Genomic DNA, 111,431 nt, shown 5'->3' on the forward strand with positions numbered 1-111,431 from the left:
CGCATTAGACAGTGGGCTCACACTTGATTAGGATCAGAATCACCTGGAGGACTTGTTAAACACAGATTGATGGGCCCTACTCCCAGAGAGTCCGATTAAGTTGATCTGGGTGGAGCCCAAGAATTTGCATTTCCAACAATTTCCCAGGCGCTACTGGTGCTACTGCCTGGAGCCCACCTTTTGAGAGCCCCTGGTCTGCACCATACCAGGCGGTTGGATAACTCTGTCTGGGGTGGATTAGACAAAATTCTGGGGGCAGGAGATTTTCCTGGCCGCTGTCAGAATACCTCCTCTAGAACTTCCGATTTCAAAGCAACCAAGTTCTGTTCAGCATGGACCTTTCTTTTTTGTTGTTCTCCCTCTATCTGAGATCATCTCCCTGTTGCATTTTGCTATGCAAAATCAGAAGAAAAGAGAGTAGATGTAAATGATTTCTGGCTTTGTGTAACCCAGCAAATAATAGCCACTAATAGCACTTGATATATATATAGTGGGAGAGATACCTGTATAGGAGCAGTCAGGATAGCTGGGAGATTGAGTGTTGGATGAATTTTAACTTGGATGTGGGAGATTAAGGTGCTGGTAGCAAGATTATTGTATTAGTTATCTATTGCTGTATAATAAATTACCTCAAAACCTAGGATTTTAAAACAACACACATTTATATTTTATAGCTTCTGAGACTTAGGAAATCAAGAGTGACTTCGTGGGGTGGTTCTGGCTCAGGGTCTTTCATGAGGTTGCAGTCGTTTCCCAGGGCAATGGTCATCTGGAAGCTTGACTGCAGCTGGAGGACTCACTTCCAACATGGCTCACTCATGCAGCTATAGCTGGTGGCTGTTCCTTGCCAAATGGACCTGTCCATAGGGATCCTTGGGAGATGGCAACTGGCTTTCCCCAGAGGGAGGGACCCAAGATAGCAAGTGAGCAACCAAGATAGAAGCTGCAGTATCTTTTTTTTTTTTCTGGAGACGGAGTGTCGCTCTGTTGCCCAGACTGGAGTGCAGGGGTGCTATCTCAGCTCACTGCAAACTCCGCCTCCCAGGTTCAAGTGATTCTTCTGCCTCAGCCTCCCAACTAGCTGGGACTACAGGCGTGTGCCACCACGCCAGCTAATTTTTGTATTTTCAGTAGAGACAGGGTTTCACCATATTGGCCAGACTGGTCTTGAACTCCTAACCTTGTGATCGCCAGGCTTGGCCTCCCAAAGTGCTGGGATTATAGGCGTAAGCCACTGTGCCCAGCCTGCAGTATCTTTTATAACCCAATTTCAGAAGTAACATGCCATCACATCTGCCATATTTTACTGGTTACACAAAACGACCCCAGAAAAATGTGGGAAGTGTTACACAACGGGTACCAGCAGGTGGGGAGCACTGGGGGCTAATCTTGAGACTAGCTACCAAGGTTATTTTCATTAAGAAGTGTCTCTCTCCCCTAACTCCTCTATTTCTTCTCAAATGAACTGGTCTATGAGCTTGCAGAATGTTCTGGAAGAACCATGCCAGGGCTGCATTCGTCTTCCCTGCATGCTCTACCCCTCTCCATTCTGTTCTTTGACCCCAAACACTGACTTCCAGACAGCACCAACCAGATTCTCTTGTCCTCTGCTTTCCTGTTGGGTCCAGCCAGTGGGAAGCCACAGCAGGAGTCAGGAGCAGAGAAGAGAGAGGAGACAGGATATGGATCGCCTGGCTCTCTGCCTGTCACACCACTATGGTCTGGCTGTCTTTCTTACAGCCCCTGCTCCTGCCGGTCTGCTCTCTCCATAAGCTTCCCTCTCCCGCTTCTGGTAACCACTTCAGCCCTTCACACCTTCAGGCCTGGGGTGCATAGCACCCCAGCAGGCCTGGCTTGCTGTCGCTAGCCCCTGGGTAGTGCATTATCCTTCCTGGGTTCCCCTACATCCTGCCCACACCTGTGTAAATCACTCTGTTCTTAAGCTCTCCTCAATTAATCAAGATTTGCAGTCTCTCTCCCACCATGGCGCTTACGGCAGCAATACCTGACTGGCATCACAGTGAAATTTCTGCTCAGAGGAAAAAAGCCTCATGGACATTTACTGTTTTGGCCCGACTATATCCCACTCCCCTTCCCCTGGTAACGCTGTCCCAGTGTTCCCCTGGGAAATAGGCCCCACCCCTCAATCCATGAATTTCAGGTCAGAGCTAAGCCTATCATCCCTCACCCTAACAGTGGCCATGTGACTCAGTGCTGGCCGATCAGAATATCACAGCCCTGGCCAGGTACGGTGGCTCACGCCTGTAATCCCAGCACTTTGGGAGGCTGAGGCAGGCGGATCACGAGGTCAGGAGATCAAAGCCATCCTGGCTAACACGGTGAAACCCTGTCTCTATAAAAATACAAAAAATTAGCTGGGCGTGGTGGCACGTGCCTGTAGTCCCAGCTACTCGGAAGGCTGAGGCAGGAGAATCGCTTGAACCCAGGAGGCGGAGCTTGCAGTGAGCCGAGATCACGCCATTGCACTCCTGCCCGAGCCACAGAGCAAGACTCCGTCTCAAAAAAAAAAAAAAGAATATCACAGCTCAGCTCTCTGGCCGATCATTGATTCAGGATGGGCGTGCACCCTAAGCAAAAGCCCAGGTTGTTCAGCTCTGAGACTTTTATTAGGGACTGTGTAAAAAGAGGAGCTTCTTCTCTAGAGTTGCTGAGAGGGGCAGATGAAGCCTAGAACTGTCATGGCCATTGTTGTAACTACACGGAGAGTCTGTCTGTGGGAGAAAATGATAAAGAAGAGTGCAGAGTAGAGTGCGATACTGTGTCCAGAGACACCATTTGAGCCCCTGGATTCAGCAATGCCTGAAGATAATTTATTCTTAGACTCCCCAGTTATGAGTTAATATATTCTCTTTTTTTTTTTGCTCAAACAGAAAGAAAAAGATGAAGAGGAGAAGGAGAAGGAAAATGAGAAGAAAAGTTATCTACAAAAAAATTATATACGCATGATGCCTACAGTTCATATATTGGTAATTTCATTTTTAACAGGGCAGCTGTTAATTCAGATTTTTGTTTTACTTCAGTACTAAACACAAAAATAAAAAAACTTTCCAAATGGAAATAAGGTTTTGTTGGTTTTTTTCTCAGCCTGTCTGAGAAACATTCTAAACATTCTTTGTGACTACCTATTCATTCATTCATTCATTCATTCATTCAGCAGTCAGCAAGCATAAAGCAGATTTTGTAAGCCAAGACAGCGCCATGCTGAACGCAGCAGAGACAACAGATGAATAGGACACTGGCTCTGGTCTTAGAGGGTGGGTCTCCGTGGAGTCACTATAAAGAAGATGCAAACCCAAGACTCAGCACATATTTGCATGTGGGCAATTCATTAATATCTCTCTGTCAGTTTTCCCCATCTGTAAAATAGCTGTAGCAAACCTTTAGGGCTCATGGAAGTTAAGGGAGACCATTTATGTGCATCCAGCACAGAGCTGTCACTCACTACTAGGTGGCTACTCTACGCATGGCTCATGTTCCGGCAGAGAGAACTCAGATAAATGGTTCAATGAGAAAGGGCTCTGGGAACTGGGAATGGGAAACACCAGTTCAATAAGCGGAAGAGTCACAAGCTGTGATGAGAGAATAGACCTTGAAGGATGGATGAGTGTTCATCAGAAGACACCATTTCAAGCAGACAACAGTACAGGGGCCAGATTGTGCTCAGCACACTGGAGGAGCTTAAAGAAGTAGCTATGGCTGGACCAGAAACCCAGGTTCACAGTAAGGGCCATCATGTGAGCTCAGAGGTCAGGTGGAGCTGAGGCTGTGCAGAATGTGAACTTTGGCCTGAGGAACAGGAACTGTTGGGAGGTGAGAAACAGGAGAGCTGTGATTTGGATTGAGCAGAGTGGTAGCCCATCTGCAGGATGGTACCCAATGAGGTTCACCTCTGGGCATCTAACACCCTCTGTCTCTTTCCATAGGGAGCAGGGCTGACCTGTGTAACTCAATAAGATGGTGCCAAATGATGCAGTGTGACTTCTGAGACTAGATCATAAAAGACATCATGGCTCCACCTGTGCTCTCTTGGATCACTTGCTTCAGGGGAAGCCAGGGGCCACATCATGAGGACACTCAGCTATCCCTATGGAAAGACCAGTGTGGTGAGGAACTGAGACCTCCTGCTAGCAGCCAGCACCAACTTGCCAGCTGTGTGAATGGGCCATTTTGCAAGTGACCCTCTGTATTTGTTTCCTAGGTCTGCCATATCAAAGTACCCTGAACTGGGTGGCTTCAAACAACAGAAACTTATTGTCTCATAGTTGTGGAAGCTGGAAATCCAAAATCAAGGTGTTGGCAGAGCTATGCTTCTTCTGAAACCTGCAGGGGTGGGTTGTGTGTGGGGGGTCGCTTCTTGCCTCTTCTAATTTCTGGTGTTTGTTGGCAAGCAATTTCTGGTGTGCCTTGTCTGGTAGAGGCATCCCTGTGATCTCTGCCCCTGTTGTCACACAGTCATCTTCTCCCTGTGTGTGTGTCTTCTCCTCTTCTGATAAGGACATGTCATATTGGATTAAGGGCCCAGTTACTCTAGTGTGACCTCATCTTAACTTATATCTTCATTGCATCTGCAAAGACCCTATTTCCAAATAAGGCCACATTCTGAGCTATTAGGGGTTAGGACTACAACGTATCTTTTTTGGGGAAGACGCAATTCAATCAATAATATTCTCCAAATCCAGTGAGGCCTTCAACCGGCTGCAGCCTTGGCTGATATCTTGACTGTCACCTTGGCTGACATCTTGACTGTAGCCTCATGAGAGACCCGCTTTCCTGCCCCACAGAACTGAGTGAATTAACGATGTCCATGCTTGTTTTAAGCCATTAAGTTTTTGGGCAATTTGTTATGTGGGAATAGGTAACTAACATTCAAAGGGAGGTTAGGGAATGAAAGACTGAAGCCAGGAGACCAGGACCTTTCTCTGGCCTGAGAAGCAACATGGCCCCCAGCAGTCCTACCCACAGATCCTGAGGCCACATCAGCTCTTGTCTCAAATCTAGGCCTTTGTGCACAAAACATTTCATACTTTTATGCCTTTCTATTTTGTCCCATATAAATCCACTTTGTTGAGAAATTGTTCTTTGAGTGGTCATTTCAGTTGAGCAGTTCTGAGTTTCATTGAGAATCGGAGCGGCTGACTCACCATCGGTCCTCTCTGAGCAGATCTTCTGTGCCAGGACACCTCCTGGGCTACTAGCCAGTGCTCTGATTGGCTGGCCTTGGGCTGGGTGCCTCCTCCTGGTTCAATATACCATGGCTGGGGGGTGGGGGCACAGGTACCAAGCAGGGCCACCTGTGGGGAAAAGTGGCCTGGGTGGGTTTCCCTCAGCAGGGGCTCTGGACAGGCCTGTGTCTTGAGAGCAGACGTGGTGGGCGCTGGGACTTGGCAGTCTGTGAGGAGGCCTGGTTTTTTCCTCTCTAAGAACAGGGCTTTTAAATCCAGTGTGAATACAGCTCACCGTGCCTCTCACTTCCCGTGTGAGAAAAACCACAGAAAAGCACAGCTGCACCTACATGAGAAACCACGCAAACCAAGCTACTTCCCCCAAGTCTGGTTTAGCCAAAAATGCACTTGATTTCCTGTCTCCATGTTGTGGTTAAGATTGCCATTTGCTTCCTGAATTTCAGGATCACAATCGACAAAAACATATCACAACCATTAGTCATAGATATATTTTTTCCCTGAAAATGATTTATTTTCCCGTCCTGTACTTTGTTCTGTCATCTGGCAGCTACTTCTTTTAATTGTAAAAATTACTTTGTTCTACCACCATTAGTTGCTTTCCCCCTCATTTCTACTTCATGAGCAATTCATTCTAAATTGTTGGTAGAAAATAACTCAGGGAAAGTTCGTGGTGCTCTGCCCAGAAGGGCGGAATGAGGATCCTGCAGGTGCTGATTAGATGTTTACTGGGTGAAGTAGTTCTGCCAAGTCTGTATTTAGCGCTGGCCTCTCTTTCTCAGGCTTATTTGAATCATCTTGGCATAAAGCAATGATATGCATTTTTAGGTAATTTCTGTCTCCCTGGGGTTTGAGGCAGGGAAGCAGACTGGGCGGTGGATAGCCACATCTGGGGCCGCTTCTGGCCTGCCAGCTCACGCCTGGTGGGAGCTGCAGTGGGCGGGAAAGCGAACTCTGTCATCTGGTGGGAGAGGTCCTGCTCCCCTTCCAGAGGGACTTCCTAGGGCGTGGGGAACCCAGGGCTTGCTCAGGAATTCCAAGTCCTTCCTGCTTATTCCCTGAAGACTTGACTCATCCCAGACCTTTTCGAGGGATCAGTGAGTCAGCAGGGGCTGGTGCTGGCTCTGCTTTTTCCCACATGGTTTATTCAACATGCATTCTATGAATAAAAAACCGAGGCCCAAGGTCTCCCCAGTGAGGAGTAAACGCTGAGGCCATGCATGGAAACCCCATCAGTCTGACTGGAGAATCCATGTTGTTAATTGTCCTGCCTAAAAGCCAGAAAAGGATCTGGAGGCCTACACTGTGGGGGAATAGGGAGATCATTTCATTTTTCTTGCCTTATAAAATTGTGTGATGTTTAAGCATATACTGTTTAAAAAAACTAAAAAGGAGTTCAAACTAAATGGCCACATTTAAGAGGCAAATCACTGAAGACTAATTATCCATTCTGCACTTAAAAAATGATCTGAAACAGCTACTAGGCATGCAGTCAAAATCCTTTTTAAAATGGCTTTGAAATGTTGGACAGAAATTACACAGAAATCAGTGGCCTAAAAATGTCTTCACCATATTGAATCTGATAATTTTGCATCTGGAATTCCTAACATGGGAAGCTCCTGCTCTGTGCCTGTTGGCTGATTGAATAAATGCATGACTAAAGTGGGCCACCCTTCATGCCCTTCACGGCAGTCCCTGCAACTTATCTCTATGGGGTGCCAGGCATCGCTGCAAAGCAAGGAGATCCTCTATAGGGCTCCAGATCAAATTATACCAGCATCAATCCATCCTGCACAGTCGGGCAACATGCCCAACTCTTGCCCAAAGCTACCGTGATTTATTAAGGTCCCTGGAATCCCTGGATGAGCTGTGTCGTACAGAAAGAATTCTATTACTGATACCTTCCCATGGCTGCCCCCGTCTCAACATTTCCAGTCCCCACCCGCCCTTCACCCCGAAGCGCTGCACTCTCTCCAGTTATTCCAGGTCCTGCCTACACATTCCATTTACTGACAGAAAATTCCATTACTGGCAGATGTGAGGAACAGTTCTTTTCTATTTTTAAAAGCCGCTTTAAGGTCTACGTTTCTGATGTTGCTGGTGGCGCTAGCATTGCCATTTCATCTGGATAGAGTTCTGGTTGACCAGGATGGGAAGGTTCCCCACAGGGGGCCATTTCTAATTGAGCTTTTGCTTTGAGAGCTTGTTTCTTACCTCAGAAAATGTTTAAGGCTTATGAAATATTTACATGTCCTGGGTGTCACTTGATCAACAAGATTAAAAAAAAAACCCAAGCCACTGCTTTGTGGATGTGTAAAATATAAACTGATATTTATTTTTGTTTTAGCTTGAGACCAATCGCATACTGAGAGATTTGTTAGAGGAAGATGTGGCTTGAAAAAGATAAATGTGAATAGAAAATATCTCCTAATGTTTCGATGATTGAGGTTTAAGAGGAAGACACTGAGGGAATCTGCCTCTCCTACTTGTTCCACAGTTCCCAGGGTGGAATCTGGTGCCACAGAAGTGGGCTCCTGCCCTCAAGGCAGAAAGGTGGTCCCAGGGCTTATAGCCTGTGGAAGTGCAAGGCTGCAACATGATGGCCAGAGTCCGCCCCACGGACCACATACTTTTCCTAGTCCCTCTCATACAAGCGCCCATAGAGAGCCGCCGTCACCAGCCCAGAGGACAGCCTACTCTTCCTCAGGAAATAGTGGTCATTCTCCCAGCCAAGCTGATCAGGGACTTCTAGGGTCATCCCTGAGGTCAGAAACAAAGGAAAGATATAGGAAGTACTGAAGTTGCCCCACAGGTGAAACTCAAATATCCCTGTGGCCTCGGTGATCTCCTGTCCACAGGTGTCAAAGCCAAGACCCCCACACCTGACCAGGGCACACACTTGGATGTAGTAAGTACCATGTACTGTGTGAAGCCCATTAAAGACCCCCAGGGCATACAGCTCTTTGGATAAGCTGGGCCTCTTGTAAAGTAAATAACAACAGAAGCCATTGGAACAGACATGGAGATAGCCTTCCTTTCCCCAGACAGGGACCAGGGTGAAATTGTCATACATCATCTCAGAGTGAAATGTGGGAGGAGCATTCACGTTCCACTGGGTGGCTTCATCACAGTGGACTTCCTGAGCATCCTTCTCACAGTACGGATCACCTGACAAAATTTTTAAAAACTTACTATGGGATGGGTCCGTTTCACCTGTTGCATTCTCTGCACCAATGAGACCCACTGGATTTTTGGCCACCTGCGCAATTATAAGGTGACTTTTGGGATTTTCCATGTCATGGTACCAAAAGGACTCCAGAGGGGTGTGTATGCCACTCCCTGTCATCCCCAGAACTGGGTGGTGGACGTTAGCTGCCAGAACGTTGATGCCAAAGGCAACAGCAAAAGCTTTCTGAATCTCAATTGCTGCCAAGAGTGGGAGCTGGTTCATCCAGGCTGTTGGGTACACAACATGCTTCACCTTGTAGTCTCTGAGGAGTCTGATGGTAGGGTCAAAGAACAATATATCAAAGCATGTGAAGATGCCAAACCTGCCAGCAAAGGGGGTATCAAAGGTGATGTGATCCACTTTAAGAGGAACATCAAATGCTGCCTCAAAGTAGAGGTTGTGTTTACGGTAGCGGTCAACAAGGGTTCCATTATTGCTGAACACGACATTTGTGTTGAACTGGTATCTCCCATCTTTTGGGCATCTTGGGTCACTGCTATGACAAGGCTGTTTTGTCCCAAGATTGGCCACCAAGAACATATCTCCCCTGATGGCCATACAACTCAGGCGCTGGAGCACCTAGAGGAAAAAAAGGTGTAAATAAATGAGTTTTTTGCCTGTAATCCGAGCACTTTGGGAGGCCGATGCGGGCGGATCCTGAGGTCAGGAGATTGAGACTACCCAGGCTAACACGGTGAAACCCCATCTCAACTAAAAATACAAAAAATTAGCAGGGCGTGGTGGTGGGTGCCTGTAGTCCCAGCTACTCGGGAGGCTGAGGCAGGAGAATCACGTGAACCCAGTAGGCGGAGCTTGCAGTGAGCCGAGATAGCACCACTGCACTCCAGCCTGGGTGACAGAGCGAGACTTCGTCTCAAAATAAATAAATAAATAAATAAATAAATAAATAAATAAAATAAAATAAATGACTTTTTAAAATCCTTCCTTTTGCTTCCTCTTCTTTCTTTCTTTCTTTTTTTTTTTTTTCAGAGACAGGGTCTTGTTATATTGCCCAGGCTGGACTCAAACTCTTGGCCTCAAGCAATCCTCTCGTCTCAGCCTCCTAAGAAGCTGGGACTATAGGTGTACACCATTGTACTTGGCTCTCACAATTTTTAAATATAAAAGTACTTATATTTATCCATAATAAACAGCTATCATAAATCAATAAGAAAAAAGCAACCACTACTGAAAATGTGCAAAGGATATAAACAGGTGATTCATAGAAGAACAAAGAAAAATGACCCACGAACATCTCAAAAGATGCTCAATCTCATTAGTGAGAGAGAAGTGCAAATTACAACAATGAGATAGCTATCATTTCTCACCTTCATAAGACTGGCAAAAATTCAAAATATTATTCTTTTTCTTTTTTTTTGAGGCAGGGTCTGGCTCTGTCGCCCAGGCTGGAGTGCAGTGGCATAATCTTGGTTCACTGCAACCTCCGCCTCCCAGGCTCAAGCCATCCTCCTATCTCAGCCTTCTGAGTGGCTGGGACTACAGGCATGCACCACCACACCCAGCTAATTTTTGTATTTTTTGTAGAGATGAGGTTTCACCACGTTGGCCAGGCTGGTCTCGAACTCATGAGCTCAAGCTATCCGCCAGCCTTGGCCTCCCAAAATGCTGGGATTACAGATGTGAAGCACTGTGCCCAGGCTCAAAAGATTATTCTATCTTGCGTTAACCAAAGGATGGAAAAAGAGGCACTCATACTGTATGACTGGGGCTGTAAAGTGAAATCAAAGTTTTTTAAGGCGGAAATTTGGTACTCTTTAATATAATTTAAAATGTACATATCCTTTGAGGGATTCCATTTCTTTTTTTTTTTTTTTTTTTTTTTTTTTGAGGCAGAGTTTTGCTCCTGTTGCCCAGGCTGGAATGCAGTGGTGTGATCTTGGCTCACCGCAACTCCTGCCTCCCAAGTTCAAGCGATTCTCCTGCCTCAGCCTCCCAAGTAGCTGGGATTACAGGTGTGAGCCACCGCACCTGGCCAGAGGGATTTCATTTCTAAAAATTTTATTTTACAGAAAAACTTGAACATGTTTACAAAAATATAATAGCAAAAATTTAAAATGAATAAGCATATAGTACGCTTAAAAAGAGGATGTCAAGGCCAGGTGCGGTGGCTCATGCCTGTAATCCCAGCACTTTGGCAGGCCGAGGTGGACAGATCACGAGGTCAGGAGATCGAGACCATCCTGGCTAACGCGGTGAAACCCCGTCTCTACTAAAAATATACACACAGAAAAAATTAGCCGGGCATGGTGGTGGGTGCCTGTAGTCCCAGATACTCGGGAGCCTGAGGCAGGAGAATGGCATGAACCACGAAGGTGGAGCTTGCAGTGAGCTGAGATCGCGCCACTGCGCTCCAGCCTGGGTGGCAGAGTGAGACTCCATCTCAAAAAAAAACAAAACAAAACAAAAAGAGGATGTCAATAACTATGAAATGCATAGAAAAGAATACAGCTGAATGCACATCAAATTGTTGATGGCAGTTTCTCTAAGCAAGGGCATGGGATGAGGAGCAGGCTGTGGTGAAGATGAACTTTTTCTTTTTTTACTTTTGGTTTGGTTTAAGTATACATTCCTGTATTTCTTGTGTAATTAATAAATGGAAAGATCCATAGATGAATAAGTGCCTTGTAACGTCAGACATTCTTTAATGGAATGAACATGTGGCATATGGATCTTTGGGAGTTTGGGTTGGATTTTTGGGATCTTAAGGTCTCCTATCAATCTTAGTTAACATGTCACAGCTCTGGTCCCTGACTTAGTTCACCTCTGTGTACCCTCAGCCTACTGAGGAAAAAGGCAGGAATCACCTCTGTGTCACTGAAGCGGTGAGGCTCCAGGCATGGGTTCCACCTGACCACCTGGGGAGACGGCATGAAGTCCAAAAATGGATAAATGGATGTTCTTGTAAAGTTGAATCCATGAATGCCATCTTCTGGAAACACTATAATCTGTACACCCTGAAAATGAAAACATCAAAGAATAGTCTGTTATCAGATGGCAGGAAGCACCGCTGCATTCATTCATTCTTCTGTTCATTCTTTTGGCAACCATCAGGAAGTTACTCTGTAGCAGGAACCAGAGGCGCAGAGATGGTGTCTTTACTCTCCTCAGAGTTCTTAGTCTTGGGGATGCTGTCTCACTTCACCTGATCCCCAAGGAACAAAGACAAAGTCCTCTAGGAACAACCATTAACTGTGCCTGGGGTCACGTGAGGGAAGGAGGGAATGCGTAAGCTTCGTTGAAAGTAAGCTCAGGAGTTTGACAAGCAAATAGCTAGAAAGGATTTAGAGTTCTTAGGGTACCAGGGCAGATGGGGCCGACTACTGGGCCTTGAATACATTGGGCCCATTAACACATGTGGTATCTTCAGTCTGGTGGTTGTCAACTTTCACTGTGCATCTAAATCAGTTGGGGAACTTCTGAAAAACCACTGATGCTGGGGCCCACCCCTACAAAGTCTGATTTGATTGTGGGTGGGATACTGGCAACAGTGTTTGTTAAAAGTCCCCCGGGTGATTCTCATTTGTAGCCAAGGTTAGGACCTACTGGGCCAGTGGGTAAGAGGCAAGTGTGTTGATCTCAGCCTGGAAACAAGAACTCGCTTGAAATCTCCATTCTCCAACTGGGAATTAGGAGGCTCCCTTCGGGACTCTGACCACCCTAAAGGCCTTTTCCCACACCTGGCAACACCCTGTGCTCCCGGGCTGTCACAGCCCGGGACTCCCTGTGACATCTACAGCAACCTAAGAAAATACAAACAAACAGGGCAGCCCTCAGCTCTCAGGGCTGGGGCATCATTCTTCCACTGCTCTCCACTTACAGGGTTTAAAATGTCAAGCTGGGAACACCAGCCCCAGGGAGGAAGGTGGAGAAGGCAGGCAGAGAAGGCATAAATAATTCAAATTAGCAAAGTTTGAGACACTTATTTCTGGAATGCATTGCAAACTTTTAAATTTTTTTCCTGGTTATAAAAGCTTCAAAAGTTTTACTGTAGAAAATTTGGAAAACGGGGAAAAAACAATCATAATTCTATAACACAGATACTTATTATTAATATTTTGGTTATTTTCACTATTTTTTCTCTCTGTATACGTGTATGTGTGTATATAATGGAGATAATAATAAATATATGGATTTACATCTTGACTTTCCTCATCAAGAACTTTAAAAAATACGGCCAAGCATGGCAGCTCACGCCTGTAATCCCAGCACTTTGGGAGGCCCAGGTGGGCAGATCACCTGAGCTCAGGAGTTCAAGACCAGCCTGCCCAACATGATGAAACCCTGTCTCTACTAAAAATACAAAAATTAGCCAGGCATGGTAGTGGGCACCTGTAACCCCAGCTACTCAGGAGGCTGAGGCAGGAGAATCACTGGAACCCGGGAGGCAGAGGGTGCGGTGAGCCGAGATCACACCATTGCACTCCAGCCTGGGTGACAGAGTGAAACTCCATCACAAAAAAAAAGGAAAAAAAAAAACAACTTTCAAAAATACATTGTAATGGGACCACATCATATTTAAGAGGACGCCATAGTTTATCCTCTATTATTGGAATTTGAAGTGTTCCCAACTTTTTGTAATAAAAAGAAAACTGTGGTGCCCATCTGCATAGTGTGCTCAAAACACTTATTGCATTTATACACTTCACACAAATCTTCGATTGCATCTTTTGATTATTTCTTTGGAATAAAGTCTTACAAGTGAAATTACTGGATCAAAGGGTATAAAAATTAGAGTTTTAAGTTTTGTTTTGTTTTTTGAGAGAGAGTCTTGGTCTGTCGCCCAAGCTGGAGTGCAGTGTTGTGATCTTGCCTCACTGCAATCTCCGCCTCCTGGGTTCAAGTAATTCTCATGCCTCAGCCTCCTGAGTAGCTGAGATTACAGACATGGGCCACCACACCTGGCTAAATTTTGTATTTTTAGTGGAGATGGGGTTTCACCATCAGGCTGGTTTCAAACTCCTGGCCTCAAGTGATCCGCCCGCTTTGGCCCCCCAAAGTGCTGGGATTACAGGCATGAGCCACAGCACCTGGCCTAAAAATTAAACTTTTAAGTTCTTAACACACACTGCCAAACTGCTTTCCAGAAATACTATACCAATGTATGTTCCTTCCAGTACCGTATCATCTCATTGCACACTTAGCAATGACCATGTAAAGAAAAATTATCTCAAACCTAAAAATAAGGCAAGATGGAGATGCAGCCTTTCCAAATTATACTAGGGTACTGTTTAATAGGCTCACTCAATTATTCTTTAATTAGCTAGAGAATGTACCACTGTTTGACTTTGTTATTTAAAAGATCACCTCAAAGATTACAATTGTTTTGCCCTATAGGACATTATCCAGTTTTGCATCTATTAGGAAATTCATTTCAACAATCACTGGACTGACTGATATACACATTTCCATTCCTCGAGTTTTCCTTTGAACAGGCTTTACCATCTTACTGGTTCCTTAATTAATGAATTAAATAAAAGCTTTATTCATTCTATATTTGTATGAGTCATCTTTTCAGATTTTTGAAAATTATATTTGGATAGACATTTTTCTTTATTAAAAACAAAACTTTGAGAGCACTGAATGGTTTTTCATGGGGAACAACATTTAAATTATGTATACATACCTGAGCTGGGGCAAAATTTTGGGTCTGATGTGATGAGTAATCCTATCTAGGAAGTAAGTTGCATTCCTGATAAATGGCTTCAGCAATTTTCTGGTAGACCTCAATTAGATCCAGAACCCCTTCCTTCTGAGGAATGAAGGTTACAATCCCAAGTGACTGCCCAGCCTAATCATCTTGAAACTGGACTCTGTTTTTCCCCTATGAATGCCCCTACTGAGACAGAAATATAGTCACGCACTGCATAATGACACTGTGGTCAATGACAGACCACATATGTGATGGTGGTCCCATAAGATTATAATACTGAATTTTTATTGTACCTTTTATATGTTTACATACACAAATGCTTACCACTTGTTACAACTGCCTACAGTGTTCAGTACAGTAACATGCTGTAAAGGTTTACAGCCTAGGAACAATGGGCCATACCATATAGCCTAGGTGTGTAGTAGGCCGTACCATATAGGTTTGTGTAAGTACATGCCATGATGCATGCACAATGACACAATGGCCTAATGATGCATCCTTTCAGAATATATCCTTGTCATTAAGCAATGCATGACCGTATTTCAATTGGTTTGCTCAGGAACCTCTTATAACAACTTTGATATAAAGCTTTCACACAAACTTGCCATCGATTTGTCTTAGAAGTTGCTTTAAAACATATAACCAGATTTGCTTAATACCCTGTATGTATCTTTGATTTCGACCCTTAGTACATGTGGCCTGCTCACTTTGTGGCTAATAAAGTGCTTGTGGAAGACAAGTCTGTGGCTTGGTGAGTCTGCATGGCCAGCAGTCTCTGATCTGTGCAGGGTATTAATATGTCAGGGCTGCATGTTCTGGGATTTCTCTAGAGGCTGGCAAGGGCTCCTGAACCAGTTGTTTCTGTGCTGCCGGTCTGTAAGGGTTGGAAAGTCCAAGACTTAGGACCCATTTTCCTTTCTTAGCTGATGTTTTCTGCCAGAACACTGTGGGCTGTTACTTGTCTGAGTTGAAAGTGGTTTGCATTTACACCTGTAAATGTACTCATCTTTTTAATTTACGTAAGGTTTTTCTGTACGCAATTCTCGATTCTTTAAAGAGACAACAACAAATTTTGGTTTTCTACTGTTATGTGAGAACATTAGGCCCCAGCAACACGTCATCATGTAAGGAAAAATAAAAGTACTGCTGGAAAGCAAACAAACAAAACACATATAACCACGTATGGGAACTGAGATATCTGTAAATTCTAAAAGTGATCATATCAACAGCTTCAGCCTGGCTCCTAGAAAACAAATAGAGACGGAGTGATGCTGTGCAGCTGGCATGGGTTCAACAAAACCGTGTTAAGTGTTTCCTTTGGGGGCAGATTATTGAAAGGTGAATGCAGGAGAATTCTACAGTCACAGTCTGGGTTTCAGTGTGTCATTTGCCAAATGTCTCAGAATGGTCCGGTGGGCAGGGGAGGGAAGCAAGAGACAGATGACATTTCAGGTGCTGGACTCAGTGCCATGCAGGCAAACATCTCTATCAAGAGAATGCCTGCCCTCTAGGAGATCAGTGTCACCAGGAGGTCTGAGGGCACAGCCTGGGGTTTTTTTACACTGACTTCAGCATAGACATAAATGAGGTGTGTATCATATGTGTGAATGACGTAAAGGTAACTGATACTTGGGATGTCAGTAAAGATCCCTAAATAGCCCAACAGGCTGGAATGATGAAATTTAACAGCATAAATGTGAAGTCTTGCCCTCAGCTTAAATCAATCACCTTTATAAATACAGGATGGCAATGGCAGCATGTGTGTCTGCTCATGTGAAAAGGTGTTTTAGTTGACAGCAAGTGCCTTATACACCCATAATGAGACATGTGGCTGCCAGCAGTTTTCTGGGGACAACATCTAGAATGAGACAGGTGACAGTTCTCCATCCTGCCCTTATTAGACAGAATCGGGATAGCTGCATACAGTTCTGAGCACAGAGAAAACGTGGAAGTCTTTAGTAGAAGGTTTGGAAACTGAGTCTCCTAAGGAACTGTGGAAGGGACTGAGGATATAGCCTGGGGGACAGATGCCGGGGGGATCATGACAGCTGTCCTCAAAGGTGGAGAAGATGGCATGCCGTGATAAAGGACACGGTCCTGCTCCCTTTAGCTCTGAGGATAGAATCATGGTGGCAGTTACGGGGAGGCTGACTGCTGCTCATTGAAAGGAAGACCTGTCCAGAAGTTCCCACCATTGGAACAAATGGACCTGTGAGTCTGAGCCACTGAAGGCGTTCAAGGAGAAACCGTATGTCAGGTTGGGACTAAAGAAAAGTGTCACCCTTGCAAAAGTTGATCTTGGTTGAAAAAAAAAGAAGCTGGACCAAGTCTTCAAGTTCCCTTTCAACATCATGTTATACACACATACACACCCCCTGCCCCCAAACAACCCCCCACCCAATACACATAGCCTTTGTATATATATTATAGACTAAAATTTTAAAAGGTTGCAATTTTTTAATTGCTGTGGCTGTCCAGGCCATCCTGACCACCCTGCTCTAAGGCAGGGACTGTTTGGGGCAGGACCTGCTGGTTCTGCCCTTTACGTTCACAGAGAGCAGGAAAGTGTTGCTCACAATGAGTTTACATCCTGTTGAGGCACAGCAGAGCTTCCTCAAGCAGCTGCGCTTGGTCACCCTGCCACCAGAGTTATAGCCCAAACTTCCCTTCGGGTTTGTGTTTTCCAGCAGGGCATTTTCTTAGGCAACCTCTGGTATTTCCCTCTTTGCCCCCAGGGGGGCCTCTCCTTTGTCCCCACCCTTCCTGAAGGGAGCAGGAAATTCAGGCCAACCAGGAAGCCTTCACAAAGGCTGGCACTGACCTTCCCTTTGTCAGTTTGGGGTCAGTTCTATCTGGGCGAAGGTCTCAGACTGATCATAGTCCGACATAGAGACCGGAAACGAGCCCCAAACAGTCTGAAGGGAGCAAATGGCATTCTTGCAGATGCTTACTACTTCAGTGAAGCTTTGAATGACTCAGAGAGGTCATCACGCCCAGTCATCTTCAAATTTTTCTGCACATTAGACTGCCCTGGGGAGCCTTAAAACAATCCCAGTGCCAGTCCACACCCCTTCCACACCAATTACAACGGACTCTCCGGGACCCAGGCAACCATACTGTTTACCACTTGCCTGGTGATTCTTATGTACAACCACACTTGGGAACCGGAGATCTAGTCCTGGGCTTCTCATACTTGCCATGTGAAAGCATCACCTGGGGATCCTGCTGAAATGCACATTCTGATTCAGCAGGTCTGGGGTGCGGCCCAAGATTCTGCATTTCTAATAAGCTCCCAGGGGATGCTGATGCTGCTGGTCCACGGACCACTCTCTGAGGGGTAAGGCTCCTAATCCAACTGACTAATTCAACTCAGGTTAACTAGCTGGATGATTTTTCAGAGGGTGGTAGGAAGCCTGGCATTACCCAACCACTGATCAAGGGGTAAAGAGCAATTTGCTCTGTATGAGAGAAACTCAGGTTCTGAGGAGCATTCTTGCCTTTTGGGCTGCAGTCATCACTTGCTGTTCATAGATGTCAAGGTTCTGGTTCATGAGCTCCAAGGCCTCCTGGCGGCTGACGAGAGCCAGAGGGTTCAGACTCAAGATGGATGGATGCTCGTACACGGCAGCCATGTAATATTCAGCCTCGTGATGTTCAGCCACGCTCTCCTCCCCGGTGTGGGCTCCCAGGGCAACCACGTAACAGCCGCAGAGGAAAAGAGCAAGCTTACTTCTGGCTCCAGACATAATGCAGACCATAAATCTGGAATGTAATGGGGCAAGGGGAAAACAGCTGAATAAAGAATCCTGCCAAGAATTTAACACTTGCAGCTGTGATTTATTAATCCCAGCAATTAAACTCACTTGCAGTGATACTGCGGCTCAAAGAGTTTGTTTCATGTTCCTAATAAAAGAGTATGTGTTTCTCTCCAAACACGTAGCAAGCCACGTTTAAAATGGCTCACTGTGTTAATAGTCTGGTTTTAGAACATTTCCAAAACAGACTCAACGTTTGCTATGATTTTCTTACCCAGTGTTCAGCAAGACTGTAGTGCGTTACTACTCACTTTTCTAGCTGTGCACTTAAATTTTAAGCAGTAGTAATTATCCAGATTATTTGACATAACTCTGTGATATATTTCACGCTCTACCCTCTGCCTTCTATCCATACAAACACACTACAGGTCAGCCATCCGTAATGTCTGTGATTGTCACGACCCTAATAACACAGCCTGGCTTTCCTGGCCATCACAACCTGATGAATTATAATTCTCCTTGCATTTCTTTGGTTAGTAATAAATACTATGGATAACTCTCCCTTTCTTCAGCACAAAACTATTTATTTGGTGCCAAGAAACTGCTGACTTCTACATAAATGCCAATAGCTACTTTCTTTTATAGACAAGCAAAGTCTCCCAATAAAAGCATGTTTTCTCCTTGAACTTGAGAATCGCCATTGCACATTATCACTTTCTTAACCCCGTCTCTGTGACTCCAAAACTCTTGCTCAAAAGCCTACTCATTTGGAAATAAAATCCTTTTTGCAGTGATAAAATGCAATTTTCTAGAAAATAAACCATAAATTTCCAGAGAGTAAACTCAGCTTCATAGCTTCTACCAGAAAAGACTAGAAATAAATGACACTTCTGTGTGTCTCCTCCTTCCTCCCAGAATGGGAATGTTTCTTTCTAAACAGTGTGTGTTACTGAGTGTTTTAGAGTAAATAGTCCAATTCTGCCTTTAAAAATCAGCCTGGCCTCCCAGCTAAAGTGTCCTCTCAGGCAGAGATTTACTGGGTAGTGTGCCAAGGCCAGGCCACCTGCCCATGGAGATGTCCTGGGGCTGACCAACTGCCCAGGAATCCGGATTGAAAGTCAAGATAACAAAGACAAATCAAAGAATCATATTGCTGCCCTTTAAAAAGAAAATGACACCTGTCCAAGTCTCAACTCATAACTCCTGTGTTTGCATTTTAAAACCAAATTCCCCAGGCTACAAATTTCTTTATTTTTTGTCGAAAGTTCCAGAAACAAACCATAGTTCTTTTCATCAACAGACTAAGAACTAGGAATGCTCATCTTGGCAAAATTAAATATTCCTCAGAATGAGAAGTACTCTCCCACCCCAACCCTGCTCCTTCTCAAACTGTTATTTCTTTCCCCAGGGAATAAATGTACCATCCAAACACCAAACCCCAGGATTTGTTGCCATTCATCCGGGACACTGTAAACAATGTTTTAAGATAAGAACAAGGAGTCTTTGAGTGAGCAGTCATGAGTTTTTGAGTAGAAACAAAAGTATAATTGATAAGCTTTCTTATCTGAATTTTGCCTCTAAAGACAAGCAAGGAATAATTTAAAATGTCTCAGAAACCCATTTTTCCATTCCATCTCTGGTTTCACAATGATAACAGAGAGTGATTTTGGGGGCAAACTTTAATCTTCAAAGTCATGCTGACAATATTTCTGAAGTATAAGGCAAAGGCCTCACTGAGAGGTGTGGAAACTGAGGCCAGGAGAGGAGGGTATGAACCAGTCCCCAGTGGAGGCAAGTGAGGAGTACCTGGGGCCAAGAGTGGCATTCACATTACATCTCTTTCTCAACTGAGAGCTGGATACCACTGATGTCGGGGTACAGAACATTTGTTTATGTCTAAGGGACTTGCAATCCAGCAAAACGAGGAAACTGCAAAATCCGCAAGGTATCACATTTCTTTCTATCTGGAGAAAATAAAATTTATTTTACAAAAGGAGCCTGGTAGGAGAGCTCTAAGTGGCAATCATTTGTGTGTGAACAAAGGTAGGTCGATAATAAGAGGTTATGCAGATTCAACCAGGTGTTCATGCTTGAAAGAACCAAGCTTAATGAGGTAGAAGAGAATGAGTAATTACAACAAAAATAGGTCTAGTCAGCCGGCCCTCAGTATCCATTGTTTCTGCATCCATGGATTCCACCAACCTTGGATTGAAATTACTGGGGTGGGAGGGGGAGGAGGGAGCCCAATAAAAATAATAGCACAACAATAAAAAATAATAGCAATTTAAAAAATACAGTATAACAATTATTTATATAGCATTTAGTTTGTATTAGGTAGTGTAAGGGATCTAGAGATGATTTAAAGTGTACAGGAGGAAGTTTTTAGGTTATATGTAAATTCTACACCATTTGATATAAGGGACTTGAGCATCTGAGGGTTTTGGTATCCACAGGGGTCCTGGAACCAGTCCCAACAGATACTGAGGGACAACTGTACATCAATTTGCCCTTCCCAAAGAAACATTTTACCCAAATTAGCAAATGCTGCTTTTCTCTCTTTGGCATCACACATACCTTCTCAGGAAAAAGTAAACAGGGCCTGCAGCAAGGACTCTGAAGGGCTCAGCAGGCCGTAGTGGGAGGTTCTCAGTTGTAAAGTGGCAGGCCTAGAGGTAGGGCTGGAGGGGCCCAGGCATCCCCCAGAAACCTTCCAGCAGCTACCAGGTGCTGGCCCGTGAGGATATGCACAGGACGACTGGGGTGTGGGGCCTTCCTGGGAACAAGGGGCCCTGGAAGTCATGGGGTTCTTGGAAATACAGCAGCTGACCCATCTTTAGAGCTGGTCAGGACCTGGACCATAAAGAAAATGGTAACTAGAGGTGTGACAAGGTGGCAATGTACTTGCTTTCATTGAAGGGCATCTGACATAGGAGAGTAAACTGCAGGAAGGGTCCAGTGTGAATGCACAGTTGAGGCGACCATGTTCATGCCCTCTGAGATGAGGGCCTTGGCTCGTGGGGTGCACTGAACCCCACTTCCAGGGAACAGCAGAACCAGGAGGGTGTTGGCTTCAGACAGCCATGCAATTCCCAACTGTGGGCCAGCCCCAGGGGTAGGTGTCAGGGGTCCAACAGTGGACAAGACAGACCCTTCCTCGTGGGGCTCGTGCTCTGGATAACTGTGTCAGATGGTGATTAAGTGCAAAGGAGAAACGAGGCAGTGAAGGTGGTAAGGTGAGGCGAGGGGGACAATTTTAAGCAGTGTGGTCAAGGAAGGCCTCGATGAGAGGGTGATGTTTGAACAAAGGCCTGAAGGGGGTTCGGGAGGAAGTCACGTGGGTCTGCAAGGGTGAGAGCACGGTAGGCAGAGAGCCTGAGGCAGGAGCATGCCTCATGGGCTGGTGCAAGAAACAGCAAGGACAGCAGGGGGCTGGAGCCAAGGGGACAAGGAGGAAGTGGCAGCAAAAGGAATCACACAGAGAGAAATGACAGGGACCTGCCCAGTGGTCTCCTAACATCCCCTTGCATTTGTCCTCATCCTCTTCCATTCTGGACTCATAAGAGCAGCCAATGAGATCCAGAGAAAGCCTGAGTCTACCAAGGTGCACCTCTGAAACTCTTCCAGTCACTCCCCAGTTCATGCAGCGTAGAAGTCAAAGTCCTTACAATAAGCCAATAGGAAGCATCTGGGAGACAGGAAACATTTGGCAGGTGGGGAGAGATGCAGAGTGGCATCTTGAAGTAAGCATCCTGATCTCAGACGGCCCTACAGAAACTCTGCTTCTGATTTCATAAGGAAAACATTCCCCCAACACCAGTCCTGATCAGGAAGGTTCTTTCCATCTAATAGGAAAAATCAGTCTCAATTACATGGAAATCTATTTCATGTAAATTTGGTAACATGTCAATCACTACATATTTTTACACACAAGGGATTTTTCCCTACCTTGCTAAATGAGTCATCTTAATAATTAGCTGTGTTTCCTTCCTAGCCATGCTATTACAATAGTGTCTTCTGCAATAAAATGAGAGGGATTATTATTAAGGCATTCTTAATAATTTCAGAGGCAGATATATACATTAAAAAATCTTTAAAAGATATGTAAAACATCTTTTTAATAAAAGATCTTGTCATTCTTTACTTGTCAGGGAGAACAGCAATCCTATGATTAGGAAAGGAGGCAGGAAAAGTTGGCAGAGGAAATGTCACATCCTGTGGAACAAAGCCTGAGGGACCTGCTAAGTCATTAGGAATCGGCATAGTATACATTTCTATGTGTAGTGACCGAATGCCAAGAAAAACATTGGGAAGTTCCAACAGTCTTTAAATTATTCTCATGAATTTCGTGACTTCATTGTCTAAATTCTTTTACATAAACAGGAGAAATAATGTCTATCTCCACCTAATTTATATGATCTGAATTTAAAGAAATCACAAAAATGATCTTTTATTTCCCAGAAAGTCTTCTCTTGCCTCTTGTTATCTGATTGTCACATCTGAGTGTGCTGGTCATGAGCTTGTCCGTGACTGGCCCCTGGAACAAAAAGCTCCACAATGGTTCTCGCGTGGGCAGCTTTGTTTAAACCCACCCACTACCAAGACGTTTGATGTCTCATTCAGAAAGGTCAAGTGTAAACACTTGTGAGTGGCAGCTGATGATTTAAGCCTGAACTCACCAGCAACTGTGAATAAGTTATCAAGCTAATATGTCCTCTGAGTTGAGGTGGTAAACTGTAATTTCACTTTCAAAAAAATTCCAGCTATTATTTTAAAAAAAGATAACGATATACAGAAGTGTAACTGTGCACTGTGCCTTTGATTAGCCAGTTTCTGCTCCATTGGCTAGAATAATTTATCCTAGGAAACCAAATGTGCAATCAAAGGATCTTGACATTTCAACTGAAACACGTTATATCTTTCTTTTCCTCAAATGAGAAACTGCCTTCACAATTTAAGTCAAATAAAACTTCTTCCTGAAATGCCCAGGTATTTAATGTAAGAAGGCTTTTTTGCATGTGGAATTTGAATAACAGTCTGTCTTTCACTTTCTATAGACAGAAGGAACCCCAGCTGAGACTGATTCTCAGACAGTTGCTACTGCCACTCCGTGGACAAACTGAGTATCATTAACCCAAGTGGCTACACATGTGACCTTAGGTATCGCAATAGCAGAGCCATTCTTAAGCAGTAAATGGATGGCTTTTTCCCCCCTTTCCTTCTCCATTTCTAATACTTCATCTATCTCTTTTACAGTTAAAGAAGACCCAGAAAGCATCTGATTTTCAAGATTTGAGTTTCATGAAAGCTGTTTTTTATTCACCACACTCCCATGATGGCATCTTTTTGAATTTGTTGCAATTTCATACAATATGACTGGACGTAAAAAGTGACACTGCTCATTCCCACTGTGACACACAGCATCTGCGTGGGGAAATCTGTCTGAATTAAGGGATCTACAATCAATGCCACATTGCATTTTACATGCAATATAAACCGTTTGAATATCCATTATTATTATTTTTTTATCTTCCTGCCACACAAAGCAGAGAAAGCAGATGGTAAAAATTCCATTTTCATGATGAGGGAAAACTCCAGGACTGGTTAGTAATGATAATGAGACTGGGAGCCAGGTCTCCTGGCTTCTGGTCCAGCCTGCCTAGTGCATGTTGAAGAACCAGGGCAATTTAGTGGTCAAGCTTTAACGACCACTGCGGAGGTGAAACCTTGTCTGTACTAAAAATCCAAAAAGTTTGCCGGGCATGGTGGCACGTGTCTGTAATCTCAGCTATTCCGGGAGGCTGAGGCAGGAGAATCGCTTGAACCCGGGCAGCAGAGGTTGCAGTGAGCCCAAATCGCACCATTGCACTCCAGCCTGGGCGACAGAGTGAGATTCTGTCTCAAAACAAAACAAAACAACCACTGCGGAGTCTTCAATATGCTGCAGGGGAAATAAGCAGAAATTTCAAGGTAGCTCTCCCAAGGGAGATTCTGGATGATCAGACCAGAGCAGAGGGTCTCAAATGTAAGCATGCCATCAGAGTCACCTGAGGGCTTGAACACACAGATCTCTGGAGCCCATGCCTGGAAGTTTTGATTGAGTAGGTATGGAATAGGGTCGGAGAATCTGCATTTTATGGCAAATTCCAAGGTGATGCTGATGCTCCTGGTCTGAGTCACACTTGGAGAACCAATTGAGTAGAAGATAAAGGAATGTATATCCTATATTCTGACTCCTATCGTTCCCTTATGTCAAAGAAAGTTATGAGTCAGAAATATCATCTTCATTTCTCAGGTGCCTCTTCAATAGGGCTGATGGAATTTGGGCAGATTTCAAAGTATTTCTACCATATTTAGTGAAAATAAGCAGCAAAGAAAGCATTAAACACTCAAACTAGAGGGAAAAATCTCCCCTAAACAATTTGATGCAGGTCAGTTAAAGGACTCAGTGCTTGTCTTGGCAGGAATACCACTGAAGAACCAGGTTGTTATTGGTTTTTGCTTAAATAAAGTTCCTGATTTAAAAAAAGGTGGGGGGCAATATGGTAGACTAGATAATCTGAAAAATGTTTCAACCATATCCTGCAAAAATGGAACAGATTATTTTTAAATGCATATTTGAGTTTGCAGGAAAGTTAAAGGAAATCCTGGGTGGTTGAAAATGAACTGTGAAAAAATCTTAAACTATTGATTGGAGACCTTGACCAGGCAGCAAGGAAAATACACACACATAAGGCTTTTCCACCGTCAGTCAGTCCTGGGACACATGAATGGTGCGGGCACTTCTAGCTACACTGTTCTTCTGGAATGCTTATGGCTTCCAAAAAACATCGTCAAATTCTCTGAAATGAGTTTCAATGAGTGTCAGCAAGGTATTGCTTTTAAAAGCCTTTGGGAAATTTCTTACCCATTTTCTTCTTGGACTACCTTAAAGAACCACCTTCTAGATAATGTGGACCTGAGGGCTTGACATCCAGAAGAAAAAGAACCAGTGTATGGAAAAGGTGATGTCTTAGAACCACATGTCAAAATTTTCAGGGAAGTTGTGCTCAGAAATGTGGGCAATGTAATGGCTTTGTGATTATTAAATGTATGATGGACACAATATTGCTGATTGTATAGTGCACACAACATCTCTAGATGTATGGTGGATGCAACATAACTGTATGATGGATACAACCTCCCCAAGCCTGTGGTGGATACAGAATCTCTAAGCCTGTGGTGGATGTAACCTCTCAAAGTGTGTGGTGGATACAATGTCACTACATCAAGTCCCATTACCCTTGTGCTCATCTCTACCAGTACTCAGGAGTGAAAAATGCAGATGGAGATGCTCGGGATGCAAAGAGTGGAGAACAATGTGGTGGGTAATAGGGCCAAGGAACCCTGTTCCCCAAACCAAAAGAATAACCCTTGGGGCTGGGCATGGTAGCTCATGCCTGTAATCCCAGCACTTTGGGAGGCCAAGGTGGGTAGATCACCTGAGGTCAGGAGTTCAAGACCAGCCTAGCCAACATGGTGAAAACCCAACTCTACTAAAAGTACAAAAAATTAGCCAGGACTGGTGGTGGGCACTGTAATCCCAGCTACTTGGGAGGCTGAAGCAAGAGAATAGCTTGAACCTGGGAGGCGGAGATTGCAGTGAGCCGAGATCGTGCCACTGCACTCCAGCCTGGGCAATAAGAGCGAAACTCCATCTCAAAAAACAAAACAAAACAAAACAAAAGAATAACGCTTAATAGGATAGGCTAGAAACACTGACGCTGGATGATAGTAGAAATTATGAAAGAAACAATTTTAAAAAGCTAAAGTAAACCACAGTGCTGGAAATAACACACCAAAGGCCACCTTCTCTCATGCAGAGGCCAAGAGGTATATATTTAGGAGTGGCATAGTCAAAATTACCAAGAGAGGCCAGGCACGGTAGCTCATCCCTGTAATCCCAACACTTTGGGAGGGTGAGGTAGGAGGATCGCTTGAGCCCAGGAGGTTGAAACTAGCCTGGGCAACATGGAGAAACACTGTCTCTACCAAAAAAAAATTTTTTTTAATTAGCTGGGCATGGTGGCATGCACTTGTAGTCCTAGCTACTCGGAAGGATGAGATGGGAGCATCGCTTGAGTCTGGGAGGCAGGGGTTGCAGTGAGCTGTGATTGCAGGACCCTGTCTTAAGAGGAACAGCAAAAAGCAGGCAAATGGGTCCTGGTGCCGTAGCTTCTGAGAACCTGTGGAGGTGCTCTTGATCCATGCGTGGTGGGAAGCACAGTGAGCCGGCATGCTGTGGCTGCTCAGGGGTGTTTGGTTGGAGGGCAGAGCTCAATCAAGAATGATGGTAACCTTTCCAGATCTGTTCACCAACTTGGCTGTCTTCTTCACCCATGGCATGGCAGATGTGTAGAGAAATGATTAGTATTTCTATCTTTGCCTCTCTTCCTGGAGGCATTGGACATTTTGGTTTTCTTCTGCTTTGGTCAAATGAGTAACTATTTGTATGCCTTTTTTCCTCTGACAGACGGTTCCAAGTCAGCCATAGCTGCATTCTGGTTCTAACACAAGTGCCATTGCCCTGTGCCATCTAGACTCCTAGTAGGACAGACATATGACTAGCTCCCCTATGTCCTATAGCTTCTTTTTCTTTTCTTTCTTTTTTTTTTTTTTTTTTTTTTTTTTTTTTGAGACAGGGTCTTGCTCTGTTGCCCAGGCTGGAGTACAGTGGCATGATCATAGCTCACAGCAGCCTCAAACTCCTAGGCTCAAGTGATCCCTCCCCAACAGCCTCTCAAGTAGCTGGGACTACAGGTGCATGCTACAATGTGTGACTAATTTTTTAGTTTTTTATAGAGATGGGGTCTTGCTATGTGGCTCAAGCTAGTCTTGAACTCCAGGCCTCAAGCAATCCTCTCACCTAAAGTGCTGGGATTACAGCTGTGAGCCACCACGCCTGGCCTCTGTCCTACAGCTTTACCTGGCATGAGTGTCTGAGTCCTCCAGAGCTGGGGCTCCCTGAGGGTGTTGGGAGTACAGGGTTGGGTACTGGAGGTTTCAGCATCTTCCATGATAGTTGTAGATGCAATATTCCTCAGCATTAGAGGCAAAGCAGAGGATCTTCCAGCTCCTTTTGTAAAGAAGTTACTCTTAAAGTAGAAGGAGACTGCTACCCATAGCCAGGATTTCACCCAAATCTATTCTGACCAAAAGCCCACATGCTTTTTAATGCAACCACACTCAAAATAGTGGTGGTGGGGGAGGTTGATTGAATATGACACTGGGATGGCTGAATAACAACAGGAATAATAGCATCTTAGGCCATACACAAAAATAAACTCAATCAGGAGTTGAATGTCAAATGTTAGAAAAACTAGCATAAATTAGAATTAGGTATCAGATACTTGAAACAACTTTCTAAAATTTGGAACAGTTAAAATAAAAGAAGAAAGAGATTGACAAATTAAAATTTACATGCAAAATATAAACATCAAGGCAACACTTATAAACAGGCAATGAACAAGAACAGATTTTAACAAGAAAATAAATCATAAACAAACACTTTGGAAGTCTTTGAACTTATATACAAAATAAAAAATTAAAACTGGTACTACTCAAAATATTAATTTTGGAAAAAAATTAAGGGATAAACCAGTACAGTGATAAAGAATAGCAATGTCTTCCTAGTATAAACAAGTTTGAAAACTCGTATTATGAGTCACAAACAGTGTATTTCTGGGATTTTATCTTAGGAAGTCATTCAAAAGAAGGAAAAAAGATATTTGCTGAAGTAATGGCATACCATGGAGGTAAAGAATACAGGCTTTTGATTTTCTGCACATCTGAGTTGAAATCCTGCTCTGATGCTTACTTGTTTCATAATCTTGTTATATTTAACATAACTAAACTTAAATTCCTTCCCCTATAAGTTGCAATAAAAACATCTGATGTGGCTGGGTATGGTGGCTCACATCTGTAATCCTAGCACTTTGGGAGGCCAAGGTGGGAGGATTGCTTGAGGCTAGGAGTTCAAGTCCAGCCTGGAAAACATAGTGAGACCCTCTCTACAAAAATTTAAAAAACGTTAGCAGAACATGGTGGCACACACCTGTAGTCCCAGCTACTTGGGAGGTTCAGGTGGGAGGATCACCTGAGTCCAAGAGTTCAAGACTGCAGGGAGCCATAACTACACGACTGCACTCCAGCCTCGGCAACATGGTGAGACCCCCATCTCTACCAAAACAAAGTTAAAATCCAACATAAAATGCCTCATGTTTAATAAGTTGAGGCTAGCTGAAACTGAAGAATGAATCCCAATAGATGACAGCTAGAAACAAACAATATCCAATAGGAAGAAAATTAGGAAAATGAATGAATATCAGTCAGGTGGAATACTAAACAAAAATTTAAAAGATAATTGTGAAGATTCTGAAAATAAAATATGCTTAAGGTGTGCTAAACAAACACTTAATGAAAAATTTTATATATGTACTGTGATAATAGCTAAGTTAAAAATGTATGCATGTAAACAAAGATTGAAAATCAATGTGAACAAATGAAAACATGAAGGTTATTTTATGAGGATTTAAAATGTCTTCTTCAATGTTACACCGTTTTTCTAATAAATGAAAACCATAAGGAAAAATAAATAAATAAATGGCTGACTTCAGGTTTTCAGTCCAGCCTGTAAGGAGCTTGGAAGTCGCCACTCCATCCTAACAAGTGGAACACTAAACAAGCTGAAAACCAACAACTCTTCCTAGATACATCAGGGAATTGATGTCACAGGGCAAACTGCTGTCCCCAGTATTACAGAAACACACAAGTGCATTCAGTCACAACTTACCACAGCACAAACCCACAAGCAGAACCTCCATGGGAACGAATACTGGGGTAGGAAAACCTAAAATGTTAACTGATGAATTGCTGGAGGCTCAGTGTAGATGAGTCAGAGGGGGCCAAAACTCCAGAGGGGGCCAAGCGCGGTGACTCACGCCTGTAATCCCAGCACTCTGGGAGGCTGAGGCAGGCAGATCATGAGGTCAAGAGATCGAGACCATCCTGGCCAACATGGTGAATCCCTGTCTCTACTAAAAATACAAAAATTATCTGGGTGTGGTGGCGGGCGCCTGTAGTCCCAGCTACTCGGGAGGCCGAGACAGAATTGCTTGAACCCGGGAGGTGGAGATTGTAGTGAGCCGAGATCACACCACTGCACTCCAGCCTGGCATGAGAGCGAGACTCCGTCTCAAAACAAACAGAAAAAAACAAAACAAAACAAACAAACAAAAAAAACAACTCCAGAGGGGCCCAGTCTTAGATGGAGGCACCCGCACTTTTGTAAGTTTTACCTCTAGGAGCTCTACCAGGTTCTCACCATGAAGACTGGAGAAAAAAATCCTCCCATGCTTCTGCCAGAGGAACAGGGAAAGGAAACAAAGCATTCTGGTCTTTAGCGGCCCTCTCCTCCAGAGAAACTATTTTTACCTATTGGGGTTTTATCAAAGCTTAACTGACCTGGGGGAAGGGAAATACCCAACTCTAGCCCCATTCTGTCCAGCCTGAGTGGTGTTGGGGGCTGAGAAGCACTTGTAAAGTTCACAGTCCATAAACACAGGCTCCCTAAAGATTGAGGCCTAATTATAAGACAATAGAACACATTCCCTCCTACCACATTTCATTTAAATGCCTTTTTACTGCAGTTCCTTTACTTAGCACATCAAGTCCAACTTCCAACAAAAAATTACAAGGTATACTAAAAGGTAAAAAATTGAGTTTCAAAACAGAGCAGGCATCAGAACCAGAGTCAGGCCAGGTGTGGTGGCTCATGTCTGCAATCCCAGCACTTAGGGAGGCCAAGGAGCTTAAGGCCAGGAGTTCAAGACCAGCCTGGCCAACATGGTGAAACCCTGTCTTTACTAAAAATACAAAAATTGGCCAGGCATGGTGGCACACGCCTATAGTCCCAGCTACTTGGGAGGCTGAGGCACGAGAAATGCTGGAACCCAGGAGGCGGAGGTTGCAGTGAGCTGTTATCACACCACTGTACTCCAGCCTGGGTGACAGAGGGAGACTTTGTCTCAAAAAAACCTCCCGGAAGAACCAGAGTCAGATATGGCAGGGATGTTGTAATTATCAGACTAGCAATTTAAAATAAATATGATGAATATGCCAAAGGCTCTACTGAAAAAAAAACAACAGACAACATGCAAAAACAGATGGGTAATCTAAGCAGGGAGATGGAAATTCTAAGAAAGAATCAAAAAAGAAATGCTCGAGATTAAAAAACATTAACAGAAATGAAGGATCACTTTAATGGATTCATTAGTAGATTGGACATGGCTGAGGAAGGAATCCCTGAGCCTGAGAATATGACAATAGAAATGCCCAAAACTGAAAAGCAAAGAGAAAAAAGACTGAAAAAAAGAAAAAAATCAAACAGTGGAACTACGAAAGTTATAAATATGTACAATGGGAATACCAGAAGGAGAAAGAATAGAAGCAATATCTGAGGCAATAATGACTGAGAATTTCCCCAGATTAATATCAGATGCTAAACCACAGACCCAGGAAGCTCAGAGAACACCAATCAGGTTAACTGCCAAAAATGAAAATAAAAAATAAAAAAATCTACATGTAGGCAAATCATATTCAAATTGCAGAAAAGCAAAGATAAAGAAAAAAATCCTGAAAGAAGCCAGAGGGATAAAACATCTTATCAATAGAGGAGCAAAGATAAGATAGATATCTGACTTCTCAGAAATCATGTAAACAATAAGACAGTGATGTGAAATATTTAAAGTGTTGAGAGGAAAAAAGTACCAGCCTAGCATTGTGTGTCTGTATTAGTCCATTCTCACACTGCTATAAAGAACTACCTGAAGCTGGGTAATTTATGAAGAAAAGAGGTTTAATTGACTCACAGTTCCACAGGCTGCATAAGAAGCATGGCTGGGAGGCCTCAGGAAACTTAGAATCATGACAGAAGGGCAAAGGGGAAGCAAGCACATCTTCACATGGTGGCAGAAGACAGAGAGAGCTAAGTGGGAAGTGCTACACACTTTTAAACAACCAGATCTCATGAGAACTCTATCATGACACAACACTAGAGGGATAGTGCTAAACTGTTAGAAACCATCCACATGATCCAATCACCTCCCACCAGGCCACACAATTCAACATGAGATTTGGGTGGGACCACAGAGCCAAACCATATAAACATCCTACAAAATTAACCTTCAAAAGCAGAGAAATAAGATCTTTCAGACAAAATCATGTGACAAAATCTCATAAAATGTTCAATGAAAACACCAAAACTCAGAAGAGTGGAAGACAAAAATAGGAACAACGAACAAAGGCAGCAAGTAGAAAAAAGTAACAAATATGGTAGATAATAATCCAACTATATCAATAATCAATTTAAAAGTCAATGGTATAAATATATCAATTCAAAACAAGAGATTGTTACAGTAGATAAAAAAACATGACTCAACTATATGTTGTCTACAAGAAACCCACTTTATAAAGACACACATAGATTGTGTAGTAAATGGATGGATATACCATCCTAATAGTAACCAATATGGTTTGGCTGTGTCCCCACCCAAATCTCACCTTGAATTGTAGTAATCCCCACGTATCAAAGGTGGAGCCAGGTGGAGATAATTGAATCATGCAGGTGGTTTCCCACATACTGTTCTCATGGTAGTGAATAAGTCTCATGAAATCTGATGGTTTTATAAATGGAAGCTCCTCTGCACAAACTCTCTTGCCTGCTACCATGTAAGACACGCCTTTGCTCCTCATTTGCCTTCTGCCATGATTGTGAAGCCTCCCCAGCCATGTGGAACTGTGAGTCCATTAAACCTCTTTCCTTTATAAATTACCCAGTCTCAGGTATGTCTTTATTAACAGCATGAAAACAGACTAACATAGTCATCAAGAGAAAGCAGGAATAGCTATACAAATTTCAGACAGAGCTGACTTTAGACCAAGGAAAGTTATCAGGATTAAAAAGTGGGTCACAAAATGATAAAGGGGTCAATTCAACATGAAATAAAAATCCTTAATGTGCATGTGCCAACAACGGAGCATCAAAATACATGAGGCAAAAATGGACAGAACTGCAAAGAGAAACAGATGTATCCACTATTATAACTGTAAACTTCAACACCCCTCTATCAGTAATGGATAAAATCCAGAACACAGAAAATCAGTAAGGACACAGTTGAATTCAGTAGCACCATCAATCAACTGTATACAAGGGACACCTATAGACTACTTCATCTAATAACAGCAAAGTACAGATTCTTCTCAAACTCACATGGAACATTTACCACGACAAAACACACCATGAGCCATAAAACACACCTTAACAGATTTAAAAGAGTAGAAATAATACAATGTCTGCTCTCAGACCACAGTAGAATTAAACTAAAAATCAATAACATAAATTTAGCAAGAAATACCCAAAATACTTGGAAATAAAACTGCACAGTTTTAAATAACAAATGGGTCAGAAAAGAAATCTCAAGAGAAATGTACAAAAGAATTAAGACATAAGATCAGTAGTCTAAAGTTTTACTTCAAGAAACTAGAAAAAGAAGAGCAATTTAATTCCAAAGTAAGAAGAATGAAAGAAATAATAAACACTAGAGTAGAAATCAATGAAATGTAAAGCAGGAGATCAATAGAGAAAAATGAGACTAAATTCTGGTTCTTTGAAAAGATCAAGAAAAATCAATAAGCCTCTAGCCAGGCTAAGAAAAAAAAAATAGAGAAGACACATATTACTGACATGAGCAATGAAAGAGGGCATATAATTACAGATCCCATGGACACCAAAAGAATAATAAAGGAATATTATAAACAACTTTATGCCCCAAAATTTGATAACCTAGATGTCAACTTAAGAAATTGATGTCCGGGCACGGTGACTCACACCTGTAATCCCAGCACTTTGGGAGGCTGAGGCGGGTGGATCACCTGAGGTCAGGAGTTTGAGACCAGCCTGGCCAACATAGTGAAACCCCATCTCTACTAAAAATACAAAAATTAGCCAGGCATGGTGGTGGGCACCTGTAATTCCAGCTACTTCGGAGGCTGAGGCAGAAGAATTGCTTGAACCAGGGAGGCAGAGGTTGCAGTGAGCCAAGATCGCACCATTGCATCCCAGCCTGGGCAACAAGAGCGAAACTCCATCTCAAAGGAAAAAAAAGAAAATAATAACCAATTCCTTAAAAGACAGAATTTGCTAAAACTCACACAAGAAAAACAGACAATCTGAAGAGGCCTACATGTATTAGAGAAATTGAATCAATAATTCATGATCTTTTAAAACAGAGATCACCAAGTCCAGGTGGGTTCACTGGTGAATTCTACCAAACATTCAGAAATAAATTATACCAATTCTCTACTATCTCTTCCAGAAGACAGAAACAGAGGGAATACTTCTTAACTCATTCCATGAGGGCAGAATTACCCCAATACTGAAACAGACAAAGATATTACAAGAAAAGAAATCTACTGTGAGGATTAATTTTAGGTGTCAACTTGAATGGATTAAGGAACACTGTAGAAACCTGGTAAAACGTTACTTTTGGATGTGCTTGTGATCAGCATGAGGAGATGAGTGTGTGAGTCTAAGGGGACTAGGTAAAGATGAGCCACCCTCACAGTGTGGGCAGGCACCATCTAATAAGCCAAGAGACAAGAGAGAACAAAAACAGAAAAAGCAAGTGTGTTGATTTATCTGCAGGAGCTGGGATATACCCTTCCTCTCCTGCCCTTGCGTGTTACAACTCCCTGGCCTGTGGACTCCAGGACTTGCACCAGCAGCCCCCTGGGTTCTCAGGCCTTCGGCCTTGGACTGAGTTATGCCATTGACATTCCAGGGTCTCCAGCTTGCAGATGGCCTGTTATTGGACTTTTCAGCCTCCATAATTGTGTGAGCCAATTCCTCTAATAAATCTCTTTCGTATATCTCTCTCTATATATATCCTATTGGCACTGTCTCCCTGTTATGGGAAGTCAGGGACCCTGAACGGAGGGACCAGCTGGAGCTGTGGCAGAGGAACATAAATTGTGAATATTTCATCTTAATATGGACATTTATCAGTTCTCAAATAACACTTTTATAATTTCTTATGCCTGTCTTTAATCTCTTAATCCTGTTATCTTCGTAAGCTGAAGATGTACGTCACCTCAGGACCACTGTGATAATTGTGCTAACTGTACAGATTGTAAAACATGTGTGGTTGAAAAATATGAAATCAGTGCACCTTGAAAAAGAACAGAATAATAGCGATTTTTATGGAACAAGGGAAGACAACCATAAGGTCTGACTGCCTGTGGGGTTGGGCTAAAAGAGCCATATTTTTCTTCTTGCAGAGAGCCTATAAATGGACGTGCAAGTAGGAAACATATTGTTAAATTCTTTTCCTAGCAAGGAATATTAATATTAATACCATGGGAAAGGAATGTGTTCCTGGGGGGAGGTCTATAAACAGCCATTCTGGGAATGTCTGTCTTGTGCAATTGAGATAAGGACTGAGATAAGCCCTGGTCTCCTGCAGAACCCTCAGGCTTACTAGGGTTGGGAAAACTCAGCCCTGGTAAATTTGTGGTCAGACTGGTTCTCTGGTCTTGAACCCTGTTTTCTGTTGTTTAAGATGTTTATCAAGACAATACGTGCACCGCTGAACATAGACCATTATCAGTGGTTCTGCTTTTGCCCTTTGCCCTGAGATCTTTGTTGGACCCTTATCAGTGGTTCTGCTTTTGCCCTTTGCCCTGTTCCCTCAGAAGCATGTGATCTTTGTTAGACCCTTATCAGTGGTTCTGCTTTTTGCCCTTTGAAGCATGTGATCTTTGTATCTACTCTCTGTTCTTACACCCCCTCCCCTTTTGAAACCCTTAATAAAAACTTGCTGGTCTGAGACTCAGGCAGGCATCATGGTCCTACTGATATGTGATGTCACCTCTGGTGGCCCAGCTGTAAAATTCCTCTCTTTGTACTGTCTCTCTTTATTTCTCAGCCAGCCGACACTTATGGAAAATAGAACCTATGTTGAAATATTGGGGGTGGGTTCTCCCAGTATCTCCCTAGAGAATTCTGACTAATACAACTACAGAGCAATATCTCTCATAAATATAGATGCAATAATCCTTAGCAAAATCCTTAGGTTGGTGCAAAAGTCATTTGCCATTACTTTCATAGGCAAAAACCACAATGACTTTTACACCAACAAATATTAGCAAATTGAATCTAATAATCCATAGAAGAAATTATACACCATGACTAAGTGAGATTTATCTCAGGTATGAAAGGTTGGTTCAATATTTGAAAATCAATCTATGTAATCTATCACATTAACAGGCTAAATAAGAAAGATCACATGGCTCAGGAGGTGGAGGCTGCAGTGAGCTGTATTTGTACCACTGCACTCCAGCTGGTGCAACAGAGTGAGACCCTGTCTCAAAAAAAGAAAAGAAAAATCACATGATTATATCAATAGACGCAGAAAAATAGATGTCAAATAGATGTATTTGACAAAGTACCATACCCATTTGGAATGATAATAACTCTCAGTAAACTACGAATAGAGGGGAACTTCCTCAACTTGATTTAAAAAACCACCTACAGCTAACATCACAGTTAGTGGTGAGAAACTAGAGGCTTTATACAAAGATCATGAACAAGGTAATGATGTCCCTTCTCACCACTGCTTTTCAACATCATACTGTAAGTCCTAGCTAATGCAAAAAGCAAAGAAAAGATACACAGACTGGGAAAGAGGAAATAAAACTGCCTTTGTTCACAGATGAAATTGTCATCGATGTAGAAAATTGGAATGAATTAATTAAAAATATCTGGAACTAATAAGTTATTATACCAATGTTGTAGGATACAAGGTTCATATGCAAACATCAATTTATTTCTCATATATCAGCAAAGAACAGTGGACTTTTAGGTTTAAAACATAATACTATTGGCTGGGCGCAGTGGCTCACGTCTGTAATCCCAGCACTTTGGGAGGCCAAGGCAGGTGGATCACGAGGTCAGGAGATTGAGACCATCCTGGCTAACACGGTGAAACCCCATCTCTACGAAAAATACAAAACATTAGCCGGGTGTGGTGGCAGGCGTCTGTAGTCCCAGCTACTCGGGAGGCTGAGGCAGGACAATGGTGTGAACCTGGGAGGTGGAGCTTGCAGTGAGCCGAGTTCGCACCACTGCACTCTAGCCTGGGCGACAGAGCGAGACTCAAAAAAATAAAAAAAAAATTTTAAAAACCATAATACTATTTATATTTGTACCCTACATATGAAATATTTAGGTATAAATCTTTTAAAAACGTATACGGTCTGCATGAAAAAACTACAAAACTCTGTTGAAAAAAATCAAAGCAGCACTAAATAAATGCAGAGACTCAATATTGTTAAGATGTCAGTTCTTGCCAACAACTTGATCTATAGATTCAACACAATCCCAACTGAAATCCCAACAAGTTATTTTGTAGGTATCAACAAACTCATTCTAAACTGTATATGGAGCAGTGGCTTATGCCTGTAAGCTCAGCACTTTAAGAGGCCAAGGCAGGAGGATCATTTGAGGCCAGGAGTTTGAGACCACCAGCCTGGGCAAAATAGAGAGACCCCATTCTCTACAAAATTAAAAAAAAATTAAGTTAGCTGGGCAAGGCGGTGTGTGCCTGTAGTCCTGACTATTCAGCAGATGGAAGTGGGAGGATCACTTGATCCCAGGAGTTCAAGGTTATAGTGAGCTATGATCACGCCACTGCATTCCAGCCTGGATGACAGAGCGAGACCTGTCTCTAAATAAATACATAAAAATAAATTGCATATGGAGAGGTAAAAGACCAAGAATGGCCAATACAATATTGAAGAAGAATGAAGTCAGAACACTCACACTACCAACTTCAAGACATTATAAAACTGTGGTAATCAAGACAACATGATATTTTATCAATTGGCCAAAGAACAGACAAATAGATGGAACAGAATAGAGAATCTAGAAATAGACCCACATAAATACAGTCAACTGGTCTTATTTATTTATTTATTTTACAAATGAGGTCTTGCTATGTTGCCTAGGCTGGACTCAAATTCCTAGGCTCAAGCAATTCTTCCACCTCAGCCTCCTAAAGAAAACTATTGAACTCTACTGAGCAGCTGGGACTACAAGTGTGCACCACTGCACACCAGGCTATAGTTAACTCATCTTTGACAAAGGCAATGTGATGGAGCAAAGACAGTCTTTTCAACAAATGGTGCTGGAAAAAATGGACACCCACATGTAAAAAATAAATCTAGATAAAGATCTTATACCCTTCACAAGAAGTAACTCAAAACAGATCATAGATCTAAATGTAAAGTACAAAACTATAAAACTCTTAGAAGATAACATAGGAGAACAGCTAGATGACCTTGTGTTGGGCAAAAAAGAAAGAATTGATACACTGGACTTCACTAAATGTAAAACTTTTGATCTGCAAATGAAACTATCAAGAAAAGAAGAAGATAAGCTACAGACTGAGAGAAAATATTTGCAAAAGATTTATCAGATAAAGGAATGTTATCCAAAATATCAAAGAACTCTCAAAACTCAACAATAAGAAAGTAAACAACTTGATTAAAAAATAGGCAAAAGACCGGGCATGGTGGCTCACGCCTGTAATCCCAGCACTTTGGGAGGCCAAGGCAGGCAGATCGCGAGGTCAAGAGGTCGAGACCATCCTAGCCAACATAGTGAAACCCTGTCTCTACTAAAAATACAAAAAATTAGGTGGGTGTGGTGGCTCGTGCCTGTAGTCCCAGCTACTCGGGTGGCTGAGGCAGGAGAATCGCTTGAACCCAGGAGGCGGAGGTTGCAGTGAGCTGAGATTCCACCACTGCACTCCAGCCTGGGTGACAGAGTGAGACTCAAAAAAAAAAATACATAAATAAAATAAAATAAGCAAAAGATCTGAACAGACATCTCACCAAGGAAGATATACAAATGGCAATAAATTTATGAAAAGATGCTCAGCATCATATGTCATAAGGGAATTGCAAATTAAAAAAATTAAGATACCACTGTGCACCTATTAGAATAGTCAAAATCCAAAACACTGACAAGACTAAATGCTTAGTTTGGTGGAAGGAAAAATCACAACTTTTTTTTTAAGATGAAGTCTTGCTCTTGTCCCCTAGGCTGGAGTACAATGGTGCAATCTTGGCTCACTGCAACCTCCACCTCCCAGGTTCAAGCAATTCTCCTGCCTCAGCCACCTGAGTAGCTGGGATTACAGGCATCTGCCACCACGCCCGGCTAATTTCTGTATTTTTAGTAGAGACAGGGTTTCTCTATGTTGGTCAGGCTTGTCTTGAACTCCTGACCTCAGGTGATCTGCCTGCCTCGGCCTTCCAAAATTGCTGGGATTACAGGTGTGAGCCACCGCGCCTGGCCCAAAACAGTTTTTAAAAAGACTAAATGCTGTTGAGAATGTAGAGCAACAGGAAGTCTGATTCATTGTTGATGGGAACACAAAATGATACAACCACTTTGGAAGACAGCTTGGCATTTTCTTACAAAATGAAGCATACTCTTATCATATGATTCAGCAATCATGTTCTTTGTATTTACCCAAAAGAGTAGAAAACTTATGTCTCCAAAAAAACTGCACAGGAGTGTTTATAGCAGTTTTTTTAATAGTTACCAAAACTTGGAAGCAATCAAGATATTCTTCAGTAGGTGAATGGATTAATAAAGTGTGGTACATTCAGACAATGGAATATTATTCGGTGCTAAAAAGAAATGAGCTATCAAGCCATGAAAAGATATGGAGGAACCTTAGATGTATATTACTAAAGGAAAGAAACCAATCTGAAAAGGCTACATACTGTATGATTCCAATATGTAACATTTCCAGTGGTGGAAAAAGCAAAATTGCAGAGATGGTAAAATGATCAGTGGTTGCCAAGGGTTAAGGGAGAAAGAAGTGAATCCTAATGTAAACTCTGGACTTCATGTTATAATAATGTGTCAATGCAGGTTCATTGATTACAACAAACATACTATTCTAGTCTGGGATATTGATAACAGGGAAGGCTATGCATGTATCAGGACAGGGAGTATATGTAAACTTTCTGTACTTTCTGCTCAATTTTATTGTGAGCATAAAACTTCTCTTTAAAAAAAAGCATTTAAAAAACAAAAACTAAAAACAAGTAACTGAAAACTGGAGTGGTGAGGTGATACTGGAACATGTCCCAATCTTGATATCCAAGCGGTTTAGATTTTAAAGACCATGAAGGACAGAAAGACAAGATGTCGAGGTTGGAGTGAGATCTGTGCATATAGCTAGGAACCTTAAGGAATGATTCCTTTATTGAAAGGATGGACAAAAACAAACAAATATCTGCCTGCCTGCCAAAGTAACTATCTGACGTAGAAACTTGTATATCTCATCTTGGGCTCTGAGCAGGGGAAAAAAATACTCCTTGAAAGTCATAACCAACATAATCAAAGGTTTTCCTTATGTGGGTTCATGATTCAAAAACTCACAACATACATGACCCAGGTAACTCTATGCCAAGAAATGAGCACAAAGTGATTTTGAGATGTTATCAGTCCTAAGATGCCTGGAAAAGCCTATCCACATACTCTCTTCTTGAAGATTGAGTGTCCTGGGTTGAAGAACAAGGTAAACAAGAGCTCAAAATTCAAAATTACAAAACACACAAGGAAGCAAATATTATGCAAGAAAGTTAAAGAATACAGCAAAATCAGGCCCCCAACAACTTCAGATGGAAGGATTACTAGTGCAAATTGTCAAATAAGTACACTGAAGATGATTAAAGAAGTACTCATAGGACTCTAAAACAGGTAAAAGAATAAGATATTGTTGGCTGGGAGTGGTGGCTCATGCCTATAATCCCAGCACTTTGGAAGGCCAAGGCAGGAAGATAACTTGAGCCGAGGAGTTGGAGGCCAGCATGGACAACATGGCAAAACCCCATCTCTACAAAAAATACAAAAATTAGCTGTGTGTGGTGGTGCATGCCTGTAGTCCCAGCTACTTGGGTGGCTAAGGTAGGGTGATTGCTTGAGCTCAGAGGCGGAGGTGGCAGTGAGCTGAGATCACACCACTACACTGTAGCCTGGGTAATAGAGAGAGACTCTGTGTCAAAAAAAAAAAAAAAAAAAAAGATATTGTCAAATAAAACCACATGGAGACATTTTGTGGCATGGGAGTTAGAATCATCAAAAAATTTGATTAGAATGTACCACAGAGATGACAAAAGGGAAAAAAAGAAGATGAGACATGGAAGACATACATGATGTTCCATGATATTTCTCACTGGAATTTCAGAAGGGGAAAATAGAGGCTGGGTGCAATGGCTCATGCCTGTAATCCCAACACTTTGGAGGTCAAGATGAGAGGATCACTTGAGGCCAGGAGTTCAAGACCAGCCTGGGCAATATAATCTCTACAAAAAGTAAAAAAGTATTAGCTGGGCATGGTGGCGTACACCTGTGGTCCCAGCATCTCAAGAGGCTGAGGTGGTAGGATTGCTTGAGCCCAGGAGTTCAAGGCTGCAGTGGGCTACGGCTGTGCCTCTGTACTCCAGCTTGGGCGACAGAGCAAGACCTTGACTTAAAAAAAAAAAAAAAAAAAGAGAGGGAGAAAATACATAAAATGACACATGACACATTACACATGTTTGAAGGTATAATAGGTGAGAATTTTAACAATAAAATACAGAAATCCATAGATTGAAGACAACCAAAAAGAAATCTATACACAACATAAAGAAACGAGAACACCAAATATTTCAAGAAGAAAAAAATCTTAGACGCAACCAGAGGGAAGAGAGATTGCCTTCAAAGATATGGTGATTTGAAAACAGCAGACTTTTCAAGAGTAACAATAGAAGTAAGAAAACAAAATCTTCAATGTGCTAAGAAAAAATAACTGTGAACCAGAATGGCCTTGTTCACACATAAACCTCCTACAAATAAACAGTAGAGGAAAAACTCACTCAAAAATGAGTAAATAAAAAGCTCAAGATCTTTTGAAAGATACTATAACAAAGGTTATACCCCAGAAAATTGCCACAACACAAATAAAAACTGTGACAAAACATTCTGCCACGAGTGAAAAAAACTGTCTATATTAAATAAAAGCACAAAATAGACCAAGAGAATTAAAAGATGAAAGGGAAAAAGGGGAGAAGGGGAGGAAAAGAGGAGAAGAGGAGAAGGTGAGGAGGGGGAAGAGGGAAGAAGAGAGAAGGGAGAAGGGAGTGGGGACTAGAAAGCTGGGAGACAGATGAAATATTATCTGGCAGGGCTCAGGAAAGAAGCAGAAGAAAAAATTAAAACATCAGGAAATTATGGCAAAGATAGAAGCAGCAGAAGAAATCAGATGATGCTGTAAATAAATAAGCAACATGAATGGAAATACAGAATTGAAAAGGAGTCCAAGAAAATGATAGACAGGGAGAACAGTGAACGAGATCCATCATAAGCATAATTGGAAAATGCATAAAAGAAAAAGAAATAATGTGTGGTGGACACACCCTAAGGTGACTCCTTGTATAATCCTCTTTTCTTGAGTGCAGGTGGAAATTGTGCTCTGTTTCTAGCCAATAGAATATGACAAAGGTGAAGGGCTTTCACATATGTAGTTAAAATCCCAAGCCAGTTAATCTAGTTAATCAAAAGAGATTATCCTGGTGGGTCTGACTTAATCAGGTCTTTAAAAAAAGAACTGGGGTGCTCCCAGATTTCAGACACACTCTCTCCCCGGCTGACCTTGAAGAAGCAAGCCACCATGAATACTACAACTGCAAGGAAATTCATTCTTTCAACAATCAGTCAAATTTGGAAGAAAACTCAGCCTCAGATGAGACCATGAGGCCAGCTGACAACTTCACTGTAGCCTTGTGAGATGCTGACCAGAGGATCCAGTAAAACTATGCTCAGACTCCTGACACATAGAGATTTTGAGATAATAAATGGGTCTTGTTTTAAGCTGCTAAATATGTTGTAGGATAAATTTTTATATAACAATAGACAACATATAATGAAGGAAAAAAATTTAAAGATGTAATTGAAGAAAACTCAACAGAAATAAAAGCATATTTCAATTTATAGCTTGAAAAGAGATAGCAGAACTCAAGAAAGAAAGGAACAGAACATCAACATCAGCAGATAGCCTAGTAAAATTCTTGATCTTCAAAGATAAAGTAAGAATCATTTGGGAAGCTAAATAAAAAGATCAAGAGCATTTATTAGGGGCAAAATAATCAGGCTGTCCTCAGACTTTACTACAATAACAACAATGCCAGTAAAAGCCTATAGAATCCTTCCAGAAAATAAAATATAAGCCAGAAATTATATATTATGCCAACCTATGATTGAAGTAAAGAAAAAAACTAGATAATAGGTATGAAAATGTAAGAACTCAGGGAATATTATTCTCATCGGTCTCATCAGCCTTCTTTGAAAAAATGCATAGAGGGTAATCTTCAGCCAACTAAGAGGTGAATGGAAAAACTGGCAAGAGCCTTGAATATAAAATAAACATGAGGATTATATTTATAGAACACAGTGCAAATGTTATTAACTCTGGCAATGTAGAAATTGTAAAACTAACAAAAGGTAGTAACAGTGAGGAAAAAAGTAATGGCATGCTCAAGAAAGCAAAAGGAAGGAAATAAAAATGAGTGGAAATTAAATTAGAAAACAGAAAAATGAGAGAATGAATAAGTATGTCCAAGGAGTTGTTGTTTAGAGAAAAAAAAAAGGTAAAGACAAATGATCAGCTAATCTAATTAAGAAAAAAAGAGAAACAAATATACAAAACAAATATAATAGAGAAATCTATAAATGCAGAAGAAATTTTTTTTAAAAAGAATAATCATCTCATTCAATCCTATATTGATAAGCTTGAAAATTTAGATGAGTAGTTTCCTAGAAAAAAATACATTATTTGTTTTTTCTTTTCTTTTTTTCTTTTTTTTGAAACTGTCTCACTCCATCACCCAGGCTGGAGTGCAGTGGTGCAATCTCAGCTCATTGCAACCTCTGCCTCCTGGGTTCAAGCAATCCTTGTGCCTCAGCCTCCAGAGTAGCTGGGACTGAAAAATATATTTTTACCAAAACTTCAGATAAAAGAAAACACTAAACCATGCCAACAAGCATAGAAGAAATAGTTATCAAACAATCATTCCCTCCCATTCTCCACCCTCAAAACAGGCCCAAATAGTTTCTAGAAGAATTCTTTCTAACTATAAAGGAAAAAATAATCCTAATGCTACTCAATGTGTGCGAGAATATAGTAAAAGAAGGCATTTTTTTCTTATGAAGTGATAAAAATCTGATAATAAAACCTGACAAAGGCAAGAGTCATGTAGGACCCAGGATCCCTCTCTTTCTGGGCCTAACTTCTTGGCATGTAGCTTCCATCTTCAGAGTCATCTTGTGGTTCCAAAATGACTTCTACAACTCCAATTATCATGTTGTACAGAGGAAGAGTACAGAAGGTACTTGCCAGTTTCATCAGCTTTCCTAAAAGCCCTGCCCAGTGACTCATATTTAAATTGCTTTGGCCCATGTGCGGACACATGACCACTCCTAGCTACAAGGAAGGCTGGGCAATGTAAACTGCATTATCACCTTGAATAAAATCAGGATTTTTCCAGGTAAAATACAGGTGGCCCAGTTAAATTTAACTTTCAGATAAATATGTTGGAACATACTTACACTAAAAAAAAAAAATGCATTGTTCATCTAAAGTTCAAATTCAACTGGGAGTTTTGGTGTCCTGTTTTTTTTTTTTTTTTTTTCTAAATCTGACAACATTACCCATGAGGGATCAAGTAACCACAACCCTGACTTTTATAGTCATCACCTCTTTGTTTTTAAAAATAGCTTCATCACCCAATGTGCATCCCTAGACACTGTAGTTTAGTCTTGTCCATTAAAAAATACCCTATCTTTTAAATCTCTTTTAATCTAAAGGTTCCTCTTCCATCCCTTCTAGTTCCTTAAAACTAATACAATAAACAAGATGGCTTCAAAAGAATGAAGTCCAGGGACTACTTGCCCTACCAATATCAAGACTTATTTTAAAAATATAGAAATTAAGATAGTGTGGGATTGGTGTTAGGACAGGAAAAGAACAAAGAGTATAGAAATACACCATAAATATGAGAGCTTGACATTCCACAGAGGGGAAATTATGTATCACTGGGATGAGAATGAACGATATTACGAATGGTGCTTGGACAACTGCATGTTATGGTAAATTGACTATAAAAAAGGCCAGTAATTGCTCCCCTCTCTGTATCCATGTTCCATTATCATGTAACTCGAATGCCTTTAACTCAGAGTCTGAGCCCAGCCACATAACTTGCTTTGGCTAATGAGATGTTAGCAAACACTGCACATAGAGGCTTGCACAATGAGGCTCATTCCCTTTTGCAACCTGCTGCCATCGAATGAAGCAGTCCAGCTAGCCTGCTGAGTGGTAGAGCTATGTGGCTCACTGGCAATATGCCCGCTATCCCAGTAGACAACCAGCTAACCTCCAGGGGCCGAGTGACTCAGTTCACTGGCAACTGACCACAGATACACGAGTGAGCCCAGTTGAGCCCAGCCTCATAGGAATATATGTTAAATAAATGGTGGTTCTTTTAAGCCACTAAGTTTTGGGGTGGTTAATTACACAGCAAATCTAATTGACATATTATATGGATTCTTACTTCTCAACATACAAAAATCAATTCCAGGTAGAGACTTAAATATAAAAAACAAAACTTTACACTTTTTGATATAGAAAAAAATCTTCATAACCTCAGGTTAGAAAAAGTTTTCTTTAGCAAGTTACCAAAAAAAAAAAAAACACACACATAAGGAAGACCAATTGTCAAATGTGACTATAAAAAAGCCCTTTATACCTCTAAAATCACTATTAACAAAGTTAAAAGACAAATAATTAGCATTCAGAATACGTAAAGGACATCTACAAATCAAAAAGCAAAAGATAATCCAATAAGGAAATGCGCAACAGATTTAAACAGGTAATTAACAGAAAAAGAAACACGCATGGCCAATATACATATACAAATATAACTTAACCTCATTGGTAGTCAGAGAAATGGAACCGAGAAGCCATTTCACATTTAAAAATTTTTAAAGCTCCACAGTTGAGACTATGGAGAAAGGGTAGCTCTTATACACAGACGTTGGGAGTATAAATTGGTACAATACTTTGGAGATCAAATGATGATGACCTCCACCTCGATATATATGTAGAAACTCTCACACATGTGCACAAGAAGGAAACATGCAAGAATTTCAGAGCACACTGTTTCCAAAAAAACTAAAAAAGACCAAATATCCATCATCTAAAGAATGGATAGGCCGGGCGCGGTGGCTCACGCCTATAATCCCAGCACTTTGGGAGGCCGAGACGGGCGGATCACGAGGTCAGGAGATCGAGACCATCCTGGATAACACAGTGAAACCCCGTCTCTACTAAAAATACAAAAAAAATTAGCCGGGTGTGGTGGCGGGTGCCTGTAGTCCCAGCTACTCGGGAGGCTGAGGCAGGAGAATGGCGTGAACCCGGGAGGCGGAGCTTGCAGTGAGCCGAGATGACGCCACTGCACTCCAGCCTGGGCGACAGAGCGAGACTCTGTCTCAAAAAAAAAAAAAAAAAAAGAATGGATAATATGGGAACTATAAACACCAAATTCAAGATAGTGGTTACCTCTGCAGGACAGGAAAGGAGGTATAATGGGGAAGGGACACACAGGGGGCTTCATTATATTTGTGATGTATTTCTTAAGCCAGGGGCTGGGTACATGGGTGTATATTAATCTCTGATCCTATTCATGTGTCTGAAAGATGTCATAAATGTTAAATGTATTTTTTTGAAGTGAAAAGAATATATCACAGCTAAGCTCCAAAGAAGAACTCAAAGGTTATGATGTAAAAAGAAGTTTAAGGGCTTAAGTTCATCATGAAGACGTCCCCAGTTCAACCCCCAAACCTTGCGAATCACTCAGAGATTCTTCCCCGGAGATAAATCTTTGTTTTGCTGACATGGAGAATAGATTATTATCAAAACAAAGCAATACAGTACAAATTAAAAAGTTAAAGGAAAGGGCTGTAATGAATGCTAATGGCAGAAGAAGCAAGTGAAAACAGAAAATATTTCAACACTAGTACCATATTACATGGGTGATAGCTGCTCGCCTACCCTGTGGGACACTCCCCCAAGTATGGAATTCCATCACACAGAGAAATACTATGATTTCTTTTTTTTTTTTTTTTTTGAGACGGAGTCTTGCTCTGTTGCCAGGCTGGAGTGCAGTGGTGCAATCTCAGCTCACTGCAACCTCCAACTCCTGAGTTCAAGTGATTCTCCTGCCTCAGCCTCCCCAGTAGCTGGGATTACAGGCGCACATCACCACGCACAACTAATTTTTGTATTTTTAGTAGAGACGGGGTTTCACCATGTTGGCCAGAATGGTGTCAATCTACTGACCTCGTGATCCGCCTGCCTCGGCCTCCCAAAGTGTTGGGATTACAGGTGTGAGCCACCGCTCTGAGCTATATTTTCATTTCTAAGCCATTTGAGATAAATCTCTTACATCCTCATAGCACAACATACAGTTGTCACTATTTCCTGGTGCATTTTACACAAGTAAACGTCCTCGTCAGTGATGTAATGACTGCTGCTGTCAAACTATCTCAAATGTTCTTAAAAAAAAAACAAAAAAAAAAACCCAAAACCCATAATGGATGAACACAAAGCTAAAACAAGGGAACAACATACCTTCTGTTTTCTTCCCACAGCACTCTCTGCTCCAGTCCCAGGTCTCCCTGGCATTAAAATGTAGAGTAAAGGCACAGGGCTTGCCAGCCCAAGCCAAAGGCAGGAATCCAAGCTTTCTCTAGGTCACAGGGTACCTGGGGAAAACTCCCAGTGTCTGTCAACTGGCATCAGGCACTGGGAATTTTTATTATCAAGCTTTTTTATTAATGAGTTATTATTGATATCAATCCTCAGCTCAATAATAAAGTTGCTTTTCACTGGGTTTGTTTCAAGCCTGTTGCTGAGCTTCGGTACTTTGAAGTCCACAGATTTAATGAGAAGCAAAGAAAATCAATTTAACCCACTTTATTCAAAGAACCTTTTCATTACATTATTTTACTTGCTATGTTGACATATTTCCTACAACGTATTTCCGGCTGTACAGTTTTTGCATTGCTATAAAAAATAGTGTTCTACATAGATTCCTTTTTTTGTTGTTTCTGCCTTTTTATTTTTAAGATATTCAGTTTCAGTTTTATCTTATGTCAGGCAATTTCATTTTTAGCTTCTATAATGTATCACAAATGACCTTGATTCATTTCCTCATTTGATAAGTAAACATTTCACATTTTGATAACACGTTTGTGAGAATACTTAATCACAAGTTCAGCTAGTGTTATGCTTTAAAATAATCACAAGGATTTTTAGTGTCCTTGTTAGTATATTGAAATTAAAATGCACTATCCCGATTTGGGGGCTTTAAGAGTTACTGCCTGTAGAAGCTGCAATCTTTAGAGAATAAATTGTCTCCAGGCACTATATTTGCAACTCTTACTAAATTACCTGGTTGCCTGGATATCTCCTTGGCCCAGATAGAAGAAAACCACCAATTTGCTCTTTTTCATAATCTCAAATCCAGAACCTACAAATAGAGTAATTGGTATGCAAATTCTTTGATGACTAGCTCTGCTCTTTGGAGAGCATGTTATGAGTATTTTAGCCTTTTCTTTTAAAAAGCTTAGATCTATTCCTCCTTTGACTTCCTCCCACCAATCAGTAAATAAGCAAAAACAAGTAACATGTCAGTAAAATATCCAACAAATAAAATTTTATACCTATTGCCAATGAAAGTAATAAAGAATGTGGATAGTGCTTACAGAGTATGCACAGAGGGCCTCTGAAAAATTACAAAATAATCCTGGGATCCTGTCAGGGGTATACAATCTTTTGGCTTCCCTGGGCCACACTGGAAGAAGAAGAATTGTTTTTGGGCCACACATAAAATACACTAACACGAATGATAGCTGATGAGCTTAAAAAAAAAAAAGGGTCGGTGCATAAATCTCATAAAGAAAGTTTATGAATTCATGTTGGGCCGCATTCAAAGCCGTCCTGGGCCAAGGGTTGGACAAGCTGGCTGTAATTACAATTGGATTGCAAAGGAGTTGCTCCTTGGCCCTGTTAATCCAGGGGGCCAGAACTCAAATCACTTCTTTCTGCTGAATCATCAAGCCCAAGTTAACAATTGAACACTGCATCCTGAACTGAAAGGTGTAAAGGTGAAAGCAAGTTTAAACAATCCCAATGATTTTTCTTTTCGTTAAATGGCAGAATCCAGCCAGTTGAGTATTTAACCTTTTACAAAACCAGTTAACTGAATTCCAGGTATTTGTTCCAATTCAGAGTTCAGTTTTCATTGCACTTCATACTGAGTGGTTCTGTCAGTGTTTCTTTTGACACAGAAGTAGGCCCGGTGAACTGACTACCATCGATACTAGCTTATTCTGTCAGTGTCAAATCAGCCTTGAACCTGTCAATCCAAATTAATCAACAGTATTACTTTGGTGACAGGCAATCATATGTTTAATTAGTAACTCATGTTTCTGGCATGAATACAGAGCTAGGGTTCTCAACTCTGGGCTGCAAAGCAAAATCAGGTAGCAGCTTTTAAAAAATATAGGTGCCTGACTTGTCCTAAGATGCTGATTCAGGAGATCTGGGGTAGGGCTCAAGTAACTATTTGGAAAAAGCTCTCCAAGTGACTCTGATGCAACAGGGGCAGAGACTGTCACAAAAGGTACTGATATAAATAATACATGATGGAAGGGGGTGGGGTCTGTACTTCAACAAGGACAGGAGGCATTGTGTCAAGGACTATTCAAAGTGGAAAGATGATTTCACATCTTTTTTTTTTTTTTTGAGACAGGGTCTCGCTCTGTCACCCAGGCTAGAGTGCAGTGGTGCAATCTTGGTTTACTGCAACATCTACCTCCCTGGCTCACGCGATCCTCCCACCTCAACCTCCCAAATAGCTGGGATTACAGGCACGTGCCACCACACCCAGATAATTTTTGTATTTTAGTAGAGATGGGGTTTCACCATGTTGGCCAGGCTGGTCTCGAACTGCTGACCTCAGATGATGTGCCCACCTCGGCCTCCCAAAGTGCTGGGATTACAGGCATGAGCCATTGTTCCCAGCCCATTTCACATCTTTCTGGAATGTCAATTTTACTTGACAGGTAAGCAGTTTAAAATGTCATTTTTATTTTGGGTGATTTCATAGGTATATATATATAACTGTCAAAACTCATCTGACTAACATTTAAAATCTGGACATTGAATTGTATCTTTATTATACCTCAATAAATGTCATTTTAAAATTAAAATATGGATACATTCTAGAGTATAATGAAAATCTGCATTTTCTTTTTAGATACACTCTGAGACTTGAAAGAAGTCACCCTCTGAGATGGGTCCCTGATATGGTTTGGTTATGTCCCCACTCAAATCTCATCTTGAATTATAGCTCCCATAATCCCCACATATCATGAGCGGTACCTGGTGGGAGGTAATTGAATCATGGGGGAGGGTTTTTCCCATGCTGTTCTTGTGATAGCAAATAAGTCTCAAGCTGTGATGGTTTTATAAATGGGAGTTTCCCTGCACACACTCTCTTGCCTGTCGCCATGTAAGACGTGCTTTTACTCCTCCTTCATCTTCCACCATGATTGTGATGTCTCTCCAGCCATGTGGAACTGTGAATCTATTAAACCTCTTTTTCTTTATAAATTACCCAGTTTGGGGTATTTCTTCATAGCAGTATGAAAATGGACTAACACAGAAAATTGGTAATGCAGAGAGTGGGGCACTACTGTAAAGACAGCTGAAACTGTGGAAATAACTTTGGAACTGGGTAACTGGCAGAAGTTGGAACAGTTTGGAGGGCTCAGAAGATAGGAAAATATGGGAAAGTTTGGAACCTCCTAGAGACTTATTGAATGGTTTTGACCAAAATGCTGATAGTGATATGGACAATAAAATTCAGGCGGAGGTGGTTTCTGATGGAGATGAGGAACTTATTCAGAGTTGGAGTAAAGATCACTCTTGCTATGCAAAGAGACTAGTGGCATTTTGCCCCTGTCCTAGAGATCTGTGGAACTTTGAACTTGAGAGAGATGATTAGGGTATCTGGCAGAAGAAATTTCTAAATGGCAAAGTGTTTCAGAGGAAGCAGAGCATACAAATTTGAAAAATTTGCAGACTCACGATGCAGTAGAAAATAAAAACCCATTTTCTAGGGAGAAATTCAAGCCGGCAGCAGAAATTTGCATAGGTAATAAGGAGCCAACTATTAATCACCAAGACAATGGGGAAAATGTCTCCAGGGCATGTCAGAGACCTTTACAGCAGGCTCTCCCATCACAGGCCCAGAAACCTAGGAGGAAAAATGGTTTCATGGGTCAGGTCCAGGGTCCCCCTGCTGTGTGTAGCCTAGGGACTTGGTGTCCTGCATCTCAGCCATGCCAGCCATGGCTAAAAAGGGCCAATGTACAGCTCAGGCCTGGCTTCAGAAGGTGCAAGCCTGAAGCCTTGGCAGCTTCCACATGGTGTTGAGCCTGCAGGTGCACAGAAGTCAAAAATTGAGGTTTGGGAACCTCTGCCTAGATTTCAGAGGATGTATGGACATGCCTGGATGTCCAGGCAGAAGCTTGTTGCAGGGGTAGAGCCCTCATAAAGAACCTCTGCTAGGGCAGTGTGGAAGGGAAATGTGGGGTGGGAGCCCCCATACAGAGTCCCTACTGCGGCACTGCCTAGTGGAACTGTGAGAAGAGGGCCACCGTCCTCCAGACCCCAGAATGGTAGATCCACTGACCACTTGCACCATGTGCCTAGAAAAGCTGCACGCACTCAATACCAGCCAGTGAAAGCAGCTGGGAGGCGGGGATTGTAGCCGTAAAGCCACAGGGACAGAGCTGCCCAAGGCTGTGGGAACCCACCTCTTGCATCAGCATGATCTGGCTGTGAGACACGAAGTCAAAGGAGATCATTTTGGAGCTTTAATATTTGACTGCTCTGCCAGATTTCGGACTTGCATGGGGCCTTCAGCCCCTTTGTTTTGGCCAATTTCTCCCATTTGGAACAGGTATATTTACCCCACACCTGTACCCCCATTGTATCTAGGAAGTAACTAGCTTGCTTTTATTTATTTCTTCAATTTAATTTTTTTTTTGAGACAGAGTCTCGCTCTGTCCCCCAGGCTGGAGTGCAGTGACCCAATCTCAGCTCACTGCAAGCTCCGCGTCCTGGGTTCACACCATTCTCCTGCCTCAGCCTCCCGAGTAGCTGGGATTACAGGCATCTGCCACCACACCCGCCTTTTTTGTATTTTTAGTAGAGACAGGGTTTCACCGTGTTGACCAGGATGGTCTCCATCTCTTGACCTCGTGATCCACCCGCCTCGGCCTCCCAAAGTGCTGGGATTACAGGTGTAAGCCACTGCGCCCAGCCACTAGCTTGCTTTTGATTTTATAGGCTCATAGGCGGAAACGACTTGCCTTGTCTCAGATGAAACTCCGGACTGTGGACTTTTGAGTTAATGCTGAAATGAGTTAAGACTCTGGGGGACTGTTGGGAAGGCATGATTGGTTTTGAAATGTGAGGATATGATATTTGGGAGGGGCCAGGGGCAGAACGGTTTGGCTGTGTCCTCACCCAAATCTCATCTTGAATTATAGCTCCCATAATCCCACACGTGGTGAGAGGGATCCAGTGGGAAGTAACTGAATCATGGGGAAGGGATTTTTCCCATGCTGTTCTTATGATAGTAAGTCTCATGAGATCTGATGGTTTTATAAAGGGCAGTTCCCCTGCACACGCTCTCTTGCCTGCCACCATGTAAGACATGCCTTTGCTCCTCCTTCACCTTCTGTCATGATTTTGACGCCTCCGCAGCCATTTGGAAATGTGAGACCATTAAACCTCTTTTTCTTTATAAATTACCCAGTTTTGGGTATTTTTTTATAGCAGTATGAAAATGGACTAACACAGTCCGCATATGCGGGGAGGCAGCCACTTCACTCTCCTCTGCTTGGGGTGAGGTTGAGGGGTTGAGAAAAAGAGGGGAAGACCTTTTGAAAAGACCCAGGACTAGAGTTTGAAAACGTCTGGGTTTAGAAATCCTTTCACTTCCAGTGCTTCTCATTCATTTCACTACCCATGACCCCCTCCCCTCTCATCTCTTTACTGTCCAGTTATCACTGTTCTTTTTGCTTAAAATGACTCCAAATCCTTAAAAAATTAAAAGTTCCACTGTTTATTACTGGAAATTTTATGTTTATTGTCACTGAGCAGAGGGTCTAATGACTCCAAGGCAGTAGTTTCAGATATTGCATATTGCAAACGATTTTCACACAAAAATGTTTTAAAAGGCTATCGAGTGCAGGGCTGGTTGTAGGTAGGGACCCAACCCAAGAATTACGAAACGCCATAGTTCCTAACTTTGGAAAGACAATAGCAGAGAGTAATATGGATTTGTAGCAAGGGCTGGAGAAAATAGTGCTCTATACTACCTTCAAGGTGCTCTTTTCATCGCTTGTGACCCAATGGCTGAATAGTGGGTAGGAAACAGGATTCAGGGTCTCAAGCACGGCCTGGATCTATTGACTCTGAGCGTCATTTTATCTCTTGCTGGGGTACACATCTGCTTCTGGATTCAAGTAACGTGCGCTACAATAATTTAAGGACTATAAAACCACAAGGTTATGAGAGCCTAAACCACAAAGCGTGTAAGTAAATGCCTAGAAAACGCAACGCGGTAGCACAGCAGCAATGCACAAAGAGCTCCAGCAAGAGACGCGCGCCACTCTTCCCAGCTCCCGGCAGCCTTTGCGCAGCCCTCGCGCAGTCCCCTGGGCGGCCCGGGGCGGGGTCTGGACCGCACGCCCTTACCACGCCCCCTCCGCACCTGCTCTTAATGCGCCTTCCGCCCCGAATATGCGCATGCGCCACTCTCCCTTTACAGACCCGAAAGCGCTCCGGCTAGCCGACTCGGAGACAATGGCGAGAGGCCTCAGAGTTCGGCTTCTTACCTGCTTTGCATAGGCAGCAATCTCCTGCTAGTCCCGCCTCCCTCTGGCATTCTGGCGCGCGAATGGAGGAGCCGGGAAGAGAGCGCAGTTCTGATTGGAGAACGCGCGTGTTTACATTCTCACCTTTCCCGAGGAGTGGACGAATTTAGACCGCCTCTTCCTTCCCGTTGTTTAAGGCAGTTGGTTGCCCTCCTGTCCGTCAGAGGTGCAGTCCTACAGGTGGCGTGCGGCTGTCTTCGCGTTTGCCTTGCTGGGTGATTCCGCTTGTTTGTCGGCTGCGTGAGTGCCTAGAGCTTTTCGGTGGAAGATGCCGGACAGTAACTTCGCAGAGCGCAGCGAGGAGCAGGTGTCTGGTGCTAAAGTCATCGCCCAGGCCCTGAAAACGCAAGTACGAGGGGCCTTCCTGGAATGAAAGGCTCCTACGGAAGCTGGCGGGGACCACGATGTTGTGCTGGAGACGAGTAGAAATGGGCGATGGGAGTCGGGGGGGGTTTCCTTTTAGCGCCCGGGAGGGAGGGAAGGATGTGGCGATGTGGTGGGGCTTTGGGAGTTTACTCCCCTGTTCTTCGTCCCTCAGGATGTGGAGTACATATTTGGCATCGTAGGCATCCCAGTGACCGAAATCGCCATTGCTGCCCAGCAGCTAGGCATCAAGTACATCGGGATGAGGAATGAGCAGGCGGTGAGTATGGACGCAGGTGGCTGAATCCGTTACTGGGAATGATCAATAATAGCGGTAGGTATGCATTGCAAACACTCAGATAGCACTTATCACTCTTCTGCTGCTTTACATATATCATATCAATCACTGTTGAATATTAACTGTTGTTATACCTAGTTGACAGATGAGAAAAGACACAGGTTAAGTAAAACTTGCCTTTGGTGACACAGCTGGTAGTAGCAGAGCCAGGGTTTGAACCCACGTATGCTGGGTCTGAGTGCATGCTCTTACTACTATACTGAATGTCATGATTGGAAGGGACAGTTTATGAGTAAAGTCTGACTTCCCTATTAGGCTCCAAGCTCCATTAGAGCAGGGATATTATTTCTTCACGACCCATCTGTACCCCCAGTGCTTAGTGTGGTGCCTGCATAAGAAGGGTGTTCAGAGATTACCTGTGGGATAAATGAGTGAAGGCCAAGTCTTTGTTGTATGAGCGATTCGGGGCAGGGTGGAGGATATCACAAATGGTAGAGCCTTGATGGAAACTCAGATGTCTCCGATCCTAGCGTGACGCTCTTTCCACCACATCATGCTGCCACCTTTCTTAGAGGCTTATTTGGAAGCAGGATAAGGAAGATACGACATTTTGTCAATCCACTTTAAGTGCATCCTCTGCCAATCCACCTTGCCCTTCTCTCAGTAGTGCTAGCTTGAAAGATCAAGAATCCACTTCTGTGATATCACATACACTCAGTCCAGCTGATGCTAAATATTCCTGCTTTACACTCCCACCGTTGCCTTCTAATTTAAATTCTTGCCTCCTCTTGCCCAAACAACTGCCTGGCCACCCTAAGTGGCGCCTTTTGCCATCATACGCAAGTGCCTGGAGGGCAGAAGTTGTGGTTCATTTGTTATATCACCACAGTGCCTGGCTTGGTTGGTGCTTTCACATGGTGTAGATGCTTAATATTATACATTATTTATTAATTGAATGACATTCTTTATTAATTGAATGACATTCTTTATCTACAAGGTTTGAGATTTGTATTTTTTAATCTTGAAACTAGCAAGTCTTGAGTTTCTGTTGCTTCTACATTTTACTTGTCTTTGTTAGAACAACATTCTGTTCTTTCATCTGTGTGAAAAAATGAAGCTATTGACCTATGAATGGAACAGTTAAATAACTGTTTTTGTAGAGATGACATATCTGCCACCGATTTCTTCATACAGCAAACATTTATTGACTAAGTACTGTATACTAAAGATTGTGCTACATAACCTGTAGGAGAGAGGGATGTAAAGGAGGAGTGAGGTTTAGTCTTGGTCTTCAAGTTGATCAATCCTGGAAGGTGAAGGTAAGACTTACAGAAAAAAATTCATCTATTATAACTCTCACAATAGATGTGGTAGCACAGAAGGGGTGACTGGTTCTCTTTGAGGACAGAGAAGATTGCCTGTAGAGGTAATGTTAGTTCATGTGGTTCCATCAAGGTAGGTAAAGGCATGGTGAGCTGTGAGACTGGTCAGTAGGCTGAGGGGAGGTTGTGGGAAATCTAAAAAGAGTTTGAACTTTTTTTTTTTTTTAATTTAACAATATGCAATGGGGGAGACTAAAGGTTTTTTTAAACAGGTGGGAGATGTAATTAGGCTTGTACTTCAGAAAGATGATGCCAGGCATGGTTGTACATGCCAGTAATCCCAGCTACTAAGGAAGCTGAGGCAGGAGGATTACTCAAGTCCAGGAATTAGAGGCTGCCTGGGCAACATAGCACAACCTCTGTCTCTAAGTCTTATTTCAGCCCCTATAAGCTTAGTTGAGGGTTCTTTAGGTCCCATGTACTGTTTTGGGTGTTGGATACAGAGATGAATGATAGTTCCTGGCTTTAAGGGGCTTACAGCCAAGCTGTGGAGACAGACACAAACAATTGTATTATAAGGTGGTAAGTGCTGTGATAGAGAGATACCCAGGGTGCTATAAAGCCCAGAGAAGGAGTACACAGGCTCAGCTTCCCACAGGAGATGATGTCTGAGCTGTCCTGAGGGATAAGCAGGCATTAAGCAGTTAGGAAGGAGAAGGCAGGCTCCTCTGGAGATGATTCCTAGATTTTGGGCTTGCTTGATTGATTGTGTGGATCATAGTGTCTGTGACTGAGACTGGGCATATAGAGGGAAGAGCCAGTTTGGAGGAGAAAGATTATGTTCAATTTTGAACACATGCATTTGAGATGTTGGTGGAACATCCCAGTGCATATGTCCCTCAAGCAGCCTGACTCTATGGTAGTCAAAGGAAGACTTAAATGGTACCTGAACTAAGGGTAGTGACAGAATGATTCAGAGGGAACATGAAAACAGGCTAAGGCATTCAGGAGCATGTTTGTGCTAAAGAGAAAGATGTAGTTGGGTGTGACTTCATTGTCTTTGATTAGATCCATAGAGTAATCAAGACAGACTGACCAATTGGCCAGCAAGTAGGCAGATTGTCAGCAAGTTCATTGTTCTTGAGAGCTTACTGTGTGTGGGCACTATTCTGAGTGTTTTACACATACGAACTGATTTTGTCCTCACAGCAGTGCTTTGAATTATTTTCATTTTATAGATGAGGAAACAGAGATTTAGAGCAACTTGCCAAAATTACACAGTAGAAAGTGGGGAAGCTGGAATTTAAATCAAAACAGATTGGCTCCAGAGTCTGCTCTCTAAGTACCATGTACACTGTTCTGCCTGTGAATGGAGATAGTTTAGTAGAGGAACAGATCTTTTATGGTCATATAACCAGTTACAGCCAGGCGCGGTGGCTCACGCCTGTAATCCCAGCACTTTGGGAGGCCGAGGCAGGCAGATCACCTGAGGTCGGGAGTTTGAGGCCAGCCTGACCAACAGGGAGAAACCCTGTTTCTAAAAATATAAAATTAGCCAGGCGTGGTGGCCCGTGTTTGTAATGCCAGCTACTTGGGAAGCTGAGGCAGGAGAATTGCTTGAACCTGGGAGGTGGAGGTTGCTGTGAGCCAATATCGCACCATTGCACTCCAGCCTGGGCAACAAGAGCGAAACTCCATCTCCAAAACAAAACAAAACAAAAACAGTTACCTCTCAACTTTTGACATCTCCTACCAGAGGAAAATACTTTTTGTTACATGTTGTTGTATATTTTGCATTGCCTAGCAACATTTCTTACCTAACTATCATAAGTGGGCAATTCTTTTGGGTGTCTAAATAAAGCGTTCTTATTGCAGAAGGTATTTACATGCCTGCATTTCTTAGGAGTTGTCTTATTCTCCTAATGTGAATTTGGCCTTATGTGCAAAAGGGAAGAGAGACGGGGCCAGTAGAGAATAGCAACACAGGAAAAGAGCAGAGTCTTTGTGCAGGTTCTCAGTGGGTGTATGATAGTAGAGCCAGTTAAGATTATGATCCATAAACAGTTCCTTTTTTTTTTTTTTTTTTTACACTTACGTCCTTAATGTGGATTTCTTTAAGACAGTATACTACTTCATTTAAAGCTGAATGAAGGCTAGGAAATACACAATTTATTATTATTTCTAAAGAAATGAGAAGAAATAATACTGGGGAAAAAATGATGTCCCAGACTAAGAAGAAGAATTTGAGAGAGCACTCAGCATTTTCCCAGGTTATCTTGTGTGCATTTAATTTAGTGCCCCCTCTCTTCCTGATTATGAGCTGAAGTAGAGTTACAAGGTAAAAACTATCCATGTGCAGGCCATAAAGGAAATCTCAATAAATCGCCAAGGATTGAAAGTGTGCAGTATATGTCACCTGACCATGTGGAAGTAAAGTGGAACTCAATAAGAGATCACTAAAAAGAATCTCAGACATTTGGAAATTAAGCAACATACTTTTTGGTATTTTGTAAATATTTGAAAAGATTAACAAAATGAGTAAACTTCAAGATAGACTGATTGAGAATAAAAGAGAAAACAGATTACCAATGTCAGGAATGAAAAAGGAGGTATCACTACAGATCCTAATTAACCAATAGGTTGAAGAAGAAATCACAATGGAAAGTAGAAAATATTTTGAATAGAATGATAATGAAAAGATGCAATCTCAAACTTGTAACCTATAACTAAAGCATTTATTGGAATCATTTTAAACAAATCTATCAGTAAAGAAAATTAAAAACCAGTGTTCTAAATTTGTATTTTAAGAAGCTAGAAAAAGAAAAGCAAATCAAATTCAAAATGACTGAAATAATAAATACAAGAACAGAAATCAATGAAATGGAAAACAAATAGAGAAAAACCAACAAAAATTTTCAAAGAACCAAAAAAAATTTGTTCTTTGAAAAGATGGATAAATTTGATAAACCCCTCATGAGACTGATGAAGAATAAAAGAAAGAAAACAAATTACCAATATCATTAATAAAAGAGGACATTCCTATTGATCCTGCAGATATTTAAGCAATTGTAAGAGGATGTTTTGAATAACATACATATGAACAAATTTCCTGAAAAACTAAAATTTAGATAACCCTTATTTGAAATTTTGTAGAACATTTATTACTAAGGTGGTAAATGTTTTAATTCTGCCTTTACCATTATGTTCTTGTCTATTATTTAATAGTAAGTCGCTCTCATAAATGTACTATAAGGATCCCAATATGCTCAAGTCCCAGTGTCTTTTCTCGTAGGCTTGTTATGCTGCCTCCGCGATTGGATATCTGACAGGCAGGTAAACTAAAATTTGTTTCACTTCAATTACTTTAATATTTTGGGGTAGACCTATTACGTCTTTCAGCTGAAGGATGAGTTCATTTGGAAAGATTATAGAAGAATATATTAAATAACAAAAGATAAAAAACATTTAAAACTCTCTGAGGCCCACATCAAAAGAATAATGATACCAGAAGTGTTTTAGAGTGGAACACATTGCCATTTTGCAGAGTGAATCACTGGTGATCAGATAGTGAGTTGATGTATGATACCTTGTCTTGGATCTCACAACTACCCCAGCACGCTTAATACAAAAATGCTTGGTTCAGAATGTGACTGTTGAGACCTGTTCCATATGTTCTGATTTTTTAGTGTGTATCCATGTTACCTAACTACTACCCCCTTTTTATTATTAAAAATTAATACATTTTTAAAATGTCCATTTTGGAAAATATAGAAAGCACAAAGAAGAAAATGAAAATCAACTAGGCACGGTGGGTCACGCCTATAATCCCAGCACTTTGGGAGGCTGAGGTGGGTGGATCACCTGAGGTCGGGAGTTTGAGACCAGCTTGGCCAACATGGTGAAACCCCGTCTCTACTAAAAATACAAAAATCAGCCTGGTGTGGTGGCACGTGCCTGTAGTCCCAGCTACTCGGGAGACTGAGGCAGGAGAATCGGCTTGAACCTGGGAGGTGGAGGTTGCAGTGAGCTGAGATTGCGCCAGTGCACTCCAGCCTGGGTGATAGAGTGAGACTCCATCTCAAAAAAAAAAAAAAAAGAAAAAAGATGAAGAAAATGAAAATCACCTGTGATCTCAGAACTGTTAAGAATTGGTCATTTTCTTCCAGTTTTTTCCCTTATCTGTGTATTTTTTAAGCAGAATTTGGACTCTCACGGGAATGTGTATCATACTTTTTTCATGTATGTTAGTTTTAATACATTTTTTTATTTCCAAAAATGAAACTAGTAATTCAGTTGCTAAGAAGTGCAAACTAAGATCTCAAAGTCTAGACCTCACCAGAATAGTTTTTTTTCTGTGATAAGGAACTTGTGAATTTGAGCCTGAAAAAAATAGGCCATCAAGTCACTGTTTTCTGCCACTTTATTTACATATGACAAATATTTTAATCTTTTCATTTAGCTTGGAAAGCATTTAAATTATAGTTATTAATTAATGCCTTAATGTAAAAAATGCTAGAACAATGATTAAGAAAATGGTTAAAAGTTCATACTTTTTTTTTTTTGAGATGGAGTCTTGCACTGTCGCCTGGGCTGGACAGTGCAGTGGTGCAATCTCGGCTCAATGCAACCTCTGCCTCCTGGGTTCAAGCAATCCTCATGCCTCAGCCTCCCCAGTAGCTGGGATTACAGGCATGTACCACCACGCCCAGCTAATTTTCGTATATTAGTAGAGATGGGGTTTCACTATGTTGGCCAGGATGGTTTCTGTCTCTTGACCTCATGATCTGCCGGCCTTGGCCTCCCAAAGGGCTGGGATTACAGGCGTGAGCCACCATGCCTGGCCTAAAAGTTCATATTTGAAACATTTTTGCTATTTGAATGAACTTCTGGAGCTGCACTGGCAAGTATGGTAGCCACGAGCCGTATGACCTGTTTGCATTTAAATTAATTAAAATTAAATAACATTTAAATCATAGTTTATCAGTTTGTAGTAGCCACATTTCAAGTGCTCGGTAACCATGTCAGTAGTAGCTACCGTATCATACTGCAAATGCAGAACATTTCTATTACTATACAAAGTTCTGTTGGATAGTACTGTTCTAGAAGTTTAGTTTACTTGGTGGTAATTACTTATTTTCAAGTCTGTCTTAAACAGAAATTTTTAAGAAATTATTTTATAAATGTAAAATGGCAAACTGAATTATATTGAGATACCTTTTCCCCGAGTGGTTTAAGCTTAGAAAGTCACACCGAAGGGTTAAACATTCAAGTTCAATATGTATTTATTTGGAGTCTCACTCTGTCGTCCCCAGGCTGGAGTGCAGTGGCACCATCTCGGCTTACTGCAAGCTCCACCTCCCAGGTTCCAGCGATTCTCCTGCCTCAGCCTCCCAAGTAGCTGGCACTACAGGTGCGCACCACCATACTCAGCTAGTTTTTATATTTTTTAGAGACAGGGTTTCACCATGTTGCCCAGGCTGGTCTTGAACTCCTGGGCTCAAGTGATCCATCTGCCTCAGCCTCTCAAGATGGTGGGATTACAGACGTCAGCCACCATGCTCAGCTTCAAATTCAGTTTTGAAAGATTTTGGGGGCCAGGCGAGGTAGCTCATGCCTGTAATCCCAGCACTTTGGGAGGCCAAGGCGGGTGGATCACCTGAGGCCAGGAGTTCCGAGACAAGCCTGGCCAAACACAGTGAAACCCCGTCTCTACTAAAAATACAAAAATTAGCCAGGCGTGGTGGCACATGCCTGTAATCCCAGCTACTTAGGAGGCTGAGGCAGGAGAATCACTTGAACCCGGGAGGCAGAGGTTGCAGTGAGCCGAGATCATGCCATGCCATTGCACTGCAGCCTGGGGGAGAAGAACGAGACTTGGTCTCAAAAAAAAAAAAAAAAAAAAAAAAGACAAAAAAAAAAAACACCATTTTGGGCAGAGCACTGCATTCAGAATTACTTTCCTATCAAAGATCAGTTGACGTTATATTTATTTGTTAAGAAATGAAAAAAAAAAACCTTTTTTCATACAAAAATGAACTCAGCAGTCAAAAATTTGCTTCTGTATACCATTAACTTGATTTAGTCCAGATGTAGTCCAGATCAAAATAAGTGGTTAGAGATATAAGGTGTGAAAATGATAGGTACCTTATTTCTCGCAAGAATCTGATATAACTTTTCTTTTTTTGGGCCAGGCATGCTGGCTTATGCCTGTAATCCCAGCACTTTGGGAGGCCAAGGCAGGCGGATCGCTTGAGCCCAGGAGTTCAAGACCAGCCTAGGCAACCCATCTCTACCAAAAAAAAAAAAAACAAAAAATTAGCCGGGTGTGGTGGCATCTGCCTGTAGTCCCGGTTACTTGGGAGGCTGTGGTGGGAAGATCACCTGAGCCTAGGAGGTTGAGGCTGCGGTGAGCCCTGATCATGCCACTGCACTCCAGCCTGGGCAACAGAGTGAGATGCTATCTCAAAAAAAAAAAAAGTATATGTATATATATCGCTTTGTTTTTTTAATTAAAAATATTCTAATAATTGTTTTATCAGTTATAGTAAAGACTTGTATGTCCTTCCTTTGAAGTCCAAGATTGCCATGTTTCACACTAAAGTGTTATGAATCAGTTGTTACATTTGACCTGATTTTAATAAAATAAATTCTGTTTTGCTTTTAGGCCAGGAGTCTGCCTTGTTGTTTCTGGTCCAGGTCTCATCCATGCCTTGGGCGGTATGGCAAATGCAAACATGAACTGCTGGTAATGACATTATTATTACTGAAAACATTTTCTTAAAAAGGTCACTGCAGGATTTTACTGAGTAGAGCTAATACTGATCTAGGGTAGAAAGACTTGGAAAAAAAAAACCCTTCAATTCTTAGAAACTGAAAGTAAAGTTAGTTATGGGGGAGGGAATGAGGAGGAGGAGGGGGAATAGGGAGATAGGTCAAAGGGTACAAAGTTTCAGTCAAGTAGGATAAAGCCTGGAGATCTAATGTACAACATGAAAGCCATAGCTAATAATATTGTGTATTGTAAATTTGCAAAGAGAGTAAATTTTAGGTACTTTTACCAAAAAAAGTGACTATTTCTACAATATCTTTGGAAAAAAAGTAACATGAATATGTTAATTTGCTTGACTATAGTAATCATTTCACTATATGTATGTCAAAATATCATATGGTATACCTTAAATAGATATAACTTAAAAAAGAGTATTAGGAAGAAAATGCAAAGCACCAGTAATGTATTTACTTAGAGATAAACACTTTTTTTTTTTTTTTTTTTTTTGAGACGGAGTCTCACTCTGTCGCCCAGGCTGGAGTGCAGTGGTGCAATCTTGGCACACCACAACCTCTGCCTCCTGGGTTCAAGTGATTCTCCTGCGTCAGCCTCCCAAGTAGCTGGGATTACAGGCCCCCGCCACCACGCCCGGCCAATTTTTGTATTTTTAGTAGAGACGAGGTTTCACCATGCTGGCCAGGCTGGTCTCAAACTCCTGACCTCAGGTGATCCACCTGCCTTGGCCTCCCAAAGTGTTGGGATTACAGGTATGAGCCACCACACTCAGCTGACATAAACACTTTTAACATTTTAGAGTTCCTAATGTGTGTGTGTGTGTGTGAATGTGTATGTAGTTCTATTTACTTTAAGTGAAGAATTATTTTTTTAAAGATCCCAGCTCAGTGTGTAAAATGTGTCTAATTTTTCACCTTGTTTTGCATAGGTAGGAAGATATTTGAAATTCTTATATTCATTTAGTTTGCTTTATATATAAACTACTTTACTTATTCTCTGATCTTGCCCTTAACTCCATCTCTGGCGCTTTACCAATGAAATCAGGTTGAGGGGGGTTAGGTTCTAATCAATGTGGAACATATTTAATCTTTCTAGTGGAAAGGACATTGTTTTCTTTCTTGCCCTGTGTTTCTTATAGTTTCTTCTTTACTTTCCTTTTGATCTTTCTCTTCTTTGTTTACTTTAAGGTGTTATATTTTTTAAGTACCTTAAGGTTTCCCATATCTTTTTTTTTTTTTCCACATTGAAGGATAAGAATTTCATTGCTGAGGAATGTCACTTATTTTGCAATTTCTAAATAGATTCACTTAGGAAAGTGTAAAATTTTTCTTCCTCTTATCCCAAGAATAAGAAAGGCATAAAAATTTATTTTATGTCAATATAACCTGGAAGCTTAGCATCAGCATCCAAAAGGGGAAGGGGAAGAAGGGAAGGAAAACATTTACTATACATTTTGTCTTTTTCTGATATTAAGGAAAGTTCTCTCATATCAGGTTGCTTCCTAGATATTTTTTAATCTACAATTTCTTTGTTTTTTTTTTTTTTTTTTTGAGACAGAGTCTTGCTCTGTTGCCCAGGCTGGAGTGTAGTGGCACAATCTCAGCTCACTGTAACCTCTGCTTCCTAGGTTCAAGCAATTCTCCTACCTCAGCCTCCCAAGTAGCTGGGATTACAGGCGCCCGCCAGCATGCCCGGCTAATTTTTGTATTTTTTGTAGAGCTGGAGTTTCACCATGTTGGCCAGGCTGGTCTTGAACTCCTGACTTCAAGTGATCCACCCGCCTCGGCCTCCCAAAGTGCTGGATTACAGGCATGAGCCACCTCACCCAGCCTTAATCTACAGTTTCTAAGAGAAAAATATAATATTCTCTCCCTTTAACATTTATTATTTGTTGTGAATTAGACACTGTGTTTAGTGTTTTACATGATGATCTCATTTGTAATTATCTTGTTAAAAAAATGATTGTTTCAGGCCCTTGCTTGTGATTGGTGGTTCCTCTGAAAGAAACCAAGAAACAATGGGAGCTTTCCAGGAGTTTCCTCAGGTATCCAACTTTAAGATTTTGGTTTTTTTATTTTTAATTTTTGAAACAGGATTTTGCTTTGTTGTTGAGGCTGGAATGCAGTGGTGCGACCTCAGCTCACTGCAGTCTTGACCTCCTGACCTCAAGCAATCCTCCCACCTCAGTCTCCCAAGCAGCTGGGACTACAGGTTCACACCACCACGCTTGGCTAATTTTTGAGTTTTTTGTAGAGACGAGGTTTCACCATGTTGCCCAGGCTGGTCTTGAACTCTTGAGCTCAAGCGATCCATCTGCCTCAGCTTCCCAAAGTGCTGGGATTACAAGCATGAGCCACCTCACCTGGCCTGCAACTCTTAAGATTTTAGTAACACAATACATACACAACATTAAGAGGCAGAGAGAAGATATAAAAAAGCCTCCTGTTTGCAAAATAAAATAAATAAATTAGAAATACCTGAAGTAACTTAAAGGTAATTATCTCGAGCTACTATAAGACAACTTCAGGATAGATATTAAGGGTGAGCTTGGGCCCTGCTTAGAAACAAGCTTTCAAGAAATACACCTTTGTGACAGGATTTTAAGCTCTGAAAATAGGCTCTTAAAGGAGTCAAGAAAGTGTAGGAATAAAAATGATTTTGGACTATGCCTCCCAGACTTTAGGGAAATAAGAGGAAAAAACTTACTCAAAATGATTATCAGTAGACTCTGGACAAGTATATTTTTATTTTAGAAGGAGGAAAGAAAGCCTTTCAAAATTAAAAGAAACTTGAAAGAATATGTCAACAAAATGCTACAGTTTTGAGAATAAAGCTGGACACGGTGCTTCGTAACTGTATTCCTAGCTACTCAGCTACTAGGCTGAGGCGGGAGAACTGCTGGAGCCCAAATGTTTGAGACCAAACATATGTCTGTGCAACATACTCAGGTCTTGTCTCTGTCTTTCTTTTTTTTTTTTTTTCTTTTTTGAGACAGGGTATGGCTGTGTTGCCCAATCTGCAGTTCAGTGGTGCTATATTGGCTCACTGCAGCCTTTACCTCCTGGGCTTAAGCCATCCTCCCGCCTCAGCCTCCTAAGTGGCTGGGACTATAGGCACATGCCACCATGCCCAGATAATTTTTGTACTTTTTGCAGAGACAGTGTTTTGCCATGGTGCCCAGGCTGGTCTTGAACTCCTGACCTCAAGTGATCTACCCACCTTGGCCTCCCAAAGTACTGGGATTACAGGCATGAGCCACCACACCCGTCCAAGAGACCATGTCTTTAAAAAAAAAAAAAAAAAGGGAACAGTTGTTGGAAACAAATAGCTGAAAGTGAATGATTGACACTTAAGATGTAAATATATTTGAGCATTTACAGGACAAAGTTAAAATCATTAGACAGCCGGGCATGGTGGCTCACCCCTGTAATCACAGCACTTTGGGAGCCCCAAGCGGGTGGATCACCTGAGGTCAGGAGTTTGAGACCAGCCTGGCCAACATGGTGAAACTCTGTCTCTACTAAAAATACAAAAATTAGCTGGGCTTGGTGGCGGGTGCCTGTAATCCTCGCTACTTAGGAGGCTGAGGCAGGAGAATCACTTGAACCCAGGAGGCAGAGGTTACAGTGAGCCGAGATCGTACCACTGTACTCCAGTCTGGGTGACAAGAGTGAAACTCTGTCTCAAAAATAAATACATAAGTAAAATCATTAGACAAAGTCTATTTGTAAATCAGAAATCATTATTGAGAACTTCAAAAAATAAAATTTCATATATGATAAACTAAAATACTGAACTCTAGTATAGGTTAATGCAAAAGTTATATTTTTATACTCTTAGAAGGGAATCAAAGTTTTATTTAGTTAATAGTAGACCATAACAGTTATTTAAAAGATGCTTATGTGTTTGGAAAATAAGTAGAACAGATTAAGTTAATTAAAAGGAAATCTAAAGTTACTGCAGAAACTATATAGGTGAAAAAGAAAACAGGATAAATGTCCACTACGTATTTTTTTCCTGAAATGGAAAATAATACTTTATTAGATCAAATTTAAAAACAGAAGAGAAAGAATCCAAATATCTGGGTTTTGTGGAAGTCCTTAAAACAAAAGGGCATGAACGTAGACTGAAAATCGAGGGGTGATCTTAATTTTGTCATGCCTGTGGGACTATCAGTTTTTCATAGATTTCATACTAAAACATCAAGAGAAACAGTTTCTATATAATGCCTCAAGATATATTAAACAGTGAAAAATTATCACTACTGAATTCATATGTTCTAAACACCAAAGCAAGAAAGTATATAAAAGGAACACTGGCAGAAATGTAAGAATAGATTATTATTATAACAAAATATAACAGATGAAGTTTTATATTCTTATCTGTGAAATTGCTGGATCCAAAGATATGCTAATTTAAATTTTTTGTAGATTTTGTTAACTTCCTTTCGCATTTATAGTCTCACCAGCAGTTTATAGAAGAGCCTATTTTCCTGTGTTGTGTTAGATGGTGGGTATTATCAAACTTTTGCATCTTTGCCAAAAGATTTTGCATCTTTGGTATGATATGCTTCCTGAATCATACCAAGGCAAAACTTTGTACTTTGAATAGGCTTTTAAGGGACAGTCTAGGCAATACATTTTCTCCACCTTGCCTCTAAACATAAAAGAAACTAATGACTTAACATTTTGTCTTCTTTCAGGAGAGTAATATGATTGTGAGCTGAATTTTAAGTGATTTTCATTTTCCTTGTAGGTTGAAGCTTGTAGATTATATACCAAGTTCTCTGCCCGCCCAAGCAGCATAGAAGCTATTCCTTTTGTTATTGAAAAGGTACGGTATTTAATAACAAGCTCTCCAAGTCAACTGATTTTTCTCAGTTGCTCATACTTAATGTTATTTTTATTCTCAAAAGAATGAGTGACAATTAGGAACATACCCAGGCAGTTAAAAATGGCATTGTTAGAAAGCTATTTACATTTTAGTGTTCACTGTCATTACATTTAATTATAGAGAGGTAAAATAAGTTATTTTTGGAAAAAGTTTCTCCTGTGTTTTAGTTTTTAAAATTACCTTTTTAATTATACAAAAGTAAAGAGAAAGGTTTATAATGAACCCCTGAGTACCTTTTCTCTTGTGCTTTTGCAAAAGATTATTTTTGAAAATTGGGACTAAACCAAAACCCTCTAAGACCCTCTGTTAGTTAATTAAACAGCATACAGGTTGATTATTCCTTACCTGAAATGCTTTTCAGAAGTGTTTCTGACTGCAGATTTTTTCAGATTTTAGAATATTTGCATATATATAATGAGACATCTTGGGGATGCGACCCAAGTCTAAATATGAAATTCATTTATGTTTCATATGTACCTTATACACATAGTCTGATGATTATTTTTCCCTTGGGGATGCTGAATAAACTGTTTAGACACCTGCATTTTGACTGTGAACGGTCACATGAGGTCAGATGTGGAATTTTCCTCTTGTATCATCATCTTGGCACACACTAAGTTTCACATTTTGGAAGATTTTGGATTTTTGGATTACAGATACTCAACCTGTATTATAAATTATAATCAGCATTTATACGTGAAATTACATTTTAGCTGTTTCAAAACCAGGAGTTACAGAAACCATTTGATATGTGTAACAGCATCACAGTTTCTGAAAACACTGCCAGATTACTAAGATTAGGAAGCAGATGAAAGTACATATTACAGTGCAAAAACTTGGCAGGCAGAGCCTGGTGAATAATTTCCAAAACTAAAGTGTAATAGAACATGAATTTTAAAGCCCTAAATGAATACTTTCTTATCTCTCTCCCTTTTAAACAAAAAAATCTTTAAAAATGTAGTCAGTAGAGGATGACATTTCGATTTTCATCATAATTATTTTTTTCTCCACCTAAGGATGTCCAGAAAAATGAAAAGTGTTCATTTCCAGTTTTAAATTATCTTTGAGTAGAATATGATAAGACTGAGATTTTACAAATCTTTTCTTCTACTTGTAATGAACGTAGGCAGTGAGAAGCAGTATCTATGGTCGTCCAGGTGCTTGCTATGTTGACATACCAGCAGATTTTGTGAACCTTCAGGTGAATGTGAATTCTATAAAGTGAGTAATAGTTATGCTGGAATTCTTTCTTCAATGTACATGTATTATCATAATGCCTACCTTTTTAGAATAATTTACCCAGCAGTTTATAAGTTAATTTCCATTTATCTTAACTTGATTATTTAGTAATTAAACTGAATCCTAGCCAAAGGGTTAATTCTCTTAATTAAAATGATATTAGTAGTTATTTCTGGATTTAATTACTAAACCAAATACTTAGAACTTCCTGAACTCCTCGTTGAAATTATTCCTCCAGTAACCATAAATATACATCCCTCGTTAATGTAGTATGGGTCCTTGAGAATCTTTATAATGTAAGCCAAGAGGTTGGGTGATTATTAAAAAGTATTAGGACTCAGGATAAAAAACATCTAGCTGTCTCTCTCTGTGGTTAACAAATATTCCAATATAGAGGTTTCTATGATTTATCATATTCCCATATTTCTTAAATAAACACTAAGTGAAAAGAAGTACAAAAAGCATTTTTCACTGGTATCTAAATCATCCCGATAGAGATAGGTACTTAGGGTTAAAGCATCATGGGTACTGTTTAGTGCGTTTCTGCTGTTGTGGACCAGATGGTTCTCTAGTGACTACAGAGAGTCAATGGGTCTTACTGTATACTCTGTGTACCAAAGAGTGATTTTTTTTTTTAATTTGAGACCGAGTCTCTCCCTGTTGCCCAGGCTGAAGTGCAGTGGCACGATCTCAGCTCACTGCAGCCTCTGCCTCCTGGGTTCAAGCGATTCTCCTGCCTCAGCCTCCCAAGTAGCTGGGATTACAGGCGCCCGCCACCATGCTCAGCTAATTTTTGTATTTTTAGTAGAGACAGGGTTACATCATGTTGGCCAGGCTGATCTTGAACTCCTGACCTTGTGATCCGCCAACCTCGACCTCACAAAGTGCTGGGATTACAGGCATGAGCCACCGTGCCCAGCCAGGAGTGATTTTTTATTTTGGAGAGTTGGGTAAAAAAGACATCTGTTTATTCTGCCTAATACCTGAACATGATAATCAAAATACTACTAAGGGGAGGAGGGTAAGCTCAGGTAAGTTAACTCTGTAAACCTTCTTTTAAATTTTATACAGATTGTCCTTTTTTATTATATGTCTAAATATTTTGACAATATGTCTGAATTTTATACAGTATAATTTATATTAATTAGAATAAATGAAATATCACAGGACTTGGTGTCCAGAAATACTTAACTGTGACAGTTTGAATATTTCTTTTACTAATGCATATTATGATACTAAAATATTAACACCCAGTGAGTGGAAATGTAGTGGGGCCAGGTGCGGTGGCTTACGCCTGTAATCCCAGCACTTTGGGAGGCCGAGGTGGGTGGATCACCTGAGGTAGGAGTTTGAGACCAGCCTGGCCAACATAGTGAAACCCCATCTCTACAAAAAATACAAAAATTAGCCAGGCTTGGTGGCATGTGCCCGTAGTCCCAGCTACTCGGGAGGCTGAGGCAGGAGAATCGCTTGAACTTGGGAGATGGAGGTTGCAGTGAGCCAAGTTCGCACCACTGCACTTCAGCCTGGGTGACAGAGTAAGACTCTTGTCTCCACAGAAAAAAAAAAAAAAAAAGAGAGAAATGTGGTAAGGTGTTTAAAACCGTGGACTTTGGAGACAGAATGACTGGTTCATTCCTGTCTCTGCCATGTGCCATCTGGAGATCTTGGACAAGTTACTTTCTGTGAGTCTTTTTTTTTCCTCAGTGGTGAAATGAAGATGATGTTGATACCTAACCTCATTGTTTTGACAGTTATATGAGAATAAATGGCACATAGCAAATATTAGATTTTATTATGTTTTTACTGTTAGGACAGCTACTACTGCTACTACAGTACAAAGCCATTAACTCACATTTTCTGTCAATGAATTGGCCATTTCACTGGCTATTAGATGATATCAGGGAATAACTGTTAATTTACCAGATGTGATAATGATGTGATAGTTGAGTATAGGAGAAGGTCTTTCTTATGCACAGCTGCATGGAGAAATTTTTAAGGGTGAAGTGTCTTGATGCCTATTATTTACTTTAAAATAGTTCACGAAAAATAAATGCATGTTTATGTGTGTATATATGAAACAAATGTGGTAAAATGATATTAAGTTGTTAGATCTACATGGGGATGTATGGAGATTTATTGTACTATTTTTTCTACCTTTCTATATATTTGAAATTTTCACAATAAAAAGATCATAGTTGGCCTCTTTTAATTAATAGGGCTCTTTTTTTCTAGGTACATGGAGCGCTGCATGTCACCTCCTATTAGCATGGCAGAAACCTCTGCTGTGTGCACGGCAGCTTCTGTTATTAGGAATGCCAAACAACCCCTTCTTATCATCGGGAAAGGTAGCATGAATAGAACTCTAAATCTTGCTAGGCTTTTGAAAGTGCCAATTCTTTTTACAAACTTTCATTGGTTATTAATGTCTGTTCTAATGTTTGAAATTGGAATAAGAATTCTCTTCATCCATTTAGCATTATTTGTTTTGAAATTACAGACTTATTCTTTAATGCCCAGAGATTTCACCCTTTTAAGGAAATACTACCTATTTAATTTCTTTGGTCTTATTAGTGAAATGTGTTTATTCTATTATAAAACATTTTGGAAAATCAAGAAAAGTAGAAGTTCCTTCATCTAAGGTAACTATTTTTAACATTTAGTACATTTCTATTCCTTTTTACACATAGATTACGTACTGTGCTCATAGACAGTTTTATATTCTACCTTATTCATTTAAGATTATAATATTTTTCATCTTAAAAGTATTTCCTAAATATAATTTTTAATGTCTCTTCATGTGTACATTAACACTTACTTTCCTGGCAAATATTTAAATCTTTGCCAATAACTGTTTGTTTACAGTAGCTGTGGCAAACATGTTTGTGCCTAAAACTTTTTCTATATTTAGGATTTAAGTTTCCTAGAAAGAAAAGTTAGAGGGTATGAATATTTTTAAGACTTTTAGTACATATTGTCATATTGCTTTCTCTGGAGGTGTTGTACCAACCAATTTATACTCCTGTCAGCAATTTATTATAGTATCCATTTCGTGTTCTGGAACTGAGGCTGCTGGGATCACCTATGACCATGCTAATCAATTATCAACTGCTTAGGAACTAAATCTGTAGAAATTAAAAATAGTTTGATAGTGTATGACAAAAAAATTGAGGTCAGAACTGAGTAGAATGTGTTGTATGATGTATTAGCTCTGTGACTTTGGGAAACAACTACTTTGAGTCTCAGGTTACCTCACTTCTAAAATAGGGATATTAACTACCTCAATGGGATATAATTAAATAGCAAAATATGTGGAAAGCACTCAGTGGATGCTAGTTTTCATTCTTCTTTTAACAAACATTTGATGAATGCTTATGATAAGGCAGGGATTACACAAAACATTCATGAGGGATACAGAGAAATAGTGGTTCCTACCTATTGGGGAGGGTAGATAGACCTGGTAACAAGTAAGTGCGGTATGCTCTTGTGCAGTGTGTACAGAGAGGTTGAGGTGGGTTTTCAAGGAAAACAGCAACAATTTGCTTGTGTAGATAGTATGGAAGGACTATCCAGAAGAGATGACACAACAGCTGTATCTTGAAAAAGCAGACAGTAGTTCACCAAGTGGACAGAGACCAAAGGCAAAGCAGGAAGAGAGAACTGAGTGTACAAAGACATTGAAACAGGAAGGAGAATACAAGAAAACTTTCTGGATGAAAAAAAAAAGGAACTATTTTTCATCATACATGTATGAGAAGGGATTTTAAGGTAGTTTTGTAGAGTGGAGTGTTATATTGAATCTGCAAGTGCATGATACTATTTACTAGGATTCAGTAGAGAATTATATATACAGAATATGGAATAATGTACTAGCCTTGAAAAAGTATAAAATAGCAAAAAAAAAAATAGTGGTCTTGATGACATTAGAAATGGAATATTTGAACAATAAGGTATTTTTAATGTCATCAAGGGAATAGGGCAGAGGGTTATTCCCAGGCACATAACTGTGAAAACAAATGATAACATGGGCCAAGTGTGGTGGCTCACGCCTGTAATCCCAACACTTTGGGAGGCCGAGGTGGGCAGATCACCTAAGGTCAGGAGTTCGAGACCATCCTGGCCGACATGGTGAAACCCTGTCTCTACTGAAAATACAAAAATTAGCTGGGCCTGGTGGCAGGAGCCTGTAATCCCAGCTACTTGGGAGGCTGAGGCAGGAGAATCGCTTGAACCCGGGAGGTGGAGGTTGCAGTGAACCGAGATCGCGCCATTGCACTCCAGTCTGGGTGACAAGAGTGAGACTTTGCCTCAACAACAACAACAAAAAAGATAATGTGTCCCACTGGGGTTAGCTCTGTTACAATCACAGAATTATAGAGCCTGTAGAAAGATCTGCAGATCTTTAGAAACTTAATGCACCTTAGAATTTCTGTGCCTGGACTAGGAGACCTTGTGTAGAGGAGGTTTACTGGAGATGAGGACCAACATATGAGGGTAGAGAGAGCCTTTCTCTTTCAGGGCAACATTTTTCCCTGGCCACCCGGGCCTCTGAGTGAAGATAGTGTGTTCAGGGACTTGTAGAGTGTAGTTCAGTAGGACCATAGCATAGAATGGGTAAGTGACAGTAGCAAGAGCTGTGAGATGTGACTTTTGTTTTGGGATAGACATCCTTCAGAATAATTGAGAGTGTTATTGGTGGAAAATTAGAACTCTTACTTTGTTAAGCATTTTAAAATACAAGTGATAAAAATTGTAGTCACAATTTGTTTTGAGTTTAAGCCCAGGTATAGGCAGAAGGAGAGTATTTGAGAAGATCTACAAGCAATTTCTTAGGAGGTCAAGGAAGGAGGATTGCTTGAGCCCATGAGTTCAAGACCAGCAGACCAGCCTGGGCAATATAGGGAGACCTCGTCTATACAGAAAATTTTAAAAGTAGCTGAGTGCGGTGGTGGCGTCTGTCTGTAGTCCCAGCAACTCGGGAAGCTGAGGAGGGAAGATTGCTTGAGCCAGGGAGGCAGAGGTTACAGTGAGCCAAAATCATGCCACTGCACTCCAGCCTGGGTGATAGAGTGAGTCCCTGTCTCAAAACATAAATAAGTAAAAAGGAATTTCACATGAACTTTTTTAAGGGTCACAGTGCCTATAGCTTAACTGAATTGTCCAATACATTTGCATTTCTTATAGGTGCTGCTTATGCTCATGCAGAAGAGAGTATCAAGAAATTGGTGGAGCAATATAAACTGCCATTTTTGCCCACCCCTATGGGGAAGGGTGTTGTCCCTGACAACCATCCATGCTGTGTAGGTGCAGCCAGATCCAGGTGTGTGGCATTCCAGATTTTAAATACGATGGCTTGGTAGATTTTAGGCTAATTTAAATTATTTTGTGATCTTCATCTAGGATGGAGTTCTGAAAGAATCGTGGAATTTTAAGCATACCTGTTTATTTTTGGACTATCTTCTGGCTTTCATTTCATATGAGAAATCTGCAGTCATTCAAATTATTGTTGCTCTGTATGTAATATGTTGTTTTTCCATGGCTGCTCCCAAGATTTTCCTTTATCTTTTGTTTTCAGCAGTTTAAGTATGATGTGTCTGGATATGGTTTATTTTAATTGAGCCTTTTGGGATTCTCAAATCTTGAATCTTAAAATTTATGTCTTTCTCTAAATTGTCTTTCTCTAAATTTGGAAAGTTTTCATCATTCTTTCTTCAAATATTTTTTCTATGTCAACCTTCATCCATTTTGATATTGTCTGACATGTCCCTGAGTATCTATCTATTCATTTATTTTTAATCCTTATATTTTATATTTTGTTTCTCTGCTGATATCTTCTGTTTTTACATTTCTTTCAAGAATATTTTTCTATACTTCATGATGGAGTAAGTTATAATAGTTTCTGCAGTCTTTGTTTATTAATTCCAACATCTGAGTCATCTCAGATTGGCATCTAGTCATTATCTTTTCTTTTGAGAGTTGATCACATTTTTCTGGCTCTTTTTGTACTGAGTAATTTTGGATTGTATCCTGGATTTTTGAATATTATATTTGGAGATTCTGGGTCATATTAAAATCCTCTGTAGAATGTTGATTTTTGTTGGTTTCTCTTAGCAGTCAATCAACATGATTAGATTAGCTTGACTACAAATTGAAGTGTGAACTTAACCATATATAAGTAGTTCCAGGGTCACTTCAGTTTCAGAGCCTTTGCTGTGCTGTTTTGAGTCTGTTGGCACATGTCCAGCTCAGGCGTGAGCCCCAGACATGTACTGGTTCATACCCAGAATTAGGGATTTATTTTCTCTCCTCTGTAGGCTCCACACCCCCACTCTCCCATTCTCAGGTGCCCCTTTTCCTGGCTCTTGCTGCTCCCTTATAGTATCACATAACTCAAGCTGCCCTCTGAACAAGCTGCAGAAGAAAAAAATAATGGGGATTGTCCCCATACTCTTCAGACCACAGGGACCCTTTTTCCCAATCCCTCTTGCCTCAAAGATGACGTTTCTCTTGGAATTTCAGCTGCTTGGGAGCCACCACCATGCAGCTCTGCAGTAGGGCTGCCCTCAGAGCAGAGCTGGGAAATAAAGAAAAAAAAAAATCTGACCATTCCCCCCATACTCTCCAGCTTGCATGGCCCTTTTCCTGATCCTTTGGCCAAAAAAACAGTTTCTCTGCAAGTTTTCGCTGCTTGCAGTTCTGCAGCTAGGGCTGCCTTTGAGTCAAAGCCAGGAGACAAAACAAGGGGGAGAAATACCTTGGAAACTCACCCTCTGTGTGGGTTGCTTCTTCAAACTTATCCAATCTTGGCTGGCATTGGAAGTTTCCTCTTTTTAGATTTTTAAGACATGCTTTTTTTAATGTACTATAACTTTTTTCTTTTTAATTTCTTGAAATGTCTTTATTATGAAATATTCTAACTATACACACAGGAAGAGAGAATAATGTAATGAACACTTACATAACCACCACTCAACTTTATCAGCATCAACATAAAAAATATAGACAGATGAATCTCTAAGTAAAAGAAGGTTTCAGTTGGGAATAATGTATAAGAAGTAGGATTGCATCAGTTATTAACATTATTTTATATTGCTTTAGGGTTTTTTGTTTTTGTTTTTGTTTTGTTTTTTTTTGAGACGGAGTCTTGCTCTGTCGCCCAGGCTGGAGTGCGGTGGCGCGATCTTGGTTCACTGCAAGCTCCGTCTCCCGGGTTCACACCATTCTCCTGCCTCAGCCTACCAAGTAGCTGGGACTACAGGCGCCTGCCACCATGCCCGGCTAATTTTTTGTATTTTTAGTAGAGATGGGGTTTCACCGTGTTAGCCAGAATGGTCTCGATCTCCTGACTTTGTGATCCGCCCGCCTCAGCCTCCCAAAGTGCTGGGATTACAGGTGTGAGCCACTGCGCCTGGCCGGTTTTTGGTTTTTTTTTGGAGACAGGATCTGCTCTGTTGCCTGGACTGGAGTGCAGTGGTGCAATCACACCTGATTGCAACCTCTGCCTGCTGGGCTAAAGCAATCCTCCCACCTCAGCCTCCCAAGTATTAATAGCTGGAACTACAGGCGTGTGCCACTACAACCCAGCTAATTTTTGTATTTTTTGTAGAAATGAGGTTTCACCATGTTGCCCAAGCTGGTCTTGATCTCCTGGGCTCAAGGAATCCACCCATCTAGGCCTCCCAAAGTGCTAGGATTACAGGCATGAGCCACCATGCCTGGCCTAACAGGCATGAGCCACCATGCCTGGCCTAAGGTGTTTTTTTTTTTTTTCTTTTTAGGAAGCAAATAATTATGGATTCATTTGCAGTCCCCTAAATATCTTTTTTGATCCCATTTCTTCCTTCCCTTTCTGTAGTTTATTACTGTCATGTATTTGGTGTTCTTCATATTTTCATTCATGGGTTAAAATTAATTCTGAGGGTTTTTAATTTTTATTTTGTAGAGACAGAGCCTCACTGTGTTGCCTGGGCTGGACTCAGACCCCTAGGCTCAAGTGATCCTTCCACCTTGGCCTCCCAAAGTGCTGGGATTACAGGTGTGAGCACCTGGCTTCTGAGGGCTTTTTTAATGCAATGTTTGCTGCTAGATCTTTAATTTTTCCTCACTTAATGCTATCTTAATATATTGTCTTTTTATTTATATTACTATATACAGTAACCAAGTTAATTCTTACACTATTAATTTTTTTATACTTAGGTTGAAATGAAGTTTATCTTCAATCTAGCCAGATTTTAAGAGGATAATATTAATGACATTACCAGTGTAAAAAAGGTTGCAAGGGACTATAAATAATTGAATCAATGATTTCAAGAGTTTTAGAGTATCAGTAAGCAAGTCTGTCCTGCCGATTGCAGTTATCTGTTTGTTAAATTGGGTCTCATAGGACTAATACAATATTAAAGATGATTTTTGAGTATGTACTTAATTTTTGAGTATATAATTTCTGTGAAAAATTGCATTTATCACCGAAGAAGACAAAAGCAGTAAATACAGATCCTGTATGGCAAAAGACAGGAAAAATGGGAAACAGATAAAAGAAGCAGAAAAATGAGAAGTGAAAAACAAAACAAAACCCACAGCAATTATGATAATAAACTCTCCTGGAAAAAGGCAGATATTCAGATTAGATTAGTAATAACAGCAACTATATGTGTTATAAGAGCCACATCTGAAACATAATGATACAGCTTTAAAACAAGACTGGGCAAAGATATGTGAAGTAAAGAAAAAGAAAGCAAGGGTGGTTGTATTACGAAAGTAAAAATCATTGAAAGATTAGAAGTTATATTGACAAAAGTATTAAAATATATAAAATAAAACTTAGAAATCTAATTGGTATAATATTTTAGAAAGCAATTCTGGAATATGAATCAATAGTCTGAAAAATAACCTGCTTCTAGGGACCAATGTGAAGAGTGCATTAAGACTTAAGTGTGAAGATGTACAACCCAGCACTATTAACAAAATATCCAGCAATAGAGAAAACATTAAATAAATTTTGGTATATTGTATTCAGCAAAATATGTAGCCTTTAAAAGTTGTATTTAAGAACTTAATGAGAAAGGAAACCTTTTTTTTTTTTGAGACAGAGTCTCGCTCTGTCGCTAGGCTGGAGTGCAGTGGTGTGATCTCGGCTCACGGCAACCTCTGCCTCCTGGGTTCAAGCAATTCTTCTGCCTCAGCCTCCCGAGTAGCTGGGACTACAGGTGCCCACTACCACGCCCAGCTAATTTTTGTATTTTTAGTAGAGATGGAGTTTCACTATGTTGGCCAGAGTGGTCTCCATCTGTTGACCTCATGATCTGCCTATCTCTACCTCCCAAAGTGTTGGGATTACAGGCATGAGCCACTGCACCAGGCCAGGAAAACATTTATGTAAGCAAAAGTATATGAGACAGCCAGGCGCAGTGGTTCATGCCTGTAATCCAAACAATTTGGGAGGCCAAGGTGGGTGAATCGCTTGAAACCAGGAGTTCGAGACTAGCCTGGGCAAGATGGCAAAACCCCATCTCTACAAAAAATTAAAAATTAGCCAGGTGCAGTGGCATGTGCCTGTAGTCCCAACTGCTCAGGAGGCTGAGGTAGGAGGATCGCTTAAGCCTGAGAGGTAGAGGATGCAGTGAGCCATGATTGCACCACTGCATTCCAGCCCGGGCAAAAGAGAGAGACCCTGTCTCAAAACAAAACAAAAAAAAGAGTATGAGACAGTATTATAGTATATAAGCTCAACTATGTAAAAATGTATTTGCATAGAAAAAAAAAGTAGATGAAAATTTGCCAGTATATTCATAATAGTTTATAAGTTGAAAGTTTTATGGGGTGATTTTGTTTTTTGCCTTATACTTTTTCTGTTTTTTTCTGGATTGCCTACAGTGTACTTGTACTAATTTTTCTAATTATAAAAAAGTAATAAAAGAGTGTAGATACAGCTTATGGTAATTTTTTTTTTTTTACTTAATTTATATTTTAGATAACTATTTATATAGAATGGTTTTATAAATTATTTTAGCTTGAAAGATCAAATATACCCTAGAAGCTGATTCTGAAGTCTGATGTAAGCTCCAAATGATTTAGACTTTTCAAATACTTTAGAGATAAATTTTAGAGTAATTAAAATAAGAAATATAGTTATACTTTCATATCAATTTTTTTAATAGGGCTTTGCAATTTGCTGATGTAATTGTGTTATTTGGTGCCAGACTAAATTGGATTTTACATTTTGGACTGCCTCCAAGATATCAGCCAGATGTGAAGTTTATCCAGGTACTTAGAGAGGAGGAACTTAAAATCAGAAATGTCTGTGTTCATTATTCTCCCTATCAGCCATAATCAGCTCTGTTTTCTTCTTGATTTCTATAAAAAAAACTGTTCTCTTTTTACACAAGTAGAATTTTATAAATTGTCTAACATAATTACAGGTACCAAAATAAGCTTCCTTTTCTAGCGTATGAAACATAATGTGCCACTTTACTTCTAGCCAGAAAACCTTTCAAAATCAAGTTTCAAATAGTTTAAAAAGCATAATTTGTCTTTTCTTCACAATTGAAGTATATTTAAAGGTAGAGAAAAGAGACTTAAGTAGGATGGTAGACTAGAACAAAACATTTGGCCTTGTTAGGGAGTGAGGTTTTCTATCAGATGCCAAAACTTTCACCTTTCCGATGGGAATTTCTAAATGACACTGTTTTACATGTCATTAAACAGCATCCGGAATGTATTCTGACCTGTCTTTGATGATTCTTGTATCATTATGACCCACCTTATAAGCCAGTTTCTTTACTGGTGTGGAAAGTACTACATGCATAGTGGCATGCAAACCTTTTTGCCCTACACGGATTGGCCCCATTTTACTTGATGTTTTTGCTTGGTTGTTTTTGAGACAGCATCTTGGCTCTGTCACCCAGGCAGGAGTGCAGTGGCACGATAATGGCTAACTTCAACCTCAACCTCTCCAGCTTCAGTGATCCTCCCACCTCAGCTTCCTGACATGCTGGGACTATAGACGCGTACAACAATGCCTGGCTAATTTTAATTTTTTTGTAAAGACAAAGTCTCGCCACATTGCCCAGGCTGTTCTCAAACTCCTGGCCTCAAGCAATTCTCCTATCTCAGCCTCCCAAAATGCTGGATTACAGACTTGAGCCACTGTGCTTGGGTTGCTTGATGTTTGATGCGCCAGCTACAGTTGCCATTTTCCCAGTCTACCTTTTACTTCTTAAGGAGTCAACTTCTAATTGTTCCTTTCCCAGCTGAGCCCGTTGAGAACTAAAACAGCAGACAAGCAAGACGGAGTTACCTGGAAGATGCCAATACCTCTTGATTGCCCTCTTGATTATAGAATGAGATACATCCCCTTTGGGGTGGCTAAAGTATTCCTCTTTGCAGAAGCCATTTTCATTTGTCCATGGCCATCCAGACATGGAACTTCTGAGTAAATGGAGAAGTAATCGTGCCATGTTCTTGGAATGGTTCTCTAAATGTGGTTCCCTGGGCCAGGCGCATCAGCACCACCTGCGAAACCTGTTAGAAATGCACATTTCTGGACCCTACCCCAGACCTATTAAAATAAAAAACTCTGAGGTAGACTCCTACAGTTTATGGTTTATCAAGCCCAGAATATACCAGGTGACTCTGATATAAGCTCATATTTGAGAACCCACACTCTAGATAGGAATTCCAAATGTAATTCAATAGAACTTACTGATTAGTTGCAAAACTATAATTGATCAGGTCAAATGCATTCCCTATGGGTATAATGAAGCAATACCACAATTCCATAGAGTAGATTTTCAAATGAGGGGAGATAATGAGGCTCACTATACTAGCTATGATACTAATATAGTTCTATGGACTTTCACTTTTTTTTATTAAGGAACTTCTGAATATCAAATCTTTATCATGTATTCTGTATACACAGTTCATTTATTCAGTCGTAATTGACTTCTTACATATTTTTCAGAATAAACATGGGTTGTTCTTTAGCCTTGTCTCTTTTTAGGTTGATATCTGTGCAGAAGAATTGGGTAATAATGTAAAGCCCGCTGTTACTTTGCTAGGAAACATAAATGCTGTCACTAAGCAGGTGAGAACTTTTGTTTTAGTTTATGTGGAGTGCTCTTTAGGGAATAGTCAATTCTTGAAAATGTTTTAATCTTGATTCAGTTGGTAACAGGTCTACTATTCATATCTGTTTTAAACAAAATGTATTATTGAAAACTATTCTTAAATACAACTTTGGAACTTGTTAAGTCCAACTTCTGGTACATAGCTCATTTTTATGTAAGTTAAGCATTTTTGGAAGGTGATTGAAAATGTAACATCTTTCAGTAGGCAAACAGTAATTTACTAAATTTACTAATTTACTAAATAGCATCCAGCTATCTGAAAAAGTATACCTTCCAAAGGAACTGAACTTACTGCCAAGAAATGGCTTAGCACTGGAAAAATCTAAAAGTATTTCTTCAGGTAAAAAAGAGCTTTTTACTCTTCAAACTAATCAGTGACTTTTCCAGGTTGTTATTATTTGTACATAGTTTGTACATTTCACTGTGACAGGAGATAAAATATAGTCACATTTATCACTTGATTTTGGATGATACAATTTGGTATTGTTGTCATGATTACACAATATAGGATGTAATCTCGAATCACATATTAAATCACTCTGAAGCATTTGGTCTGTACCATAGGAGTCCGTGGTTATTTGTTGGTTTTCCTACAAGAGTTCCGTGGAAGGAGTGGTTTTCCTTCCAGTGTCAAAGACCGAGGAGGGTCTCAGAGCCCCTGTTTGAGGTGTGGAGGAGGTAGCACTCCAGTCTGTCCTATGGGCATCCCAGCATCTGGCAGAAACCCACACTGTCCAAACAAAAGCCTTCCATGTTCCCCATTGATCTTCTGTCAGGTGCTTACTAACTGGAAGAAAAAAAGAGTCTGAGTAATGTGAAGGGTAGTATGGCCGTATAGTCTTCTTTAAGAAGATGTTTCCGTGTTAATATGATTTAAATTTATTTTTAAAAAGCAGACTGGGCATGGTGGCTCATCCCTGTAATCCCAGCACTTTGGGAGGCTGAGACAGGTAGATCACCTGAGGTCAGGAGTTCGAGACCAGCCTGACCAACATGGTGAAACTTCATCTCTACTAAAAATACAAAAATTAGCTGAGAGTGGTGGCAGGCACCTGTAGTCCCAGCTACTCAGGAGGTTGAGGCAGAAGAATTGCTTGAACCCGGGAGGCGGAGGTTGCAGTGAGCTGAGATTGCGCCACTGCACTCCAACCTGGGTGACAGAATGAGACTTCATCTCAAAAAAAGAAAAAAAGCAAAGAAAAAGTTTATGTGTTTGTGGTTTTTTTTTTTTTTTTTTTTTGTTTAGCTTTTAGAGGAACTTGATAAAACACCATGGCAGTATCCTCCAGAGAGCAAGTGGTGGAAAACTCTGAGAGAAAAAATGAAGAGCAATGAAGCTGCATCCAAGGTAAAATGGGACCTACTGAAGCTCAAGAACAGGTCAGGCTCATGATTCAGTTACTTCTGCCATCATGTGACATGTGCATTCCTAAAAATCACCTTGCTGTGCAAAATTGTGCAGTGAAAACCCCAGGGCTCAGGGAAAAAGGGATTTAGTGGCACAACTCTCAAAAACTTTGTGTAACAAAAAAATAAGATAAGAACCTAATGTTTTAAACATGTTAAATGGTTAAGAAATATATGCCAATGAATATAGCATTTTACCTTGAAAAAGACCTGAAGTTTCTGAAAGGTTGTAGCTTGTGAGTTACTGTGAGCTGGTGAAAGGAAGGTGATCAGACATTGGATGGAAAGTGATAATAGTGGAAGTGGATGGGTGTGTCTTCAGTTTGATGTTGGCATAGAACATCACAATTAAACACCTATAATCCTAGTGCTTTAGGAGGCCAAGGCAGTAAGATCACTTGAGGCCTGGAGTTTGAGACCAACCTGGGCATAGCAAGACCTTGTCTCTACAAAAAAAAAAAAAAATTAGCCAGATGTGGTGGCACACACCCGTTGTCTTGTCTCCTCAGGAGGCTGAGGTTGGAGGATTGCTTGAGTCTAGGAGTTGAGGTGGCAGTGCAGTAGATCATGCCACTGCACTCAAACCTGGGTGACAGAGTGAGACCCTGTCTCTAAAAGAAAAACAAATTAACTATTAAGTGTTTTTTTTTTTTTTTTGAATCCTTAAATCTTGAGTTGAGATGTTTTTCTGCTTTTAAGATATAGGTTCTTCCGGGCGTGCTATTATAATAGCTGTTTCATAAAAATTGAAATTTTGATCCAATGTATAGCCTTCTTTTTTATTTAACTTTTGTATCACTACTGGAAATTTTTTTGCAGCTCTCTCATTTGCACTCTTGGCTTTGCCTGGTAGCTAAGGTTTTGGAAATTGTAGTGATACTAGAAACCATCAAGCTATCTACTGCTAGCACTAAAATCAGTCAGTGCTGCAGGATTTGGCGATTTCTAGTAAAGTGTATGTGTGTGTGTGTGTGTGTGCATGCGTGTGCATGCACACATGTGCGTGTGTGTGTGTGCATGTGTGTGCGTATTGTGCTTTCCCTATGTGAGAAAGGTGTTTTTTTTTATTGTTTTGTGTATTCCTATGTATCTTTGTTCAGCCGGGGGCAGTTTTCTGTGTCTTATGTATGTTTCCACCAGTGTTTCTTACTGGTGGAATCATGCATAAGCAAATATAAAATTTGAGTTATGCTCACTTGGTTCCCTAACATATCAATTGTCTTAGAATAAATTCACATTTTCGCATCAAGCATTATAGCAGAATTGATTGTACATGAATCTATCTTACATTGGAATTTTTTTTTTTTTTTTTTTTTTTTTTTGTGACAGAGTCTCACTCTGTCGCCAGGCTAGAGGGCTAGAGTGCAATGGCGTGATCTGAGCTCACTGCAACCTCCGCCTCCCAGGTTCAAGCGATTCTTTTGCATCAGCCTCCCAAGTAGCTGGGACTACAGACACACGCCACCACGCCCAGCTAATTTTTGTATTTTTAGTAGAGATGGGGTTTCACCATGTTGGCCAGGATGGTCTTGATCTCTTGACCTTGTGATCCGCCCGCCTCGGCCTCTCAAAGTGCTGGGATTACAGGCATGAGCCACCGTGCCTGGCCTACATTGGAATTTTAATCAGTGACTGTTTCTATCCGGAGCCAGTCTTTTTTTTTTTTTCTCAGTTGGAGTTTCGCTCTTGTTGCCCAGGCTGGAGTGCAGTGGCGCGATCTCGGTTCACTGCAACCTCTGCCTTGCAGCTTCAAGCGATTCTCCTGCCTCAGCCTCCCGAGTAGCTGGGATTACTGGTACCCGGCACCATGCCTGGCTACTTTTTTTTTTTTTTTTTTTTTTGAGATGGAGTCTTGCTTTTGTTGCCCAGGCTGGAGTGCAATGGCATGAGCTTGGCTCACCGCACCCTCTGCCTCCTGGGTTCATGCGATTCTCCTGCCTCAGCCTCCCGAGTAGCTGGATTACAGGCATGTGCCACCATGCCCGACTAATTTTGTATTTTTAGTAGAGACAGAGCTTCTCCATGTTGGTCAGGCTGGTCTCAAACTCCCGACCTCAGGTGATCTGCCCACCTCGGCCTCCCAAAGTGCTGGGATTACAGGCGTGAGCCACCGCACCAAGCCAATTTTTGTATTTTTTTTAGTAGAGACAGGGTTTCACCATGTTGGCCAGGATGGTCTCGAACTCCTAACTTTGTGATCCGCCCACCTCGGCCTCCCAAAGTGCTGAGATTGCAGGCGTGAGCTACCATGCCCGGCCACCAGTCTCAATTTTATTTCCTGAGTCATATCATGACTAATCTTTTCTTTCGCATAGGAACGATGTTGGTTTAAGATAGAAGGGACTTGCCTTTCTTCTTTGGTGCAGGAGTATAGGAGGGTCCCTCTTTACCTTGGGTATAATCTCCAACAGAACAAAGTAGCATAGGTGAAGAGGCAGTCCTGGGGCCAGATGGGACTGTTGCTGCTAAAGCTCTCTATGGCTTTTTCTCAGCCCTGAAAGGCATGTGGCTAGACAAAGGTGTTTACCTTGCTGTTTTTCTCTCCATTCAGGGACTCTTTAGAATAGTGGGGGTAACATATCTCCTTTACTCTTAAGTGTATTGGGGGAAAAACTAGATTTTCAGATTGTATTCTAAAATCGTGACATTTTAAGTTTAGGGTCGTAGTTCAGATGAAAATATTCTGGAATAAATTTCACTTTTTCTAAGGCACGGTTTTCCTAAGAGTGCTCAAATGAGAACATTTAGTTTTATTTAACCCAGTGCTTCCCAGCTGTCTTTACTATAGGACTTCTCAGAGTCTTTAATACGCTCTTGTGCATTGCAGATCTCCAAGAGGAGGGATATTCCCAAGCTTATTTAATTGTGTTCCCAACTGAGACTGTGGGACATATGTCCCCCAGGGCTGTTCACAGGTCAGCCAGCTTCTCAGAGTGGCCATTTTATAGCCATTTGGAAACCTTGTAGCTTGTAGTTGTTGCGTATTTCCAAATAAGTTTGATAGTAGCTTATTAACATTGGTTATTTTCATTGTATCTCAATTTAATTTGATTATATTCCCATCTACTTTTCAGGAACTAGCTTCTAAAAAATCCCTGCCTATGAATTATTACACAGTGTTCTACCATGTTCAAGAACAACTACCTAGAGACTGTTTTGTGGTAAGCGAAGGAGCAAATACTATGGACATTGGACGGACTGTGCTTCAGAACTACCGTCCTCGTCACAGGTAAGACTTCTAAAGAAGAAGTCGTAATTCATTATAATGTGTTTAATATGAAACTATAATAGTGCAGATTAAGAAGACATTTGAGAATTAATACATGTTTAGTATGTAAGGACATATTTCATAAAAGTATCCTTAGGTGAGGTTTTGTAGAGTTTTTATGCTTGATGTGTTCTTGGTATTGTGATAATTGTTTACTTAGTGTTCTAGGAATATGTTTATAGTCTTCCAAGCAAACATGAGTGGCTTTTTTCTATCCTTGACAAATTAGTTCCTAGAAGCCTAAAGATTTTATATTGAAGAAAGAGAATGTTTTTATGGTTCTTCATTTTTCCATCAACCATGTAAATATGACTAGAAGGTTTGTGCCAACCCCATTGTCTATGACATGCCCCAGAGGGTTTCATTTTAGCTTTGTTCTCCAACAGGCTTGATGCTGGTACTTTCGGAACAATGGGAGTTGGTTTAGGATTTGCTATTGCAGCTGCCATGGTGGCTAAAGATAGAAGCCCTGGGCAACGGGTCATCTGTGTGGAAGGAGACAGTGCATTTGGGTTTTCTGGCATGGAGGTGGAAACCATCTGCAGGTAAAACATCATCCTGAATCAGAGCATTTGATTCTCTAGAATATGAAAAATGACACACAAGACCTAGTCACCTGACAAATACCAAGTGTTCACCAGGTGCCCTGTGCATAGCACTGTGTTCTGTCCTGAGGATGCTAGTGGCAGTAACCCACGGTCTTTCTCTTGCAGAACCGTATCTTTCTGGCCTCCTCACTGTATGGTAAAAACCTGTAAAACTGTGGGGAGTGGTCTTAAGGTCACTGAGAAAAAAATGTTGGGGACTGAAAGAAGCTTGTTTCCTGTGGGAAATAGCGAGTGTGGTGGTTAAGAGCATGGCTTCTGCCAGGCGTGGTGGCTCACACCTGTAATCCCAGCCCTTTGGGAGGCCAAGGCAGGCAGATCACTTTAGGTCAGGAGTTCAAGACTAGCCTGGCCAACATGGTGAAATCCCATCTCTACTAAATATACAAAAAAAAAAAAAAAATTAGCCAGATGTGGTGATGCATGCCTGTAATCCCAGCTACTTGGGAGGCTGAGGCAGAAGAATTGCTTGAACTGGGAAGTGGAGGTTGCAGTGAGCTGAAATCGCACCACTGCACTCCAGCCTGGGTGACAGAGTGAGACTCCATCTCAAAAAAAAAAAAACAAAAAAAGGCAGCATGGCTTGTGGGACAAATGGCCTGGATTTAAATACTGGTTCTATCAAGTCAGAGCCATGTGACTTTAAGTCGCTTAACCAAGGCTGGGCGTGGTAGCTCACGCCTGTAATCCCACCACTTTGGGTGGCTGAGGTGGGCAGATCACCTGAGGTCAGGAGTTAGAGACCAGTCTGACCAACATGGTAAAACCCCATCTCTACTAAAAATACAAAAAATAGCCAGATGTGGTGGCGCATGCCTATAGTTCCAGCTGTTTGGGAGGCTGAGGCAGGAGAATCGCTTGAACCTGGGAGGTGTAGGTTGCAGTGAGCCAAGATCGCACCACTGCACTCTAGCCTGGGTGACAGAGCAAGACTCCATCTCAAAAAAAAAAAAAAAGAGTCACTTAACCAAGCCTCAGTCTCCTCTCTTCTAAAGCAGGAATGGTATCCTTTAGGCAGAAATTCCTTGAAAAAGAAAAAAGGAATAGTTCCTACCTTAGAAAGATGAGTATGAGAAACAAATGAGATAATCCAAGCAATTTTTTTTTTCAACATGGGGTCTTGCTTTGTCACCCAGACTGGAGTGGAATGGCACAATTGCGGCTCACTGCAACCTCAATCACCCAAGTTCAAAGATCCTGCCTCCTTAGCCTTCTGAGTAGCTGGGATCACAGGCATGCACCACCATGCTTTGCCATATTGGCCACACTGGTCTCACATTTCTAAGCTCAAGCAATCCACCCGCCTTGGCCTCTCTAAGTGCTAGAATTACAGGTGTGAGCCACCATGCTTGGCCCCAGCTAAATTCTGAGGTGATGCTCAGTGAACATGAGTCATTTGGATCATGTGTGTAGTTATGAGAATTCATGGAGAAACTCATGAATTGTAGATCCTAACTATAGAAGGATGGGGGTTTTATTTTTCCAGCTATATTTAAACTGTAGTAAAAACCATTCTATTCTTAGCTAGGGCTCTTATTAGGGCTTTTGTGAATCATGTTTTGGGGTGGGCAAAGCTTTGGTAGATAAAACGTTCAAGATTTGGGAAGGTATAGTTGTCCCTCTATATCCATGGGGGATTGGTTCCAGGACCTTCCTCAAATACCAAAATCCAAGGATGCTCAAGTAAGTCCCTGATATAAAATGGTGCAGTATTTGCAAATAACCTATGCATATCCCCCCATATATTTTTAATGATCTCTAGATTACTTTAAAATACTGAATACAATATGAATGCTATATAAATAATTGTTGTGCTGTATTGCTTAGGGAATAATGACAAGAACACAGTCTGTGTATGTTGAGTACAGACCCAATTTTTTTTCCCAAATATTTTTGACCCGTAATTGGTTAAATCCATGGATGCAGAACTCAGATAATGAGGTCTGACTGTATATGTCTGTTAGAGTGTCTTTATTGACAACCAAGTGATACACACAAAAAAGATGACTTATGGGGAAGTCAGCCTTTTAGTGGATAATGATTCCTTTTGAGCATGGAGAGCAAATAATTACCATAGTCCTGTTATTTAACAGTATGCAGTTTAGTTTTGTTTTTACCACTTGCCCTTGGAAATTGTGTTAGAAAATAAAATCTACATTCTTTTCAGTCAATAACATTTAATCAACCTTTTCTTTTTTGTCTTTGCTATACTGTTTAGCACATTGTTAAATACTCCTTTTCTGTACTAATTACACCATGTAATGTGTTTCTGATTATGGGTGTGGTAGTTTGAGTGCAGATTGTGTGTGTTAGTCACTTGTGTATCTCCCACAGCATCTAGCAAGGGCTGGGTGTCTGTGGGGAGCTCAGTAAGTAGAAAGGTACTTTTCAAACACTGTTCCTAGGAACCAACTAGAAGTGGTACTTTAGAGAGTATTAAATAGGGAAGGTGTTCTTCATATACCATCTAGACTTATAAAAACCCAGATTCAGAAAAGCTCAGTGATTTGTCTGAGGTTCATAGCTAATAGCTAAAGGACTATCAACTCTTTTTTTTTTTTTTTTTTTTTCTGAGATGGAGTCTTGCTCTGTTACCCAGGCTAGAGTGCAGTGGTACGATCTTGGCTCACTGCAACCTACACCTCCCGGGTTCAAGCGATTCTCTTGCCTCAGCCTCCTGAGTAGCTGGGACTACAGGCACATGCCACCATGCCCAGCTAATTTTTGTATTTTTAGTAGAGACGGAGTTTCACCGTATTGGCCAGGCTCGTCTTGAACTCCTGACCTTGTGATCTGTCCGCCTCAGCCTCCCAAAGTGCTGGGATTGCAGGCATGAGCCATCGTGCCCAGCCAGGACTAACAACTCTTAATCTTGCATTCTTTTTGCCTTTTCATGATGTTTCTGTTAATTATTTGATGTTCTCTCTTAGGATAATTAATGCTTGATTTTTAGTCTTCCTCTAATAATACAAAAAGCTTATAGAAAACTATTCATTTTAAAGTTAAAATTTCAACCCAAAGAAAAGAAATTACTTTAAAATGAAGAATGATTTCCTTCATATTTTACTCTCACTTTAGGTACAACTTGCCAATCATACTCTTGATAGTGAATAACAATGGGATTTACCAAGGTTTTGATACAGATACTTGGAAAGAAATGTTAAAATTTCGAGGTGCTACTGCAGTGTAAGTAACCAAGACCAATGTCTGTTTACTTTCTCTTACCCATTTTAATCTCTTTTAAAAAAGTCTTCTATATTGGCAGTAATGTGCCTACATGGTATGAGTATTGTCTGTTTTGATTGTCAGCCCTTCTAAAGAGCAGGAATCCTGTCTTAGTTCCTCTTTGCACAAATATCCATGATTAGGTGCTTCAATAAATAGTTAATAATCAGGGAGCCACTGAAGACTCAGATAAATGAGTGTGATGTCTGAGCCTTGTTAGTGAAAAGGCTTATTGCAAAATGCTCCCAGGACTGGGAGCAATAGTAGGACTACTATTCCTGTTGCACCATGTAGAAATGTGGATGTTTACATATTATTTATGTTCCAGAGGTCTACCTTTCATTCACCACTTAGCTAAATCTTGATCATCTGATGGCAGAGCCAGATTAAGACAGTATTGTAGCTGGCCATAGAATGTGAGACAGATGTGAATTTATGAGCCACCCTTGGGGTGGAACAGGATATGGGTGTGTCTATTTATGCCTCACTAACTTTATTTGTTGTTTTCTTGTTATTTGTTGTTTTGCAGTAATCTTTTTTTTTTCATGTTTTTCTTCTGGATTCATAATAGTTGATAGTGTAGCCTGTGCTGTCTAGTATAGTAGCCACTAGGCATGTTGCAACTGTTGCAATTTAGATTTAAATTACTTCAAATTAAATGAAATTAAAAATTTAGTTCCTCAGTTCAGTCACATTTCAAGTCCTCACAGCAACAGGTAGATAGTGGCTACTGTCTTGGATGGCACAGGTTTAAAACATTTCTATCATCACAGAAAGTTCTATTGGACATTGCTATATAGATAATTATAAATATAGGAAAAACTTGGTGTACTGGCATCTCAGCTTAAGTGTTGAAGATAAAAGTATGCCTTTCAGTTCAGCTGAAATTTTTTTAATGAAGTATTTCAGAGAATGACTTTTTTTTCTACAAGGTTTAAGATTTAAATTTCATTGACTCATGACCTTGTTTTTCAGGGTCCCTCCAATGTGTTTGCTGCCAAATTCACATTATGAGCAAGTCATGACTGCATTTGGAGGCAAAGGGTATTTTGTACAAACACCAGAAGAACTCCAAAAATCCCTGAGGCAGAGCCTAGCAGACACAACTAAACCTTCTCTTATCAACATCATGATTGAGCCACAAGCCACACGGAAGGCCCAGGTAAATACAGTTGCTAAGCAGAAAGCAAGAAATGCATCTGCTTCCCCTATCCCCCTCCAAAAAGTATCTACCAAACAGAACACGCTCTATCATCCACAGAGGTCTTTCTAAACCATTTCTGAGTTTGGCAGTTTCATGTGTTTGTTCGGTGAATATTGAGATATGTGTTAGGTGCTACAAATAGCATGGTGAGCCAAACCAGGCTCAGTCCTCACCTTCATGGAGCTTTTATAGTCTGGTAGGGGAGAGGGACAGTCTGGTAACCTCATAACTGAACATACTACGACAGAGTGAAGCAATTGCTTGGAAGGAAAGGAACCCAGTTCTAAGCAAACGTACCAAAAAGGAATCAGATTTATGTTGAGGTTACAGGGAAGGCTTCTCAGAGGAGGTGATTCTTAAACGGAGATCAGAAGGATAAGCAGAGACTAACTCGGCAAAGGGGAGAGGGAAGAGATGTGCAACAGGCTCTGTAGCAAGAGGAAAGAGGAAGCATGGCAAGTCTGAGGAAGAGGGAGATGCAACTGTAATACGAGGATTTGTGCAGGTACATTCAAAATTAGTTACTTTGACCTCTAAGGTGAAACTACAGTGTTGATTACAGCAGTAAAGTAAATGACAAAGTTCATAGCATGAGCCTCTCCTATCCCAGAGTAAGTTGCATTTCATACTTAATTTTCTACTGCCATCCTGGTTCTGCCACTTGCCTCCTCATATAACCTGTCTTCCGTGCGAACACTTTGCGTATCAGCCACTCTTTTCAGAGCAGATATTTTTTTCAAGTACTTTCTGTCTTGGTTCTTATACATATGGGATCTCTTTTGTAAACAAAGCAGTGGATGAATGAGTAAACAGATACCTGGATAATCAATGAAATATAAATTAACTAATTTAGACACTAAAATGTATAGAATTCTACTGAAATTCTATTTGTGTAAAAACAGATTTCAACGACTTTGGCATTTACTTCCTAGCAGAGAGAGGAGATACTCAAGAAGCCTAGTGATGAGGAAGATGAATGCAGAAAAACTAGGCCAGTAAGCTGAAGGGCAGGGGGCATTAGCAGGGATTTCTGTGGCGCAAACAGACAGACTGTTTTAAGGGAGGGTCAGCTACTTTCAGAATCTATGTGTACTCCTGTGGGTTTGTGGATTGCTTTTTCTTTTTTTAAGCTCTATTTAAAATGATTTATGCTAGTCAGACACTCAATAGACAGGCTTCATGGATTTATAACTAGGTTTATACTTTCCAGTGACTGGGTTGTTAGTTTGGTAACCAAAAACACCCTCCTCCGGGCATCAGGCCATCGGAGCACTGGGGAAACTAAAGCCACTATAAGAAGCTTAATGAATACATATAATCTTGATGGCTGGGCACGGTAATCCCAGCCCTTTGGGATGCCGAGGTGGGCGGATCACTTGAAGCCGAGAGTTTGAGACCTGCCTGGCCGACATGGTGAAACCTGTCTCTACTAAAAATACAAAAATTAACTAGGCATGGTGGTGCATGTCTGTAATCCCGGCTACTCAGGAGGTGGAGGCACGAGAATCGCTTGAACCCGTGAGGTGGAGATTGCAGTGAGCTAAGATTGTGCCACTGCACTCCAATCTGGGTGACAGTGAGACTGTCTTTCAAAATAATAATAATCATCATCATTATCATCTTGAGACCTATGTTAATCACAGAAAAGCCCTAACAAATTCTGTCATCTCTGCTAGTGAGTTCACGCTGTTGATTTGTTTCCAATGATCTGTTCTACAATTTCTCTATGAATTTTGTTTGGATATTGCTGGAGAAATATGAGTTCTCATCTTCCTCTTTTGCAATTCTATGAGGATTATCTTTATATTTCTTACATTTATCACTTTGAAATTATTTATTTTCATTCCAGTGGAATTTACATACATTATACTTTCCAAACTGTTGATTTTTGTCTGTCTGTCCATCTGCCATTTATCATTGATTCTCAGTGTAGGCTGGCCACTTCCTGCCTCAATATGGGAATGCCTATATCTGTGCCTGTGTCCAGGCCATATGTGTAGGATGGTGTTAGTTCTGGAAAAGACTTCCGTGCACAGTTCTTCCCACTCATGTTCTCAGACCCAGGAGCTCAGCCCTCTGTGGGCCTCCTTTATCTCCCTTCTCCTTCTGAGTGTACTTCTGGTTCTTGTAGACTATAGTTTTTGTGCTTTGATAATTGTTAATGGAAGAGGACCCAGAATGCCATTTTAGATTGTTTTATAGGACACAGCAGGAAGATTCACTAATAGGTTTTTAGGTCCTTTTTGGGAAAAGCACCAGAACAAAGACAAACCTCATTTTGCCACCATTGTGTAGGACTTTTAGGTTTTAGAACAAGTGAAACAATGAGGATATAATTTCAGACAATCATTTCTTTTGACTGAATGTTTGTTGTCTTCTTTTTCTAGGATTTTCATTGGCTGACCCGCTCTAATATGTAAATAAAGACGCCAGTTGGTGGTCTTGAGTTTTCTCTTTCTTGCAAGATGAAATTTTATTTTCCACAGCAAAATTACTCTACTGTTAAAATTGTGCAAAATAAAATAAACATTTTAAAATGACATTTTACAGTAAAGGAATTGATTAAAAACAGAAAAAGTTAGAAAAAGTAACAGAAAAAGTTATTCTGCCACAAAACTACTTACAGATGAATGGAGAGCTTTTATTACATAATAGCATTGTAACTGCCTAAATGTTGATTTACATATCAATATTATTTTACTGCTATAGCTTGGATTTTTGTTCCCCAAAACCTCATGTAGAAATTTGATCCCCAGTGGTGGAGGTAGGGCCTAATGGGAGGTGTTTGGGTCATGGGGATGGATCACTCATGAAAGGTTTGGTGAGTTCTCAGGGTAATGAGCTCTCCCTCTATTAGTTACCACTAGAGCTGGTTGTTAAAAGGAACCTAGCGGCCAGGCGCAGTGACTCATGCCTGTAATACCAGAATTTTGGGAGGTTGAGGCGGGCGGATCACCTGAGGTCGGGAGTTTGAGACCAGCCTGACCAACATGGAGAAACCCCATCTCTACTGAAAATACAGAATTAGCTGGGCATGGTGGTACATGCCTGTAGTCCCAGCTACTCAGGAGGCTGAGGCAGGAGAATCGCTTGAACCCAAGAGGTGGAGGTTGTGGTGAGCCGAGATTGTACCACTGCACTTCAGCCTGGGCAACAAGAGCGAAACTCCGTCTCAAAAAAAAACAAAAACCAAAAGGGAACCTAGCACCCCACAGGGAACCTAGCACCTTCCCTGCCTCTCTCCTGCTTTCTCTCTCCCCGTGTGGACTCTGCACACACTGGCTGCCCCCATGAGTGGAGGCAGCCTGAGCCCTCACCAGATGCCCAGTCTTGAACCTTCCAGCTATCAGAACTGTGAGCTAAATAAACCTCTTTTTAAAACAAGTTACTTAGCTTTAGTAAATATTCCTTTATAGCAACACTAAACAGACTAAGGCGGTTACCTGTCTTTTAAAAATTGAAGAAAAAAGCTGTAAGAATTATCTAATGTAGAGACATGTTCAGTTAGTTGAGATACATAGGCTCTTTCTGCTTCCTATTTTATTGTTTGACCACTCAGTACCTAAGTGTCCCCAGTATTTAATGGGGCTGGTCCTATATTTTATGAGTTTTGTTTTTTTTTTTCCTGGAAAGAATTTACTGAGCCAAAGGCAAAGTCACATCACACCCAAACTAATAATTTCAGGATATATTTGGACTAGCTACCTAAGTTCAAGCATACCACATTTAGACCAACAGAGTTAACTTTAATCTATAAAGAACTCAGACTGGGGACGGTGGCTCACATCTGTAATCCCAGCACTTTGGGAGGCTGAGGTGGGTGGATCACTTGAGATCAGGAGTTCAAGACTAGCCTGGCCAACATGGTGAAACCCTGTCTCTACTAAAAATAAAAAAGTTAGCCGGGCATGGTGGCACACTCCTGTAATCCTAGCTACTCAGGAAGCTGAGGCTCGAGAATCGCTTGAACCTGGGAGGCAGTGGTTGCAATGAGCCGAGATCCTGCCACTGCTCTTGAGCCTGGGCAACAGACTTAATGTGACTCCCTTTCAAAAATAAAAAATAAAATAAATAAAAATATAAAGAACTCATATATAAGAAAAATATTAAGGTGCCAGTAGAAAAATGGGCAAAGGGCATGAATGTAAAGTTCACAGAAAAAATATAAATGCTCAATAAAAGCATGAATATGAATATGTAAGTTATACTGAAAATCCTTTTTTTTTTTTTTCTGGCCTATCCACTTAGCAAAGAACTTTCTAAATTAATCTGAATTTTGGTGAAGTGGAAGTGAAAATGGAGACTCCCATGCTGCTGATGGAAGTTGAAGTTGGTACATTTCTGTAGAGTAATTCTAGCATTGCTTGTATTTGGAATCTTAAAAATGTTCATACCGCATAAGTTTTGACCCCGTGAGCTTTTTTTTTTTTTTTTCAAGACAGGGTCTTGCTCTGTTGCTCAGGCTAGAGTGCAATGACATGATCACGGCTCACTGCATCTTTGACGTCCTTGGACTCAAGTGATCTTTCCATCTCAGTCTCCCGAGTTGCTAGGACTACAAGCGCATACCACCATGCCTGGCTACTCTTTTATTTTATTTTTGTAGAGACAGGGTCTCACTATGTTGCCTAGGTTGGTCTCAAACTCGTGGGCTCACGCTTTCCTCTTGCCTCTGCCTCCCAGAGTGCTGGGAGTGTAGGCATGAGCCACTGTGCCAGGCCCCAGTGAGCTTATTTGGGAATATATCCTGAAGAAATAATAAAATATTTGGTCAAATATTTATATAAAAGGCCATGTAGCGTAGTTTTATTTAGGAACAATTCCAATGTTTAATAGTAGGACAGTGGTTACATAAATGATGGTCTATCATCATAAAATAAAAATTGTATTATTTATTAATTGAGAAATAATCACAATACAACGTGTGAAAAGGGCAAGCTACAAAATGAAATGGAGTGAAGTAAGGAAATACCCATACTCATGCATACCTGCTTGCTTACAGAACAGAGATGGGCACAAAATAAACTAAAATTGTAATACAACATGGTAGATGGAATTGTAGGCAATTTTTATTTAATTTTTTCCTTTATAGAATTTTAAAAATAATTATGTAATTTTTATTATCAGAAGCAGGCATTATTTTAAAAGAATATTTGAAATGGAAAAGCATCACTTATTTTCAGGGTCATTCGTGTTTTTTATCTGCAGTTTTACATAAATTGAAGCATAGGACTTTATATCAAAATTCAGCTTGTTTGCACCACCCATATCAGACTTGTCTACACTGGGTAGTTTAGGCACAAGTCACCACCATGAAGTGGTAGACTTCAGTTGTAGGGGTGAACCCAGAAGATACTGTGACTTGGCCCCTGACAGGCTCGTGGAAGCAGCCTCATTTCTCAGGTATTCTTATGTCCTGCACAGGAGGAAGAGACTATGAAAAGGAGCATTCAGACTGGATAGTTCATGTAACCTCATCAGTATCCTTCCACTCTGCCTTCAGACACACCTCTGGCAGCCAAATGCAATATAAGATTTTGCCATTAGGTGGTGTAGAGGGCTTGATTAATATTTGTAAATTGAACTGTGTAAATCTGTTACTAAATACTAGATAAAATTTGGGGAAAATGCCCCTTTCCTAATCATACTCTCTCAGAGAAAAAAAAAAAATGCTGACAGGTTATTAGACTGTCCAGCAGAGGTCAGTCTAAGTGTATAAAGACCACATTAGTCCAGGGGCACTAATTGACAGAATCCATCGACTGCTTATTTAGTAAAAATGATCTTGAAATTAATCTCCTCATAGAAGATTTTCCTTAGAAGGATAAAATATTGAAAATACCCCTCTAAAATGAATCTATTGGTTGATAGATATTTGATAGAATATTTTGCAGCCCCTAGTTTAATAATGAATTTCTTATGTGATCCTATTATATGTGTTAATAATACCCAATTGCCTCATAAAAACTGAGCTTCGAAAGATTATGGCAGTTTTCTTAATTTAGAAAAACCCAGAATCCAGGGTTGAGGAGATGAATGGGAAATGAGTTTTATTACTATTATTATTATTTTGAGACAGAGTATTCTTCTGTTGCCCAGGCTGGAGTACAGTGGCACAGTCATAGCTTACTGCAGCCTTGAACTCCTGGGCTCAAATAATTCTCCCTCCTCACCCTCCCAAGTAGCTAGGACTACAGGTACATGCCACCACAACTGGCTAATTTTTAAAGTTTTTTGTAGAGATGGGTCTCACACTGTTGCCGAGGCTGGTCTCAAACTCCTGGGCTCAAGCTGTCCTCCCACTTCAACCTCCCAAAGTGAAATGGTTTCTTAGGTTACATTCTCTACTAATAGTCTTTCCAGAAATCTTTCATATTTCATGGGGTTATTTGGGGATTCAGAAAGCCACCCAGAAGCTCCTAGCCCAATGCCTGGCATATAAAAGGCACTCAATAAGTGCCACTGCATTTTAGGAAGGTGAGAATTTAGAGAAGAGAACACCACCTGGAATCCCTGCTTAGTGGTGAATGTAAAAGTAGACATAGTGGTTTCTCTTTTCTCAAGTAACTGGGTCTTACTTCAAGTAAATTAGACATTTCCTGGAAATCAGGGGTTGTGTATTTCCACTTTTCTATATAGCCATAGTGCTCTGTAAGAGTTCACTAACTACATGTTAAATGGGAACTCATGATGGTTAACAATAGCTCAGTGGAGATGTTCTACAGTTGTTTCATACATGCTACTTTGAAGTAGCTCCGCTTATTTTGTGAAGTGAGTGTATGTGCCATAGGGAAAAAAAGTCTCAAATCCATTGCAAGAAAATGGTAGGACTTTCGGACACTGAAGGAAAAAGAAAATGAAAAGGAAAATTATGTTTAATCCCAAAATGTTTTTGTTCCTTTATTATTTTCAAGACAGTTAGGCAGTGGGGAAGCAGTGCATGCCAGTGAAGAAGTAGCCCATGACTCTGAAATAATGCAAATGTAAAGTGATTACAGTAGAACATCATATGACTGTTTTAAGAAAGTAGGAAACCAGTTACATTCCAGATGGGAATTGTGACTGAGAAACCCCAAGAAAACTGAGTACTGACTATTACAGAGAGTAAAATACAGATGAAGTGTGAATTATCTGGTGTTTTCTGGTTGCATTTGCTGCTGCTAATCTGAATAAATGGAATAATGTGGAAAGAAGAAATTGACATTCCTATAAACTTTACTCTGGGAAGAGACGGAGATAAAAGTATATGCCTTGGATTCTGATCTGACTGGCAGGATTGCCTCTGGCTTTTGCTAGATTATCTTGAATCTTCCCTCCCTCCCAGGGCCTTCTCTTTTAGAAGAGGGGCTAGCTGGCCAGTGAACCCATGACACATCCAGGTTGTATGGTCACTCTTCCAATTAGGGAGCTATGAATGGAACACATAGAAACTCCTGGATCTCCTGTTTCAAAGTTTGAAGGAACCACTTTAAATTTTGATTCAGGGCCTAGAAATGCCTACAGAGATGGCAAGGTCCATGATTTTCCTTTTATGCAGTGGTTGCTGGAGCCTGCTCTGTGGAGTGGCTAATCTACAGCCATGTAGTTCACTCCCAAGGCTCACTTCCCTGGTCCCTCCATATTTCCAGGAATTGCCTCCCCATTGCATGGTCAAGTTAGGCTCAAGAAGTCAGACCTGGTTTCACCTCAGCCCCAGCTTTGCTTGTGCTGTTTCTGCTGTGATGTTCTGTACACACCCACCCATTTTTGCCATGTGGAATTGGCTATATGCTTCAAGGCCCAGCTCAACAGTCCCCTCTTCCATGAAGCCTTCCTTTCTCTGAATGCTCCTGCCGCACCTGGGGTGCACCCCTGTCACAAACTCATAGTGTTCATGGTGAGCTAAATTCCCATCTCCCTCACCATCTTGTCTTGGGAAGGAAGTAATCCAGGAAGGGTTTATATCACAAAAGCTATAGCAGACAATTTTAAACAAGGATGCAGGGTGGATAGATGAACTACCAAGGATCAGAAGTCCATCCTGATGCCTGGGTATTAAGTAAGCCCAGCGGTTCTTAGAGCAATGCTGGGGATGGGGGACTGGTGAGCGTGAGGCCCTAAAATGACTGAAGTTTTATTTCCACCCTGGCAAAATGAAGGTCAAAATTAAAATTAGATAGAATTACTGAAAATAAATATTTCTTTCACACTGTTGTGGACTGAGATTTTTACCCACTACATTCATCAAACCATGTAATGGTACGTAGTGCCATCCCTGGCTCCCTACCCTCCATCAGCCACTCCATCCATCCCCTCTCCCCACCACCCTACATTACTCTTGTGTTTCAGAATTTGTATGGTTATTTTATTTATTTATTTTGAGACAGAGTTTCCCTCTGTTGGCCAGGCTGGAGTGCAATGGCGCAATCTCTGCTCACTGCAACCTCCTCCTCCTGGGTTCAAGCGATTCTCCTGCCTCAGCCTCCCTAGTAGCTGAGATTACAGGTGCCCGCAACCAAACCCAGCTAATTTTTGTATTTTTAGTAGAGACGAGGTTTCACCATGTTGGTCAGGCCAGTCTCGAACTCCTGACCTCGGTGATCCACCCGCCTTGGCCTCCCAAAGTGCTGGGTTTACAGGCGTGAGCCACCAGGCCCGGCAGTTATTTTCACTTGATGATTTTTCCATATTAACCTTAGTAGCAAAAAAATCTGATATTTTAATTGGAGTGTGTTTTAAAATAGAGTGTGTTAACAGAAAATATTAACATGCAATAAGGCCAACATATCAGGAGACTGTTGGTATTGAAAAACTAGTTATTACTCAGAGTTCCAAAGAAGAGGTCTCAGGTAGAAAGGGAATGAGAACCAGTGGGCTAAAACCCTATTGTGATTACTGCAGGAAGAAAGAAGTGAGGCAGGGGAAACAAGTTTAGGATTTGTTTATTTGAACAATGTCGATATGCTCAGGAATGGTGTAGAGGCTGTCCCTAGCTGTCTGAATGTGGGCCTGGGGTGATTGGGTAGGGAGATAATCTCCCAGAATGTGAGAGCACCATAAAGAGGGCCATGCAGAGGGAAGTTGGGGTTATGAGCTCTGGATTGGTTGGCTTGTGTATGAAAGGCGAGTTGTTTGACCTCTCCAGGGTCAGTAAGGCTCAAGCAGGTGAATCGTTTACTATCACTGGGAATTGTCTAACCCTGTGCTGGGCAGTTCTTTCAGGGTCATTGAGGCCCAGTTGTCAGTGGAGTTTTAAAGTTTTCATTATATTGATCTTACACAATTTTTGTTAAATTTGTTTCTAGATATTAACGTGTTTTGTTGCTATTTACTGGCATTGGCAAGTACTTCCAAAACAATGCTAAATGGCATTGGTGGGCATGCACCACTTTCCTTCTAGGTGTTTTAGAATCAGCATGTCATTTATCTACTTTCCTCCTTCGGGAGGAGTAAAAGATGACAAGAAAACCTCCCTATTAGGAGTTACTGAGGCTGCAGGGTTGAAATACATGACAAGATCAAAAAAGAATACCTACTACCATTTCCAAGGTGGGGCTTGTGGTCACCTGCAATAACAAGTGACTTATTGGCAATTAACCCCCAATCAGGGCTAGTTGAAATGCTAGTCAATTACTTGTTGCCTAAACCACCTTCCTTCATAGCACTGAGACCAGTGACAAAGGCAAACATATTGAGAAAGCTGCTCCTCTGTAGTCTTCACCTTCAAAATCTCAGACCAGAAAAGAGGGAGGAGGTGGCGCAAGATGGCTGAATAGGAGTCTCCACCAATCATCCTCCTTGCAGAAACACCAAATTAACTATCCACACAATAAAGCACCTTCATAAGAAGCAAAAATAAGGTGAGAAATCACAGTACCAGTTTTTAACTTCCTATCACTGAAAGAGGCACTGAAGAGGTTAGGAAAGACAGTCTTGAATTGCTGATGCCACCTCTCCCCCATGCCCCAGCAGTGGTTGTGTGGCATGGAGAGAATCTGTGCATTTAGGGGAGGGAGAGTGCCATAACTGTGGGACTTTGCATTGGAACTTAGTGCTGCTGTGTCACAGCAGAAAGCATCATGAGGCAGAACTCAGCTGGTGTCCATGGAGGGAGCATTTAGACCAGTCCTAGCCAGAAGGGCTAAAGTGCTCTGGAGTCCTAAATAAACTTGAAAGACAGTCTAAGCCACAAGGACTTCAATTCCTGGGCAAGTCTTGATGCTGTGCTGGGCTTGGAGCCAGTAGACTTCAGGGGCACACAGTCCAGTGAGACACCAGCCGAGGTGGCCAAGGGAGTGCTTATACCACCCCTCCCCTCGCCTCAGGCAGTGCAGCTTGCAGCTCTAGGAGAGACTCATTCCTTCTGCCTGAGGAGAGGGAAGAGTAAAGAGGACTTTGTCTTGCACCAGCTCAGCCACAGTAGGGTAGGGCACCAGGCAGTCCTGAGGCCCCCATTCCAGGCCCTAGGTCCTTGATGACATTTCTAGACCTACCTGGGCCAGAAGGGAACCCACTGCCTTGAAGGAAAGGACCCAAACCTGGCAGGATTCATCACCTGCTGACAAAAGAGCCCTTGGGCCTTGAATAATCAAGAGTAGTAGCCAGGTGGTACTCATCATGGGCCTTGGGTGAGACTCAGATGTGCTGGCTTCAGGTATGATCCAGCATGTTCCCAGCTGTGGTGGCTATTGGGGGAGACTCCTTCTGCTTGAGAAAAGGAGAAGGAAGAGTAAAGGTGACTTTGTCTTGGAGCTTAGGTACCAATTCAGCCACAGTGAATAGAGCACCAAGCAGGCTCTTGGAGTCCCCAGTATGAGGCCTTGGCTCTTGGATGGCATTCTTAGTCCTGCCCTGGGCCAGAGGGGAGCCTAGTGACCTGGAGGGAGAGTCCCAGGCCTAGCAGTATTCATCACAAGCTGACTGAAGAGGACTTCAACCTTGGGTGAACATTGGCAGTGGCCAGGCAGTAGTTGCTGTGTGCCTGGGGTGGTGGTGACCACAAACAGACTCTTCTTGTGGAAGTGGGAGGGAAGTGTGGGAAGGACTTTGTCTTGTGACTTGGGTGCCAGCTCAGCCTCAGTAAAATAGTGAACCAGGTAAATTCTGAAGTTTTCTGACTGCAGATCCTGTTCCCGGATGGCATCTCTGGACCCAGTCAAGGCAGAGGGGAACTCACTGCCCTAAAGGGAGGGACACAAGCCTGGCTGGCTTTGTCCAGCTGATTGTAGAGCCCTAGAGCCTTGAGTGAATATACACAGTAGCCAGGTAGTGGTTACCATGGGCCTTGAGCAAGACCCAGTGCTGTGCTGGCTTCAGGTCTGACCCAGTGCAGTCCCAGTGGTGGTGGACATAGGGGTGCTTGTGTCATCCCTCCCCCAGCTCCAGGCAGCACAGCACAGAAAGATTACATTTGTTTGGGAGAAAGTAAGGTAAGAGAACAAGAGTCTAGGCCTGGCAATTCAGAGAATTCTTCTGGATCTTATCCAAGACCACCAGGTTCTTGGGGCATTACACAGCATTACTGGGCCTGGGTGTCCCCTAATGCAGGTGTGGCTGCAGCAGCCAAAAACTTGGATCACAACACCCAAGTTCCTTCAAATGCCTGGAAAGCCTTCCCAAGAAGTATAGATACAAACTGTCCCAGACTGTGAAGACTACAACAGATACCGGTATTAGTTCGTTTTCATGCTGCTAGTAAAGACATACTAGAGACTGGGAAGAAAAAGAGGTTTAATTGGACTTAAGTTCTACATGGCCAGGGAGGCCTCAGAATCATGGTGGGAGGCAAAAGGCACTTCTTACATGGTGGTGGCAAGAGAAAATGAGGAAGAAGCAAAAACAGAAACCCCTGATAAAGCCATCAGATCTCCTGAGACTTACTATCACGAGAATAGCACAGGAAAGACTGGCCCCCATGATTAAATTACCTCCCCTTGGGGTCCCTCCCAAAACACGTGGGAATTCTGGGAGATACAATTCAAGTTGAGATTTGTGGGGGGACACAGCCAAACCATATCGTTCTGTCCCTGGCCCCTCCAAATCTCAATGTCCTCACATTTCAAAGCCAATCATGCCTTCCCAAGAGTCCCCCAAAATGTTAACTCATTTCAGCATTAACCCAAAAGTCCACAGTCCAAAGTCTCATCTGAGACAAGACAAGTAAGTCCCTTCTGCCTATGAGCCTGTAAAATCAAAAGTAAGCTAGTTACTTCCTAGATACACTGGGGGTAGAGGCATTGGGTAAATACAGCCATTCCAAATGGGAGAAATTGGCCAAAACGAAGGGGCTACAGGGCCTAATGCAAGTCCTAAATCCAGGGGGCCATCAAATTTTAAAGCTCCAAAATGATCTCCTTTGACTCCAGGTTTCACACCCAGGTCACGCTAATGCAAGAGGTAGGTTCCCATGGTCTTGGGCAGCTCTGCCCCTGTGTCTTTGCAGGGTACAGCCTCCCTCCTGGCTGTTTTCGTGGGCTGGCATTGAGTGTCTGCAGCTTTCCAGGTACACAGTGCAAGCTGTCAGTGGATCTGCTGTTCTGGGGTCTGAAAGACAGTGGCCCGCTTCTCACAGCTCCACCAGGTGGTGCCTCAGCGGGGACTCTGTGTGGGGACTCTGACCCCACATTTCCCTTCTGCACTGCCCTAGCAGAGGTTCTCAATGAGGGCCCTGCCCCTGCAGCCAACTTTTGCCCAGGCATCCAGGCGTTTCCATGAATATTCTGAAATCTAGGCAGAGGTTCCCAAACCTCAGTTCTTGTGACTTCTGTGTACCCACAGGCTCAACACCATGTGGAAGCTGCCAAGGCTTGAGGCTTCCACTCTCTGAAGCCACAGCCCGAGCTGTATGTTGGCCCCTTTCAGCCATGGCTGGAGCTGCTGGGACACAGGACACCAAGTCCGTAGGCTGCTCGCAGCACAGGGATCCTGGACCTGGTCCACGAAACCACTTTTTCCTCCTTGGCCCTTCAGGCATATGATGGGAGGGACTGCTGCAGAGTTCTCTGACATTGCCTGGAGACATTTTCCCCAAGGTTTTGGGGATTAACATTAGGCTCCTTGCTACTTATGCAAATTTCTGTAGCTGACTTGAATTTCTCCCCAGAAAATGGGTTTTTCTTTTCTATCACACAGTCAGGCTGCACACTTTCCAAACTTTTATGTTCTTCTTCCCTTATAAAAGTGAATGGCTTTAACAGCACCCAAGTAACCTCTTGAATGCTTTGCTACTTAGAAATTTCTTCTGCCAGATACCCTAAATCATCTCTGTCAAATTCAAAGTTCCACAAATCTCTAGGGCAGGGGCAAAATGTTGCCACTCTCTTTGCTAAAACATAACAAGAGTCACCTTTGCTCCAGTTCCCAACAAGTTCCTCATCTCCATCTGAGACCACCTCAGCCTGAATTTTATTGTCCATATCACCATCAGCATTTTGGATAAAGCTATTCAACAAGTCTCTAGGAAGTTCTAAATAAACTTTCCCATGTTTTCCTGCCTTCTGAGCCCTTCAAACTATTCCAATCTCTGCCTGTTAGCCAGTTCCAAAGTTGCTTTCACATATTCGGGTATCTTTTCAGCAATGCCCCACTCTACTGGTACCAAGTTACTGTATTAGTTCACTTTCATGCTGCTTGTAAAGACATACCTGAGTCTGGGAAGAAAAAGAGGTATAATTGGACTTCCAGTTCCATATGTCTGGGGAGGCCTCAGAATCATGGTGGGAGGTGAAAAGGCAATTCTTAGTTGGTGGTGACAAGAGAAAATGAGGAAGAAGCAAAAGCAGAAACCCCTGATAAACCCATCAGATCTTGTGAGACTTACAATCATGAGAATAGCCCGGGAAAGACCAGCCCCCGTCATTCAATTACCTCCCCCTGGGTCCCTCCCACAACACATGGGAATTCTGGGAGATACAATTCAAGTTGAGATTTGGGTGGGGACACAGCCAAACCATATCAATACCTAACTCTTCAATGTGCATGCACTGATGAACATCCACAAGCATCAAGACCATCCAGGAAAACATGACTTCACCAAACTAACTAAAGCACTAGGGACCAATCCCAAAGAGACAGAAATATGTGACCTTTCAGACCGAATTCAAAAGGAACTCAGTTTTGAGGAAAGTCAAAGAAATTCAAAATAACACAGAGAAGGAATTCAGAATCTTTTCAGATAAATTTAACAAAGAGATTGAAATGATTAAGTAGAATCAAGCAGAAATTCTGGATTTGAAAAATGCAGTTGGCATGCCGAAGGATGTTTCAGTCTCTTAATAGCAGAGCTGATGAAGCAGAAGAAGGAATTAGTGAGCTTGAAGACAAGCTACTTGAAAATACGTGGTCAGAGACAAAAAAAAAAGAAAAGAAAAAAAAAAGAATGAAGCATGCCTACAAGATCTGGAAAGTAGCATCAAAAGGGCAAATCTAAGAGTTATTGGCCTTAAAGGCTGGGTGTGGTAGCTCACGCCTGCCATGCCAGCACTTTGGGAGGCCGAGGTGGGTGGATGATGAGGTCAGGAGATCGAGACCATCCTGGCTAACACGGTGAAACCCCATCTCTACAAAAAGTACAAAAAAAAGCTGGCCAGGTGTGGTGGCACGTGCCTGTAGTCCCAGCTACTTAGGAGCCTGAGGTAGGAGAATCACTTGAACCCAGGAGGCGGAGGTTGCAGTGAGCCAAGATTGTGCCACTGCACTCCAACCTGGGTGACAGAGCGAGAGTACGTCTCAAAAAAAAAAAAGTTATTGGCCCTAAAGAGGAGGTAAGTAGAGAGAGAGATGAGGGTAGAAAGTTTATTCAAAAGGATAATAACAGCTTCCCAAACCTAGAGAAAGATATTAATATTCAAGTACAAGATGGTTATAGAACACCAAGCAGATTTAACCTAAAGAAGGCTACCTCAAGGCATTTAATAATTAAACTCCCAAAGGTCAAGGATAAGGAAATCAGCCTAAAAGCAAGAGAAATGAAATAGTATACAATGATGCTTCAATACGTCTGGCAGCAGACTTTTCAGTGGAAACCTTACAGGCCAGAAAAAAGAGTGACATGACACATTTCAAGTGCTGAAGAAAAAAACTTTTACTGTAGAATAATATAACCAGCAAAAATTTCCTTCAACCATGAAGAAGAAATACTTTCCCAGACAAAAGCTGAGGGGTTTCATCAACACCAGACCTGTCCTACAAGAAATGCTAAAGGGAATTCTTCAATCTGAAAGAAAAAGACCTTAATGAGCAATAAGAAATTATCTGAAGCTGCAGAATTCACTGTTAATAGTAAACACACAGAAAAACACAAAATATTATAACACTGTAATTGTGGTGTGCAAACTCCTATCTTAAGTAGAAAGACTAAATGATGGACAAGTCAAAAATGGCCAGGCACAGTGGCTCTTGCCTGTAATCCCAGCACTTTGGGAGGCCAAGGTAGGCAGCTTGCTTGAGCTCAAGAGTTCAAGACCAGCCTGGACAAATAGTGAAACCCTGTCACTAAAAAAAAAATACAAAAAATTAGTCAGGTATAGTGGCATGTGCCTGCACTTTCAGCTACTCAGGAGGCTGAGGTGGGAGTCACCGCCCTGGAAGTCGAGGCTACAGCCAGCCTGGGCGTTGAGTGAGACCCTATCTCAAAACAAAACAATAACTGCAACAGCTTTTCAAGACAGAGAGAGTACAATAAGGTATAAATTAAAACAAAAACAAAAAGTAGAGGGAAGAAGTTAAAGTGTAGAGATTTTTTATTTTTATTTCTCACACTATACTGATGTAAAAAGTGTAGCATTTTAATTAGTTTTCTCTTTGCTTGTTTATACAAGTGTTAAGTTGTCATCAGTTTAAAGAAATGGGTTATAAGATATTATTTGCAAGCTTCGTGGTAACCTCAAATCAAAAAACATATGATAGATAACACAAACAATAAAAAGGAAGAAATTAAAACATACCACCAGAGAAAATCACCTCGGCTAAAAAGGAAGACAGGATGGAAGGAAAGAAGGAAGAGAAGACCACAAAACAACCAGAAAACAAGTCATTACTTATCAATAATAACATTGAATGTAAATGGACTAAACGCTCCAATCAAAAAGCATAGAGTGGTTGAATGGATTAAAAAAAAAAAAGAACTAATGATCTGTTACCTGCAAGAAACACACTTCACCTATAAAGACACTCATAGACAAAATAAAGGGATAGAAAGAGATATTCCATGCAAATCGAAATCAAAAAAGAGCAGGAGTAGCTATACCTGTATCAGACAAAATAGACTTCAAGACAAAAACTGTAAAAAGAGGCCAGATTATTATATAATTATAGAGGAGTCAATTCAGCAAGAGGATATAACAAGTATAAGTATGTATGCACCCAATACTGGAACACCCAGATATATAAAGCAAACATTAATAGAGTTAAAGAGAGATAGATCCCAATATAATAATAGTGGGAAACTTCAACACTCCACTTTCAGCATTGGACAAATCATCCAGACAGAAAACAAAGTAACATTGGACTTAATCAGCACCACAGACCAAATGAACCTAATAGATATTTATAGAACATTTCATGCAATGGCTGCAGAATACACATTCTTCTCCTCAGCACATAGATTATTCTCAAGCATAGACCATATGTTAGGCCACAAAACAAGTCTTAAAACATTTTAAAAAACTGAAATAATATCAAGTATCTTCCTTGATCTCAATAGAATAAAACTGGAAATTGATAATGAGGAATTTTGGAAACTATACAAACACATGGAAATTAAACAATATGTGTCTGAGTAACCAATGGGTCAATGAGGAAATTACGAAGGAAACTGAAAAAATGATTGAAACACATGATAATGGAAACACAGCATACCAAAACCTATGGAATACAGCAAAGCAGTGCTAAGAGGGAAGTTTATAGCTATAAGTGCCTACATCAAAAAAGTAGAAAAACTGTCTGGGTGCAGTGGCTCACGCCTATAATCCCAGCATTCTGGGAGGCTGAGGTGGGCGGATCACCTGAGGTCAGGAGTTTGAGACCAGCCTGGCCAACATGGTGAAACCCTATTTCTACTAAAAGTAAAAAAAAAAACAACAAAAAACTGGGTGTGATGGCACATGCCTGTAATTCCAGCTACTCAGGAGGCTGAGGCAGGAGAGTCGCTTGAACCCAGGAGGCAGAGGATGCAGTGAGCCGGTATCGCACCACTATACTCTAGCCTGGGTGACAGAGCAAGACTCAATCTCAAACAAAAAAAAAAAAAAAGAAAAGAAAAAATAGAGAAACTTCAAATAAACAACCTAACAATACATCTTAAAGATTTAGCAAAGCAAGAGCAAACCAAACTTAAGATTAGTAGAAGAAATAATAAAGAGCAGAGCAGAAGTAAATGTAATTGAAATAAAGAAAACAATGCAAAAGTTCAACAAAACAGTTTTTAAAAAAATAAAATCCTTTCGCCAGATTAAGGAAAAGAGAAGACCCAAATAAATCGGAGATGAAAAAGGAGACATTACAACTGATATCACAGAAATTCAAAGGATCATTAGAGGCTACTATGAGCAACTATATGACATGAAATTGGAAAACCCAGAAGAAATGGATAAGTTCCTAGACACATACAACCTACCAAGATTGAACCATAAGTAATACCCCACAAGCACAGGCAACCAAAGCAAAAATAGACAAATGGAGTCACATCAAGTTAAAAATCTTCTGCACAGCAAAGGAAACAAAGTGAAGAGACAACCCACATACTGGGAGAAAATATTTGCAAACTACTCATGAGAGTATATAAGGAGCTCAAACAGCTCTATATGGAAAAAATCTAATACAATTTAAAAATGGGCGAGAGATCTGAACAGACATTTCTCAAAATAAGTCATACAAATGGGAAACAGGTATATGAAAAGGTGCTAAATATCATGGTCATCAGAGAAATGCATATGAAAACTGCAATGATATGTTATCTCACCCCAGTTAAAATGGCTTTTATTCAAAAGACAGGCAATAACAAATGCTGGAGAGGATGTGGAGAAAAGGGAACCCTTGTACACTGTTGGTGGAATATAAATTAGTACAACCACTATGGAGAGCAGTTTGGAGGTTCCTCAAAAAACTGAAAATAGAGTGCCGGGCACAGTGGCTCACACCTGTAATGTCAGCACTTTGGGAGGCTGAGGACGGCGGATCGCTTCAGCTCAGGTGTTTAGACCAGCCTGGGAAATATGGCAAAGCCCCGTCTCTACAAAAATACAAAAATAAAAAAAATAAAAAATTAGCCAGGCGTGATTGTATACGCCTATAGTCCCAACTACTCAGGAGACTAAGGATGGGGGATTGCTTGAGCCCAAGAGGTCGAGGCTACGATGAGCCAAGACTGTGCCACTGCTCTCCAGCCTAGGTGACAGAGCAAGACCATGTCTGGAAAAAAAAAACAAAACCCACTAAAAATAGAGCTACAATATGATCCAGCAACCCACTCCTAGGCTTATACCCAAAAGAAAAATCAGTATATTGAAGCAGTATCTGCACTCCCATGTTTATTGTAGCACTGTTCACAGTAGCCAAGTTCTGGAAACAACCTAAGTGTCCATCAGCAGATGGATGGATAAAGAAAATGTGGTACATATACACAATGGAGTACTATTCAGCCATAAAAAGAATGAGATCCTGTCATTTGCAACAACATGGATGGAATTGGAGTTCATTATGTTAAGTGAAATAAGCCAGGCACAGAAAGACAAACTTCACATGTTCTCACTTATTGGTGGGAGCTAAAAATTAAAACAATCGAACTCATGGACATAGAGAGGTTACCAGAGGCTGGCAACAGTAGTCAGGAGAGGGGGCAGTGGGGATGGTTAATGAGAACAAAAAAATAAAAAGAATGAATAAGACCTAGTATTTGACAGCACAACAGGATGACTATAGTCAACAACTGTACATTTTATAATAACCGAAAGGGTATAATTGGATCGTTTGTAACAACAACAAAAAAGGATAAATATGTGTGGTGATGGATACCCCATTTACACTGATGTGATTATTATGCATTGTATGCCTGTATCAAAATATCTTATGTACTCCATAAATTTATACACCTATGTACCTACAATTTTTTTAAAAAATTTCAGACCAGCTTCCCCTTGATGAGTCAGCAGATGACCTTTTCTCTCCTCGCCTTCCCCACTGTGATGTGTGTATAGTTGGGGGCACCATTAGGGAGAGGCATTTCTGTCATCCAGGTCCTCTGCAAGGTGGATGCCAAGGTAGGATTAAATACATGAGGGACTTTATTAAGGGAAATGCCTCTGTGAGAGAAAATGGAAGAGCTAGAAAAGGCTGAGAGCCATCAGACTGCAATGCAGGTCAGACCCCAATGAGGAGAGAGGGTAGGAAGGATGGGCAGAAGCATCCTGGCTGGGTGCCATCTGAGGAGAATTTGGCAAGGCTTGTATCAGAGGAGTCCCATGCCTCCCAGGAACCACCTTCATATTTCTACTGGACATTGGAGAGGAGCAGCACAATGCCTGGGAAATGTCGCCTCAGCATAAATGTGGGTGACAGATTTCAGAGAGTGGCAGCTGGGGCTCTTGCTCAGTTATGCTCCTGTGATTGGAGACAGATTCTCATGGCTGCACAGGTACTTTCTGGAGGTCTCTTTGTTGCTGCCTTTAGACTGTTAGAACTGAAAAATCGGGAGGTGAAGTTTGCTTAGCAGCACAATCTAAGGATCTGACCCAAGTCCATTTGCATCTCTCCCTCTTTGACAGACAGATGGTATGTTGGAAAGTGTTGAGTGTAATAAGCTGGAGTTTCTATTCTGGCTCTGCTTTGGGTTATACAACCTCTCTGAACCTCAGTTTCCTCATCTCTATAATGTGGGTTCCAGAATGCCTAACTCTATAGAGCTAAGACCATATGCTATTTATAGAAATGCTTATTATGAAACCTGGCACCAAATAGCTCCTTGAAAAACATAAGCCCCCCTTCCTTCGTTCCCTCTTTATGCCTCTGGTCCCCCTCCCTCATAGAGTATAGGATGAGGAGAAAGCTAGCTTTGCTCCATCATGGAATCCTCTGTTAGACAAGTCCCTACATACATATTGTTACTATGTGCCATTGACACCATGTCTGTTGCCCACTGGAGAACTGGCCGCAGCCGGTGTTTAATTCGGCCACCTTCCTTCCACATCTCAGCACAGAGCTGGGTTGTCAGTGTCAATGCAGGAAAGAGCACATTCATTTCGACCCAACTGAATTAGCCAGGCCAGTCGGCAGCCAGGAAGTCATGTGCTGCTTTCCTGAACCAAATATAAATTATTTTTAGATTATTCACTGTTTGGTATTGTCCATACCACAGCTCCCTCTTATTAGAGCACATCAGAGAAAATTGGCTGCAGCCAATTAATGGATATTTAGCAAACCATTTGCCAGTCCTGGGCCTCTGTGTTCTCATTTGTGAGAAGAGCGGTTGAAATTGACCCATAATTCTCAACCCTGGCGGCACATTGAAATCACCTGGGGAGCTTTCAAAAATCCTGATTCCCAAGCCACACCTCAGACCAATTACATCAGAATCTCTAGAGTGGGCCCCAGGCATCAGTATTTTTTAAAGCTCTCCAGGTGATTCCAGTGTGCAGCCTAGTTTGAGAACCAGTGAAGGAGGATTTCAAAGCTTCCTTCCATCTCTAATTCCAGGGATGATGATCTTGAAAAGGGTATAGTCTACTTCTAATTTAACTCATTGAAATAGGAGTTATAAGAATGAGTATTCCAGCAATGTTATAATTTTATATTCTCAAGTTCCCTGTTCTTAATCATGTTTCTGTTTGGCATCTTGGTCACTCAGTGTTTAGATTCATAAATAATACTTTTTCTATATAAATATTTGTTTATTTCATGTGTCTGCCATTTGTTTTCACTTATGTTTGGGGCAGGTGTTCATTTCACAGAATTGATGAACTTGTCTTTATTACTCTGTAATAGAAATTAGTTCCTGAACTCCATTCCCACTTAGTATTTAAGTGTACAGCTCGGTGAATTTTTCATATGTATGTGGCCATGTAACCACCACCCAGATCAAGGTAGAGGGCATTGCCAGTAGTCCAGAAGGCTCCCTCATGCCCTCTCCAGCCAACCCATCCATCCCCCAGAGCCATTACTCTTCTGGCTTCTATCACTAGAGGTTAAAACTCAAGTCTCTTTTGAGTAAGTCTTTAATTTAGGCTCATTCCTCTCCCTTGTTTTCTTCTTCTCTGGGGACAATCTAATTTTCAGGGGTCTTATTACCATCCTGCCATCAGGGGAGAGTTCTTCTTCAAGAATGACTGATTCTTTAATCCAGGTATATGCAACAAACCATCCCAAAACAGAGTGACTAAATCCAAGACATTATTTTCTCATATTTTGTTGGTTGACTGGATTCAGTGGTTCGGCTTATCCCGCTTGAGCTGTCTTATGCAGCTGTGGGCAGATGGCAGCTAAAGCCGGATCCTCTCGAGGACAGCACTGGGCTGGAAGGCCTGAGTTGCCTGCCTTCTTCACTCTGAGAAAATAAAAATGAGCTTGGGCTAAGAATGTAAAAAAAGAAAAAAAAAATCTGCCTGAATAGGCATCAGGCTGGAATAACAGATGCAGATTGACAAGATT

The 111,431-nt window shown here is 41.2% G+C and overlaps 2 protein-coding genes across 11 annotated transcripts; one reads left to right on the forward strand and one right to left on the reverse strand.

Annotated features, from left to right (window-relative positions):
* Nucleotides 1-7,503: 7,503 nt before the first annotated feature.
* On the reverse strand, nt 7,504-53,285 carry BTD (biotinidase). 6 transcript variants are annotated; one of them, XM_063722582.1, is made up of 5 exons: nt 21,802-21,870; nt 19,663-19,820; nt 17,599-17,863; nt 11,256-11,405; nt 7,504-9,009 (listed from the first exon to the last, which is right to left on the reverse strand). In XM_063722582.1, the coding sequence occupies exons 2-5, from the start codon at nt 19,740-19,742 to the stop codon at nt 7,837-7,839; spliced, it is 1,668 nt and encodes a 555-aa protein (XP_063578652.1). In that variant the 5' UTR covers nt 19,743-19,820; nt 21,802-21,870; the 3' UTR covers nt 7,504-7,836. The 6 variants fall into 6 exon arrangements, with proteins under 6 accessions (XP_063578652.1, XP_009237579.3, XP_003776360.3 ...); XM_009239304.4 differs by lacking the exons at nt 19,663-19,820; nt 21,802-21,870 and adding an exon at nt 53,165-53,285; XM_003776312.5 differs by lacking the exons at nt 19,663-19,820; nt 21,802-21,870 and adding an exon at nt 53,042-53,171.
* HACL1 (2-hydroxyacyl-CoA lyase 1) lies at nt 53,189-92,353 on the forward strand. Of its 5 annotated transcripts, XM_002814030.6 has the most exons (17): nt 53,189-53,429; nt 53,619-53,723; nt 58,356-58,396; nt 61,728-61,808; nt 63,819-63,891; nt 66,603-66,680; nt 67,867-67,961; nt 70,215-70,327; nt 73,164-73,299; nt 78,137-78,242; nt 79,978-80,061; nt 81,351-81,452; nt 84,586-84,740; nt 85,166-85,324; nt 88,463-88,570; nt 89,585-89,771; nt 92,201-92,353. In XM_002814030.6, exons 1-17 carry the CDS (start codon nt 53,349-53,351, stop codon nt 92,231-92,233), a joined length of 1,737 nt encoding a protein of 578 aa, XP_002814076.3. In that variant the 5' UTR covers nt 53,189-53,348; the 3' UTR covers nt 92,234-92,353. The 5 variants fall into 5 exon arrangements, with proteins under 5 accessions (XP_002814076.3, XP_009237575.3, XP_063578651.1 ...); XM_009239300.4 differs by lacking the exon at nt 79,978-80,061 and having other exon boundaries at nt 53,293-53,429; XM_063722581.1 differs by lacking the exon at nt 58,356-58,396 and having other exon boundaries at nt 53,412-53,429.
* The last annotated feature ends 19,078 nt before the right edge of the window (nt 92,354-111,431 follow it).

This window comes from Pongo abelii, chromosome 2, assembly GCF_028885655.2.
Source record: "Pongo abelii isolate AG06213 chromosome 2, NHGRI_mPonAbe1-v2.0_pri, whole genome shotgun sequence".
Lineage (NCBI taxonomy): Eukaryota > Metazoa > Chordata > Mammalia > Primates > Hominidae > Pongo > Pongo abelii.

Bases quoted from the DNA above. Each gene is read 5' to 3' on its own strand.
- BTD (XM_063722582.1), bottom strand. From the start codon at position 19,742: ATGTTCTGTACCCCGACATCAGTGGTATCCAGCTCTCAGTTGAGAAAG. The intron at 11,406-17,598 runs GCAAGAATGCTC...TTTCATTTTCAG, and splicing joins TGATGACTGCAGCCCAAAAG to GGTGTACAGATTATAGTGTT. The intron at 9,010-11,255 runs GTGATTCCTGCC...TTTTTCCTCTAG, and splicing joins ACCGCTTCAGTGACACAGAG to GTGCTCCAGCGCCTGAGTTG.
- HACL1 (XM_002814030.6), top strand. From the start codon at position 53,349: ATGCCGGACAGTAACTTCGCAGAGCGCAGCGAGGAGCAGGTGTCTGGT. The intron at 73,300-78,136 runs GTGTGTGGCATT...TTTTTTTAATAG, and splicing joins GTAGGTGCAGCCAGATCCAG to GGCTTTGCAATTTGCTGATG. The intron at 80,062-81,350 runs GTGAGAACTTTT...TTTTTTGTTTAG, and splicing joins TAAATGCTGTCACTAAGCAG to CTTTTAGAGGAACTTGATAA.